The sequence below is a fragment of the Acomys russatus genome, chromosome 1, assembly GCF_903995435.1.
Source record: "Acomys russatus chromosome 1, mAcoRus1.1, whole genome shotgun sequence".
NCBI lineage: Eukaryota > Metazoa > Chordata > Mammalia > Rodentia > Muridae > Acomys > Acomys russatus.
In genome coordinates this window covers 24,007,635-24,144,971 of record NC_067137.1, presented here as the reverse complement: position 1 = coordinate 24,144,971, position 137,337 = coordinate 24,007,635, and the positions used below count along the sequence as shown (strand labels likewise).

Below are 137,337 nucleotides of genomic sequence, written 5' to 3'. Positions count from 1 at the left end.
AGGGCGGGGCGAGTTGCTAAGGAAATGACCGCCCGCAGCAGGGCTCACCGCACCAGCAGGGCGGGGTCTGGAGCAGCGCGGTTTCCGCTTCCGCTCTCTCCCCGCTCCCGTCCCGTTACCGCCTCCTGGCCGGCCTCGCGCCTTTCGCCGGCACCTTGCGTCGGCTGCGCCGCCGGGCCCGCTCCGTGCCACGCGCGCCCCCGGGGCCCCGGCTCCGGCGCCGGCGAGGGTCGCGTCCCGCTCGCCTGCCCCAGAGACCGCCGGCCAGCCGCCGCCATGGGTGCCTACCTCTCTCAGCCCAACACGGTGAAGTGTTCCGGGGACGGGGTTGGCGCCCCGCGCCTCCCGTTGCCCTACGGCTTCTCCGCCATGCAAGGCTGGCGCGTCTCCATGGAGGTGAGACGACAGGGCCCCAGAAGCTGGCCTCTGCATGGCAAGAACCTGACAGAAAAAGGGAGCGGTGGGGGGGGGATGGGGTTCTCCTCAGGCAAGGGTCCCTGACGGGAGCCTGCGGCCACGGTGCAGGAGGCGGCGGCGAGCGCGGGATCTGGGTGGAGAGGGAGCAGCTGGAGCTTGGGGACGGCGGCCCGATGGCCAGTGGCGGCGGGAGCCCTGCCATGTGGGGAGAGGCACCTTCCGCCCACTGGCCGCCGTCTCTCCGTGCCTTCGCGCCATCCCCTGGTGCCAGCCCAGCCCTCCAGGCTTACAGGCGGCGTGGGGTGTAGTTGTCAGAGGGAAGAGGGAAGACTCGATTTTTGTTCGCTTATTGGCGGAATAGATGTGAATGGCTGGTTAGTTTTTATTCTTCAAATAATGTCATGTGGCAGGCCTCTTGGGGCTAGAAACTTGATGGAGAAAAGGGAGCCCGGGCAAATAATTAGTTTCCCATTCTTAACCCTTAGTTGCTTTTAGCCTTAGGTGTGTCGTGTTAATTTTCAGAGGCTCCTCTTGACCTTCGAGAATTGTCACTCTTTTTGAAACCTTTCGAGACCTGTATCTGTCACTAGGCTTGCTTTTTTTAAAAAAAATTATGCTTGGTAATTTTTTTTTAAATCACTCGATTTCTTTAAAACTTACTGAGTTGTCATTTGCCTGTGCATAAGATTTAGTTTGCTCCATTTTCAGTCTGCTCATCAATTTTTTCGTCACGATCCACAGATAACTTTTTTAAAAAATTCACTTTGGATGAAAGGAACACAGAACCGGCTGGATTAACAGTGTTGAGCAAATGGATGTGAAACTACAATGAACAGGGAGACCTGGTAGTAAAATGGAAATGGGAAAGAAGGACATTGTCTTTGAGAAATTTTGTGTGAAGTCTAGGTATAGGGACTAGGGAAATGCTCTAATATGTCTGGACTTGGAGGTTTATCCGTTTCGTAGGTGGGCCACAGGTAACAGCCAAATACTGTTTCCCCTGGGGATTTTTCTCAAATCCCTCACTCCTCCCTGTGGTTAGCTCTGGAATGACAGTGTGAACCTGAATGGTTTGTTCTCAGACTCAAAATGTATTCTCTTACCAGGCTTTGATGAATGGTTCTAGCGTTATCTGTATCTTGCAGCTAGATAAACTATTTCAGCAAGGAGAGGGGCTTATTCATTCATCTGGTCTGGCTTAGCGCCCACATTTGACAACTTGGAAATTGGGGCCTAGAAAGATAGGACACTTGTACCTTGATACAAATTGCCCTGTGAAGCTGTTCAAGACAGTAAGTAGGGGCTGTTCTTAGAGGTGTAAGACTGAAGCACAGCTTTCGTGTTTCTCAGTGGCACACTGTAGAGCTGGGTGTAGTTAGAGTCACTTGGGTATAGATTGAGAAGGAAAGCCTTAGGAATGACTCGGTGGCAAGGATTATGTGTTCCTACAGGGGACCAGAGTTTGGTTCTCAGCACTCATGGCAAGGAGCTCACAACCACCTGTAATTCCAGCTCCAGGGAATCCAGTGCCCTCTTCTGGCCTCTGCTGATACCTCATTTTCCCAATCCTTCCTTGAGTCTCTCAAAAGGAAAGAAAGAAAGCCATTATGTTAGCCTGGCTGGGGTTTGGGTTAGGCTATGGTGTTTTCTTTTAGTGACTGTCTCTCTCATAGACTTTTCAAGTTTCTTGTTCCTTAATTTTCATCTATGTGAAATAAAATGTTTTTCTACTTTTGGGGGCATTCTTTCTATTTTTCTTTATGAATTGAGTTGCTTGAGTGTTTTCAAATCTAGGAATTCTGTGTTTTTATTTCTCTGCTAAGCATTTTTCTTTCTTTCTTTCTTTCTTTCTTTCTTTCTTTCTTTCCTGTTTGTTTCTCCACTGGTGATTAGAGAACTACTTCATTTTTAGTTTAGGGCTGTTTGCTGTGAAGAATTTTGCTAACTGTTCTGGAGATGATGATCTTTGTTCTAAGAGGCAATCTACTTGAGCACTAAAGCCTTCCTGTTGTGCTATTCTTAAATTTACTCTTGTTTGAGTAATATGTCTAATCTTCTTGGAGTACTATTTCAGATGCTTTTCTGCTTCGGTGATACTTTTCTTTCTAGGTTTGTTTCCTCCCTCAACGTATTACATGGTGTCTTGTTATTGTAAGAACATTACTAAGATACTGTAGTTTCTAGTCTCTTAAAATAATCTTTTCAGAAAATAAGCTCTTGACCTATCAGTACATATAGTTCAATGGGGCAAGAAGGTTATGGTATATCTTGGATTGATTATGCCTGTTAATGAAGCCCATTTGCCTTGTTGGCTTCATTCTAAAGACTTTATATTAGAATACCTTAGAGAAGCTGCTAAAATTCTAACCCATAGATTTTTAGCTTTAGGCTTGTTGTACTCCCTCTCTTGAACCAAGGGTAGTCATCAAAAGCTGGTATTTTACCAGGATGTAAAGTGAGTAATAATTTTGAAAAGCTGGTATTTTATACCTTCTACCTCTTTCCAACCCTCCTGCTGTGGAACCAGAATTTTTTTAGGGAGTGTGGGGGGCCCCAAGTGGGTGTCAAAATGTTATAATGATGTTCCCCTCCTCTTTTTTGGTTTGGAGGGGTCCTCCAACTGGTTGAGCTATGTATGGGCTGTGTTGCTAAGAGTAGGAGGTGGTACTGAGAAACATAAAAGATTGTGAGGTTTTGGTGGCTGTTTAGAAGTCCAGTCTAAAGGCAGTGCACTGTTAAAAGGAAAAGGAATTTTGAGGGACCTTCGAAAGAAGCAAAACAGTTTTTGTGGAGAGTTAGGATTTTACAAAATTCAGTAAATACTTTTCCCTTTCAAAAAAGCTTTGCCAGTGTCTTTTTTTTTTTTTTTTTAATCTGTTTGTGTGTGTTGGGGGGGGCTATGCATATGCCAGAACACATGTGAAGTTCAAAGGGTGGCTTGTGAAATGTAATTTCTGTTTCTTTCATGTAGGTCCTAGGGATTGAGCTCAGGTTGCCAGACTTAGCATGTACTGTTACTTCTTCAGCCTTTTGAGGAGCTGAGGGGCAGAGATAGGGTCTTACTATGTAGCCCTGTCTGTTCTGGAACTTGCAGGTATCTTCCTGTCTCTGCCTCCTAAATGCTAGGGTTACAGGTCTGCATCGCTATGCCCTATTTGGTATTGGTATGTTTTTGAGTCTAAGTTTGAGGAGTCATCATAAAAGATTATTGAGAGACTGAGGAGATGGTGGCTTAGCAGATAGGAGCACTTGCTGCTCTTCCAAGGGACCATGGTGTGGTGAATAAAAGCCTTTTGTAACTCTAGCTCCAGGGGACCTTATACCCTCTCCAGGCCTCTTCAGGCACCAGGTACACAAGGCAATGCAAAGATGCACATTTCAGGCAAAATGCCTGTACACATAAAATAAAAATACTTTTTTTTTTTTTTTAAAGATTGAATATAACACTAAATAGGAAACTCTTTAAGAAGCGTGTGGGGCTGGAGAGATGGCTCAGAGGTTAAGAGCACTGACTGCCCTTCCAAAGGTCCTGGGTTCAATTCCCAGCAACCACATGGTGGGTCACAACCGTCTATAATGTGATCTGATGCCCTCGTCTGGCGTGTATGTGTATATGCAGGCAGAGCGCTGTATACATCATAAATAACTTTAAAAAAAAAAAAAAAAGCTTGCATGACTGTTTGAGACTGTCTCATGTAGCTCAAACTTTCTGTGTGGCTGAAGATGACCTTGAACTCCTCACAGGAATGTATATCTTGTGCCCATAAAGTCAGAAAAGGGTATTGGATCCTCTGGAGCTGGAGCTACAAATAGTTGTGAGCCACCAGGTTTTGGTTCTGCAAGAATAACAAATGCTCTTAAGCAGGGCGCTATCTCCACCAGACCTAGTGTATGATATTTATAGTGTCATTGATGTATTCTGACTCATTCTATCATTCTAGTAGCTGAATATTTCTCTGTAATTTTAAAAAATTATTTATTATGTATACAGTGTTATGCTGCATGTACACCTGCAGGCCAGAAGAGGGCATCAGATCTCATTATAGATGGTTGTAAGCCACCATGTGGTTGCTGGGAATTGAACTCAGGACTTCTCACTTCGGCCTTCTGCTGTATCTTTCTGTCCTCATGGCAGCCTTCCTCTCTGGCCTCTTCCTGAGACCCTCTGACTCTCCTGCCCAGCTATTGGCTAATCAGCTTCTTTATTAACTATCAGAGAATAATTTTTACAAAGTATTAAGACAGAAGATTCAGGTGCAGTGGCGCACGCCTATAATCCCAGCAGTTTGAGAGGCAGAGGCAGGCAAATCTGTCAGTTCAAGGCCAGCCTGGTCTACAGAGTGAGTCCTAGATAGCCAGGGCTGTTACACAGAGAAACCCTGTCTTGAAAAACCTGAACAAACAAACAAACAAAAAAAGGGGCAGGAGATTCTTTATAGAAGTGATAATGCCCACATTTCTACTGCAACGAGAACTGGGGGCACAGGAATCAGCGTCTGAATACATAGTGTACAAGACCATCCCCAGCACGGACAAGTACAACTTTTTGTGTGGATATATATCCTGGGTATATATGTATGAATGGAATTGCTATGAGTGATATTAGGAAATGTATATTTGCCCTACTCCTGGATCTTCTGTCATATTAAAGTCCTTGAAGTCATCAATGTAGTGCCTTTTTGTATGCTATTATAAAACTGAGTGATAGCTGGTGTATGAGTATGTATGCATGTATGCATCTCTAGGATGAGGGCTTATCACAAGAAATACTGAGGTATAGTAGATAGTTAGGGCTTACAGCATACATCCTTAACTTCTTGGGACAGTAGAGCTGATCAGTTAATGACCAGTGGCCAATAATTTGATTAGTCAGGAGTTCAGGGAACATATGGTAGCTGGATGTATGGATATTCTTGAAAAATGTGATCCTCAGTCTGTGGAAGGTTCAGTGATACCCACTAAATGCTTCCCTGAATTCTGTGATTTGCACTAGCAAACTAATTGAACCTAGGGAAGGAATTGCTCGAACTTCCTGTCCATTGCCTCGTGTGTAAGGAAAAACTTTGAGGCCACATAAGTTTTTGGTATTGTGAGAATACTACCACTGAGCTGTATCTCCATCCCTTGTAGATAAGCCCTTACCAGGATGAGGGTTTTCCCCTCTAGTTTGGGTGAGTTTTTTTTGTCGTGAATGGACTTTATTAGGCTTTGTTAAGTGCTGTTTATTTATGTCTGTTTGTATGTGTGTATGTGCAGGTGCCCAGTGTCCAGGAGGGGTTGTAGAATTACTTGGAATTAGATTTTCAGGTATTTGTGAGCTGCCTAATGTGGGTGATAGGATTTGACCTCCATTCCTGATAGAGCAGTAAGTACTCTTAATGGCTGTTATCTCTCCAGCCTTGTCAAATGCTTTTTTTATTTTTAATCTATTAAGCTCACCATTTTTAATATATGATATATAGCATTAACTAATTTTGCATGCTAAGCCTATCTTATATGCGGCATATGGATTCCTTTGGTCACTGAGTATAAATAACCCTTTTGAAGTGTTGCTGGATTTAGTTGGCTACTATTTTGTTGAAATTTTTGTTTTTGAGACAGGGTCTCTATAAAGCCCTGGTTACCCTGGAACTCACTCTGTAGATCAGGCCAGTCTTGAATTCAGAGAGATGTGTGGATACAGTTCAGTCTTATTGTGTCAGTTACTGGCATCCTAGGCCCGACCAGATACAATTAACTGTAACAGAGGCTGCCTGCCTCTGCCTCTTGAGTGCTGGAGTTAACAGCATACACCACCACTGCCCCACTAGTTTGGTTTTAGTATGAGGGTAATAAGACCTCATAGAATGAGTTGGAAATATTGCTGCTTAATCTATGTTTTGGAGAATTTGTAAAGAATTGGTACGTGTGTCTCTTAGAATCCACAAAGACCCTGGTGTTCAGAATACCCTGTTGATAAGATTCTCAAATGCCTTATATAAAATGAGGTGCGTATGGTGTTGCATTCTTCAACCCAGCATTCTGGATGCAGAGGCAGTCAGAGCTCTGGCTAGCCTGGTTTTTATAGTGAGTTCCAGGCCAGCCAAGGCTACATAGTAAGGCCCTGTCTCAAAATCAAGTTAATAATAATAGTAATGATAGTAATAATAATATTGTTATATTTCCATGTAATTTATCTATACCTTCCTATAATGTTTAAATTGTCTCTAGGTTGCTTAATGTGGGGCTGGAGAGATGGCTGGTCTTCGAGAGGTTCTGAGTTCAATTTCCAGCACCCACATGGCAGCTCATAACTGTCTGTAACTCCAGTTCCAGATGATCCAACACCCTCTCATAGACATACATGCAGACAAAACACCAATGCACATAAAATAAACTATTTTTTAAAAATAGATTACTTGGGTTACCTAATAGGACCAATTATATTAATGTTTTTATTTGTAGAATTCACCAATGATTAGCCTGTACTTTTGGTTGGAAACTTATTTTTTATTGCTTTCTGCTCCCTGGTTGGCCCTATGTTGGCCTCTTAATTTGTGGTAGTCTTCATGCCTCCCAAATAATGGGATTATAATAGGTGTATGCTACCATTCCTGGCTAGGTTTTTTGTTTGTTTGTTTGTTTGTTTGTTTGTTTTTATCTCCCCCTCCCCCACCGAACCTCCTGGGAATCAGAACTTTGTTGCATGGTGGGCTCCCCCCCCCTTTTTTTTTTAAACCAACTGAGCCATCTCTCCAGCTTGAATGAACCTAATTGTTTGTTTGTTTGTGTGATTTTTGTTTGTTTGTTTGTTTGTTTTTTGAGACAGGGTTTCTCTGTGTAGCCTTGGCTGGCCTGGCCTCACTTTGTAGAACAGGCTGGTCTCGAACTCAGTCATCTGCCTGTGCCTCTCAAGTGCTAGGGTTCAAGGTGTGTGCCACTACCACCTGGCATGAACCTAATTTTTAAAGCTATAAGATATTACATATTTTGTAGCGCTTTTTGGTTTATTTTTATTATTTTTTATGTGTATATATGAGGAGCCATTCACATACCACAGTGCACATGTGAGGATCAGAGGATAACTTGTGCATGTCAGCTGGGCATGGTAGCACATGCCTTTAATCCCAGCACTCAGGAGGCAGAGGCAGGCTGATCTCTGAGTTCAAGGTCAGTCTGGTCTACAGAGTGAGTTCCAGGACAGCCAGGGCTACACAGAGAAACCCTGCCAAGGAAGGAAGGATGGATCTCATCTTGACTTGACAAAGGGTTTAAGTAAATGTATATATCATAGGACAGCTATCAGGAGATTGACATTAGAGAAGAGAATTAACTAACCCTTTATTAATATTGATGCATGCATTGCTTAGAATGTCAGAGGGGCTATGGGATATATGACTTAGTAAGACCAAGACCTAATACCTTATTCAAGTGACTCATGTTGTGTGTATTCTGAGTCATCTCTTCTGGACATCATAATACTTAACTGTGTTATATTTCTGGGTTTCGTGCAGCAAGTGAAGGAGAAGATATCTTTAAGGTAGTTGTCCTGAGACGTTTGGGAACACTTCATCTTTGTTAATGTTTTGCATTGCTGTGACAAAATAGGTGAAACTGTGTACTTTATAAAGAAAAGTTTTAGTTCACAATTTGGAGGTTCAAGCATGATGCTAAAGTCTGCTCCACTCTGGTGAGAACAATGTGGCAAATGTTAAGAACACATGTAAAAAAGATAATTTGTTAAGACATAGGAAGCAAGAGACCAGAGATGGCTCAAGCTCTCTCTATGTCTCTCTCTTCATGATAAGCAACCTTGTGGGAGTAATACACCCTACCAGACTCGACCCATTCTTGCAAGTCAACAGTACTCTGTTCAGTTTGGAGCCTCTACCTAAATTCCCTCTACTAGGTCTTATTTTAAGGTTTGATTACCTTAACCCTACCACACTGGGGGCATGGCCTTTATAGAGCATATATACCTCTAGACAGGAAAGCATATCTAAACCATTGTACTGTCCTAAGGAGGAATGGAGGCGCTATCATAGTACCGTTAAACCCCAGAGCAATAAAGAAATTTAAGACAGTCTTTGCTCTGGCCTGCTGGTTCCAAGTCTGGCTTTGGTCAGTGCCCAGTTACTGGGAAAGACAAGAAATGCTGCAAGTTAGAACATTGGTGTATTTGGGAAAGGCCTCTTACCGTCATTGAGATGTAGAGTAATATAACAGGCACAGGAGTAAGTAGAGGAGATAGTGTTAACAAGAAGGACAGTACATATTTCTTCGCTAGGTAGTGGAAGGAGTATTTGTGTTAAAAGTGGAGTGATTGGAGAATGGCTTTAGAACTAGGAGATTGGGTTATACATGTGGGTAGGGGTGGCTGAGTGCCTTAAAGCAAAGCAAGCTACCAAGGATAGTGCAGCAGCACTCTAATAGGTGAATGACAGCTAGGAAGTTAAAGATGGACTGCTATTAGGTATTGGCTGGGGGAGTTAAAATTCCACAGAAAGAAATAAGCCTAGGGCTCAACAGGTGATTTAAGAGATTAAGAACACTAGTTGCTCTCACAGGGGACTCGGGTCCAATTCCCAACATTCACATGATGGTTCACAGCCATCTGTAACTCTCATTCCAGGGGATCCAATGCCCCCTTCTGACCCCTGTGGGCATCAAGCGTACACATGGTATACATACAAACATGCAGACAAAACACACAAAAAGTAAAGTGAGTAAGCTTAATAAATGTTGAAAGAGCTGGGCATGGTAGCACACACCTTTAAGTTAGGGTCACTCTTACATACTTTTGCTGTAAATAAAATCTTGACAGAGAAGGGTTTGAGATCAGGACTTAAAAGAGGAAATGTTAATCTAGGAAGAGAAGAACCAGAGATAAAGGAAAGTTTATATAAAGGTAGAAAGAAACCTTCAGGTAGGATATTGAAGACAGGGCATTTCTTTCTCATAAAGGAAAATGAGGAAGAGGCTAGCCTGTCAGCTACGAGTGAGAGAACAGCATCGAGAACTTGAACAGTTTGGGAAAGACTTGAGACTAGCTGATCTCATACATTTTGTGACCAACAGTACTTAGTATTTCTGATACAGGGCTAAAGAAAGCAGTTGGCAGTAATACAAGGTTGGATGAGTTTTTCTAGATTGCTAAGACATAGTGTCGAAATACTTGGCTGTGGCTCAGAAAAGGACCAAAAAGCCAAGCGTAAGGGTTCTGAGTAAAGATGTAAGTGAGATTAAAGTTCCTAGAGAAGGTGGAACAATTCCAAATAATGTAGATCTATAATCTCACTGAAAGTGAAAGTAATCATTCTAGGAACTGAGACCTGGATGTGAGAGGACTCTGTTATGGGCATTTCTCTTCACAAAAAAAGGATAGACAAGAAAAGTGTGAGCCACGTGCCACATTTCAGAACAGAGTATCTAGCAAATGACATAATACAGTGGACTGTCACCTCATGAGAGGGGGGAAATTGGGTTTTTTGTTTGTTTGGTTGTTGTTTTGTTTTGTATTTTTTTGAGACAGGGTTTCTCTGTGTAGCCTTGGCTGTCCTGGACTCTCTGTAGACCAGGCTGGTCTCAAACTCACAGAGATCTGCCTGCCTCTGCCTCCCAAATGCTGGGATTAAAGGTGTGCACCACCATCGCTGAGCAAAAGTCCTTTTTTGATGTCTTTCTTTCATGCCTGATGTCTTATTTTTTACCCAAGAACTATGCCATAGTCTTAGTTCAGCTCCAATAGAATTACTATATTCAGATTTTTCACTATTGATAGAAATTTTTAAATGAAGGAAAAATGGTTGAAAATAACTCATGCAAGGTAAGTAACCAAAGCACAATGTTGACTTGCATTCATCTCTTCTGTCTGAAGAGAGTATCCGAAGGAAGCTTGGGGTGTTGCGGGGTGTTGTAGAATACGCTGCAGTGCACTTTACCAAAGGCTGACAGTCCTACTTGAACTTCGTTCTGCCTTGGGACATTAGTTTGAAGCAGTAGAAATTTGTTAGAATATGATCAAACTTGTGGGGTTTTTGTTTTGTTTTATTTTGCTTTCTTTTCTTTTAGTGGAAAAATGTTAGTGTTGCCAGGGCCTTTTTCAGCTTCTTTTCAGATGTGCTAAGCCATTGGAATTGAATTTGTTGTGAAGAAAATTGCTCTGTAAATCTAATTTCTCTAAGCTGTGGGTAACTTCTTGAGTTAAGCTTTGGGGTGAATTTGATAAGATGCTAAGGTGCTTTGGGTGGGTGTTTTTTTGTTTTGTTTTGTTTTTCCCCTCAAGACAAGGTTTCTCTGTACTCCTGGCTGTTCTGGAATTCATTCTGTAGACCAGGCTGGCCTTGAAGTCAGAGATCTGCCTACCTCTGCCACAGAGTGCTGGAATTAAAGGCATGCGCCACCACTGTGCTTCTAAAAAAGTTGTTTAGCACAATATTGTCTGACCGATACTGTTATAGCCTTCTGTAGGAGTTTGTTATTTTTCAAGTTTGTAAGGTGCCAAGGAGGTCTTCTTGCTATCCTCTTTAACATTTTCTTCCTTGGATTTTACTATTTATTCAGAGAATGGGTCTAGAAGTAACCTTTTAAAAATTATTTATGTTATGTACATTGGTGCTTTACTGCATGTATGTCTGTGTGAGGGTGTCAGATCCCCTGGAACAAGAGTTACAGTTGTGAGCTGCCATGTGGATGCTGTGAATTGATCCCAGGTTTTCTGGAAGAGCAGTCAGTGCTTTTAACTGCTGAGCCATCTCTCAAGCCCAGTAGCTTTATTTATTTGTGTGGTTTTTTTTTGTTTGTTTTTGGTTTTTTGTTTGTTTGTGTTTTTTTTGTTTTTGTTTTTTTGTTTGTTTGTTTTGTTTTTTGAGACAGGGTTTCTCTGTGTAGCCTTGGCTATCCTGGACTCACTTTGTAGACCAGGCTGGCCTCGAACTTACAGCAATCCGCCTGCCTCTGCCTCCCGAGTGCTGGGATTAAAGGTGTGCGCCACCACGCCCGGCTCTATTTATTTGTTTTTTATCACACATATTTATTTGTTTAGTTTGGAGGGAAGGTGTTCATGATAACATGTGTGGTCAGAGGACAAGTTTTGGGAATTTGTTCTTTCCCTCTACCACACATGTGAGTACCAGGGGTCAAGCTTAAGTAGATAGGCTTGGCAGCAGGCACCTTAGTTTAGGCTCAGAAGTAACTTTAAAGCTCTCTAGATCCAAAGGGTCAGGTCTAGGTCTTGAGAGGAGGATGCTGTTTTACAGAGGTGGTGTCTGAGCCTGTGTTTCTAATCCCTTTCTTATCCTCTTCTTTCCCCTCCTGTTCGTGGTTTTTCAAGACAGGTTTTCTTTTCTGGCTGTCATGGAACTTGCTCTGTAGACCAGGCTGGCCTTGAACTCAAGAGATTTGCCCATCTCTGCCTCCCAAGTGCTAGGATTAAAGGTGTGTGCCACCACCACCCAACTTCCTGTATTCTTTTATCACTCTACCTTGCTTTCTCATTTCTAGTCCATGTTTGGCCAGCCAAAGAACAGTTATACTACAAAGATATCTATCAAAGTACTTTGTGACCAGAAATATAGGAGAAATAGTGTTTGAACTTGATGAAACATTCTGATTATGTTTTCTTCTTCTAGGATGCTCACAACTGTATTCCTGAGCTGGACAATGAGACAGCCATGTTTTCTGTCTACGATGGACATGGAGGTAACTTTAGCAGATCATATTGGTAGCAGTCTAAGACCTCATCAAAGACTTACCAATGGGCAAGAAAGGGGATTTTTTGTTCTTTCACTTACAGGACTGAACTAAGTTTAATAGTTAAAATGCCAAGGGATATACTAATACACTCCTCAGAGAAAAATGATATTGAAATGTTTTCAGGGTCAGACCTTCCCCTTGACTTAACCAGCTAGGTCTCAGGTATGCTAAGGTATTCAGCACCTGTGTGTCCTTGTGTGTGTGTGTGTAGCACTGTTTTGTTAATAAAACCTTTCTTTTAGGGGAAGAAGTTGCCTTGTACTGTGCCAAATATCTTCCTGATATTATCAAAGATCAGAAGGCCTACAAGGAAGGCAAGCTCCAGAAGGTCTGTCTTCCTACACTCTTAATTCTCCACTTGGAGAGTTCTCCCTTGTTTTCCAAACTTTGGCTTTCCTTTGCTCTGTAGCTATTGATTATCTGTTGTATTTCTTCTTAAAGACTTCTATGTCCATTGGGATGGAGAGATGGCTCAGAGGTTAAGAGCACTTGCTGCTCTTCCAAAGGCCATGAGTTCATTCCCGGCAACCACATCTACAATGAGATCTGGTACCCTCTTCTGGTGTGCAGGTGTTACATGCAGGCAGAACACTGTGTACATAATAGATCTTTTTTTTTTTTCTTTAAGAGTTCTATGCCCAAACCAAGCTCCTTCCCACTTGGGTATTTTTAGACTTTCCTTATTCTCGGGTCTCTTAAACCATTTTATCTATTTATATATGTCTTAGTGTAATTGACCACCCCTGTGCTTTCATCCCAATTGTGTGCCTACAATTTTGTATATTGGGCAGTTGATTTGTACCCGCTGTATTTGTCTTATAGTATTTTGCTTATATTCAGGCTTTAGAAGATGCCTTCTTGGCTATCGATGCCAAATTGACCACAGAGGAAGTCATTAAGGAACTGGCACAGATTGCGGGGAGACCCACTGAAGATGAGGATGATAAAGAAAAAGTAGCAGATGAGGATGATGGTGAGTGTGGCATCCATGTTAGAAAGAAATGAGCAGTTTATTATCATACATTCCAAGATAAGATGGCTTCCTAGGCACCTGAGGAATTTTCACATTAAGTAAACCCCAGGACTAACATGGGTTTATAGGGGCTCACAGAGACTGAACTAACAATCAGGGAGCCTGCGCAGGACTGACCTAGGCCCTCTGCATATGTTAAAATCATCAAATAGCTTGCTCTTTATGTGGGAATAGGGGCTGTCCCTGACTCTTGCTGGCTTTTAGGATCCTTTTCCTCATACTGGGTTGCCTTGTCCAGCCTTAATACAAGGGGAGATACCAAATCTTGCTGCAACTAGATATGCCATGTTTGTTTGATATCCATGGGATGCTTGCCCTTTTATGAATAAAAACAGAGGAGGAAGGAGGGGAAACAGTGGTCAGGATTTTTTTAAAAATTAATTAAAAGAACCACCACCAGGTGTGTTAGCATACGCCTTTAATCCCAGCACTCAGGAGGTAGAGGCAGGCAGATCTCTGAGTGCAAAGCCAGCCTGGTCTACAAAGAAAGTTCCAGGATATCCAGGGAAACCCTGTCTCAAAAAACAAAAAGAGAGAACCTTATGAGTTAGACAGTGGTGACAAGCCTTTAATCCTGCGCTTGAAAGGTAAAGGAGGCAGAGATGTCTGTGAGTTCAAGGGCAGCCTGGTCTACAAAGTAAGTTCCAGGACAGGCAAGACTACACAGAGAAACCCTGTCTTGAAAAAATTTTAAAAACAAAAAACCCCTATACACTGGGCACAGTAGCACATGCCTGTAATCCCAGTACTAGGGGAGGCAGATGTAGGCTGATCTTTGTGAGTTTGAGGCCAGCCTGGTCTACAGAGTGAGTCCAGGACACCCAGAGCTACACAGAGAAACCCTGTCTGGGGGAAAAAGCAAAAAAACAAAAAACAAAACAAAACAAAAAAACCCACCTTGTACACTACGTGTGTTATAAAGAGAATTGGCCTTTGTCCAGTACATAGCTCTAAGCATTTTTGCATATATATTTTGTCATTTTGATGAGGTTTTCCTGGTTCTTATTGTTATATATATGCTGACTTTTTCTTCAAGACTGGGCAGCTAGCCTTGATAGCCATATATTACAACTCAGCCCTTCTTGTAAGCTAGCATATGGGCTTCCTGGGTCCTCAGTCGGAGTAAAGATTTTAACTTAAATACAAATCAGAGGTACAGTGGGGAAGTACACCTGTTGTTCCTTGGACTAAGAAAGGAGAGACACATTAGAAGAAAACTACTGAGGAAAATCGAGGGCAAGTGGAGCCTTAAAGGAGAAGTTATTGGGGAAGTTCAGCCTCAGTGTGCAAGAAGTGTTGAATTAGTGAAGGAGACTGACATCCTGTGAGGAGTTTGGGATGTGGGCTCTGATTCAGCCTCCTCCCTGCAGTGGACAATGAGGAGGCTGCATTGCTGCATGAAGAAGCTACCATGACAATTGAAGAGCTGCTGACCCGATATGGGCAGAACTGTCAGAAGGGGCCTCCCCACACCAAATCGGGAACTGGGATGGGCGATGACCCAGGGCCCCAGGGCCTCAATGGGGAGGCTGGACCTGAGGACCCATCTAGGGAAACTCCTTCCCAGGAAAATGGCCCCACAGCCAAAGGCCACACAGGCCCTTCCTCCAACTCGGAACATGGGACTGAGGCAGGCCAGATTGGTGAACCTGGTACTGCTACTACTACTGGTGAGGCTGGACCTTCCTGCTCTTCAGCCTCTGACAAGCTGTCTCGAGTTGCTAAGTCCAAGTTCTTTGAGGACAGTGAGGATGAATCAGATGAGGTGGAGGAGGAAGAGGATGACAGTGAGGTAAGAGCCTGTGACAAGAAGCAAATGCTGAAGTTGCAGTGAGGGCCTGTTTGGTACCATTCCAAGCTTCTTTCAACTCTCTTTAAAGTTTTTATTTGTGTGTGTGTGTGTGGAGAGAGAGAGAGAGAGAGAGAGAGAGAGAGAGAGAGAGAGAGAGAGAGAGAGAGAGAGACAGAGCGCACTCGGGTGTAGTTCCATGGCTTGTTGAGGCAGAGGGAAAAGATATAACTTGCGTGAGTCAGTTCTCTACTTCTTTCGTGAGTCTTAGGGTTCAATATCAGGTTACTGGGCTTGGCACCAAGCACCTAATTTACCCTGTGGGCCATCTCACCCCATCTTCCTTGTATTTAACATCATTTCCCAAGACTCGTGGGTGCTAAGTCTTAGCCTTTCAAGTGCATCGTCTCCTCCATTGCAAGTACCTTTAACCCTCTTACCTTTGTTGTTGTTGTTGTTGAGTTTATATTCAGAAGAATAGCTTTTCTTTAAAATTTAAAAATAAAAACATTTATTTAATTTTGTGTCCTGTCTGGTGTACCTGAGTAGCAGGGCATACCTGTGGAGGTTAGAGGACAATTTGAGAGAAAGAGAGCTTTCTCCTCCTACCATGGGAGTTCAGAGGACTGACCCTGGGTTGGATTGCCAGGCTTTACCCACTGAGGTGTCTCTCTGGCATAAGAGTTCTGGCCTTTCAGGATCTGACTCCTAGAGAACAGGAAGGCCATTTTTTAAATTATTACTTTAGGCTGTTTGGATGTCTTTCTTTTCTAGCAGTTTATTTTCTAGAAGGTATTTTGACTGGGTGGTTTGGTCTTCCCTGGGGTTTTTGCTGATGACATCTGAGCCTAGTTCAGAATGTCAGCTTATCATGCTTGCCCTAGCCTGTCCCCTACCTCAAGATTTCCATGATATTGAAGATTGGGATGGTGGGGGGGGGGTGCTCAATATCCCAATCTCAATAGCTTGGAATCCTCCTGTTAGGAATGTAGTGAGGAAGAGGATGGCTACAGCAGTGAGGAGGCAGAGAACGAGGAAGATGAGGATGACACTGAGGAGGCTGAAGAAGATGATGATGAAGAAGAGATGATGGTACCTGGAATGGAAGGCAAAGAGGAGGTGTGTGGAGGAAGGGGATTAGTAATTTTTGGAAAGGAGAAGCAGCAAGTGTAAATCATCTGATTTTTATTTTAAGTATATCCCCTTGGTATTTTAGTCTTTAATGCATGATCAGGAGGATTAATTCTGCAATAAAAACTACATGGGAAATCTGGGTAGAACTGCCTGAAAAAAGGCCAGGGAGCATGTTGTCTCTGGACAGCTCTTAAAGCTCTCTAGTACAGATGGTTGATGAGAGTGCACTCATACCTAAACACTTCCACACGGCTCTCTTTCTTCCTCTTAAGCCTGGCTCTGACAGTGGCACAACAGCAGTGGTGGCTCTGATACGAGGGAAGCAGTTGATTGTGGCCAATGCAGGAGACTCTCGCTGTGTGGTGTCCGAGGCTGGCAAAGCCTTAGATATGTCCTATGACCACAAACCAGAGGATGAAGTGGAGCTAGCACGAATCAAGAATGCTGGTGGCAAGGTCACCATGGATGGACGAGTCAACGGAGGCCTCAACCTCTCTAGGGCCATTGGTAAGGTCTAAGAAACCAGGGAAATCTTGGGGTCTTGCCTTCTGTCCCAGACTACCAATAGCAAAGCTTAATGTTCTAGGTGCTGGGCCCTTTAGAACAATCACAGATAATTTGTGTCCTTAAACATCTTTGTGAAATGGTGAAGTTATACTTCTTACAGTGTTCTGGGCGATTAAAAAAAAAAAAAGGCAGATGAGCTCTTTGTTCTGAGAGCAGCTCTGAAGCTGGAAAAGCTAGAACTTAAAGTTCTCCATTCCACAAAGTCATGATGCTTTTAAAGACTTGATTTGCCTCTAATACACGTTTGAGAAGTATTCAAACTGCTCAACACTCTGGCCTTTCAGGAGACCACTTCTACAAAAGAAACAAAAACTTGCCACCTGAGGAACAGATGATTTCTGCCCTTCCTGACATCAAGGTGCTGACTCTCACTGATGACCATGAGTTTATGGTCATTGCTTGCGATGGCATCTGGTGAGCACTGGTGGAAGGGAAGCCCTTAGACACCTGTCCTTCTGCAGCCTTACTTCAGTAAGGCTTGGAGCTGCAGCAGGGTAGCTTTGAGGTTGGCTTCTTGTTAAAACAATCAAGCCTAAGGCCGAGCTGAGGAGCATTTCCTCAGATGTTGAAGTTGGCCTGCATCAATATACTGCTGCCTACATGCCTCCTCTGCTCTGCCTTGGTGGGACTCTGGATTCTGACTGTTGGTTTTTTGTTTTTGTTTTTGTTTTTGTTTTTGTTTTTTTTGACCCAGGAATGTGATGAGCAGCCAGGAGGTTGTAGACTTTATTCAATCAAAGATCAGCCAGCGTGATGAAAATGGGGAGCTTCGGTTATTGTCATCCATTGTGGAAGAGGTGAGTCTGAAGTTGGAGGAGGGTGCCTGGTCTACACAGACACAGCTTCTCTGTACTTGTGGGGAGACCAGAGGCTGGGAGTATTACTAGTCAGTCACTCAGAGACACACTAGAAGACCTCGATTAAAACCCTGGATCTGTCATTTCCCTGATGTAGCCTTAGGCCTCAAAAATTCACAAGTATCTGTTTTGTGATGTGTGTTGCCCATTCCTTCCCCTTCTGCCACCCTGTGTCAGTAAGGCCAAGCCTTGTTGTGGTACTGTAGGTTCCCAGGAAGCTGTGCAAAACCCTGTGCCTAACTGCCTCAATCTTTCTGTAGCTGCTGGATCAGTGCCTGGCACCAGACACTTCTGGGGATGGTACAGGGTGTGACAACATGACGTGCATCATCATTTGCTTCAAGCCCCGAAACACAGAGCAGCCACCAGAGAGTGGCAAGAGAAAACTTGAGGAGGCGCTCTCCACAGAGGGGGCTGAAGAGAATGGCAACAGTGACAAGAAAAAGGCCAAGCGGGACTAGTAGCCATCCTGACCCTGCCCACCTGGACTGTTTTCTGAGCCCTTGGACCTGAGACTGAGTTTTGTCTTTTTCTTTTAGCCTTAGCAGTGGGTATGAGGTGTGCAGGGGGCTGGGTGGCTTTCCTCAGCCCATTCCAAAGAGGGCTCTCCCTCCGTGCGGCAGCCTGGGAGCCTCTGCTGTCCTCTCCAGCCTCCTCCTTACTCCTTGGGCTCATCGACGGTCGGTTCTGTGCCTGTGCTCTATTGTGTTGGAGGGAAGGACTGGTAGTTCTGATTTTTACTCTGTGAACACTTTATTTAAGGACATTCTTTTTTATTGGCGGCTCTGTGACCCCTAGCCGCTTGCACCCGCTCTGTTGTACACTTTCAAGCAACACTTTTTCAGACTAAAGGCCAAACAAAACCTAATCGTGCCTATAGTGTCCTTTTTTACTCTCCTACCTTGGCCCCATACGGGAGCACCTCAGGAGCTGTTTGTGCGTGCCTGTATATGAGTTCCGCGCCTCTGGAGGGGAGCAGGAGCTGGAGGCAGAAGTTAACTCCTGAGCACACCGCTCACTGGAGGCCATCCTGGTGCTGCTCGCTCTCAGGCATGACTTCCTAGTTCGTACACAAGAGGGGGCAGGGTACCTTCTGCCTGGCTGGCTGGCTGGCCTACTTCGGTAGCTTCTGGTTGGTCGGCTAGCAGCGCATCACAATCACTTCCCGGTCATGCTGCGGCTGTGCTCCCGTAGTGCACTGCACGAACTACGTGTCCCGTCTGGCCGTGCGGCGGCGGAAGCGGAAGCGGGTACGGAGGTACCAGCTGGTCTCCAAAGGGGGGCAGGGGGTTCCATGAATGGAAGCGGCGGCGGCGGCGGGAGCAACCTGAGCTGGGCTCCGGGGCCAGGGCCGGGGGCTGCCCAGTGCCCGCACCGGTGTATGGGGCCGGTTCGTGGACCCTGAGAGCGACGGCCGGCGGCTGGGCCGAACTAGGAGGGGCGGGGCTCGGCGGCCTCGGGCCGGAGGCGCGTCGGGCTGGAGCCGGTCACGATGCCCCGAAGGAAGCAAAGCCACCCGCAGCCCGTGAAATGCGAGGGGGTCAAAGGTCAGGGGTCAGGGGCCTTGAGTCGGGAGGAATAGGGGTGGGGTCAGTAGAGTGGGTCCAGGTCAGGGTGGAGGGGGACTCCTGAGGGTTGGGGTCGGGTGATCTGGGATCATAGCTCTCCACCAAAGTATTAAGGGAACCCGAGAGGGTCATCGAGTCCGGGAAGTGCAGTTCGCCACGCCTGACTCCCTGGTTCGGATTCTGGGCATGGCTTGGGAGGGAGATTCCACAAGCACCTTCCCCTCTTTAGTGGACACTGAAGATTCCTTCGACGAAGGACCTGGGGCCCTGGTGTTGGAGAGTGATTTGCTACTAGGCCAAGATCTGGAGTTTGAAGAGGAAGAGGAGGAAGGTGACAGCCACAACGACCAGCTCATGGGCTTTGAGAGAGACTCTGAAGGTGTGTTTAAGGATTAATGGCTATTGGTGACTCAACCCTTTAAAGTTAGTGTCAGTGACCAAAACACCACTTCCTTCCATAACCTAGGACTACTTGGCTAGGAGTCCCTTAGCAGCATTTTGCTAACGCGAAGTTGTGGGTCTAGCTAAAGGTGACATGAATACAAGGGTGTGTGATGCACTCGGCCAAAGTTAATGCCCTTTTAATAACCTTGCCCCCAGCCCCAATTCTTCTATATGCACCTCAAGAGAGTCATGGAAAACATTATGTAAACAAGCTACTCTTTCACGGTAGCAGCGGATCCTGTGTACTCAGAGATGGTTTCAGTTTCTACCCTAAAGTTTCTCATTTCTTCCTTGGGTTTTTTTTTTTTTTTTTTTTTTTTAAGACAAGAGAACCCATTTAAAGGAGTCTGCCCTTTCTGTGTAATTTGCACTATGTTGCTTCTGTTTTCTCCAAATTGTGCCTCCTTGAGATGAGTTTCATCTTATAATCGGCCTTATATAAAAAGCTTTACTGAACCAGTGCTTACAAAAATGATCTCAGGGACCTATATATTTTCACTTATCTCAAGAACTAATGTTGCTTGACATCAGCCTGCAATCCACTTCATGCCCTTGATTTTTTCCATTTATCAGAAACAGCATAGATCAGTAATTAAGCTCAGGAAGGTGGACAGGCTGAATGTTCTGAAGGCAGTGTAGGGGATATGTAGGTTGCATGGGAGAGCTTTTTAAAGGTTTGGGTTGTTTGTTTTTTAAACCAAATGATGGGTTGGGCAGAATAAGTAGGGCCATAAGAAAGGAGAGTTTGGAACTTGGTCTTCAACCATGCTGATTTGGTTTCTTGTTTCTCTCACCAGGAGACTCTCAGGGGGCCAGACCAGGACTTCCCTATGGGCTGAGTGATGACGAGTCTGGGGGCGGCCGGGCATTAAGTGCCGAGAGTGAAGTTGAGGAGCCGGCCAGGGGTCCAGGGGAGGCCAGGGGTGAGAGGCCAGGCCCAGCCTGTCAGCTGTGTGGGGGGCCGACAGGTGAGGGGCCGTGTTGTGGGGCAGGAGGGCCGGGTGGGGGGCCCCCGCTGCCCCCACGGCTACTGTACTCATGCCGCCTCTGCGCCTTCGTGTCCCACTACTCGAGCCACCTGAAGCGGCACATGCAGACACACAGCGGGGAGAAGCCGTTCCGCTGTGGCCGCTGTCCCTACGCCTCAGCCCAGCTCGTCAACCTGACGCGACACACCCGCACCCATACTGGCGAGAAGCCCTACCGCTGTCCCCACTGCCCCTTTGCCTGCAGCAGCCTGGGCAACCTGAGGCGGCATCAGCGCACCCACACAGGGCCTCCCGCTCCTCCATGCCCGACCTGTGGCTTCCGATGCTGTGCTCCACGACCAACCCGGCCTCCCAGTCCCACAGAGCAGGAGGGGACAATGCCCCGTCGACCAGAAGGTAACAAGCAGGACGCAGAGATCCTGGGACGTGGTGGGTAGCAATGGGATACTTGGATTAATGGCCCGTGTCTTATTGTTCCCACAGATGCGCTGATCCTTCCTGATTTGAGCCTCCATGTGCCACCAGGTGGTGCCAGTTTCCTGCCAGACTGTGGGCAGCTGCGGGGTGAAGGGGAGGGTTTGTGTGGTGCTGGATCAGAACCACTGCCAGAGCTGCTGTTCCCTTGGACCTGCCGGGGTTGTGGACAAGAACTGGAGGAGGGTGAGGGCAGCCGGTTGGGAACTGCCATGTGTGGGCGCTGCATGCGAGGAGAGGCAGGAGGGGGTGCCAGTGGGGGGCCCCAGGGCCCCAGCGACAAAGGCTTTGCCTGTAGTCTCTGTCCCTTTGCCACTCACTATCCCAACCACCTGGCTCGGCACATGAAGACTCACAGTGGTGAGAAACCCTTCCGCTGTGCCCGCTGTCCGTATGCCTCCGCTCATCTGGATAACCTGAAACGGCACCAGCGCGTCCACACAGGAGAGAAGCCCTACAAGTGCCCGCTCTGTCCATACGCCTGTGGCAACCTAGCCAACCTCAAGCGTCATGGTCGCATCCACTCTGGTGACAAACCTTTTCGGTGTAGCCTTTGCAACTACAGCTGCAACCAGAGCATGAACCTCAAACGTCATATGCTGCGCCATACGGGTGAGAAGCCCTTCCGCTGTGCCACCTGCGCCTATACCACAGGCCACTGGGACAACTACAAGCGCCATCAGAAGGTGCACGGCCATGGTGGGGCAGGCGGATCTGGTCTCTCTGCCCCTGAGGGCTGGGCCCCACCTCACAGCCCACCCTCGGTTTTGAGCACTCGGGGCGCAGCAGCCCTGGGTGCTGCAGGTGGCAGGGCTCTCCATACAGACTCGCCTTGAACTAGGTTCTTGTACCTGGGGCCCTAGGAATTAGCCCTACGCCTGCTTTTTATACAAATGGACTCTAGAAACCACCTTCCCCCTCCTCCCCCGCTGGCCAGGGGCTCCACACAGACTAACCTAGGAACCATATGGACCAGCCTGAACCTCATGGGCAGGAGCCATATGGACCAAGGGGCCTTGCTCATGCACTTAACGAGCTCAGTGATGAGGACCTTGGAATCACCACAATTGCTCCCAGGGGCTGTGGATGAACTGGCTGGGGACTGCCCAGCTTCTCACCTGTTTTAACTTATTTCAGTGCTTTATAATAAAGGAAACACTAACAAAGCCATGTCTATGCTGAATTGGCAATGGCAAACACTTAGGCCTTACCCTCAGCGTAGCCCTTGCTATGATAGGGGCAGTGAGAGGGAGCCAAAGGTAGGCAGCAGTCAGGCTGAGTTTAATGATGGGGAGCTGGTCGGACCACTCACAGACCTCTGCCCACCCTCTGCCCATGGCCTGGCCCTAAAAAGCCAGAAGCAGCCCATGGGGAGCTGCGGGTCCTCCCCAAGGCAGGCAGACATGGTCCCTTGGACTTTGTGCAAAATACTAAATACTAATTTTGGCATCAAGGGCCAGCTCTGAAAAAGAGACAGTGATCTTTTGTGTAGCCAGCCCAGGAAAGGGAAGGTAGGTTAGGAGGCCCCTGGCCAAGACGGGGGAAAAGAAGTAGGAAGGGAATAGGAAAATCCTCCCCTAACTTGGGAGCATAGGCACAGGGCAAGTCTGTGTAAATTTCCTCTGGGGCAGAGGGCAGACATCCGAGCAGTTGAGATTACAGATCCTCATCTCCAATGCCCTCGAAGGCGAAATTGCCATGGACGGCACTGGCACTGGCATCTGTGCTGGGACTGCCAATTCCCCTCAAGCTCACGGCGCTCAGCTTACTCTGTAACAGACAGAGAAGGGTCAGAGGCTGGTAGCATGTGAGTCCCCCCTCCCCCCAGCCAACCTTAGCAACTCACTGAGAGTTTGACCATGGATTCCCGGCTGGCATCTGGTGACTCCTGGGGCAGAGGCAGAGCAATTAGGTTAGGAGCAGAGGAGAGGCGAGGCAGGGCTGGGGGCTAAGGCACTAACATTAACTTACGAGCAATGGCGGGGACTTCACTGCTTGCTGGCTGTCTGACCGTCTCAGGGTGCCCCCCACCCGCCGACGCAGCATCTGAGGACAGACCCAGGATAATTCTCTTCAGAGCCCAACCATTTCCCCTCCATCTCAAGAGAAACCATACTCGTAGGATGAGCTAGGAGAACACAGGCACTCAGCGGCTTCGTCCCCACTGGCCACTTACCTTCCTGATACTGCCCCCAGATTTCTTCACCATGAGCTCGTCCACCATGGACTGCAGGCAGATGCTCATCATAATGGCCTGAGGGGAGGAGAAGGCTCATGAGAGAAGCCATCCCTAGCCGGGTCTCCTCCTACTCAGAGTCCTGGAAGCCTAGACTTTGGGACTTAAAGGTTCCATAAGAGCTCTGAAGGTGGGCTCACACCTGTGGGCTGGTGATGGTGACCCACTGTAGCCGGTCTTTGCTCATGAGGTATTCAAAAGCCAGTTCCAGGCGCACCTCACCCCGACCCCGGCTGGGACTGCTCGTGCTTCCGCTGGGGAGTGGCACCTAGAAGAGAACAGGACCCATAGGATTCATTTTGGCCAACTTGTGGACCTCTGCAGCCTGGAAGCTCAAAGCTTGCCAGGTCCCCATCTCAGAATGCCTCCCCTCCCCGAAGAAAGGCAGGTGTGCTAATCCCAGCCTTTGGGAAGTTGAGGCAGGAGGACCATGAGTTCAAGGGTGACTGGGCTACGCAGTTCCACGACAGTAATAGGAACATAGCTAGAAATTGTCTCAAAAAGAAAAACTCACAGAGGAGGTTACCCTCCAGCACCGCATGCGGGTAACCCGGAAGGAGCCTTCACGGAGCTGCTGGCCGGGCAGTCGCAGCTGGAGACTGAGCTCACTGTTGCCCGCACTGACCACCACAGGGCAGTCCTTCTCTGGGAAGTCAGCCACACAGGCATCAAAGCGCAAATAACCATAGTGCCGCAGGGTTTGCGCCAGCCGCAAGAACTGAAAAATGGTCACCAGGTAGAGTGAGTCACAAAGGGGAGGGTTAGCTCGGAGGTAGGGACCCCTTGCCGGGAGACAAGGCTAAAAAGCTCACCTCCTTCTTGGAGACCTTCTCTTGCAGAGATTTCAGCTGCCGGTGCTGCTCTTTGGTGACCAGGATCCACCCATGCTCAATATCTGACACGGTCTGCAAACAGTGGGGACAGTGAGTGGGGGCTCCGCGTTAGTAGTTCTTCTGAAGTGATCAAAGTGAGCTCTGTCAGCCTGTCCACACTTGAGAACCAACTGCAGTGAGACCCTGACCATAGCAGTTTACAGAGTCAAAGTTGTGCCAGGAGCTCTGACCATATTCTAGAAACTTCCCCACGAACTGGGAACCAGACTTGGAGGGAGTTTTCTTGAGAAAATGGAATACCATAGTCATTTCAGGGCAAGGGTTCTGAGGCAGCTCCAAGCTCACCTGAGCATAAAGCAGGTTCAGGCCAACCCGGTTCTCCATGACATCGTCGTCATAGGCAGAGTCCCAATAACTGTGAGGCCAAGGGGTGGAAATGGGTAACGGGGCTAAGTAGGGGTAAGGCAGAGGTAGAATCGAAAATGGGCGAACAGAAGCAACTGCAACTATGGGGCTAAGTAATAGTGGGAGAAGTGGGTAGAACCTCCAGTGTTATTCCCTCGGCCAGAGGAAGCTACTGCAGTGTGTGACCCAGCCATCCAACCCAGGCTCTCCTGCTTTAAGGCCCAGCCCTGACCTCTTTCTGAGCACAATCTTATACTCTTGACTCCGAAGACTGGTGACAGATACGTAAGGCAGCTCAAACTCCTGCAGCTTCCGTACAACTACAGAGTAAAAAAGGAAAATGTGACCAGGCTAAAGAGGAAGGGAAACCAGCACAAGTGCTGGGAGGAAATGTTCCATTCTGAGATGCGTTGGATGGAACTCACGGCCGGAAGCGTAAGCAGTAAAAGCCAGAGACACTCACAAGAAAAGGCTCCGTCTTCTTTTTCTCGAACGAGGAAGAGACTAAAATATCCGATCAAGTCATCTGGAAGATCCAGCTTTGCAGCCACAGCCTGGGAACAGGAAGTACAGCTTATCCAACCAGGTATTTCAGTGCAGAGCCTAGTGTGCACTGGGCAGACGGGCCGTGCTCAACAAGCGCCTCACCTCCAGAACATCTTCGGTCTGGTCAGAAGTTAGCACATTGACTAGAACTTTCTGTCCATTGCTGAGCAGCACTTCCAAGGAAACCTCCTCTGTGGGGACCTGTTGTGTCTCCTGTATAAACAGATGCAGATGCGAGGCCCTGCCTGTGTTAATTAAGGTCTAGGTTCCAGCTCAGATGAACCCCACTTTCCTGGCCCCCTCTAGTATCATCATCCTTAAATACAGGCTAGACTTCCCTTGACATCAGTGGTACGTCAGAAGCTTCTTTGGGGAAAAAAAAAGGGAGGGGGGGGGCAGACCAGGAAGTAACCATGTAATTAAAATGACAGGGCACCGGGCAGGTCTTTCCTTTAAATACGGTTCTACCAACAGAGCCTTACCTGTTGGGCCCGACGTAGAAAACTATTAAAGGTCTCACTGCTCCCAAGCAACGGGTCTTGCCGAACTGTGGGGTCAAGAGAATGACATTCCGGTAACTTATGACTCAGCCTTGGCCTCCCCAAGTCCTCCTCTTAGTAGGGTCCCCCAACCCCATATCCTGGGCTGATGGTGGCCTGCCACATCCCCCAGCTGGCCTCACCTCACACACTGTTTGCATAAATTCTTCACCTGCCCCACCCTTGGCTGCCATCTAGTTGAGTCCAGTCTACAGAACTAGGAAAATAACAGCGATGTTAATCTAACGCGTATCAGATACAAAGTTCTCCCCACCAACCTGAATCACTCTTCAAACTAACGTCATGCTAGCATTTCCCATAGCGATCCATCTGCAGGTTGCTTTACTGCTATGGAGTTTAAACTCCATGATGGCTACTCGCTTTGTTAATTAGCATCAGGCAAGAGGCTTCCTAGGTGTAACCGTTAGCGCAGGCTGCCTGATGGAGGCGGCTCTCAGACAGCCTGGATCTCACCCGTCCACTCACCAGCTTGCATGTACTTCTCTAACTGCTCGCGTCTCTGCTCTACCTCTGCAGGCGTCAGGGAGAAAAGCTTCTTTGGGGGGAATGCAGGAAGCACGTTGGCCCCATACTCCTTCCGAAGCTATGTAGGGAAAGAGGTACAATTCTTCACATTAACATCGGAACTAGGAGGTGGCAGCTGAGATTCCTCCAAGGCCTCCTGAGTTCCCCTAACAACTCTAAAGTGGCCATGTGAGGAAAGATGACTTTGGCAGACTCAGGATCTCAAGTGTAAGTTTTTTGTATGTGCTCATGTGTATAAGCACATTCACACTGTACAGTGAGTTTTCATGGGGCCCGAGAGCCCTCTGATTTTTCTAGCAAGACTGTTCACTGAACCCTCACAGGATGTAGAGAGCATTCATGTACACAAATAATAAAGTCATAGTATGCTCATACAGTCTGTTGAAGGGACTTTGCTGATTGGGGAATTTATTTTTCATCTGAAAAAACTGAGGCCCAAAGAAATTAGGTAACTTGCTCAGGACTGACAATTAGTTATCATTAGAACCAGGGCTCTCTACAGAGTTAAAGACAGTTCACCGTCCGGTGAGGAAAGGAATCGTTGCATCATTGATACATGACCCTTGGAACAGGTATACGCTCAAAGAAGCCAAGAACAATCAAGGGAATCAGCCAAATAGTGTGGATTAAGCAGGGAAATGAATTTCTAAGTTGTAGCTTAGGTAACAGAAGAAATGTGTTTTGGCTAACAGGGTTTGGTTTCTCCGTGCAAAGCAGACAGCTCAGAAAAGGGATGCGGATGTAAGGCTGGGGAGGAGCAGGAATTGTGAGAGACAAGCTGCTTAGGGAGTTCCCCTGAAATGTCACGCTAACAAGGCACACTTTTCACAGTGGCGATGATTAAAGGGGAATGCAGTGAAAGCGGGTTAATGCCATGAGTACGGAAGGGCTTGAAGTTGCGTCTAGACCGGAGAGAGCTAGTCCCACCTGCTCGTGTAGGCCCAGGAGCTGGCTGTAGCGCACCCGACAGTGCAGGACTCCATTCACGTGAATGTTATAGGCCTGGAGATACAAAAGCACGCAAACATCTCAGGGTCAAAGTCCAAACCACCTCTTGCCCCTAGAAACCTGGCCGGAAGTTGTCTGACATCCGTTTTCGCAAGGCTCTGAGACGTCCCGGCATTTAGCCTGTTTTCTCCCCCCCCCCCCCCCCCCAGGGTTCCTAGCAAAAGGCCTAGTCCAGGGGAAACTCAGGCATTTGTGCGACAGTCTCCCTCTTGCAGATGACAGTGATGCCCACCAACAGGGCGCTTGCGGCCCGGGGATAGCAATCGCCCAAAGAACCTACTGGAGCTTGGGGTGACTTCTGTACGAAGCTGAGACATGAGATGGCTTCCAGGTTAGTTTGAAGGCAGGAGGCCGCTCCGAGGGCTCCGGCCCGTTAACCCCGCCCCAGCCCAGCTCTAGCAGCTTCTCACCACGTAGGCGGAGCCGCCGCTGTCCCCGCTGCGGGACTCGGTTTCAGGAATGGAAAAGTGCATGTTCCCTAAGGCGGAGCTCCGTACTACCAGGGCCGCAGCGGCTCTGCTTGCTCGCCTCCGCCACTCAGCGCCTCTCCGTAGCCCAGCTCGCCATTTTGGGGGACCTGAACTCCGTGGTGGGAGGGCTGTAGGACGTCGGCTCGTAGAGCACCAACCTCGGCATGCTGGGAGCTGTAGTTGAGGGCCGGAGAGTATCCTAATTGGGAACCAACATCCCGTGGTTCTCATCGCGATCCGTAGCCGGGGGCGGGACCCAGGGCACGCCGGAAGTTGTAGTCCGCTGGGGACTGACTCCGCGGGAGACGGCTGGGGAGCCTGCCTCCCAGGTGGCGCTGTAGTTTGAGTGACCTCGGCGGGAGGAGCCTAGGACCCACAATCATGGCTGCTGTGGCGGTGGCTGTCCGCGAAGGTGAGTGAGGGGCTGGATGCACCAACTGGTACTGGAGCAGATAAGCGCCGGGTCGCTGGTGCCGGGTACCGAGAGCTTTTGGGCCTTGCCGCACGGGTTCTGCCCATCTCGGGACTCTGATTTACATCATCTAGGGCTCGGCGCCGCTTGCCGGCTGTTCCCAGAAGGGTGACTGACCCTTTTCCTCCCCCGCCTGTCCTTTGATCCTGTCGCACAGTGCGTCCCCACGCGGATCCCGGAGCGCCTCGCGCCCGGCAGCCGAGCTGTGGTCATGCCAACCCAGCAGCCAGCTGCGCCGACGAGTCTCCCCAAGCCCTCCCGGAGCCTCTCTGGCTCACTCTGTGCCCTGTTTTCTGATGCAGAATCGAGATCCGAGATGAAGGCAGAACTTTCTCCTCGGCCCGGGGTAAGTGAGGGAGACCTCCCAAGTCGCCTGCCAAGCGCTGCACAGAAAGCTGTGTCACCTTCATTCGGCTCCATCTCCCACCCTTTTCAGTTCATTTCTCAGTAGAACCAGGAGATTTTACAGAGCTTTATGGCGTGTGCCTATGGCTCTGAAGAAGTTTGTCTCCCTGTGAGATGTAGACTTGTAAGTCAGAGAGGGGTAGGGACTTAACCTGTGGGAATCTAGTAAGCATCCAATATTGATACGCCTTTGGAATGGCCTGAGGAAGAGCAGTTCCCGTGTCTGTGTCTCAGGCAGCGGGGCGGGAGATGACCCAAGAAGAGAAGCTTCAGCTTCGGAAAGAAAAGAAACAGCAGAAGAAGAAACGGAAGGAGGAAAAGGGGACAGACCAAGAAATTGGCTCTGCTGTATCCGCAGCTCAGTGTCAAGGTGAGGGGACTTTTTAAAGAGCTGGGGTAGGGACGCTGGTTGAGGGATTTGGAAGGGGAGAAGGAACAGTTGATTTAAACAAAGATGGAAGAGGTTACTTGGAAGGCAGTGGCAAGCAGACAAAGCCGAGTCCCGGTGCCCAGGAGGCAAGGGCAGGCAGATCTCTGTAAATAGATAAATTAAAGGGAAACGTTAGTTGGGGCAAAGAGTTCGGCATCCTAGGGCTTGGGCACCTCTTCTCGCTGTCTTTAGCAGATGCAACCAGAGAACTCCCGGGACCTGGTAGTCAACCGGGAGGCACTGCTGGGGAGAAAGTTCCACCTGGCAGGAGTAAGGCAGAACTTCGCGCCGAAAGGAGAGCCAAGCAGGAGGCAGAGCGGGCCCTGAAACAGGCAAGAAAGGGGGAACAAGGCGGCCCTCCTCCTCAGGCCTGCCCCAGCACGGCTGGAGAAGCCACCTCAGGTATCTTCTCCTCATGTTCAAACTCCAGTCACTCCAAATTCTTGTAACCAACTCGGGCTCCCATGCTTCCCATGGGGTACAGAGTTTAAAGTTTTCCTGCTAACTCCATCCCTACCCCTATTTTTACTCCCCCCGCACCCCAAAAGCTCCATCTTCCCGACTTCCTGTTTTCCACGCAGTCCCACACGCACTGAAAACGCATCACCCATTTTGAGACGTTCGGCATCTTGAAAGCATATCATTAACTTTCAGGAGGGAAGCGTCTCCCTGAGCACACCCAGGTTGATGACCCCACACTCCTGAGGAGGCTTGTTAGAAAACCAGATGGACAACAGGTAGGAAGTGGCTTTGGTGTTTGGAGAATTGCCCTGGGCGAAGAAAGGGTCTGGGAAAGCACATATTAGGGTCAAAGAAATGAGTTTGCTTTCTACCGGGCTTTGTCCCATTTAGTCCCTTTCCTTTGTTTTCTCAAGGTTCCTACACGAAAGGATTATGGATCCAAAGTCAGTCTCTTCTCCCACCTACCCCAGTACAGCAGACAAAACTCCTTGACCCAGTACATGAGGTAGGGTCTTAGGGAAGTTTTCGTAAGTTCCAAGTCTGAGGAGATTGAGGAACTCAGTGTTTAAAGTAGCTGGAAAGTGTGGGTAGGTGGGGTTCAAACTCAAGGTAAAACTGCAGGGAATGGGGTGTCTGTGCTAGTAAAGGAAATTCCTTTTCATGAGGGGCGGTGGGCGAGAGGTACTCAAGTTCCCTTAAAAAGTCTGTGACACCACCGTCCCATCAGCATCCCATCCTCTGTGATCCACCCAGCCATGGTACGACTTGGTCTGCAGTACTCCCAGGGCCTTGTCAGTGGCTCCAATGCCCGCTGCATCGCACTGCTCCGCGCCTTGCAACAGGTATGCCCTGTTCTTGTCTCTGACTCCGCCCCACTCCCTAAGATTGCCCTAGTATGTCTTTCCCACCCCTACCCCCAATCCCCCACCCTGGTCATCTCTGGGACAAAGAAGGAATGACTCTCACACTCTGAACATTTCCCCAGGGAAGCTTGCCTCTGCCCCATTTCAGAGACCGTCCTTAAGGACATTTTGATGACCCATTTGTGTATTCTGTAGGTGATTCAGGATTACACAACACCTCCCAGTGAGGACCTCTCCAGGGATCTTGTAAATAAACTAAAGCCCTACATCAGGTGAGCCCTGGGGTGCAGCTCCATTTGCACCTTATGCGGTCCCTTCTTGTGGCCTTCTCTGCTTTCTTCTTGCTGTTCTCTTTTAAGTCCTAACCAGTTGCGCAAACCTGGGGCATTGTTGTTGCAGCTTCCTGACCCAGTGCCGCCCCCTGTCAGCAAGCATGTGCAACGCCATCAAGTTCCTTAACAAGGAAATTACTGGCATGAGCAGCTCCAAGCGGGAAGAGGAGGTGATGAAGGACTCTGGGAATGGGAAAGGCAAGGCTGCACCTGTGGTTAGGATGAGCAGCACATTCTGAACTCTCAGAAGACATGAATTGGCACAGCCCTAGTTGCTGCTTAGGGAAGTGTTTCGTCACTTGCATTCCTGCCATCTTGGGGTCCAGTTCAGGCCCATTGTTATAGACGTATTCAAGCAAAGGGCATGGTAGTTTTTTGTTTTTGTTTTGAGTATGTGGTCTCAGCTGTCCTGACCAAGTTGGCCTCAAACTCAGAGATCCTCCTGCTTCCTGAGTGCTAGGATCATGATTGGCACATATGGCATGACAAGCAGAAAGTGAACTGTATCCATGTTCTCTCGACATTTAGGCCAAGTCAGAACTTGGAGAAGCCATTGACCGGTATGTACAAGAGAAGATTGTGCTTGCAGCTCAGGCAATTTCACGATTTGCCTCTAAGAAGATCAGCGATGGGGACGTGATCCTGGTGTATGGATGGTAGGGTCGACACTGACTGAGGAAACTGGGGAGGGCAACCGTCAGAGGACACGTCTGCCCTGGCCTTGAACAGGCCACCAGCTAGTCGCGTTTATAACACCTCTTCTCCCTCCATATCTAGCTCATCCCTGGTGTCACGGATTCTCCGGGAGGCTTGGGTCGAGGGCAGGCGGTTTCGGGTGGTGGTGGTGGACAGCAGGCCCCGGCTTGAGGGAAGGCACATGCTCCGTTCTCTTGTTCGTGCTGGGGTCCCTACCTCCTACCTGCTGATTCCTGCAGCCTCCTACGTGCTCCCAGAGGTGAGAGTCCTCACAGGAGAGGAACTCCAGAGATGAAAAGGAAGGGTGTAGTAGCACAGGCACAGTAACCTTATGTGTTGTTCTTTTTCCCTGTTTGCATTTCTTTATTGTGGCAGGGAGTGGGGGAGAGGCTGGGAGTAGGCAGAGGCAGTACGCCCTGGCTTCTGTGTGGAAGTCAGAGGACACCCTTTGGAAGGGTCGGCTCTTCCCACATTCACATCCTGAGGACAGAACTCAGGTTGCCAAGGTTGGCAGTGACCACCCATTGAGGCACCTCATTGACCCTTACCTTTTATTATGTTTATTTATGTTGGGGGAGGGGCAGGGTTTCTCTGGGTAGCTTTTTTTTTTTTTTTTTTTTTTTAAAAAGACAAAGTCTCATGTAGTCCTAGCCGGCCTGGGGAATCCACAGAGATCTGCTTGCTTTTGCCTCCCAAGTACTGAGATTAAAGGTGACACCTAACACCTTTTATCCTTAATAGAAAAAGCAGGTGTGATGGTGATACTAACACTTCGAAGGCAGAGGCAGACAGATCTCTTGAGTTCAAGGCCAGCCTGGTCTAAAGAGTGAGTTCCAGTCAGGGCTATCTATACAGAGAAACCCTGTCTCGAAACAAAAACAAAAGGGAGAGAGAGAGATACAGAGAAGCAACTGCTACATGCAGAAGTACAGTTTAGCTATTACAAGAACACTATGTTAAAGCAGCAGCCACTGAAAGGAACGGGGCAGTTTCACTACTCTGGGACAATACAAGATGGCAGAGGCAGGGGACTTCATTATATGCTGATAGAACATAGCATCTTTCTTCCCACTCTACACTAACAGGTTTCTAAGGTGCTATTAGGAGCTCATGCACTCCTGGCCAATGGATCTGTGATGTCACGGGTAGGGACAGCACAGCTGGCCCTGGTGGCTCGAGCGTATAATGTTCCAGTACTGGTCTGCTGTGAAACGTACAAGTTCTGTGAGCGTGTGCAGACTGATGCCTTCGTCTCCAACGAGCTAGGTAAGCAGAGCAGAGGTCAGTAACCAGCTGAGGCTGTTGGAGCCTGAGGATACTTGAGAGAGGAAAGGAAATTAAACCCTGACTGTTTTTCTAAAAGGATGTTAACAGGCCCACTCACTATTGCAGATGACCCTGATGATCTGCAGTGCAAGCGGAGAGAGCAGGTGGCCCTGGCTAACTGGCAGAACCATCCATCGCTCCGGTTGTTGAATCTGGTCTATGATGTGACTCCACCTGAACTCGTGGATCTGGTGATCACAGAGTTGGGCATGATCCCTTGCAGCTCTGTGCCTGTTGTCCTTCGGGTCAAGAGCAGTGACCAGTGAAAGGGAAATAGGGTCAATAAAAACCTACTCCCTATCCCTTAACTCTGCTGCCTTTGTATGTCTGAGCATCTCTGCCTCTTAGGTCAGGAACTCACACTCTGCAACCCCTCACACCCCCTGGGAACCTATGTATGGAAACCCTTTTCAGGTGGTTGACTCTAAGCCAGTGCTTTGGAGCAAGATGGTTCGCTTAGGTATCAAACCTATTCATAGGCCAGGCGTGTGGCATTCCCAGAACTCCCCTTTAATCCCAGCAGGGTTAGCCAGTCTCTATAAAATTTTCCCCTGCCCCCAATCTCTGTAAAATTAAAGGCCAGCCTGTTCTACATAGTGAGTTCCAAGCCAGCTAGGGCTACAAAGTGAGACCTTGTTTCAAAAACAACTACTACCAGCACTCGAGAGACAGAGGCAGGCGGATTGCTGTGAATTCAAGGCCAGCCTGGTCTACAAAGTAAGTCCAGGACAGCCTGTTTCGAAAAACCAACTACTAGGGCTGGAGAAGTAGCTCATTAGTTAAGAACACTGGCTATTTTTCCAGAGGACAGTGTTCAATACCCAGCACCCATATGGTGGTTCACACCCATCTGTAACTCAGTTTCAGAATATCCAATGCCCTCTTCTGACCTCCTTGGGCACCAGGCATGTATGTGATGCACATACAGATAGACAAAATGTGCATACACGTAGTAGCTGGGCATGGTGGCACATGCTGTTAATCCCAGCACTCTGGAGGCAGAGACAAGATCTGAGTTTGAGGCCAGGAAGTATACTGAAAGTTATAGAAGTACACAGAAAATCCCTGTCTCAAAAACAAAAACCTAAATAAGTATAATTTAAAAACATAAAATTTTTATTTATTATTATTTTTTTCTCAAAACAGGGTTTCTCTGTGTATTAGCCCTGGCTGTCCTAGAACTCTCTTTGTAGACCAGTCTGGCCTCGAACTCACAGAGATCCACTTACCTCTGCCTCCCAAGTGCTGGGATGAAAGGTGTGTACCACCATGCCTGGATATAAAAAAAATTTTTTTAACAAAAAACTATTCATGTCTTGAGTCATTAGTGCTGGTATTTGTGTAGTACCTGAGGTGTAAGTCACAAGGAGCTATGGTGGGACGTAGATGCAGAAGCAGAAAGACCAAGTCAAAAAGCCAAGAGCAGAGCTAGAGCTTAGTTATAGCTCACCTGGATCAAGGCTTCGGAGCCATCCCCAGCACAAGTCCTAGCCTTAGTGATACATTTATTTATTGGTCTTTCCTGAGACAGGGTTTCTCTGTGTAGCCCTGGCTGTCCTGGAACTCACTTCTGTAGATCAGGCTGGCCTTGAACTCAGATCCCGCTTGCCTCTGCTTCCCCAGTGCTGAGATTAAAAAGGTGTGCACCACCACTCCTAGCTCTAAATTGGCATTTATGTCAGAAATGCTTATGCTGGAAAGGTGGAGAGACAGTTCAGTGGTTAAGAGTACTGATTGTTCTTCCAGAGGACCTGGGCTCAGCACCCACATAGCAACTTACAGCCCCCTGTAACTCCAAGATCTGACACCCTCATTTAGACATATATGCAGGCAATACACATAAAAATAAATAAATAAATACTCCCTCCCCCATTTAAAAAAAAACACGATTTATTTACTATGTGTACAGTGTTCTGCCTCCACATACACCTGCACACCAGGAGAGAATAGATCTCATTATAGATGGTGGTGAGCCACTGTAGAGACCAAACCAATGACATTTTGTGTTCAGGGTCTGCTAATTTGACCCCCCCGCCCCATCCCCACCCTCGGAGTTTCCAGGGAGAGCAAAAAACATACAGCTAGTAATCTGCCCTGAGAGCTTGCACCCCAGGCCAACCAATCAGAGCTACAGGTCACAGTGACCAGAACAAACAAAAAATCTCCCCCACAGTCTAGCCCTGGTCCCCAAGACAATCAGTGTAAAGGGCAACATTTCTGTACCCCTCCGACCTATCATGTAACAGCAAGGCTTAGAAAACCACTTAGAAACCCCCACCTGCAATTTTTCCTTTAAAAACCCTGTTCCCCTAGCACTACTGGCCACCATCTTCTCTTCTCATGAGGGAGCTGACGGTCCAGGCTCTGAGCTTGACTAATAAATGAGACCCTATGTGATTTGCATCTGGCTGATTCCTGGTGGTCTTTTGGGGTTTCACGACTTGGGCATTATACCACCATGTGCTTGCTGGGAATTGAACTCAGGACCTTTGGAAGAGCAGCCAGTACGATTAACCTCTGAGCCATCTCTCCAGCCTTTTTGTTTTGTTTTGTTTTGTTTTTAGAGACAGAATTGTTCTGTGTAGCCTACTCATTTTGTAGACCATGCTGGCCCTGAACTCACAGCCACCTGCCTCTACCTCTGCCTACCCTATGCTGGGATCACAGGCATGTGCCACCCAGCCCAGCACTTTTCCCTTTTATACTGTTAAATTGATACATCTATATGAAATCTTACTGATTAAAAAAAGGAGTCAGTTACAAGGCATTACTGCTGAGGCATAAAGAAGTTGTTTATATCATAATTTAAGTCAGGATGTGGTCACAAGCAGTCTGAATCCAAATCATCCTTAAGATTATATAGCTTAGAGCTGTCTCAACTCCCTTCCCCCAAAGGGGGGTTACTTGTTACGCTTGCAGAGTTTCCAGAACTCACGTCAGGTGCCTCATCTACTTCCAGTTCCAGGGATCTGATGCTCTCTGGCCTTCAAAGGCACTTGAATATATATGGTGCAAATAAACTCACACAGGCATACACACATACACATTAAAAAAAAAAGTGTTGGCTTTCCTCCCATCTTCCAAGCGCTGAAGATTGCTGGGACAAGTACAAACCACAATATCTGGCTCTGCTATGCCCTTCAGGTTAACATACAAAGGGAGTCCAGGACAGGCAAGGCTACACAGAGAAACCCTGTCTTGGAACTCTCTCCAAAAACAAAAAGAAAAAAAGAAAAGAAAAATATTTTCTCAGTAAAAGAATCAGACGTGTTGGTACACGCCTTTAATTCCAGCACTCGGGAGGCAGAGGCAGGTGGATCGCTGTGAGTTTGAGGCTAGCCTGGTCTACAAAGTGAGTCCAGGACAGCCAAGGCTACACAGAGAAACCCTGTCTTGGGGGAAAAAAAAAAAAAAGAAAGAAAGAAAAGAAAAAGAAAGAATCAGGTGGCAGCCAGGTGTGGTGATACAGGCCTTTAATCCCAGCACTCAGGGAGGCAGAGGCAAGGACCTATCTGTGAGTTCAAGGCCAGCCTGTTCTACAAAGAGAGTTCCAGGACAGCCAGGCCTATTTACACAGAGAAACCCTGTCACAAAAACAAACAAACAAAAGAATCAGGAGGCAGATCAACAGAAGAAGTAGCTTAGTTTCAGGGTCAAGTATGATGATGCTAGGACAGAAGTTTAATGCTGAGAGCTAAAGCTACATAGGTAGACTGGGGCTTGGCTGAGAGCTCAGCTACTGGTATCTATGGAACAGAAATCACCTATGTTGCCTGTAAAGGTGTGGTGTGTGTTTTGGTTTGTTTTGAAATTTGTTGGCATAATGTTCTTGTGGACTGTGCAGGGTTTACCCTGGCTCATTCTAATGCTGATCTCTCTACTTCACTATCTGGTTTCAGTATGGACATTGCATTGTGATGTTTATTCTAAGTGTCTCCTGTCTCAAGTGTGTGTAAACACGTCACCATTTGTTCTTTGTTTTGTTTGTCTGGTTTTTGTTGTTTTTGCTGTTTTGAGATAGGGTTTCTCTGTGTAGCCTTGGCTGTCCTAGATTTGCTTTGTAGCCCAGGCTGGCCTCGGACTCAGTGATCTGCCTGCCTCTGCCTCCCGAGTGCTGGGATTAAAGGCGTGTGCCACCATGTCTGGCTAACATTTGTTCTTTGTATTACCAATAAAATCCAAATTTTGCTTGCTAGCCAATGCTGAGCAAGACAGAGAATAGTGTAGAACGTTCTGGTCAACTAAGGAGACGAGAAAGAGCAGGAAGGGAAGGAAGGAGGCATGTGGTGAGGACTGAGAAAACACCAAGAGAGATGAACCATACCTAGGAGCTGAATAAAGAAGCAAGTATAATGTGGGAAATCTGAATGGGAGGAAGCTATACTATTGGAGGTTTAGGATAGGGTAGTTATTGCTCAGTATTATGCTCTAGGATAATTAAATATATCCTATCTCTCTGTGTAGTTATTTGGGTATAACGCTGGTCAAGGAGTAACTGCTGATTTACAAAACAATAAGTCAATATTAAATAATACTTTTATAATTAATAATTAATAATACATTTTCATGAAGGATAAAGGTAGAATTCTCCTCATTAGATGCGACAATTATAAAAACTTGTCATTTTTGTTTCCTTTGATACAAGTCTCACAGCCTTGAGCAGTGTAGCTGATGCTGCCCTTGAACTCCAGCTCCTCCCACTGCCACTTTGCAAGTGCTGGATTCTGCCACAAACCAGCCTTCTTTTGTCTTTATTACATTTAATTGTGTGGGTGCAGGTACATGAGGGTAGCCGTAAGGTTAAGACAAGTTTCTCCTCCAGTCCTTATTTTTTTCCTTGCTGTAGTTACTGTATAGCAAATCACAGAAATTAATCATTTTCATTCTTGCAGATGTCAATGTGTCTTTTAAAAATATGGGAGTTTACACATGCCAAATAATGTTTTCTTAGTAATATCTAACCCAAAAACAAATGTCCATTCTTTTCTCAAAATTGGCTTTTTACAGGAGGTCATTTAAATACAAGTAAATACATACAACTGATTGTTATAGACCAAAAAGCAGGGCTGGGATGTGGCTCAGTGGTAGAGCATCTCACCTGCCTAGTCCATAGGTCTTACACTTCCATCCCTAGAGGTTTCTTTTAAACTCCCTAAGCCCTGTAGTTTCCTGTTCAGGATACATAAACGGGTCACAGTGCTTCACACTGCTTTGTATCAGGAAGCACACAAATATGTGCGTGAGTTTGCTTTTAGTGATAAGTGTGTCCTGGCATTTTAAGGTTTCCTTGAACCTTTCATCTACCCAACCAATCATTACCCAACTGCTAATGATTATCTGAATAATTTCACTGAAATATAAACTTTTTTTTCTAACTCTCTCTTTCCATATTTCATAAGTGCACTCGATTTAAAGGGTGTGATGGCACATGCCTGTAAGACAGCACAGGGAAGGCTGAGGCAGGAAAGTCATGAATTTGTGCCCAGCATAGGCTCCTACATAACTCAAAAAAGGAGAGAAAAAAAGAGTAAGTTCCTCAAGCAGCTTGTTTTTCTAAACTCTAAGCCATACTGGAAAGGCAGGATGAGTACTTAACTGTTCCCTTATGTTTCTGGGTTTTGTTTTTCAGACATGGTCTTGTCACATAGGTCAAGCTATCCTTGAAACTATCTTAGCCTTCTAAGTGCTGGGACTCCAGGCTTTGGGCTACCATACTTGGTGGCATGTTTTATTTTTATGTCAGTACGAGCTCCTGGGATTGATTGATTGATTGATTGATTTTAGGTTTTTTGAGAAAGGGTTTCTCTGTGTAACAGTCCTGGCTATCTTGGACTCAATTTTGTAGACCAGCCTGGCCTTGAACTCACAGCGATCTGTCTATCTCTGCCTCCTGAGTGCTGGGATTAAAGGAGTGCACAATCATGCCCCGCCCTGTGCTTCTGGGATTTTTATATCCGAATATGCCACCCAGTTGTCAAATTAGAGCAAATCAACAAGGGTAGGTTCATGCTTTAGAAAGATAACAAGAAATTAGAGACAGCCGGGCGCGATGGTGCATGCCTTTAATCCCAGAACTCAGGAGGCAGAGGCAGGCGGATCACTGTGAGTTCGAGGCCAGCAACCCTGTCTCGGAAAAAAAAAATTAGAGACATGCCTGTAATCCCAGCACTCAGGAGGCAGAGGCAGGTGGATTTCTGTGGGTTTGAGGTTAGCCTGGTCTACAAACTGAGTCCAGGACAGCCAGGACTACACTGAGAAACCATGGGGGGAGGGGGAGAGACAGAGAGAGAGAGAGAGAGAGAGAGATTGATTAGAGAGAGAACACCTAAAAGAATGCTTTCAGCCAGGCATGGTTGTGCACGCCTTTAATCCCAGCACTCGGGAGGCAGATGCAGGTGGATTGCTGTGAGTTCGAGGCCAGCCTGGTCTACAAAGCAAGTCTAGGACAGCCAAGGCTACACAGAGAAACTTTGCCTTAAAGAAGGAGGAGGAGGAGGAGGAAGAGGAGGAGGAAGAAGAAGAGGAGAAGTACCCAGATAGGGCCTGGGGAGATGGCTCAAAGGTTACGAGCACTGGTTGTTCTCCAGAGGTCCTGAGTTCAATTCCCAGCACCCACTTGGTGGCTCATAACCATCTATAATGGTGCCCTCTTCTGGCCTGCAGGTACACACGCAGGCAGAACACTGTATAAATAAATCCTTAAAAAAAAAAAGATAACCGGCATTGAGGTTTGCCAATGAGGCAGGTCACTGATGAGTTCAAGCCACCTAGGGTGAGGAAAGATGAGAAAGAAGGGAATTTGAGTATAAACACATAAAATGTGTTGGATCAACAATAAAAAATGGGTGAATTGCCTGTGGGGTTGGAGAAATTTGAAAATAGTCTTCACTTGATGCCCTTTGTATCTTAATTTTGAGCTACAAGAATCTTTTTTGAAAATTAAAGTTATTAATTTAAAATACTTTGTGACAAAACCAAATGGAACTTAATCAGAGGCAGCAGGATTTTGAGAGATTTTTGTTCATCACAGTAGTAAATCTTTAACTTCCTAAAATGTTTAGGTGCCAATACCTAAAAGAAGAAAGTCACTCAAAATACTGTCTTCTTGACATAAGGGAATATGAGAGAATGGGGTGTCCTCTTACTTTTCTTGTAGATTTCGACAAGCTTTCCTTTGGGAGCAGAAGGGGCGGAGTTCGAGACAGGGTCTCTCTGTATAGCTTTGGCTGTCCCAGATTCACTATGTAGACCAGGCCTGCCCTCTGCCTCCCAAGTGCTGGGACTAAAGACATGTGCCACGCCAGTTTGTTTGTTTGTTTGTTTAGGAGACAAAATTACCCAGGTAGGGGCCTGAAGTCCTGGACTCAAGAGAGCTTCCTACTTCAGGCCTGAGGACCTAAGGACTACTGGTGGGTACGACACACACCTTCTTTTTCATTTTTCTGAGACAAGGTCTCTTATATTTTTTATTGTGAACCTAGCCTTTAACGGCTGGGCCTTCTCTTCAGGTCCAGACATGGTCTCATATAGTACAGGCTAGCCTCAACTTCCAAACAGTCAAGGATGACTTTGAACTGCTGATCCTCTTGCCTCCATCTGCCCAGTGCTGTGCACCATTATGTCCGACTTCTACACTTCCCCAAATGTTTAACAAAGGGAACTAGTATACAAGCAGAATAGTAACCGACAAGACTATTTGGAAAGGGAAAAGCTTACTTATTCCATCTCTTCCTGTTCATTTTATTCACGCCCCGTCTGGGGAAGGGCAGACTTGTTAAATTTATACGGTTTTAAATGGCTCAGGCAAACTTGCTGTACTAGTTTCCTCCTTCGTAGGCCACCTCCCAGTGAGGGGATGGTGAGAGGCCTGGCACTCTTTAGAATTGCAGTCTACCCCGCCAGGCTACGCACCCGGCCCTCCTCCCGCCCGCCATCCCTCCACCTCCTCCCCACTTCTTTTCCTTGGCCTCTTCCCAATCTTTTATTTTCTTCCTGTCTTGGTTCATTCGCTTGCAACAGAAAGTCATTAGATCTCTGGCAGCCGGCGATGAGGGTTTTTCTCCTAGTCCGCCAAGTCTGGTTGCAGCTAAGAGTCCCGGACCCCCGCCCCCCCCCATACCCCCCCCCCCCCCACAAAAAAGAAGGAAAGCCCGGAGTGTTGGCACACGCCTTTAGCCCCAGCACTCGGGAGGTAGGCGGGTCTCTGTGAGTTCAAGGACAGCCTGGCCTACGAGGGCTGGACCATAAGAGAAGCCCTACTAATCAGTGTGGCCGCCACAAGGCCAGCAACCCGGGTGGGAAGGCAGGTCGGAAAGCTCGTCCTCAAAAGCTTTTCGGCAAGGCCTCTGGGGAAAGCCACGGTGCCGCGCAGGCGCCGACCTCCCCTTCCGGTCACTGAAATTCCCATGAGGCCCTGCAGTGTCCCCGGGCCGCGGAAGCCGCGCTCCTGCTCGCAGGCGTCGGAGGGCTCAGCGCCGCGCCGCGCTGCATTATGGAACACAGAGTCTAATAGAAAGCTCGGCAGGGAACACATTCCCTACCAAGCTTGCATTTACCTTGTCCTGGGGGCGGGGCAAGGAAGAGCCGATCAAGATTTCGTCATAAAACCGCGACCCGACAGGCGGCGCCATCTTCGAACTTGGACTTCCGGAAGGACTTTGGCGCGGGTGAGTGTACCGCAACGGGGTGTGCGGGGGACCCAGAATTACTCCTCCCCTTCTTTCGCCGTAGCGCTAAGGCATTGGGAACCGATTCCCGGTTCCTCTCTTACCCCCGCGCAAAGCAGCGCGCCTCCTAGCCTTTGCGCTTCTCCCGGAAACCGTCGAGCTCTCACCTCCGTCTCCACTGTGGGCTCTGAGCATCCCCCATCTCTGCCAGCCTGTCTTTCCCTCTTCCCCCACGCGGTGTATGTAGCGCGGTAACCTTGGTTCAGGCTTCCGCGCTGCTTACGTTGGACTAGTTACGTTGGACCCTTGGACTCGGTGTACCTGCTGTTGTCCGCAGTCTTAGCGAAATCAGGGCTCGCCTCCTGCTCAGGCAAGTGGCGAAAGCTGCCCCCACGGCTAGGATGGCAGATGGTGGTGTCTAGACTGGTTGCAATCAGTCCCTATTGTGCTCATTTCCCCTCTTAGTGTGTCCCAGCCTTTTCCTCCAAGAGGCTCTAACCCCGGGGGTTGTGCCCCGCGCGCTGCAACCCCATTGGCGCAGCTAAGGGCCAGTTACGTTTCCTTGTCTGGTCCTTTTATCCCGCGGCAAGTTGGCCGTCTGCTGGGCAATACCCCCACAGGAGGTAATTCACTTTGCTGGAGAGGTTTAGGATATAACCAGATATGTTTGCCCTTGGGGATATATTGTTACATAAATTTAAATCTTTTGCGGTCGTTACCTTTTAGCATTATCAACTGTAGTGACGGTTTTCTAATAGTTTTAAGTTGTTCTACTTTTCAAGCTTACACTCTTTTAATATCTAGCAGTATAAAATGAAAGCGTGAGTTGCAGGTTTCTGTGCAAACAAAAATGTTCGATTTTGTGCTAGGTAAATTATCTGATTATGTCAACAGTTGCATGATAAACATACTTTGGAAGGCGCCGGGTGTGGTGGTGCACACCTTTAATCCCAGCATTCTGGAGGCAGAGGCAAGCGGGTTGCCTTGAGTTCGAGGCCAGCCTGGTCTACAAAGCGAGTCTAGGACAGCCTAGGCTACACAGAGAAACCGTGTCTTGAAAAACCAAAAAAGAAAAAAAAGAATACTTTGGAAAACGGTGTATTAAACTCGTGTGTGTGAAGTGAGTTTAGGACGTAGTATAATCATCTAATTGTTTCTCTTTTGCCAGAGTAGGTTAGGTTTGCAGCCTGAAGCAGCAAGGCAATCAGACAGTTTGGGATGTAAAAACTCAAATTATAATTTCTCAAGCATTTCTTCCTTTACTATCTGTCCAAAGTTTGTATTGTAAAACTCTAAATAGAAATTACACCACTCACTGCCACTGCCTTTTATAAGAAGTGAATCTTTTTTGTTTGTTTGTTTTTTGTTTTGTCTGAAGACAAGTGTAGCCTTGGCTGTCTTGTACGTTTTTGTAGACCATGCTGACCTCGAACTCACAGAGATATGCCTGCCACTCCCTCCCTGAGTGTTAGTGTGACAGGTGTGAGCCAATTTGCCAGCCTCAAGAAGTGAATCTTTAAAGGGAATTTTTTTCTTTTTTCTTTTTTCTTTTTTTTTTTTTTTTTTTTTTGAGACAAGGTTTCTCTATGTAGCTTTGGCTGTCCTGGAGTTGCTTTGTAGACCAGGCTGGCCTTGAACTCACAGTGATCTGCGTGCTGCCTCCCAAGTGCTGGGATTAAAGGCATGTACTATCATGCCCGGCCACTTTTTAAATTTTATTTATGTATCTATGTTGAGTCACTCAGTGAAAAGTATATGTCAATTCATGCATCAAGTTTGACTACTGTAATAAACTGGATGGGCAAGAGGTCCCCCCCCCCCACACACACACACACAAGATTTCTCTGTGTAGCCTTGGCTGTCCTGGACTCACTTAGTAGACCAGGCTGGCCTTGAACTCACAGAGATCCACCTGCCTCTGCCTGCCAAGTGATAGGATTAAAAGCGTGGGCCGCCACCCCACCCACTCCCAGCCCAGATGGGAAAGATATTATAAACTTTCAAAAGAAGGTAGAGTTAGTCTTGGGTCACTACAGTCACATATTGTTTTGTTGTTATTTATTATGCAAGACCCTTTTCTCTCTTTTTTTGTAAAGATTTTTTGAGACAGAGTTTCTCTGTGTAGCCTTGGCTGTTCTGGCCTCACTCTGTAGACAAGGCTGGCCTCGAACTCAGAGATCAGCCTGCCTCTGCCTCTGCCTCCTGAGTGCTGGGACTAAAGGTGTGTGACGCCATGCCTGGCTCAGCAGGACCCTTCGTTTAGACAGATTTTTATTCCAGGTTGGTCTAGATCTCCAGATCCTTTTACTTTAGCGCCCACGGGCTGAGATTATAAGAATTCACCATCGTGGCCAACTGAAACCTTCAAAATTTGAAGTTAGAATCTGTTTCATAGCTATAGTTACCATAGTTCCTTAATCTTGATTTAAGTTTCACTGTCGTAAATGCCAGCAGTCTTTTGATATCACAGCTTCTCTATTAGGAAGTCCTTCCTCCCTCCCTTCCTTCCTTCCTTCCTTCCTGTTGTGGGGATTGGACCCATGGCTTTGGGAAATGATAAGCAAGTGCTTTCCCCCTGAATCATTTCTCTAGCTCATAGAAAAGAAAAAAATTCTCAAACTTGCATATCCAGGATGTCATGCTGATTGTTACTTTTACATAAATGATATCAGCTTAGCGAAGACATTTTCCTCAAGCCTGTAATTGGTTATTTTCTGACTTCAGTATTTTTGGGAACTTTGAAACAGGCCTGATGGCTTTTGCTCTGTAAGAGATGTCTGCCAAAAGTGCCAAGATGCATGTAGATGGTCCCTTTTGAAGTTTAATGTTTTCACTCGGATTTGTTTTGTAATTATTGATTTTTTTACTTCCTTTTATGCACAATAAGCCACTTATTTAATGTTTATGGGTGCTTTGCCTGCATGTATTTATGTGTACCACTTGTATGCCTGGTACCCTCAGAGCTTAGAAGGCATCAGATCCTTTGGACTTAGAGCTATGGTTGGTTGTCAGCTACCTCATGGGTGCTGGGAACCAAACCCAAGTCCTCTGCAAGAGCAGCAAGTGCTCCTAACTGCTGAGCCATCTCCAGAAGCCCAGTAAGCCTTTTGGCCCATAAATTGAGAACTAACTTGTGTTAGTATTTGAGAAGAGGCTTTATCCTGGCCTGGAAGTCTCCATCCTCCTGCCTTTGATACCTTCCACTGCTGGTATCACAGGTGTGCTGCAATCTCTCTATTACATTTTTTGTTTTGTTTAAAACAAATTCTTTTTTTTTTTTTTTTCCTCTTTTGAGACAGGATTTCTCTGGTAGCCATGGTTGTCCTGGACTCACTCTTGTAGACTAGGCTGGCCTCAAACTCACAGAGATCTGCCTGTCTCTGCCTCCCTAAGGTTTAAAACAGGGTCTTAATTATGTAGCCCTGGCTTGTCTAGAAATACTGATGTAGACCAAGCTGGCCTTGAACTCACAACAATTAAAGGCATGTGCTACCAGCCCCATTCTCTTCAAAATTTTTGAAGTTTTGCTCTCTTGTTGTTTGTTTGTTTTCTTTAACACTGAGCTATCTCTCCAGCCTTCTTACTTTTTATTTTATTTTATTTTATTCTCATTTCTTCTTTATTTGTGAGGCAGGGTGTCTTAGTTTCCCAGACTGGTCTTGAACTCCTGATCTCCTCACAACACCTCCCAAGTTTAAACCAGGGATGAAGGAGCACACTTTTAATCCCAGCAGAAGCAGGCCATTTTTGTCAGGTCAAAGCCAGTTTGAACTTGTCTAAAACAAAATAAAGCAAAAAACCAGCAAAGCCCATAAATTACTAATTGTTAGCTTCTCATCTTCTCTTTTTCCATTTATGTTGTTTGTTTGTTTGGTTTTTTCGAGACAGGGTTTCTCTGTGTAGCCCTGCCTGTCCTGGACTCACTTTGTAGACCAGGCTGGCCTCGAACTCACAGAGATCTGCCTGCCTCTGCCTCTCGAGTGCTGGGATTACAGGTGTGCTCCACCACGCCTGGCTATTTATGTCATTTTTATCACTCTTTCCCTCGTTTTTAAGATTTTTGTTTTTTACTTGATTCCTCTCCCTGCGACTCCAGTTTACTTAACCTCCTTGCCGTTGTTTTCTCTTGTTCCCTAGATCCTGTAGTTTTTGTGTTTGCTGAAAATTTTCTTCTGTTTTCTGGAATAGTTCTTTTGAAAGGTACTTTTCAACTTTTTTTTTCTTCCTGTCCTGTCTGCGCATTGGTCTCACTCACACTGGATCCTTTTGGGCTTATTATTGGTTGTGAATGTGATATAGGTTTTTTTTTAACCAAAGAACAGTGACATCATATGCAGTATCTTTAGCATACGAAGTTACGCTGTACCCTCCTCAGGTTGAGTTAGAGGCTTTAACTGCTGTCGTTTATAATCTAACTCTAGCTACTGATCAGAAGATAGCTGGCACTTTGACTTACATATTTCTTTTAGTATTTATATGAGCACATTTTCCCACTGAGGCTGGTGAATTCTTTATCTTTTAGTTATGTCTCAACCTATGGAGGCTTCCCTCCTGGAATTTGAACTATTTTTCTTTTCCTTTGTCAAAGTCAAATAGGTTGCCCTGACCCAGAACTGAACCGTTACAGGGTTGCATCTGCTTAGGTGTTTGGGTATTGGTCAGTGTTTGGCTTCTGCCAATCTCCTTGGTCTGTGCTTGTATATCTGATGTTTCTGGTTCATAAAAATTCAGAATACGTTAGCCCATTATTTCGTATAAAAACGTTCTCTTAAAGTGATAGCTCAGGCATCCACTATCCCCAATTCAAATGTCACATTGATGGCTAGGTTACAAAAGCCTCTTACTCTTTTTGGTTTTGGTTTGTTTGTTGTTCTTGATCTGATGTAACCTAGCCTAGTCTTGAACTCCTGCCACCCCAAGTGGTGGGATTTCAAAGTGCACTACCCCACCTACCTCTTAGGAGATCTGTTCCTTTACTGACCGTCAGAGGCATGATGTCACCGCTAGGTGTCCTACTTCAGCCTGCTCTAAGTTTCCTAGTGTCTGGCACCTCTTTCGTATTTAATAGTTAGAGTCTTGTTGTGTTATACCCCAAGCTGGCCCCAAAGTCCTGGGCTCAAGTTAAGCTTTTGCTTCATTTTCCATAGTTGTTGGGACTTCACTGCACCTTTGCCCCTGCTTGGCCCCTGTTTAGGAAGTTCCAATTCTTCCCTAGAGGTGCATACTTTTTGTCTCCTTTCCACTGTGGTAGGAGATCTAAATATGATTTATTTTATTATTTTTTAGTGAGAATTTACTTGTATATTTGCTTCCATATCCTTATAAAATACATGAGGTTTAAGTAACATTCATAAAGTGTTGCATTATTTGGCATATAGTAAGCAGTTAGTGATAGTTTATTGTTATCTGTTCACTTACTGTTTATTGTCTGCTGCATGAGAGCGTAAACCTCAAGAAGTAGCCTGCCTGGTTTCTGTTTTGTTTCTGAAACGGGTGTGTGTGTAGCCCAGGCTGATTTCAAACTCAGAGGATCTCTCCTGCCTCAGCTTCCCAGGAGCTGGGATTATAGGTGTACACTACCATGCCCAGCTCCTTGTTTGTCTTAATTGTCACTTTCTAGTTCCTAGAACAGTGCTCCACACAATACTGTGTGTGTGTGTATGTGTGTGTGTGCGTGTGCGCGCACATGTATTTGTTTTTTGAGGGGGCACACATGTGAGCATGTGGCTGGAGGTCAGACTATAGCTTGTAGAGGTTGGTTGACCTCTTACACATGCCATGTGGATGAAGGAGGTTGGACTCAAGTCACCAGGCTTGGCAGCAAGCATCCTAACCTACTAAGCTGTCTTGCCACTCCAGGAGTTAGTGAATGAATGAATGAACGGTCAGGATGCTTGGGCTTCTGGTTGTGGGATGAAGGGGAAAAGAGGAAAATCTGAGCCTCTACAGATAGCTCCTGTGCTCCACTCACAGCTGTATCTCTGTATGCAGGGAAGCCATTTTGGGGGGTGCTGATGGATACCTGCGGGGTCGGCTATGTTGCCCTGGGGGAGGCCGACCCCGTGGGGAACATGATTGTGGTAGACTCTCCTGGACAAGAAGAGCTAAAGCAGCTGGATGTCAAGGCCTCCTCAGAAGCATCCGGTGTGGAGGCTTCCCTCGAGATGTCGCTTCCCACTCCTTTGCCTGGATTTGAAGATTCTTCTGACAAGAGGAGGCTTCCTCCAGAGCAGGAAAGCCTCGCCAGGTTGGAACAGCAAGGTATGTGCCTTGCCTCACTCTTGTTGTCTTCCCATGCTTAGCTTAGTGAAAGAAAGACCATCGTGAGCTCATAGGCTCTTAAAACTAGGGTGCAGTGCGCTGTGCTCCAAGATCCCACCTCACACGCCATGTTCTTCTCTACAGATCTTTCTTCAGAGATGTCAAAGGTCTCAAACCCTAGGGCGACAAAGCCTTCCGGGAAGAGAGGTGGTAGGACACCAAGAGGCCCTAAAAGGCCTCAGCAACGTAAACCTCCATCCACCCCTCTGGTTCCTGGTCTCTTAGATCAGTCCAACCCTCTGTCCACCCCCATGCCTAAGAAACGGAGTCAAAAGTCCAAGGGAGACCTGCTACTATTGAAGTTGTCCAAAGGCCTAGATCAGCCAGAGTCTCCACATCCAAAGAGGCCCCCAGAGGACTTTGAGACCCCTTCTGGGGAACGACCCCGCCGAAGGGCTGCCCAAGTGTAAGGATTGTGGGACACAGCCTGGTGGAGGGGAGGTGGCGGAGAGGGGGGGTGGGGCAGATGTTGGAGAGATGGGAAGACTGGTGAGGTATCAGGTAAGTAGGGATGGTGTCTGGGTTCTGGGTGGGGGCAACCCTTTGGCTCTTAAGAGCCACTTTTGTGGTATGTGTTGCTAACTTTTTGTATCTAAGTGATTTCTTTCTGTACCTCGTACTCCATCACATTTTTTGTTTGTTTTGTTTTTGTTTTGAGACAGGGTGTCGCTGCCTAACCCAGGTTGGCCTCGAGCTTGCGATCCTCCCACCTCAGCCTCCCGAGTGCTGGGATTGCAGGCGTGTGCCAGCACACCTGGCTCTCCATCACATTTTTCACAGACTTCCCCCAGGTCTTCATTGCTTTTACCGCTCAATATATTTCAGTGTTTATTATGTGCCTTTCCTCCTTTCCCTTGCCCTTATGTTCTGTGTGGTAGAGTAAAGAGTGCATTGGCCTAGAGTAGAAAACTTAGATTCATATTCCTTGGTATCTGGCTTAACTATGCCAAGTAACTTAATTTTCCTAGATTTCTGTTTCTGCATCTATTGGAGGGAAGGGGAAACTGGTGGCTGCTTCACAATATTACTGAGATCAATAAAATAAAAATAAAGCTTAGAAATGTGGCTTCTGTTAACTGTTTGTGAGGATGGCTCTGACTCCACCCTGTCCCACAGGGCACTTCTGTACCTTCAGGAACTGGCTGAAGAACTCTCAACAGCCCTACCTGCTCCGCTGTCTGGTCCTAAGAGCCCCAAGGTGAGCAGCCCCACCAAACCCAAGAAGATCCGGCAAGCAGCCTCTCAGGGTGAAGAGGATGGAAGCGCTCGGGATGAAGACTTTATTCTTCAGGTCGAGGGTGAAGATGAAGAAGAAAGTGAGGCCCCAAGTGAGAACTCATCTGATCCTGAGCCTGTTGCACCCCGAAGCACCCCACGAGGACCCGCTGCAGGGGTAATGTGAATCAACAACAACAGAATGATGGGAAAATGGGAATGTTAGGGAGCATCCAAGTACCCAAGAGGATGACTTTGTGGTTAGCCAGCACTTCAAACATGTAAGGTGTTGGAGAGCTTATACAGGAAGGACATAGGGAATAAGATGACTCACTCTGGAATGAGAAGACACGTATGAACAAGGATCCTGTCTCTCACACAGTTCTCAGTCTACTGAATGCTACAGAGTGACTTAGACGTGGGGGAGGGGAACTGACTGCTCAGGTTTCACAGAGGAATGACACTTGAGCTGGGCCTTGATGGGCAAGTACAGGTTTCCAGGGCAGTGTTTCTCCAGAAGGTGGTTGTAGCGGGAGATCAGGGTCTGGGATGATGTAGGGACACTGATAGAGAGGATAAAAGGACTTACATTGGTAGGTGCCAGCACATGCTGCTCTTGTTTGTTTTTGAGAGGATAAGTATACATAACATAAACATAACATTTTAAAATGTGGGATTCTGTGGCTTTAAAAGTATCTATACTATTGTATCCATATCTAGAACTTTCTTCTTTTGTGGTTGAACCCCAAGGCTTGTGCATACTAGGCAAGTGCTCTTGCTGAGCACAACTCTCCTATTTATTTATTTGTTTGTTTATTTATTTATTTTTTGCATCTTTCACTTTTCTATTTTAAATTTTGAGACATGGTTTCACTAAGTTTCTCAGGGTGACCCTAAGCTCATCCTGCAGCCCAGGCAGACCTTGAGTTTGCATCTTTCTGCCCCTTGAGCAGTTAACAGTATCAGCCTGGGCCACAAGGCCTGACACTTTCCAAAACTGTTTAACATTCCCACCTAAAGCTGCAGAGTCTTTGTAAGTAAAAAAGTAGCATGGTTAGGAACTAGGACAAGCTGCAGTTGACATTCAGAACACAGCTTTCTGTTATCCAGATGAAAGGTTGCAGAGTCCTGGATCACCCAGTGAAGGAAACAGAGGTAAGGACGGATGAGGAAGAGAAAAGAATGAACAAGATTGGGGAGATGAAGAAAGGGGAGTACCCTATGAGGCTCCAGCTGTGTGGTGGCAGCATGCCTTTGTGATAGGTGGAGTTTAATTGGTCTCCATGACATGACATGACTCTTGCCTCGCTTGCCTGAGTGCATACTTAAGGGAACACTGAAACCCCCAGTAGTCAGGATAAGTGATTCTTTGAAATCAGGTTTTGTTTTTTTTTTTTTTTTTTTTTTTTTTTTTTTTTCCTTTTTTAAGATTTATTTATTTCTTATGTATACAGTGCTTTGGCTACACGTACACTTGCACACCAGAAGAGGGCATCAGATCACATTATAGGTGGTTGTGAGCCACCATGTGGTTGCTGGGAATTGAACTCAGGACCTCTGAAGGAGCAGTTCGTGCCCTTGTGCCCTTAACCTCTGAGCCATCTCTCCAGCCCCCAGTTTTACATTTTATAATAAAAATTAACACAACAAATTCAGAATATTTTAAAAGTATGTGTACGTACACACACACACACACACACACACACACACACACACACACACACAGGATATAATCCAGAAAGTGTGTGGGAACTTGCATGCTACAAAGTAAGTGTGGAGGAATAATTTCTTTGCACCACTGTGGTGCCTAGGGACTTAAAGCAGGTTATCAAACTTGGCAGCAAGCACTTAGCCTGCTGAGCCATCTTGCCAGCCCTAAAAAACTTAAAGCAGGAACTTTTTGAGACATGTTCCTGTTGTACCTCAAGCTGTCCTTTAACTCCGTTTAGTTCAGATTGGTCTCAAACTCAATTCTCCTCCCTCAGTGTTCTTAGTACTAGCACTACAGATGTGCACCACTGCACCCAGCTTAGACAGGAACTTTATTGGGTAGGTACACAAGAGTGCCCATATGTGTATGTACACACGTTTCCGTGTGTGCTAAGGTATGGAGGCTACAGGTAAACCTTGAAGGTCACCCTTACCCCATTCTCCACTGTATTTTTACCCCCTGTTGGGTGTCTGTCTGTCTCTCTCTCTCTCTCTCTTTTCTCTCTCTCTCTCTCTCTTTTTTTTTAACCCAAATTCTGGGGTTAGAAACATGAGCTCCCATACTTGGGCTCCCCGCTCCTTTGGTGTTTGCTTTTTCTTTTTTTTTTTGGTTTTGGTTTTGGTTTTGGTTTTTTTGGTTTTTCGAGACAGGGTTTCTTTATATAGTCCTAGCTGTCCTGGACTAGCTCTGTGGACCAGACTGGCCTCGAACTCACATCGATCTGCCTGCCTCTGCCTCCAGAGTGCAGGGATAAAAAGGCGTGCACCACCACGCCCAGCCCGGGTGTTGGTTTTTCGAGACAGGGTTTCTCTATTTAACAGCCCGGCTGGCCTGGAACTCACTTTGTTTGGGGGTTTTGGTGGTGGTGTTGGGTTATATATGTTTGTGTGTGTGTTTATATATAATTTGTTTATTTTATTTTTATGTACATTGGTGTTTGTTAGCATGTATGTCTATAGGGAGTCAGGTCCCCTGGTATAAGAGTAATAGACAGTTGTGAGCCATCATGTGGGTGCTGGGAATTGAACCTGGGTTCTCTGGAAGAGAAGTCATTGAGTGCTCTTAACCACTGAACCATCTCTCCAGCCCTCTAGAACTCCCTCTGTAGACCAGGCTGTCCTGGAATTCACAGACGTTCACCTGCCTTTGCCTCCCAAGTAGTGGGATTTAAAGGCTTGTGCCATCATGCTCAGACTATTTACTTTTTAATTCGTTTGATTTCTGATTTTTCTTCTTGCCTTAGTCCTTAATATGGCTCTGTAGACCTGTAGCTTGTAGAAAAGTTGTGACTGAGCCAAGTTTATAATGAAGTAAGCTTTATAACTGGGCTTAAAGGTGGAAGTCATCCCTGGGCAGACTGTATATAGAGTACTCTGCTTGACCTGCCCTATCAAAGGAGGGACAGCCTATGAAGGAGTGCTGGATGGGGGAGGAGTACAGTACTGTCCCACAGGGCAGGAGTTTGAGGAAGCATGAGAGTCCAGATGGCTTGGAGGCTGGAGGAAGTTGAACAGATCGTGCTTTGATAGAGTAATTGGAGCTCAAATCTATGAGATGCTGGTAGGGCAGTCAGGAGGATATGTAATGCCAAAGAATGTTAAAAACCTGAGAAAGAAAGCTATCTTCTGGGACTTTCTCCAACCTAGAATGTTCTTTTCTTTATATTTTTTTTTAATTTGGTCCTTAGAAACAGAAACCACACTGCCGGGGTATGGCTCCCAATGGCTTACCCAATTACATCATGGCTCCTGTTTGGAAGTGCCTCCACCTCACCAAGGACCTGTGAGATTTGGGGACAGGCCTGAGGGTAGGGGGCTGGAGGGGGGGATAAGGACCATCTAGAAAGAGAAGCCCTTGCTTGTGTGTGGAACATTGTGGTGGCGTTCATTACTAAGACACTGTTAAAAGGGAAAGATCTCCTGGGCTCTTAATTCTTGAGCACATTTTAAGTGCTGGTAGCTACTTCTAACCCGCAGATGATTCCTGCCGTCAGAGAGAATGGTCTTAGAGAGCGCTGTTGTAGTCTCTGTCCTTTTCCAATGATGGTGCTTTTGACCCTCTAGCCGAGAACAACAGCATTCATTCTGGGAGTTTGCTGAGTGGATTCCAGTAGCCTGGAAGTGGCAATTGTTATCTGAACTGTAAGTTGAACTGGCATCTGAAACTATATTGCTTTTCTATTGCTGAGATTTAAAAAAAAAAAAAAAAACAATTTTTTTTTTAAATACCCTGACAAAAGCAAGTTAAAGGAGATAGCATTTCTTTGGGCTCACAGTTCGAAGCTGCAGTCCCTCATGGTGGGGAAGTCCTGGCATCTGGGAGGAGAGAACAGTGGATGCTTGTGCTCAGCCAGCTGTCACTGTCTGTAGTCCAGGACCCACGCTCATGGGATGGCGTTGGCCACATTTAGGGTGAATTGTCCCATTTCAGTTAAACTAGTTAAGAGAACTGCTCACAAACATACCCCGAGGCCAGCCTAATCTAAATAATCCTTCCCTGGTGCGCTCATAGGCTTGGGGGGGGGGGGGGGTTAGGTCCTGTCAGGTTGGCAGAATTAAGCATCAACAAAGCCTTGAAGGAGATGACAGACAAGTGACAAAGGAGTCTAGGTTATATAGTGGGAATTCTGTGATGGCGAAATTCTTCTTTCTCAGTTCAAGCTAAAGTTTTTGCTTCCCACAGAGAAGCAGCTCCCTACCTGCCCCAGGAGGAGAAGTCTCCCCTGTTTTCTGTACAACGGGAAGGGATCCCCGAGGACGGCACAATCTACCGAATAAACAGGTAAGAGCCAGCAGCTTGGCCTTTCTTCTGATTCTGGAAGAGAGAAGTAGGCAAGACTGTTGTTGCAAGGGATAGCAGTCAGCCCTGTCCTCTCCTGAGTGCTGATCCTGGTTGGTTCTGAGGATAGGGTCCCAGCTATCTCAGGCCAGGATTTCTCTGCAAGCTGGGCCCAGGCAAGCTTGGGAGACTTGGGCAGGCCAGTTCACTAGATGACATGCATTTAGCATGAACAAACAGCCTCTCCTCTTTGAAGATGAGTTGCAGTTCTCAGAGAGAAGCTGGGAGGTGTGACTCAAAGCAGAGTCCTGCTCCAACCGTAGACTGTCTGCTTTTCAGACCCTTGCCTAAGCTGGACAGACTTGTTCCAGTGAACTCTCCATTTGTCCTAACATCTCTGTTTCTCTGACTTTTCTCCAGGTTTAGTTCGATCACAGCACATCCAGAGCGCTGGGATGTGTCCTTCTTCACAGGAGGACCGCTCTGGGCTCTGGACTGGTGCCCAGTGCCTGAAGGGTCAGCAGCCTCACAGTATGTGGCCCTTTTCTCCAGCCCTGACATGAATGAGACACACCCACTGAGCCAGCTTCACGCGGGCCCTGGGCTGCTGCAGCTCTGGGGCCTTGGGACATTGCAGCAAGAAAGCTGGTGAGGTGGGGCTGGGACACTGCCACAGGCAGGTGGGTGAGGGAGAAACAAGGCTGGGAAGGGGCTGCATTGGGCTGAGACAAGACAAGGAAGTGGAGCTCCATTGGCCCTAGACTCTTCCTACCTACTGTCTGCCCGTCTTTCTTTCTCCAGTCCTGGCAATAGGGCCCATTTTGTCTATGGGATTGCTTGTGACAGTGGCTGTATCTGGGACCTCAAGTTCTGCCCCAGTGGGGCATGGGAACATCCAGAAACCCTACGGAAGGTACTTGTAGTTGACTGGGCTAGCCCTGGGAGTACTTAGGGTTGGAGGAAGGAAGGTTAGAGTTCGGTGAGTGGGTTTTTCCAGCAATCCCATGTCATGTTTTAAGGGACCAGAGCCTCGGGTTTTCTGAGAGGCACCTGAAAGCAGCAAGCCTCAGCACAGATCTGCTCTCACCCTCCAGGCTCCTCTCCTGCCCCGGCTGGGTCTCTTGGCTCTGGCCTGCTCGGATGGGAAGGTGCTGCTGTTCAGTCTCCCGCATCCTGAGGCCCTCCTGGCTCAGCAGCCCCCAGGCAAGTAGCAGAGCTGCAGTGGTGGTAGCCGGAGCCCTCAGGCCTGTCTGCCTCCTGTGACCTCCTCTAAGTACAGCCTCTAGCGTAAAAGCATGGCACGCAAGCTTTTATGACAGCACTATGACTTTGTTGTTCATTCTTGAGCTTGAATTCTTCTCTTTCACAGACTAACTGCACCCATTAGCATTTTACCAGTCACCTCTCCCTCTTCCATATTCTATGTCCATGACTGTGTAAAGAGTTGACTTGTACGCCGGGCGTGGTGGCGCGCGCCTTTAATCCCAGCACTTGGGAGGCAGAGGCAGGCAGATCAATGTGAGTTCGAGGCCAGCCTGGTCTACAAAGTGAGTCCAGGATGGCCAAGGCTACACAAAGAAACCCTGTCTCGAAAAACCAAAAAAAAAAAAAGAGTTGACTTGTTAGCTGGGCTGTGGTGGTGCACTCCCTTAATCCCAGCACTCAGGAGGCAGGGGCAGGCGGATCGATGTGAGTTCAAGGCCAGCCTGGTCTACAAAGCGAGTCCAGGATAGTCAAGGCTACACAGAGAAACCCTGTCTCAAAAAACAACAAAAAAACAAAAAACAAAAAACAAAAAAGAGTTGACTTGTTAAGGGTTGAGGCTGACAGATGGGACTCTCTTCCTCTCTCCTCCATTTTTTTCCCAATGCTGATCTCAGGGCTCCTTGAGTTGTAGGTCCTCGTCTATACAGTGTCTTTTTCTTTCCCCTTTTTCTTTTTTTTTTTCTTTCTTCCCACCTACCTCCACCCCCTTTGAAACAGGGTTTCTCTGTGTAGCCTTGGCTGTTCTGGAACTCACTTTGTAAACCAGGCTAGCTTTGAACTCAGGGTGATCCACCTGCCTCTGCCTCCCGAGTGCTGGGGTTAAAGGCGTGTGCCACCACGTCCTGCTGGGTCCTGTTTTTTACCGCAGCAGTACTGAGTACTTTAGAAGGTGGCGCCTGGGGTTAGGCCCTGGGAAGTTTTGTGTGTGGTGCTCTTGTGGAGGAATAGTTGAAGGGACATAGGAACTCAGGCGTGTCCAGCCTTGGACATTGTGCTGTGAGATCTGCAGAGTTAATTCCCACAACTTCACAGTTGAATTACGCATTGAGCCACATTCTTAGCTATTTTTAGCTGCATGTGGCCTGGAGATTAGACATGCCTCATAGATAATTTTTTTAGAAAGTTTGGATATAGCAGGGCACTTGGAAGGCAAGCAAATGGATCTCTGAGTTCAGGACAGCCAGAGCTATGTAGAGGCCCTGTCTCAAAACAATAATAAAGAAAAAAGAAAAAGTGTGGATATAAAAGGAGACAATCTGGGGGAAAAAAGAAAAGAAAAAAAAGAGAGACAAATAAATAAGGGGGGTGACTGGCATAAATAAGGGCCAAAGGGAAGTTTTATGTGTTTGGGGTTTTATTTTTGTTTTGTTTTGTTTTTTGAGGCTGAGACTTATGTAGTAGCCCAGGCTGTTGTGAACTTGCCATGTACCTGAGGATGACTTTGAACTTCCTTTCCTCCTCCTACCTCCCATGTTCTGAGATTACTACACCTGGCTTTATGTGTTTAACCCTTTTAGAGGAGACAGTAGGGCTCATTTATATAGTAATGCAGGAGCCGGTCAGTAAGAAAAGAGCAAGTGCATAATGCAAAAAAAAGTTCCAAGCAAATAAGTAGAGTTCTAGAAACAGGAAGGTGAAGGAGTAGCAGTTCTCATAGAGGAAAGCTAGTGTTGGGGAAGAAGGGGCAGGAGATGGGGCTGGGCAGCTGGAGATAGGTCAGAGGTTTGATGTTGAGAGGAAGGATGAAGAAAGCTCATTGGCCGGGCATGAGATCCCGATTACCAAAACAAGGCCCTCTGCATCCAGAGCATCAGCTGTTTATTGCTTTTCTTCCCTCACAGATGCTATGAAGCCTGCCATCTACAAGGTGAGTATTATCTTAGTGGAGCCTTGCTTTATGGATTCTGCAGTGAGTCATTCACTGCTGAAAAGTGTCCCCTTTCTGGATTAAGAACTGGTTTGAAACCAAGTGGTGGGTGGTACACACCTTAAACCCAGCACTCAGGAGGCAGAGTGAGTTCCAAGGCAGCCAGGGCTATAAAGAGAGGCCCTGGCTCAGCGCTTAAGAGCACTTTGTGCATTTACAGAGGACCTAGGTGTGGTTCCTAGCACCTACATTGTGGCTCACAATCAACCATAACTCCAGGAGATCTGACGCCTCTGACTTCACAGGCACCAGACATCGGTGGTGAAGAGGCTTATGCATGCACGTTCATATACACAAACAAAAAAGCCAACAAACTGATTAGAGTCTTGTTTCAAACAGTATGGACCTGCTAACCCTAATTTACCTTTTGTCTTCTTACAGGTACAGTGTTTGGCAACCCTTCAGGTGGGGTCTGTGCAAGCTTCAGACCCCTCTGAATGTGGTCAGTGCCTTAGCCTGGCTTGGATGCCTACCAGGCCCCACCACCACCTGGCTGCTGGATACTATAATGGTAAAAACAAAACAAAGACCAATTGGTCTTTAAGCTTTTTATATATGCTTGGGTTTGGATTGTTTCCTCTTATGGCTGACATTATATTAAAGTTAAAAATATTCAAGCAGAGCTGGAGAGATGGCTCAGTAGTGGGTGCATTGCTGTTCTTGCAGAGGACCTGGGTTTGGTTCCTAGCACCTACCTAGCAGCTTACAACCATATATAATTCCAATGATAGGGACTTTAAACCCTTTTCTGGTCTCTGGGCACTAGGCATGCGTATAGTGTACTAATAAACAGCTAAACAAAATTCTCATGCACATAAAATAAATATAAGAATTCAAGCAATGTCCAGGTGTGGTGGTACACACCTTTGATCCCAACACTCAGAAGGCAGAGGCAGGTGGGTTGTTGTGGGTTTGAGGCCAACCTAGTCTACAAAGCAAGTCTAGGACGACCAAGATAACATAAAGAAACCCTGTCTCAAAAAGCAGGAAAAAAAAAAAGCAAGCAATGTAAAAATTACACAAAGAAAAGAATATTCACTGTAATTTTTTTTCCCACTCAGAAGATTATTAAGAGTAGGGCTGGGGGTTAGAGAGATGGCTCAGAGGTTAAGAACATTAGCTACTCTTCCAAAGGTTCACATGGTGCCTCACAACCATCTATAATGAGATCTGGTGCCCTCTTCTGGCATGCAGGCAGAACACTGTGTACATAATATATAAACAAATCTTTAAAAAAAAAAAAAAAAAAAAGTAGGGCTGGGATGTAGGTCAGTTGATAGAGTGCTTACCTTGTATGTCCTAAGCCCCTGAGAACAACCCCCAGCTCTGAATAAACTAGCCATAATGGCACATGCTTGGAGTCTTTTTTTATTTTTTTGTTTTTTGTTTTCAAGACAGGGTTTCTCTGTGTAACCGGGGCTGTCATGGACTCCCTTTGTAGACCAGGCTGGCCTCGCAATCTGCCTGCCAAATGCTAGGATTATAGGCATGCCCTGCGCCCAGTTTTTTTATATTTTATTTTCATTTGATACCTAAACTACATTTGAGTACTGCTCCTTTGCCAGCCTAATTTTAGTCAACCAAGTTGTTTTTTTTGTCCATTTGTTGTCTTTTCCTCTGCATTTTGTTGCTTTTGTTAATGTTGTAGAACAGAATTAGAAATTTTATATAATGAGCCAGTAGTAATGATTTTAGGTTTTGTGAGCTAATTTGCAATTGCTGGTCCTAAATTATGCAATTTGGATATGTTATCAACCCTAGACATTGCATAAATGAGTAAGTGTGACACTGTTTCAGTATGCTTTACCAAAACAGGCAGCCTAGGCCAAGTGTATGGCTTATAACTATTCCCAACACATTGGAGGCAAAGGCAGGAGGATACTGTGAGTTTGAGGTCAACCTAGGCTGCATACTAAGATGCTGTCTCAAAAGAATATGACGTAGCCGGGCGGTGGTGGCGCAGGCCTTTAATCCCAGCACTTGGGAGGCAGAGGCAGGCGGATCTCAGTGAGTTCAAGGCCAGCCTGCTCTACACAGCAAGTTCCAGGACAGCCAAGGCTACACAGAGAAACTGACTCAAAAAAGACTCCCCCATCACCCCCCCCCCAAAAAAAAAGAAAGAGAGCATATGACTCTGGGGGTGAGCACTTGCCTGGCATACAAGAGGCAGTTCAGTCCCTACTATCAAAACAAAACAGGCAGTACTGTATGTGTCTGACTTGCTGGCTATGGTTTGACATCTGCTATTCTACAGGGCTTTTGTTTGTTTTGTTGAGGTAGGGTTTCACAGTGTGTCCCTGACTCAGCCCAAATGCTGAGACTGTAAACATGTGGCACCATGTCAGGGATATGTGCCCAAGAGCTGACTCAGCACTTAAGAGCATGCACTGCTATTGCAGAGGACCTGAGTTCAGCACCCACACCAGGCAGCTCACAGCCACCTGCAATTCTTGCTCTAAGGAGATCCAAAGCTCTCTTCTGACATCCATGGGTACTTGACACTCACATATACACATAATTAAATTTTTTAAAAATCTCTTTATTTAGCAGCCATCAGATAGGCTCAGTCTTAAACCATTTCAAATGCAAGTCCAGCACTGAGCTGTCCCTTTTTAGTCGCTGCTAGGTTGGATGTTTGAGCTGGGAGGGGGAGCTCAGCCAGTCATCACCATCCCTACTCTTTCGCTGTAGTTTGGATTTGAGAATAGGAGATAAACTCTGGGATCCTAAAGAAAGAAATGAGACCACAGACTCTAGAGCCTTCCTCTAGTGCAGCAGTTCTCAACCTTCCTAGTGCTTCGACCCTTTAAGACAGCTCCTCATGTTGTAGTGACCCCGCCCCCCAAACCATCAAATTATTTTGCTACTGTTGTGAATCATAATGTAAGTACTTTTAGAGATAGAGGTTTGCCAAGCCTGTGGGACTCACAGGCTGAGACCTGCTTTAATGCCTATATATTCTATCCCTATTGCAGGCATGGTAGTTTTCTGGAATCTTCCCACTAACTCACCCCTCCAACGGATATGCCTCTCTGATGGCTCCTTAAAGCTCTACCCTTTCCAGTGTTTCCTAGCCCATGACCAGGCTGTTCGTACAATTCAGTGGTGCAAAGCTAACAGGTACAGAATAAGAGGGGTGGGGGTGCAGGTGGGGGCGGTGTGGAAGGAGGCCTGCAGCAGGCTGACTGGCTTGGATCTGATCTCCCATCTTTTTAGTCATTTCCTAGTTTCTGCGGGGAGTGACCGGAAAATCAAATTCTGGGATCTTCGACGACCTTATGAACCAATAAACTGTATCAAGCGCTTCTTGAGTACAGAGCTTTCCTGGCTGCTCCCCTACAATGGTGTTACAGTGGCTCAAGACAACTGCTATGCCTCGTACGACAAGATGAAGATATGAGTTCTGGGGACAGGCTGTTTGGGTTTGGGCACAAAGCATGTCAGATAGTGGGGAAAGGAAGGTTGAGTTTGTTGGCTGAGACTGAGAAATCTGAATTCTGGAAAAAACATACTTAACTCTGAGAAGAAGGAGGCCTTATTTTATCTCTCTCTCTCTTTTAGTTACGGGCTCTGTGGAATTCATTACATCGATGCTGGTTACCTTGGTTTTAAGGCCTACTTTACTGCTCCACGAAAAGGCACCGTCTGGGTGAGCCTCTTCTTTCAGTGTGCGGGCAATGCTCATTTGCTCACTGTAGTAGTCAGGAGCAGACAGTAGCAAAGGCACAGTCAGGGCACAAGGAGGAGCCGGTATATGATAGCTGTCAGTAGGGACGTGACTTGTCTTTATCTTTCTCCTCAACCTCAGACTATATAGTCATTATCACAAGAATGAGTAGATGGATGAAATAAATATGTCTCTTCGTATTAGAGTCTTTCAGGTTCAGACTGGCTTGGGACGGTAGCTGCAGGAGATATATCTGGGGAGCTCATTGCAGCTATTTTACCTGATATGGCATCAAACCCAATCAATGTCAAGAAGCCTGCAGAAAGGAGATTTGTAAGTATATGAGCATCCATATCATCTTTACCTTACCAACTCTTGGTAGAATGCAAACTAGTGCTTGGTCTCCAAGCTCTCTTACTGTCCTTGTTGTGGTAAGGAGTTATGTGTAATCTTCTCTATTCCATTGGAACTGAGCGTTTTTTAAGAAGTGGTTACTGTCATTATTACACGTATTTCAAGTGTATATGAGAGTTGGTGTGCATGGTTCCTGTGTGGCCAGAGGGCAACTTTCAAGAGTCAATTCTTTGTCTTGCCACCGTTGATTGATTGATTGATTGATTATATATACAGTATTCTGCTTGCCTGTAAGCCGGCAGGCCAGAAGAGGGTACCAGATTTTATAATAGATAGTTATGAGCTACCTTGTGGTTGCTGGGAATTGAACCCAAGACCTTTGGAACAACAGCCAGTGCTTAACCTCTGAGCCATCTCTCCAGCCCTCTCTCCACCATTTAAACCCTGGAGATTAAACTCTGTCATCAGGCTTAACAGCCAGAGCCTTTATCCATAGCCCTCATACTAGCCCCAGTGCCTATTTATTCTTTCTGCTTTTGAGACTTTGCCACAGTAAGCTAGTTTCCTTTTTGCGTTTGTGTTCAGTATTTTAAAGTCTTGGCTGAGAAATGGCTCGGCATATAAAGACACTAGCTGCCAAGCCTGTGAGCTGAGTTCAATCCCCAGGACTCATGGGATGGAAGAGGGAATTGACTCCCCTAAGCTGTTCTTTGACCTCTATCTACATGTTCCCCTTGGCATGTGTGAATGTACATAGTTGTAAGTAAAAAAAATAAACTCTAATCTTACAATCTTCTCTCTAGCCTATATATAAAGCAGATTTGATACCATACCAGGACAACCCTGAAGACCAGGACTACTCATCGACTTCCTCTGAGACTCCCAATCCTCCCAAAGCAAGAACTTACACCGAAACCATCAACCACCACTACTTGCTCTTTCAAGACACAGATCTGGTAAGTTGTGGCTACAATTCATTGTGGCATTAGAAAAGATAGAAACCTTAGAAAACAGAGGACCCTAAGGAATTCCACTTCCATTCCCCAGAGTTCCTTCCACAACCTACTCCGTAGAGAACCGATGTTGCGCATGCAGGAAGGCGAGGGGCATTCTCAGCTTTGCCTGGATAGGCTGCAACTTGAAGCTATTCACAAGGTGAGAGTCTTGTCTTGCATGTTTCCCATCCTCCACTCTGCCTGTCATCAGTGAGATGAGGGATTAAAAGGCAGCAGGGGTGGCTAGAGGGAAAGCAGCACTGATAACCCCTCCTGGGTCAGGGTACAGACCTCATGCACTGACTGTCTCTCTCATGGTCCAGTCCTCCTGATTGTGACTTTTATTTATTGGTTGGTTTGGGTGTTCTTGAGACAGGGACTATCTTTGTAGTCCTGGCTGTCCTGGAACTCACTTTGTAGACCAGGATGGTCACCTGCCTCTACCCTCCAAGTGCTGGGGTTAAAGGTGTGGTGACCTATTTTTAAAGCTTATGTAGCTAGGGAATCACCCAAAGGTACAGCTCCTGAGGCTCTTCATGGTTCTTGTCTCTTCATAGGTACGTTTCAGCCCAAACCTGGACTCCTATGGATGGCTGGTATCTGGGGGGCAGTCAGGGCTGGTTCGGATCCATTTTGTCCGTGGACTCACCTCCCCATTGGCCCACCGTGTACAGCTTGAAAGCCGAGCCAACTTCAATGCTATGTTCCAACCATCTTTTCCAACTGAAGGGCCTGGTTTCTCTCCAACCAGCCATTGCCTTCTCCCCAATCCCTAGCCCGGTCCACCCAGAACTCTTGGATTGAAGTCTGCCAAGAACAAATGGCTCCCATGCACAGAGCATAGGACCTGGGCCCTTCCTGGACAGTGATGGTGCCAGGCCTAAATCTTTAGGCCTACCTGCCCAGAACTCCTTAAATCCCTCTCCTTCCACAGACTTCTATGGTCACAGCTCCCTGCAGGTAGGGGGGCTCCCCTCCATAACAATTCCTAAAACCATGGCTCACAAGAAACACTCAGGTCTGACCTAGGCTTGAGAGTCAAATTGCTCATATTGAGCATATTGTGAAGGAGGTAAAGCTAAGTAAAGGTACTGGGTGTTTTTGAGACCACTTGTGAGTGGGTGTTTGGAGAGTCGGAAAGGATATCTTTATGAAGGCTCCTGTCTATTTCCAGGATTTGATGTTATTGCCTTCCAATCTTCCTCTTTAGAATAACCAACAACACAGGCCCAGTGGGGATGACAGTAACTTATTGGACTTTAACTGAGGAACACCATAAATTCCCTGCCAATAGGACAGCAGCTAGCACTTATTGCTTCTGCTTATGACATAGTCCCAACCACCGACGTTTGACTCTACTAGAACACTCCTAGACAGCAATGTTTCTAAAATTTTTGAAGCTGGGTATAGTGGTGCACACCTGTAATCTCAGCACTTGGGAAGCCAAGGCAGGAGGATCACAAATTTGTGTTCAGTCTGGGCTATCTCATAAAACCAAAAAGTAAAAACAAAACAAATCTTCCTTTATATCAAGTCAGAGTATACCTCTACTAATTTTATTAATGGGTGTTAGGAAATGGAGTAATTCTGCCCTGTGGTGCCCTTTTCAGTACTTAACAGTAGCTATCATGTGTTTTCCCAAGTCATTTTTTTTCTCTAGATTAAATATCTTTAGTTATTTCAATCATTCTTTTACAAGTCATGATTTTTGATCTTCATGATATGGTCACATTGTTGACATATTAAACATGTTTAAACTCTGTATAGAAAGTATTTAGAACCCAATAACGTATTGTTATCTCAGTAGAGTCCTTTGTGGATAGCTGCACCTCACATGACTGATACTGCCTCAAAAACACAGGCAGCTCCAGTGATGTGAAATCGCCAAATCACAGTCGTGGAACACAGGCGTACAGGCTGAGGTTTGGGAGGAAGTAGGTAGACCATCTTAGGAAACAGGAAGCCTGCTTCCTCTTGGAAGGGATGCAGTCTAGATTAGTATGCCTGAAACAAAACCTAGATTTAGAGCACTCAAGACTTGTCTGTTATAACTGGGAACAGCTTTTTGCCTGAGTAGTATAGAAGATTTGTCAAATGCCAGAAACTGTCTAAGAAGAGACTCAAGTAGTTCACTCCCCTTCCGGTGCAGAAGAGGAAGCAGACCTGTAGGAAACCAGGTCCACAATCCGTGTTGGTGTTAGAAGCCAAGTGTGTACCACTCTGTTGTGATCCAGATCAGGCTGTGTCGGGCTTGCTTTTTTTTTTTTTTTTTTTTTTAACTAATAAAGAAGTGCCTTCCATTGCAGAGAAGCTTGGCTCATCCTGCAAAGCAATCCCTTGACACAGCACATCCATGTTGCCCTTTTTCCAGTGGTAGAGAAGGTGGGGCCTAGGAACTAAAGGCTGAGGTTGTAGGCTGGGGCTGGCAGCCCTGCCCCTGGTGGTGTGTTCCTGCTCTGTCCCTTTTCCTTTCCCATGAACCTGTTACCCTCAGTCCATCCCCACCCCCTTTGTTTCTTCCCACTGTACCCACTTTATACTCCATTGGCTCTTGCTTATCCCGTGCTTTGTGCCTTATTTAGTCTGTTGAGTTCTCCAGTTATCAGTTTCCAATATCTAAATCCTGTCCATCCTTCAAGATCCCAGCTCAGGGTTAGAGTGTAGCTCCGTGGAAGAGCATGTGCTTAACATGTACAAGACCTTGTGTTCAGTTCCCACCCACCTCATACCCCCTCACCTCCAAAAGCACCCAGATCCGATTTCACTAAGGAACTTTTCGTATTTCTCCAGTGGTGGGTGGTGGGGATCTCCATGTGCTCCAGAGGAGAAAATGGGATGGGTAAATGGTATTAAGCATTTGTTCTGTTTGGGGTGCTTTGTGTGCATTTACTGAGCTCTGAGGTAGTACATTTTATGTAATGATTCTGAGAGGCTAAGCAATCTGAAGAAGGTCACATAGCCAACAAAAACTGACACTGGGGTTTGAATCCATATACTCTTGTTAAATACACCTTTCCAGCCTTGCACATGTGATCTCCTAATTCATCTACTAGTGAAATTCCTTTAGCATGGTCTGAACACAGCAATCTGAATCCCCGAATACTTCCTCTCTCTATTCATCCTTCATTAATCATGGGAGTTGAGTAAATGAGCAGTAGGTGGATGGAGAGCAGGAAAGTTGACCTTTCTCAAAATTTGGGAATGAGCTGGGTATGCTGGTGCACCACTTTTATCCCAACACTCGGGGAGGCATAGGCAATGAGTTTGAGGTAGGACAACCAAGGCTGCAGCAAAACCCTGTCTGGAAAAAATACAAAAGACCTGGCAATGGATACATTATTATCTACCTAGAAAAGGTATTTACAGGGGTTGGGTGTTATAGCTGGAGGGAGACTGATTTCCTAAACTAGTTGAACGTTTGTATGCCTAAAACCAATGTAAAAACACTTAAAACAACCTCATCTCCGGGGCGTGGCACGAGCCTGTAAACCCAGCATTCTGAGGCAGAGACAGGCAGAGTTCAAGGCCAGCCTGGTCTACCAGAGTCCACGACAGCCAAGGCTACACAGAAACCATCTCTGGGGAGAGGGGTGTGTGTGTAAACCTCCATTGGGTGGGTCTCTCTTTTTTTTTCTTTGTTTCTTGAGACAGGGTTTCTCTGTAGCCTTGCCTGTCCTAGACTCGCTTTGTAAAACAGGCTGACCTCGAACTCACAGCGATCCAACTGCCTCTGTCTCCCTAGTGCTGGGATTAAGGGCGTGCACCACCACGCCAAGTATTGGGTGTGTCCCTTGTACATCCTTAGAATTTGAGGAGCCCTGATAACTGCAGGCCGGTCACTTTACAAATCAAATGACCACGGCTGAGCAGCCCCAGTCAAAACAGCTAGCATAGGCGCTGTCAGGTTCTGTTATGCCAGTGGTTCTCGTGGACGTGACCACGTTGAAAATCATTTCAGGCAAAACTTGGTATAAAGAACAAAAATACAAGTCCCAGTTCTGCCCATTTGGGAGATTACCGTTGACTCTAAGGTACAATACAGAGACACAACGTGCGGACACCTACACTAAACCAGCATTCAAATTCACAAACTGCGAAGGGTGGTCAGACCGCCCCGGGGGACCGGGACAGTGAGACCTACAAGCTAACAGTGTGGAAGGGGCGGGACAGGCCACGTACAGGGACGCTCAGACAGGGCCCCACACCGGTGTTTGGTGCAGCCCACGAGAAGGGGGCTGCCTACTACTAGATGGCCAGCTGAGCCACCTTCCTGCGGATGTCAAGGGCCCCACCTACTTCCATTCCGGACTGCAAGTGTCCAAACAACAGCACGCAGGCGGGCGGAAGGGGCGGAGCTGTATACGGAAGTTCCTGGACCCGCTCCGGTCGTAGAGTCACAGTCACGTGGGAAAAGGTTCCACGCGTAGCTGGCACTCAGGTGAGTGGCGGGTTCTTTGCAGTCACTGGCTTGAAGCACTGTGGGCCCTGAGCTCATGCAAGTCATGTGACCTTACAAACCCAAGTCGTTGGTTTATTTCCGGTGTGAAGTTGCACTCAGGATGGGGTTTAATTCCAACTGAGTCTGAATTTGGGCACCTATCGTCTTTACTTGGGAGGTGAGACCCAGACTCTGGATGGAAGCCAGAGTAGCCTAACCTAATGAGTGTCTGGATCAAGACTGGAGCCCCCCAGGCAGCCTTGATTCAGGATCGGGTTTGGGGAGTTCCGAAAGTTACTCAAAACTGCCTCTTCTCCAGTTGTACAGTGACCATGATGCAGGACACTGCCCAGTAAGCAGCCTTTCTGGGGCCTCTTGTCACCTGCAGATTTTGCAGGTAAGGAGAGTGAGCATAAGGAAATGGCAGGGGCGTTCTTTACTGGGTGAGAGGAAGAGGAGCAGTGAGAGTGACTTATCCTCTTGGCTTGACAGGAGGCATGGCGCTCTGGCGGGCTTACCAGAGGGCCCTGGCAGCACATCCGTGGAAAGTCCAGGTTCTGACAGCTGGTGAGTGTCTCTCTGGAACCAGAGTCTAATTAGATCAGGTTGACTTGAGGAGGACGAGGCCCACATCCTGTCACCCATTTCCTCCTGTTAAGCCTGGTGGAGAAGTTGACTTTCTCTCATCCCAAACTAATCTGTCTGTTTTGGAGAGTGAGGTCCCAAAGCTATTCCTAAGAGATACACACTGGAAGGGAGGCGGATAGAGAGATGGCTCAGAGGTTAACAGCACATACTGCTCTTGAGGAAGACTCAGGACCCATGTTGGTAGCTCCAGGGGCATCTGTCACCTCCAGCCACTTGTGGCACCTGCAGTCACTTGCACAAGCCTACACACAGTTCACATACACACAATCTAAAATGATAACATTAAAAGAGATACACAGTCTTAAAGTCTTTAAAAAAAAAAAAAAAAGGCTGGAGAGATGGCTCAGAGGTTAAGTACACTGGCTGCACTTCCAGAGGTCCTGAGTTCGATTCCCAGCATTTATATGGTGGCTCACAACCTTCTGTAATTGGATCTGATGCCCTCTTGTGGGTGTGTGTGAAGACAGATTACTTATATTCATTAAGATAAATAATTTTTTTTTTTTAAAAAAACAACTTGAATTCCTCAAAAACTTAAGTAATTTTTTTGAGACAGGGTTTCTCTGTGTATCCTTGGCAGTCCTAGACTCACTCTGTAAACCAGGCTGGCCTCCAACTCACAGTGATCCACCTGCCTCTGCCTCTGGAGTGCTGGGATTAAAGGTTTGCACCACCGTGCCTGGATTTTTTTGTTTGTTTGTTTTGATTATTTCTCTGTGTATCCCTGGCTGTCCTGGAACTCACTCGCTCTGAAGTACCTTCAATTTAGAGATCTCCCCATCTCTTCCTCCCAAGTGCTGGGATTAAAGGAGTGTGCCGCCACCACCCAGCCTATGGAGTCCATTCTTAAAAGCATTTCGCCCAAGAGACCCCCACCTTGGGAAGCTAAGTGGTTTTTTCGTACATTTTACAGTGTGTCAACCATATTGTATACATGCATTGTGTCATGGGAGCCCTACATCTGTTGGTTGGAATGAGTCCTCATTAGCTGACGCACTCACCAGGAGCTGAAGTAACTTACTCTAGGTGTCTGAAGTTTAAATATTATTAAAACTGAACACTTATATGTCAGTGCTCAGCTTAGGCCTCTTTGAGTCCTTCTTCTCAGTTCAGATAGTCCACGTTTTAAATTTTCGCTTTTAGTTTTAGACAAGAATCAGACACTAGCCCCGGCTGACCTGGAATTCACTATGTAGCCAGGCTGGCCTTGAACTTGTAGCAGACCCATCTCAGCCTCCTGAATGCTGTCATTATGAGTGTAAGCCACCACAGCTGACTGGATGACCACTTTCCTGAGTAGCCTACATCATCTTTTTGCTTTGCTTACGTACCTCAGCATACTAACTGGGGCCTTTTCACTCCATGCCCAGTGATGTAGCAGGGGCCTCCCAGAGTTCCTCCTGTGAGTGTTTCTGCCTTCCTTTTTCTGGTTAACAAGAGGACAGGACCAGGAAGTATCAGCGGGTCTCTGATCATCAGAGTAGTGCAGTGGGTGATCAGGTCATAAACACATCTTGCCTATGTTTGGAGAACGAACCCATAGTCCAAGGAGGGCTACGGGCTTCTGAGAGGAAGGAGGGAGGCTAAAGGCTAGGGTAGAACACCAGCCCTGTTAACAGAACAGCCCTACATTATTAGCACTAGAAACTGCACTTACTGCACAACTGGTGAGGAGGTCACTCCTTCGCTCCCCTCTAGCCCCTCAGTGGCATCCTGTGCCCATCCGCCTCTTGTCCTCAGTGTCCGGCCTGCATGACTCACCTGGCTGAGTGTGTGGTGACTCATACTGGACTGTGTGGCTGTGATGGGAACTGACACGCTGGGCCCTTTGCCCAGCCTCAGATTCCCTCAGGGCCCCTAGTTGCCAGATAGAAGGTCCCTCTTGTGGCCATCAAGAATAGAGAGGAAAGGACAGTCATATTTCCCTGCCTAAATGACCCATAGCTGACAAAGGCAGGAGCTAAAGCTCTGAGGGGCACAAGTGCAGACATGTGGCTCACTGGGGTTTCCGGCTGCCCGTGCTGTGGTCTCGTGCCACACTGCTCCTGAAACTCCAGCGTCTTCATTTGTTCCCGAAGCAACCTGTAGCCTCTTAGCATTTCTCTCAGACTTTTCCTTCCTTGCTGATAGGGTATTTGGACCAACCTACAAATAAAGTTAGCTCACCTAACCTTTTGGACTGTCTTCAGAGCACAGTGGCTCCAGAGGTCCCATGGGATGGCTCACACTGGGAAACAGAACAGAGATTTCAGACTTGGAACTAGAAGGCCAAGATCTGAATCTCAGCACAGCACTTAGTAGCTGCCTAATTAGTCCACGTCAATAAGCCCCTCTGGGCCTCAGTTCCCTCATTTAGAACTTAGAAGGTCAGTTACAGGAGCTATCTCTGGGAAGAAGCCTTGGGAGTGTTATTTGTTTACTCAAAGTACTAAAGGGGGAAGTACAGCCTCACAGATGCTAGGAAAGAACGTGGCCAATGTGCTTATCTTTTTGTACCTTTTAGAAATATTATTTATTGTGTATGTGTGTGCGCACGCACATGTGTATTGCTTGTGTGAAGTCAGTTCTCTCCTGGGGCTGACTGGAACTTTTTAAAATGTACAATAAACTTGAAGGCTCAAGGAGTCGCCCCCTCTTATGATTATTGGCAGCCCACGTACAGCAAACTCCTCTTTTGTTGTTGTTTATTGGTTTTATTTTTGTTTTCCTGAGGCAGGGTTTCTCTGTGTAGCCCTGGCTGTCCTGGAACTCACTCTATAGACCAGGCTGGCCTCGAACTCACAGAGAGATCCGCCTGCCTCTGCCTCCCGAGTGCTAGGACTAAAAGCGTGTGCCGCCGTAGCCCAGCCCAGCTGATTATTTTCATTCAGAGTCTCACTATGTAGCTCAGGCTAGCCTTGAACTCATCAGTGCTCCCACTACATTCTTTTAAGTGCCTAGATCAGAGGCATGTGGGTGCCCAGCTATGGATAAGCATCTTAGCCTTTGTTTTCCAAAAAGCAGGGCCTGGAGCTTACGTGCAGGTTAGAACGTAAACCATCCCAAGGGCAGGAGGGGAGTGCACATGAAGGCGCCTTATTAAATCGGCTCTTTCGGGACTTCTAGTGATCTGTACTTTGGAGCAGAATAAGGAGCAATTTGGAATGCCTTATTGGATGAATAGTCATTTCTGGAGAAAAGACTTTAGTCTACCAGCTTCCATCCCACACTGGTCAGGATCCCATCCCAGGGAACACAACTCCTCTAGTGCTTCTCCACACACATGCCGTGCCCAAAGGGTTAGCAAGGAGACCGTGGGTATGGTGGCCCGGCAGGAAGCCTGCCTGTCTCAACCGCAGTGATGACTAGAGCAAGACACAGGTGAATCAAGATCTGACAGCGTTCAGCGGAAGTGTCTAATACACCGTTTGGGGCCAAGCCAGAGTCATGACCTGGGCAGCCTGGGGAAGAGGTCGCCTGTGTGTTCTGCAGAGTCTGAGTCAGCTTCGTCCCTTCCTTTCTGGAGGGCTCTTCCAGTCTCCAGTGGGCGCAGAGCCCAGGGCCCGCTTCCATCCATTGCAGGCCACCAGAGCAGCTAAGCTGTGGGCGATTTCCCTGGGACCTGAATTGAGCTAGAGAATGAGGCTCACAAGCCTTGATACTGCAGAAAGGGAAACTGAGGCATAAGCCAGGTTCTAGAGCTGGCATTGGAATCTAGGGCACCGCTGCCTGTACTTGAGAACTATTGTTGAGATGACACTGTCAACCCAGCTGGTCTGGGTTTGCACATGACAAGCTGCAGAACTGGCCGCTTTGTCACATTTTCTCCAATGTCACAATGGGCAGTAGTGAGCTGAGCATTCAGACCTGTCCCAGGGAATATTTGCTTCTGCTTCTCAGTAGAGCTTCAGCTGCCTCTGGGTCCCAGGGTTACGTCAAGCTCCTGCCCTAGCCAGGAGGCCCCTCTGTTAGCAGCACTGCTGGCTCTGTGCCAGGAATAGCTGTACCTGCAGACCCCTTCCTCTCATTCCAGGAAGCCATTTCCTGTCTGTCTACATTCGCGCCTTCCATCAACACTTTATTTTCTTATACACAGAGTCTTTGCAGGATCAAGTGTAGGAACAAAGGGAAGCAAAAGATTTGGAAGGGGGTGGGAAAGTTGGGGCTTTTCCACTGATGGGCAGTGGATTAGGCGGGGAGTGACGAATGAGGACTGGCACCTACCCAGAGGCGTGATGTCATACTCAGAACCAGTGTCTACTCCCTAGGCTCTGTGCCCAGCCTGGCTTTGGGGCACAACTGCCCAGCAACCCCTCACCCCACTTCTATCTCCAACTGTCAAGTCCAGGGAGGGAGGAAGCAGATCACTCCCCCATTTTAGTTAACCAGATAATGTCCTTGAAGTATCACGGGTTGCAGGGTTTGAGGGTTTGGGTTCTGAGCTGGAGAAAATAAGATAAAGAGTGTCAGTGTCAGAGTCCTTCCTGTTGAAGGCTTGCCTGGACCGGGGATGCAGGCCTTGCTCTTGGCCTGGATCAAAGCTTTTAGCCGTTCTGGAGTTGCTGCAGGCCCAGTGGCCATAACCTCCTGTGAATAGAAGACAAACCTCTGGGTACTGCTGTGTCAGAAATGAACAGACCTGACTGAGCCTACAGAGTCCCTCCTCACCTTATCACTCTGAAGATGTACTATCGCCTGGTACTGTGCTGTGAAAGAAGTACCGGGTGCCTTCCTGTGGCTGCCTGAGAGTCTGTGTGGGTCACTTCCACATCCCCAGAGGAAATTTATCAACCACCTTAAGCAATCAGCTAGAATTGGCTTATACCATATAGTGGACACCCCTTAACTAAAGGGTTAATCTTTCCCCTGTCCCTTGCTGTCCAGGAATCAGAGACAGTCTAAATATAAGTGCATATTATGGGATACTCGTCATCAATATGGCATGGGACTCACACCTTAAAAAAAAAGGAAAAAGAGAAAAAAAACTTTGAGAGAGGAGCCCAACCAGGCATGGTGACACACACCTGTAATCCCAGCACTCAGGGAGCCAGCGGCAGGCAGATCTCTGTGAATTCAAAGCCAGCATGATCTACAAAGCAAGTTAAGGACAGCCAAGGCTACACAGAGAAACCGTGTCTCCAAAACCAAAAGAGGAGAACACATATACTCTTGTGGAAATCAAGAGCCCTTTTTCAATGGCTAAGGGCTTCTTAGAACCATGGAACTTGGTTTTTACTCCAGTTCTGCCTTTAACTTATTGACGTTTTGGGGCGGGGGTGTTCAAGACAGGATTTATCTTATAGTCCTGGCTGTTCTGGACTCACTGTGTAGACCAGGCTGGCCTCGAACTCACAGAGATCCACCTGCCTCTGCCTCCCAGGTGCTGGGATTAAAGGCGTGTGCCACCACCGCCCTGGCCATAGGAAGCTTTTTAATGCTTTTAAACATATATGTGCCTGCGTGTGTGCGTGCGTGCGTGCCACATCTATGCCTAGTGCCCCCAGAGACTAGAAGAGGCCATTGGATCTCTTGAAACTGGAGTCAGAAATGTTTGTGAGCTGCTATGTGAGTGTTGGGAGCCAAAGCCGAGTCCTCTGCAAGAACTGTAAATGCAAATAACTACTGAGCTATCTCTCCAGCCCTTGGTTTGTTTGTTTTCTTTTGTTTGTTTGTTTGTTTGTTTTGGTTTGGTTTGTTTTTCTTGAGATGGGGTCTCACCACATAGCTCTGGCTAGCCTAGAACTCACAATATAGACCAGGCTCTCTTTGAGCTTGAAACAATCCTTCTGCCTCTGACTCCCAAGTGCTGAGGTTACAGGTATGTGCTACCCTGCCTGCCCAGAAAACACCTTTGATATGTGGAGCCTTCAGTAGCCCATAGCCTCTACCTGTGCTCTGATCTCCTTGCTCAAGAGTTGGTCCAAACTGTGCTGTCTACTAGGTCATGCCATCTTTCCCAGACTCCTTAGGTAGATGACAAATTATTGCTGCTTACCAGACTTTTTGTGAGGATTGATGGATTCCTTTGTGAACTGTCACCATTTTATCAAAGTGAACTGTTGTTCCTTCACTCCCCAAGTGCCTTCATCCTTCTCAGGGTCACTTTTCCCTTTTTGCATGGCTGCAGTATTAGCCTGGGAGAGAAAGCTGAAGAGAGAGAGTCCTGAGCACATAGCTGACAGCCAAGGCCAAGCATTGGGAGGTGGTGGGCCTCAGGGAAGTGTTAACTCATTGAGGGCCAGGCAGCAGACTTGGGGTTACCTGACATCCTAATACTCGGACCTTGACACAGTTCCTCAGGTTAAGCATCCAGTCAGTTTTTCATGCCTGTCCCCCAGGCAACCTGTTTGGGGCTGCATGTTTCTGTCTGGTTGTTTTCTGAGCACCTGGTAGGGGCTTGGTTAGCTGTGGGGAATGACAGCATGTCTAGGATTCTACTTTGGCCACACCCCCCACACCCAGGGATGCTGACCTTACCCTTGGGGAGGCCATGCCTGACTGTGTGGGGGAGACTCAGGGGAAGAGAGGCAGTGCTGGCTGGCTGGGATGCTGAGGGAGAGGAAGACTTGCTGAATGGCCAACTGCCCAGGTTTCAAAGGGCTGCCCATCACCAGCTGCCTCTGACTAGGTTGCTCTGAGGAAGTGGCGGGGTGAGTGGGGGGCCCGGCGGGGGGAGAGCAGGGCTGCATGTGCAGCCAGCATGGACGTCAGAGCCAGCCCCAGACCAAGGACTGGGATTGAAGGATGTGTTTGCCCAGTGCTAATTGAGGGCATGGGGACAGTGGTGGCTTCCGGACTAGAGGGGACTCTCATTACTCACTGAGATGGATGGCCAAGCTGGAGATCATGCGGTCACTCCCAAGCGGCCCTGGGACTGTTTGTTAGAAGCCATCATGACAAACAGGTGGCTCTAAATAGTCATGACTCCAATTCTGTCTTACTTCTGGAGGTGGGAGTCTGGGGGAGGGGAAGTGGGTGTCCAGGTCCGAGGGGATATGACTCTAAGTCCTGTTGCCTACTCAAGGGTGTGAAAGGAGACTCTGGGCTCTTCTTCCTGTGTGTGTAATAGGTGGCCAGGACTCTTCCTGGTGGAGGAGGCTTTTATCATCTCAACATCTCCCGCTCTGGCACCATTGGAGCAAGAATTATCCGTGCTGTGGTCTACCAATAAAGACCCCTAAGACCAGAGCAGAAGATGTTGGCCAGAGTCTTGCTTTGGGCTGGCAGGCTGTGTTCCTCGGTGTCCTGCACATAATCTGTTTTATTTGGGGATTCTCAAAAGGACAGTGTCTAGGAGTCAAGCTACCTGCCTCCGTAGTACCGGTACCAGCAGGAAACCATGGGCCTTCATTTCCCATCTCTAGAATGAGGGTTTAGGTGGAGTGTTCAGTTCTGGCCTCTACAGCTCTTAGCCATGGACGTTGGGTTTTCTTTTCTTTCTTTCTTTCTTTCTTTCTTTTTTTAAGATGTATTTATTTTATGTATATGAGTGGGCTATCTGCACATGCGCCTGCTCACCAGAAGAGGGCATCAGATCACATTATAGATGGTTGTGAGCCACCATGTGCTTGCTGGGAATTGAACTCAGGATTTCTGGAAAGGCAGTCAGTGCTCTTAGCTGCTTGAGCCATCTCTCCAGCCCAGACTTTGGGTTTTGATTTTTTCTGTCCACAGCTTCAGCCCTGGTTTCCTTACAACTTACTGTATGTTTGTAGATCCTGGCTTGCTCATCCCAGTTCCTGTGTCTGTCTGTCTGTCTATACCTCCCTCCCCTGCTTCCTTCCTTCATGGTTGGTTGGTTGGTTTGTTTTAAGATGCGGTCTCACTATGTATTATGAGTGGCCTGGGACTCTCTATGTAGCCCAAGCTAACCTCAAACTCATAGCAATCCTCCTGCCTCTGCCTCCCAAGTGGACATGCACTACCACACCCCTCATCCCCAAGTCCTTTAAGACTTATGAGAGATGTCACCATCCTTGAGCAGAGGGCTTCAAGGCAGCAAGAAGGGGCTAGTTATTTGCCAGAATGAAGCCCCGGGACTCAGAGTGCCGAGCCTCAATTTGGTCAGCCGACTTACCTTTCAGGGGATGTCCTGACAGCAACTGTGTACCCTGCACAGGATCACTGATGGGCTTAGGTGACATTATCTCACAGCAACTGGTGGAGAGACGGGGTGTCCAGCACCACCAGACAGGCCGGACCCTGACCATGGTATCCCTGGGCTGTGGCTTTGTGGTAAGTTCTGCTTATAGTGGGGCTGCAGTGCTTGGCAGTGGAGTCATCCCATTGTTTCCACTGGCCCCTCACACCTAGGCCAGCCTGCGCCTTCTTTTGGTGTTGGAATCTGCCTTCCTGAGGATTTGGTTTCTGCCGCCTGGGGGAGGAGCTTTGTGATGTAAAAGCCAGAGGTCTGTCCCTGTGCCCTGCTACCTTGTCTTTACTCTCAGGGCCCTGTACTCGGAGGCTGGTACAGGGTTTTGGACCGCTTCATCCCAGGCACCACCAAGGCGGATGCCCTGAAGAAGATGTTCTTAGATCAGGTGAGCGAAGAGAAAGGGAGCTGGGAAGGAGAGCCTGGCTGGGACGGTGGGTGGGTACGAGCAGCGCCTTCACTGGGTCCCTCTTCCCTAGGGGGCCTTTGCCCCTTGTTTTCTAGGCTGCTTCCTCCCACTGGTAGGGATTCTCAATGGCATGTCAGCCCAGGACAACTGGGCCAAACTACAGCGGGTAAGTGATCTCTGGCTAGCAGGCTAGCTGCCCCAGGGGAAGGGGGCAGGCAGGAGTGGTGTGCAAGGACAAGCTCAGGCTCAGAAGGAAAGGAGCTTGGGCTGGGAGGTGGGACAGGAGTGTCTTCTTGGAAGAAAGCATGCGTGTGAGATCCATGCAGGGGTATGGCAGCCCCTTGGATATGTAAGTGTTAACTGTCCCCCTCCCTCCTTGTCTTTGCAGGACTACCCTGATGCCCTCATCACCAACTACTATGTAAGAGTTGACCCCTCCACTGCCTGGTCAGCCTCCTGCGGTCCAGAAATGCCCTGAGAGATATCCTGAGATTGGGGCCCTCACAGCATAGGAACCCCTCTTTTAGGATCACTCTTTCCCGACCCCGAAGCACCCACCTTCAGCCTTTTCTTATGTGGACTGTGGAGTAGGGCCAGGCAGAACAGGGAGTCTGGAGTCAGGTAGGGGACACCCACTGACTTTCCTGTTTTCTTCTTACAGCTCTGGCCTGCTGTGCAGTTAGCCAATTTCTACCTAGTGCCCCTGCATTACAGGTATGACAGACGTCCTATCTCACCCAGGAAGGAAGGGTTCTGTTTCCCAGTTGGAGGTAAAATGATGGTCACCTCAACCTCGCCCTGCTTTAGGCCTTCAGCCAGTACACTCCGCCCTGGTCAGGCCTCCTCAGGAGAGTCTCGAGCATTTCATCAGAACCTTTGAGCCTTGACAGAGGCCATCTTAGAGTGGCCCTGACAGCTCCCTTGGGAGCCTTCTGCTCTCACAAGCCTTGTTTCCATCCCACCTAAGTTCCATGTTTGGGGGCTCATCTGCAGGGACCATGCCTGGCTGAGGTACACTGGCAGCCTAAGCTAGATGGAAAGCAGACGCAGAGCCTAAGCAGGAACTCTGGAGAGTGGTGCAATGATTAAGAGAACTCACTGCTCTTTCAGAGGATGGAGGTTCGATTCCCAGCACCCACACGGTGGCTTACAATTATATGTAACTCCAGTTTCCAGAGGAGCCTACACCCTATTCTGGCCTCCATGGCTATTGTAGCACATACATGTAGGCAAAATACCCATAAACATGAAATAAACATGGCATTCAGAGGAGCTGGGAAATGCTCCCAGATGAGGCTCTTAAGAGCACAGGGAAAAGTGAAGGTTTTCACAGGTCATGTGGTGACAGTCACACAAACAGCTCAGCTAAAAAGAATAGGACTTGTGGGCTAAATCCTAAACATCAGGGTCTTTGGTAGCTCTCTCTTTGAAACTAAAGCCAAGTCAGCCGGTTCAGAGCTTTATCCCAGCACTCTTGAGGCAGAGGCAGGTGGATCCCTGTGACTTTGGGGCCAGCCTAGCCTACAGAATGAGTTTCAGGATAGCCGGAGCTGCATAGAGAGACCTTGTCTCAAACAAGCAAACAAACAGAAAGCTAACGCGAGGCTATGTTAAAGTAGGTGGGCCAGGCACAGGTGCTCATGCCGATAACCTGAGCACTTACGAGGCAGAGACAGGAAGATGGGAAGTTCAAGGCCCTCCTCAGACACATTAGGTCTTGTCTCAAAAAAACTTATATTTGTATATGAATGTCTTGCCTATATAAGTGTATGTTCACCTCCTATATGCCCAGTGCCTACGGAGGTCTGAAGAGGACATCAGATCCCCTGGAACTGAATTTACAGACAGTTGTAAACCACCATGTAGGTGCTGGGTTTGGCTCCCAGGACCTCTGCAAAAGCCAAACCCAGGACCTCTTCAAGAGCAATTAGTGCTATTGATTGTTGATACATTTCTCCAGCCACTCAAAAAAATGCTTTAAAGATAAAATATATCCAAATAGATAAAACAACATGAATTAAAAATAAGTATAAAATTCAGTGGTTTTATTTCAATTTTTTTTTTTTAGATTTATTTATACAGCACACATTAAACCACATTATAGATGGTTGTGAGCCGCCATATGGTTGCTGGGAATTGAACTCTAGACCTCTGGAAGAGCAGCCAATGTTCCTAGCCTCTGAGCCATCTCTCCAGCCCTCAGTGTTGTTTTTTTTTTAAATTGGTTTATTTTTTTTAAGATTTAAAAAAATTGCTGGGGGCTGGAGAGCTGGCTCAGCAGTTAAGAGCACTGGTTGTTCTTTCAGAGAACCTGGGTTCAGTTCCCAGCACCACATGGTAGCTCACAACTGACTGTAATTCCTGTTCCAGGAGATCTGACACCCTCACATGGACATACATGCAGGCGAATATCAATGTACATAAAGTAATAATAAATGATAATCTTTTTAATTGCTAAGTGGTTCATACTTTTAGTCTCTGAAGTAAAGACACTTGGATCTTTATGAGTTTGAGGCCAGCCTGATCTGCGTAACAAGTTTCCAGGCTAGCCAAGGCTATTCCCTGAGACCCAGTCTTAAATCAAACAAATAATTTTTTCAAATGTGTGTGGCTATGTGCATGTGTGAGCAAATGCACAGACAGCAAAAGACAGTGTCAGATTCCCTGGAACTGGAGTTACAGAGCATTGTGAGATGTACAATGTGCATGTTGGGGACCAGACTTGCTTCTTCCACAGGTGGCTAGGCATAAGGCTGGGTAGTCATTACCCTAACACTAAGGAGTCAAAGGCAGGAGGATCAGGAGTTCAAGACTGTCTTGACATAATGACTTAGTGACTACAAAAGTTCAAGGCTAGCCTGGGCTATATGAGAGCCTGAGAGTGAATACATCAATCATATATATTCATATACTATATGATTCATATATATACATACATATATATATGAATGAAGGTGGCTACTTTATATGGCAAGTCAGTGTATTATTTTTAGCAATGAAATCTTGGCTGATAGAAGGTGTACAGATATATTTGGAAAGGTCTAGATAGAGGCGTGGATGACGAGTCATTTGTTGAAAGAGAGTTGCTGGTGGACTGCTGAGATGACTCAGGGGAAGAGCCCTTGCTGCCAGACCTGATGACCTGAGTCCATTCCTTGGAACCCACATGGTGACAGGAGAGGAGCAGCTCCCCAAAGCTGGCTTCTGACCTCCATGTGTGTACACGTGTACACACACACACACACACACACACACACACACACACACACACACACACACACACACCTAGTAAGTGAAAGCAGTGAGTGCTGGGCGTTATTTAAGCTTTAGGGCCTTCATCTGCGAGGAAGAACTCTGAGCTAGAACTAGACTAAACTGGTTGCGTCTGGTCTGGACCATCCAACCCCTCCTCCCCAGGGCTCAGAGGGATGAGGTTTAAAGCTGCACCGCTCTCCCTGCCCTGCCGTTCTCTTCACAGGAGTGTTCCTGTCCCCTAGGTTGGCTGTTGTCCAGTGTGTTGCTGTTGTCTGGAACTCCTACCTGTCCTGGAAGGCACATCAGCTGTAAGCTTGCCTTGTCTCATACCCTGCACTGATGCCCCTTGACCCTGGGCTGCGTGGACAGCTTCCTCAAAGAGAGCCCATCAGGACGGAGCAGCGGCTCGGCTGTTAAAAGCATAGGCTGCTACAGAGGACGCAAGTTTGGTTCCCAGCTCCCACATTGGGTGGCTTACAGCTCAAGCTCCAGGAGAGCTGATGTCTTCTTCTGACCTCTGAAGGACCTGCACTCACACGCACATACCCACACCTAAACACGTGCTTATAACTAAGCGTACAATAAAATCTTTTTAAAAGGGGGTCTGTCTGTTTCTGTGATATGGAGTGGCTGATGACCTCTCTGAGGTGACCCATTTCACTCTATAAATGTAGCTGCTTTTGAAATCACTAAGACCTTTATAATACTGTCTGTCACTCTGGCACTTAACTGAGACACACTGAGAATTGTGTCCTTTAGCAATTGTGTCATTGTGTACACATAGAAAACACACAGACAGATGGCAGCAGAAAGTTGCAGAATCAATGCAGAAAGTGTGAGATGTGTCCTGCTGCTGTCAATATAATGTGGCATGCTGTTCTAGAGGGAGGTGTGTGTGTGTGTGTGTGTGTGTGTGTGTGTGTGTGTGTGTGTGTGTGTGTGTAGGTAGGTAGAACATTCTAAAGTAATAATATAGAAAACTCATAAGCCAGTAACACAGTCATTTGTCACTAAGTTGTATATACTGTACATAGTTGCACAAGTGATCTTCCATGCTCCTGCCAGTGTAGTATGTTCCCACCAGCATCGTCACAAATAAATGGATACTGAATGGAACTAAAACATGATAGCTAATGTTGCTGGGGGGGGGGGGGCGGCGGGGATAATTCAGCTCTTGTCATTACCTGAAGCCACCTTGTCATCATTGACTTAAAGGTCATTATTATGCAGCATGACTTTCTTCCCACCACACAGTACACGCTCCACAAATATTTATAGAATATGACCTTGCCAACTTTACACCCATGTCCCGGTAAGTAGCACCTATGCCCTCTTCCTGTGGATACATCTTTTTCTCCAGGCTTGTGCATGCTCACCAAGCGCTTTAACACTGAGCAACATCCCCAGCCTGGAACGGCTGCCACCCTAACATTTCTAGGTCCTAGTACCCTGTGAGAGCCTCTCAGAGTCTTAATAGGCACAGAAATAGATACATTAAATCTGGAATCTGCAGTGGTCATGGGCAAGACCCTTCAGAGGACAGCACACATGCTGTCCCTAGGCTGGCTAGCGGGAACCTAAACTGAGATCAGGAATGCTCTGCTGGCAGCCAACGCAACCCCTCCCAAAGACGTGGAGGCTGTTCAAGCCTGGCCTTCAGTTATGAAGATAGACACCAGTGGTTCCAGAAGTGAAGAACCTGGCCATACCACGAGTTGATGATTGAGCAGGAACTTGGGTCCAAGTTTTCCCACTTCCTACCTAGGGATTTTTGTTGTTGTTGTTTTGTTTTTGAGACGGTGTTTGTGTATCCTTTATTGTTGTAGAACTCCCTCTGTAGAGCAGGCTGGCCTCGATCTCACTGAGATCTGCCTGCCTCTGCCTCCCAAGTGCTGGGATTAAAGATGTGTGCCACCATTGCCAGGCTCCCTACCTAGTGATCTTACTAGGAGGAAAAAAGATAATAATACTACTAATAAGACAATAATGCTTTGGCAAACCCAGGAGGATAGACAGGCGCGTCAGGATCTGAAAGCCAAACACCCGTTTATGTCATTCTGAAACCTGTAGATTATGTTGCTGTAAAATCGTCAAGAATCCTGACAGACCCATTGGAGAGGACGGCCTTTAGGTGGGACTGTGTTGGCTCAGTTCCTCCCAGCAGAACATTAATGATCCCAGTTTGGGGACCTGGTAGCGGCCTAGGGACTGTGTCTAAGCAGCGTAGGGTTTTCCTCAGAGTTTTGGCCAGATTCTTGGCTGCGAAGAACTTCAGAACCGAGGACAGCTCTATAGTCCCTCCTCTTCCCCCAAGAGAAAACCTGGACTACCCTGTTCTGGAGACACTCTGGCTGTTCTGTGTCGGGGAAGGGCTCTGCATCCCAAACGACCAATCTTTATGGCTCAGCCAGCTTCTCCCTCTACAGACAGGGTGCTTCCAAAGCTAGCTCTAGGGACACGAAGCCTGTCGTCAGGATGCGCGCTACTCTGGGGGCTTGAAGCTGCTGGACTCGAAGCTGCCCTTGTCATTGCTTCTACAAGCAGTTCATGCTCTTTCTCTGACGTCAGTCGGAACTGTCCTGGTGCTATATAAGGCTGGCGGCGGTCCCGGGACAGACCCCGTGCTCCCCAAGGCGTCTTCAGCCCGTCCCGGGGGACAGAAACTGGAGCACTATCTTGCACGGGGCAGACACTCCGACAACCTGTGAGTGGCTCGGAGCAACGATCCAGATTCCCTTAGCACCAAGACTCAGCACTCAGCCCATCCGCTGCGACCTGCTGGGAGGGAAAGAGGGAGAGAGGGGTGGAACTGGACTGGCACCGTGGCTGGGGCTGGTGGGCAGGCTGTGGACACCAGGCAACAGCTGAGGGTCCCGGCGGGGGCACTGGGCGTGCGCGAGAAGGGGCTCGTGTCACCTGCGGCTGCTTCAAGCACACCTCACCCTATGCTGCCCCTGTGTGTCCAGGGCAGGAGGCATCATGAGGCAGAGGGGACGCGCTGCGCTCCTGGTTGTGCTGCTGCTCTTGGCACAGCTGCACCCCGGGAGCTGCCAGTGGAACCCAGAGGCTGCGGCAGCGACTGGGGTCCAGGATCCGAATCTGCGATGGAGTCCAGGGGCACGGAATCAAGGTGGCGGCGCCCGCGCGCTTCTCTTGCTATTAGCTGAGCGCTTCCCGCGCCGCACCGGATCCCGTACTGCAAGCGAGCGGCAGCGAAGGGACGACCCTCCGCTGTCCATCGACCTCACCTTCCACCTGCTGCGGACCCTGCTGGAGCTAGCTCGGACACAGAGCCAGCGCGAACGCGCGGAGCAGAACCGCATCATATTCGACTCGGTGGGCAAGTGATAGGCACAAAAGCCTTGACCCTTTCCCCTACCTACCCCTGGGCTGGAGCGCGCACGATCGGAGCTGGCTTAGTCCCGTGGTGCAGCGCCGCCCAGAGTCACCCTGAACACTCTGAGTGGCTATTTTTTAATAAAACTGCCCAAGAACTGAGCCTCTATCTTGTGTCGGGCCGGGGGAGGGCACCGGCAGCTACAGTAGCGTAGGAACTTTTCGGAGAGTAGGGCTCCCCAGGTCGGTAGGACAGACAAGCTTGCTAAGGGCGGACGAGAGACGAAGGCTATCAGTTAAGTTCCTGGGGGCCCTTTACCCAATCCGCCAAATCCCGGAACTCAGAGGTCTGAGACCCGCCCCCCCCCCCCCGACACCTTTCGGAGCCTGCAGCTCAGAAGCCCACCTATGGTGTAAGGGAGGTGCCCACGAGAGGGGGCTAGTATTTCATTTCCGCCCCTTCAGGTGGCCTGGCATTGAGAAAGAGCAGATTGATGGCGAGGCTGCTTCTATAGCTGAGCCTAAGAGGCGGACAGCGAAAGGGGCCTAGGACGTGGGACAAGGCAAGAGTCCTTTATTGAGAACCTTCCCGGGGGTGGGTCGCAGAGCTGGGTGGCACTGTGGTCTCTGCGCAAATCCTCAGCATCTCTTGCTTCCTACTGCGGGAGCGAGCTCTGGATCAGGGTCGGGTCAGTGCAGACCTGTGTTCGGGAAAGACAGCTCGGTGGGCGGGTGCTCCAAAAGTACAAGGCACCCCGCCCGTCCCCGATCCCCCCCCCTCCTCCAAACAGCCAGTTTTCCCAAGCAACCAGGTTTCTACTTGTCGAGATCTCGCAGGGTCCCCAAAGCCTTGGGAAAGAGGGAGCGCTTTTCCGCGCGCTAGGGGGCGCGCTTTGTGGCTCTTGTTGACTTGGCACCCTGGTGCCTCCAGGAAGGCACTCGCCAGGGGGCATGAGCTTGCTTACCCCAAACCCCTGGTCCAACTCTCACCTTCTGGCCCATCCAACCGCTCCTCCTCCAGCCCTGCGTTGCCCTCGTCCCCGTCCAAAGCCACTTCCTCATCCTCTTCATCACCCGCGGCGCCTAGGTGGAAGGCAGGCCTGGTGATGTTGAGCTGCGGCTCTTCTAGCCGTAGCTCCCACATCCTACCCCTTCAGCGGGTCTAAACAGTCCCTCCCTGGGCTTCCTCACCGGGCTGGAAGTCGATGGTCCGCAGCATTTCGGCCACGTGCTCCACGCTCACCGAGAACTGCTCCATGCTCTCATAGCCTGGCTCTGGCCGTCCTGCCAGCTCCACCTTCGACATTGCCCCGACCCTGTGACAGCCACGAGAGTTCAGCAGGGGGAGGGGCTCCTCTGCTTCCTCAAGTCCCTCCCAGGTCAGAAGGAAAGAATCCACAGGGTCCCTTCCTTTCCTACCGCGCAGTCCACTCACTTGTTGATCAGCTCCTTGGCCTGCTGCAGGGGAGAAAAGGAGGGCGAAGGTGAGCGCTGGGCCAGCCCTCGGCAAAGCCCCATTTCTGATTCTCACCAGTCCTGCGGGGATGGGATGGGGCGCATATCTCAATTCGTTAAGGAGAGGTTGAGAGACAGCGTGGAAGGGTGATTCCACCCCCCCCCCAGCACGTGGTGACAAGAAAGTACCGGAGGTAATTGACCCCCGCCCTCCCCCCTGCCCCGAGTCCCTCGACCTTGCGTGCCTGCAGCCCTTCCATTCCGCCCACCTGGAGATAGAGAGCCATCTGCGGCTCCTCCATGGATTGGATGGCGGACTCCACCAGTTTAGAGGAGGCCTCCAAGTGGTCTCCGTACTGACGGATGAGGCCCCGCACACGCTGCAGCTTCTCCTCTTGCTCCCGGGCCAGCGCTTGGAGGAGCTCGCCCTTCCGCTCCTCTAGCACCGCGCACAGGCTCTCGAACCTCTGGTTTAAAAATTGCTTCTGCCTGCGGCTGTTGTCCTGAAAGATCAGAGAAAGTCTGAAGGAAAGTGCGGCTAAGCACCTCTACAGCTGCCTCTGTAGAATATTTTATTCCTCTTCCCACTTAATAGAACTCAAGGAGAGAGGCAGGAAGGAAAGTGACCCTACTAGGGGCGCAGAATTCAGCTTTTTGTTTGTTTGTTTTTGTTTTTTTTCAAGACAACATTTCTTTGTGTAGCCTTGTTTGGCTGACCTGGACTTGCTTTGTAGATCAAGGTGGCCTCAAACTCACAGATATTCACCTGCCTCTGCTTCTCTGAGTGCTGGGGTTAAAGGCATGTGCCACCACGCCCGGCAGCTCAGATCTTTTCAGTTAATAATGATGACAATATATCTCAAAGTGGCTTCACTGGGAGCCACGTATGTCCCAGGCCCTGGTTCTGTTTTGCATTAATTTCACGTACGTCTTAAAAAAACAAAAGATGTAGCAACTGTGTCATTTCGGCATCATCTTTTAAAATTGAGCTTTAAATCCAGCAGTGGTGGCACACGCCTTTAATCCCAGCACTCAGGTGGATCTCTGTGTTCAAGGCCAGCCTGGTCTACAAAATGAGTTCCAGGACAGCCAAAGATACACAGAGAAACCCTATCTTGAAAATACAACAAGAGGGCTGGAGAGATGGCTCAGAGGTTAAGAGCACTGGCTGCTCTTCCAGAGGTCCTGAGTTCAATTCCCAGCAACCACACTGTGGCTCACAACCATCTAGAATGAGATCTGGTGCCCTCTTCTGGCATGTAGGCATATATGCAGGCAGAACATTGTATACATAATAAATAAATCTTAAAAAAGAAAGAAAGAAAGAAAATACAACAAGAGCAACAACAAAAATTGACTATTAGCTGGTGATGAGGGCACACGCCTTTAATCCCAGCACATTGGAGGCAGATGCAGGAGGATCTCTCAGAGCTCAAGGCCAGCCTGGTCTACAGAGCAAGTTCCAGGACAGCCAGGGGTACATGGAGAAACTCTGTCTTGAAAAACCACTTTTTAAAATAAAAATAATTTATTTATTTTATTTACATTGGTGTCTTGCCTACATGTGTGTCTGTGAGAAGGTGTCAGATCCTCTGGAACTAGAGTTTCAGACAGTTGTGAGCCACCATGTCGTTGCTGGGAATTGAACTCAGGACCTCTGGAAGAGCAGCCAGTGCTCTTAACCACTGAGCTATCTCTCCAGCCCCTTGAAAAGCCATTTTAAAAAAAACTAATTTTTTGTCCCATATGAAATTAAGCCCCCAGGCCATGGTGGCGCACACCTTTAATCTTAGCACTCAGGAGGCAGAGCAGGCGGATTGCTGTGAGTTCGAGGCCAGCCTGGTCTACAAAGTGACTCCAGGATAGCCAAGGCTACACAGAGAAACCCTGTTTTGAAAAACCAAAAAAAAAAAAAAAGAAATTAAGCCATATTTCAAAATATAAACTTTGCCTAGAGAGCTGGAGAGATTGTGCTGCCATTGGTCTGTCCTGTCTGTGCAGAGGACCTGAGTTCTGTTCCTAGAAGTCACTTCAGATGATAACTTTCTGTAACTCTGAGGGATCCAATGAGCTCTTCTGACCACCATGGGAACACACACATACACAGATACACATAACTGAAAATACAGGGCCTGGAGAGATGGCTCAGAGGTTAAGAACACTAGTTGTTCTTCCAAAGGTCCTGAGTTCAATTCCCAACAACCACGTGGTGGCTCACAACCATCTATAATGAGATCTGGTGCCCTCTTCTGGTGTACATGCAGGCAAAACACTGTGTATATACGAAAAATAGATTAAATTTTTCTTAATGTTTAAAAAAAGAAAATAAAATAGTCTACATTTCTAAAATTAATTGACTGAAAATATTGCCTCAGTATTCAAATATATTTGGTTAACTATATAATAAGGGTATACAATTATTTCTCATCACATATTTTAGTTAAATATATTCACTGGTAATTTCATACATATTTAATGTATATATGTATATAAGATATAATTACTCTTCCCTCCCAGTCTCTTATCTCCCTCCCTCCCCTATAAGCCCCTACTCCCCATGTCTTTCACATTTGTCTTTTTACTTTTCTTATTTATTTATTGTCACATTTGTATTTGTATTATTTTCAATTGGGTAAATGTGCATGGTGCATGTGAGTCCATGGAGGCCAGAGGAATTGACATCCCCTCAAGCTGGAGTTACGGGCAGTTTTGAGCCATGCAATGTAGGTGCTGGGAACTGAACTCTGGCCCTCTGCAACAGCAATACCTTGTCTTAACCACTAGGCTGTCCCACTTATTTATTTTTGAGACAGGGTCAAACAGACCCTGCTTCAGCCTCCACAGTGCTGCCATTATAGTTTTGGGTGGCCACACTCTGCTTGCTTATTTACTTATTTAGTTTATTTAGAGATAGGATCTCCGAAAGTTGCTTAGGCTGGCCTAGAATTTGGGATTATCCTACCCCGACCTCTCGGGTCATCACTATTTCATATAGTCAAAAACCAAACAAAACCAAAGCATAGAAAATGTAAGCACTGGGCAGTGGTGGCGCACACCTTTAATCCCCAGCCCTCGGGAGGCAGAGGCAGGCAGATCGATGTGAATTCAAGGCCAGCCTGGTCTACAAAGTGAGTCCAGGACAGACAAGGCTACACAAAGAAACCCTGTCTTGAAACAACAACAACAACAAAACCCCAAACAAACAGAAAATGTAAGGAACTTGACCAACATTACAGAGCCGGTGAGTGCTGGGAGCAACCTGGCTAAAAACAACCCACCCTCTGTAAGCTGAAGTCCAGAAGCTTTCTGGCCAGCTTGACTAGAAGTCAAAGAAGAACAGTTCTCTTTAAATCCCAGGGTCTTCAAACAGACTAGTCTGCCCCCCTTGACCACCCCCTGCCCAAGCTCACCTCAATGGTCTGGCACACCTCCTCCATCTGTGTGATCACTGCTTGCACCCGGTCATTGCCTGCCACCAGCATCGCGATGCCGTCACTCAGCTCACTCTGTCACGTACATGGGCCACCGTTAGAGCTGGAAGCCCGGCTTGTAGCTGCACCCTTTCATCCTGCCTCACCCATTCAGAGACATCTACAAAGATCTTGGGATAACTGGAGAAGGATGGGAAAGCATCCTGCGGGTTCTAGGATTGCCCCACCCCACATGTGAAGGGGAGTAACACTCTCTCGACACCCACCGTGTACCAGACTCTGGCTGGGCTAAATGCTGTGTCAGCAGAGTCATGCCTTCCACTAATTCTGAAAGGTGCTTAGAGCTATCCATGCAGACAACACTGCCCCCTCTTTTTCTTGTCATTCTGGGAGTCAAATAGGACTGTTAGAACTTCTCATCTTCAGCCTCCCACTTGCCGGCGCTATGCGCCCTGAGTTTGTTTGTTTGTTTGTTGCTTGTACACTTCTTGTGTTCAGTAATTCTTTCTTCTGAGAAGCCCATTCCTTGATCCATCTATTGATTTTTCAAGTTACCACTTTCTATAAGCTCAACTTGGTTCTTTGTCAAATCTCTGTTTCCATTTGGTTTTGGTATGGTTTTTCTTTGATTAGGCTTTCTATACTGTCTAAACTGCTTTTGTATTTTTTTTTTTTTTTTTAATCCTCCCTCAGCCTCCCTAGTAAACGAGATTACAGTGTACACAACAGGCCATTGGCCATTACATAGTCATTTCATATATATTTTTTCAGTTCTGGATATCTATCCAGAGTCTTGTGCTAGGCAAGTGTGCTATATATACAATTCTACTTTATTTTATTTTATTTTATTTGGCTTTGTTGTTGTTGTTGTTGTTTTTTTTTTTTTTTTTTTTTTTCTGAGACAGGGTTTCCCTGTGTAGCCTTGGCTGTCCTGGACTCCCTTTGTAGACCAGGCTGGCCTCGAACTCACAGTGATCCACCTGCCTCTGGCTCCCTGAGTGCTGGGATTAAAGGCATGTGCCACCACTCACAGCCAATTCTACTTTTTTATTGTTGTTTTATTTCTTTTTTTTTTTTTAAACAGAGTCTCTTCATATAGCCCAGGCTGGCTTGGAACTCTTTATGTAACCTAGGCTGGTCTCGTACTAGAGACCCTCCTGCCTCAGTATCCTGCAAGCTAGGCCTGCAGAGTGCCCAACCATGCCTGGCGTTACTTCTTCTACAACCATTTGTACACGGTGGGTTCCTGTTTATCGACAATTCCAGTATCTGAATTCTCTGAGGGTCTACCTCGCCATTGTTCCCGCTAACTTCACGTGGGCAGTACATTTCTCTGTGTGTCTTTGGTTGTGGACGATTATTCTATTGATCTCAATGTACGGTCAGCCTAGGGGGCTACATTGAGGTATTTTCCTCCCGCTTAGAATTTGCATTCATTTCTGTCAAAAGTCAGCTGCTACAGCTGACTGCTTTGATATCCTGGGATTCCAACACAAACCGAGGCTCTAGGAGTCCTAAACCCACTCACCTTTTGCAGGTTTTGTGGCATAGCCTCCATCTCTAGCCAGCACTGGCCATCTGAGAAATGACATCTATTCTCTTTGCAAAGGTTCTCTGACCCTACCCTCGCGCCTCCTAGGACCCCCTTTTTCTTCTCATGTGCCAATCACAGCATATCCAGAAGCTAGTTGTGTGATTTAGAAGCCCCGAGAGTGCCTGGTCCTCTAGTGTATTATCTATCATGTATCCTCTAATGCTATGAGAATAGCTGGCAACCATCAGCTTCGCCTTATGGGACAGGAGAAGAAAGTCAGGACCAGAGAGGTCAGGTGACTTCCTCAGCGCTGTGTGCACAGTCCAGCACAGAGCTCGGGCTGTGGGGCCCCGATCTGCTACGCATCACCTAACGTAGAGTGAGAACCGTCCTATCCTAGCCCCACTTCCTGAATCCCTCCTTGCCTAGGTACCTTCTGGCGTTTGTAGATGGTGGGCAGCGGGGCCACCTCACAGTCTTTGTGGGCCCCAAAGACCTTGCACAGAGAGCAGGTGGGCACCTCGCAGCTCAGGCAGTAGATGTTGATCTTCTCCTCCTCGTGCTCCTCACACATGAGGTGCTGTTCCGCCTTGGAGTGTAGCGGCCTGAGGGCAAGGCAGCAGCAACTGTCAGGGAGCCAGGCTGTGACGGACGGTAAGCAACTTACACAGTGCTCTCCCTTTGGGGGAGAAAAGATGCTCAAAGGAGGCCTGGACCCAAAAAGAGCCTATGGGGGGGGTGTGGACAAAGATGTCCCACAGGGCAGGAAGTCCTGGGAGCTGATGAGGTCAAGGATGCTGGGGTGGACTTTTTATCCCAGACCAGGAGGACGAAATAAGATTGAACACTGGCCTCTGTGGGTGTGGGGGTAATCCCCTCCTCTCTGGGTCCTTTCTCCATTGTCCTCATCACTCTTGTGCTGGTCAGTTTTGTGTCACCTTGACACAGGCTAAAGTCATCCGAGGGGAGGGAATTTCAGTTAAGAAAATACTTGCAAAAAAGCCAGGCATGGTGGCACATGCCTTTAATCACAGCATTCAGGAGGCAGAGGCAGGTAGATCTCTGTGAGTTCGAGGCCAGCCTGGTTTACAAAGTGAGTCTAGGACAGCCAGGACTATACAGAGAAATCCTGTCTCAAAAAAAAAAAAAAAAAAAAAAAAAAAAAAAGAAAAAAGAAAAAAAAAAAAAAAAAGAAAAAGAAAAGAAAAAGAAAGAAAGAAAGAAAGAAAATGCTTCCATAAGATGAGGCCGTAGGCAAGCCTGTTGGCCATTTTCTTAATTAGTGATTGATGGGGGAGGGCCCAGTCCCTTCGGTATGGTGCCATCCCTGGGCTGGTAGTCCTGTGTTCTATAATAACGTAGACTGATCAAGCTATGGGAAGCAAGGCAGTAAGCAGCATCAGCTTCTGCCTCCAGGTTCCTGCCCTGTTTGAGTTCCTGTCCTGACTTTTCTTCTGTAATGGGCTATGATGTGGGAGTATCAGCCAAGCAAACTGTTTCCTCCCCACGTTGTTTCTGGTCATGGTGTCTCATCACAGCCATGGTGACCTAACACCGGCTCTCTATCCCTGACGGTGCGGGCTCTTCCCTTGAGAGAGGCAAGCACCTTACCGGGAGGATTCCTGCTTGTAGATGTCAATGATATTTTCCACTAGCAGATTCCGCTGCAGGCCGTAGACCCCATGGCGGTCCAGGACAACCTCGTGCCTGCAAGATGGGCAGCGGAAACGACCTCCCGAAGACACCGTTGTGGAGCCCCGGGATTGCCACAAAGGGTTAGAGGCCTGCAAGGACAAGTGACAGGCCAACAGAAGTGCAATGAGGCATGAGGGAAGGAAAGAGGCGGGCTGGACACAGGAGCGATAGGAAGGGGACATTCGCTCTTCTCTGCATCTGGTGTCCCCAGACAGGAGTCTGTCAAATGACTAAGATGGGTTCCTGCCTCTGCCTATGCCTCATGCCTCAGCCAAGCTCTTTGTGTGTCCCTGCATGCAGAACATTACTTTAGCCAAGGCCTGATCAAATCTGATCCTCAGAGTCCAGCATGGAGCATTGACAGGAATGCTGATACAGGAACATTGGCAAGGGACTGGCAGTATAGCCAGTGCCCTCCAGCTTCGACCCTTACGGGCCACATGTAAGGTGACTCTGTGTGTCTGTGTGTGTGTGCGCGCATGCGCGTAATGGAAGATAACCTTGAATTCCTAATCCCTCTCCATAGACCTCCCAAGTGCTGGGATTGTAGGTGTGCCTCCCCCATTCCCAGCCCTTCCGTGTCTCTCTGTCTCTCCGCTCTCTCTAAACGGCTATCCTGCCACCACAGTGCTCTGACTAAGGCGGTGATCGCCTGACCTGATGCAACCAATCAAGTTTTCTGTCCCTGAATTTTTGGCTAAGAACTGATCTTGTGTCCATTCTGGAAATTGTGAGACAGAAACTATGAACACTGAAGGCTGGTCTACAGAGAGGGGAAAAGGGAGCTGGCAAGATGGTTCAATGGATGGGGTGCTTGCCGCCAAACCCGATGCTCGGGGTGTAATCCTTGGAACCCACTTTGCAGAGGGAGAGCCCACCCACTCCGCAAGTTTTCATCTGACCTACACTCGCATGCACTCTGTGGCACCCACACCCCCATAAGTAAATGAATGTAAAAATTTTTTTAAAAATCATTTTTGGCAAGAAGCGGCGTAGACACCCTCCCCCCACCGCCCCCGCCATGTTCCTTTATCTAGTAACAGATTGTCTAACTTGGCAAGGTCCATGGTATAGAAACAGACCACGTAGCCACGCCCCTTCTGGCTGGGCGTGGCCAGGTGACTGTGTTCTGCAATTGTAGATGCAAAGATTTTGTGCAATTTTAGGAAGTATCTCTAGTAGTAGGAGCCACGCCCTCTTTCCCTCATGTTCTCTTTTCTCCTGTTTGGAGTGTAGATTCATGCTGAACATCCATCCTGAGCCAGGACACTGAGCAGACACACTGAGAATGGCCCAGAGGTGAAAGGAGCTACTGTCTCAGGAGGCAATCCTGGACTGCCCTGCCAGCTTGTTCTTTGGAGGAGAGCAGGTGTCGCTCTTGCTCCGTGATTGCTCAGTTGAGACATGGCAATGACACCATGATCTAATGGTGTTGTGAACATTACGTCTTCTATCACCGAGCTACATCCCCAGCACTTACAACCAGGGTTTGAGGATTTTCTTTCATTTACAGTAAAACTACGACTTGATGAGCTAGAACAATGGTTCTCAACCTCTGAGTTGTGACCCTTTTGGGGGCTGAATGACCTTTTCACAGGGGTCTCCTGAGACGATCAGAGAACACGGACATTTACATTATGGTTGATAATAGTAGTAAAATTAGTTATGAAGTAACAATGAAAATAATTGTAGGCTGGGGATCACCATGACGGGAGGAATTGTATTAAAGGGTCAGAGCATCAGGAAGGGTGGGAACCACTGGCCTGGAGACTCATAGAAAACAGCGGAAACAGTGGCCACCGTCGACTCCACACGTTTGTGAGTATATTCTACAGGTAGGCTCCTGGGGACTCTAAATCCCTATTCTCCAACAGGAACGTTGGATCATCGTAAGGACTCTTAGAGGGGAAGGCAGCATCCCATCACATGAGCACATGGGTCTGATTCTTATTCTTTTCTCCAGTGGCTAAGCAGGAAATGTGGCCCTGCAGAGACAAACAGCTTAGTCTGTGAGGAGTAGACAGCTCTGCTATAAACACAGTTTTTCTTGAGACCCACGAAGCTGGAACAGATGGGTCGGTGATTACTCAAGGCTGGGTTTGCAATCTGCCCTTCTTAGGCTTGCCGTTAGGATTTAATGAGCACTGTTGGGTTTAGGGAATGTTCAAAGGGTGTGATCTCAGGTGTGAACTGAAGCTGGGGGTGGCAAGAGCTACACCTATTTAAAGACTCTACACGCTGACTATCTGGCTGTGAACTTCCATGACTCTGGAATGTTGCAATGGTGCAGGTCTGCAGCCACGTTATCTTGGTTTTAGCTCTCCTAACAGGCGTCCATTGCTCCCCTCTGGATTTGGTCTGACAGTCATCCCTGTGGCTCCTAGGCAAGTCTCTAATGTAGACATACCACTAGCTTCCACTAGCCCACACCATTAAAAATGCTATTCTGTGACGCCCCAAGGCCTGTCACAGAGATCTCAGTGCCCGGCTGAAACCCCCTTACCTGATGTTTCCACTAAGGCATTTACATTTTTTTTTTTTTTTTTTTTTTTGAGACAGTGTCTCACTATGTAGCTCTGTCTGTCCTGGAACTCACTCTGTAGACAAGGCTGGCTTTGCACTCACAGAGATCTGCTCCCGAGTGCCAGGATCAAAAGCAGGCACTACCACTGCCCACCTCAAAAATCAAGTGCCTTGATTTTTGTTTTGTTTTGTTTTTTTCAAGACAGGGTTTCTCTGTGTAGCCTTGACTGTTCTGAACTCACTTTGTAGACCAGGCTGGCCTCAAACTCACAGCGATACGCCTGCCTCTACCTCCCAAGTGCTGGGATTAAAGGCCTGCACCACCATGCCTGGCTTAAGTGCCTTGATTTATAAGATTTTTTTGTTGTTGTTGTTCTGCGACTGTATACACTTTGTAAGGACCAGAATGACAGCTCGCCTGGACCAAAATGATGGAAAAAGAACCAACCACTACAAGTTTGACCTCTGGCCACCACACTGACTATGCGCACGCATGATAAATCATGAAAATGCCATCAAAATCCTTTTTAGAATAATAAAAGCCTTCTTGGAACTCCTACCATGCTGGAACATGTTGGAATAACTTGAATCTGTGTTCCCAAGCCATTGTCATGAAGACTTGCTTGCAGAATAAACTATCTCTTGTTCCCTTTTAGGTGAGAGCTATGTTTGTTTGTTTGTTTCCTGCTCAATGCAATAACCTATCAATATTTAGAACCCAGGGAGGTGAGGAGGTAGCGAAAGAGTTCTAAGTCTGTGCATCCTGGAGGAAGCTATCTCACTCGACTAAAGGTGACTGACACTCACGGAGTGTGCTCAGTAAATGCTTGACCCCCAAACGCATGAAACTCACTGTTAGCGTTGTGCCCAAGCTTGAGGGCCTGTTGTGGTCAAGTACAGGCACTGTAGGCTTCCCAGGTGTTGCTGAATCTGATCTAATCTTCAAGAGCTTTTGAAAAGACAGTGGGGGAAACTGGGCATGGTGCCGCGCACCCGACTTGTGAGGCAGGAAGATCAGGAGGTCAAGGTCAGCCTGGGCTATAAGAGACCTAGTCTGAAAAAAAGAATGTGTGCATGTGCTGAGATAGCCCGATTGAAATGCTTGCCTCACAGGCATGAGGACCAGAGTTCAAAACCCAGAACCATGAAAGCTGGGTGTGGTGGCAGATGCTTACAATCTCAGTATCATTCCTCAGGCAACAGCAATGCAATCTGGGTAAAAGTACAGCATGTCCTGACTTTTTTTCCCCCTCACTGGCTTTCCTTTTTTTTCTCTCTCTCTCTCTCCTTTTTTTTTTTTTTTTTTTTTTTTTTTAGGCAGGGCAACCCAGGCTGGCCTCAAACTTCAGTCTGTAGTTCAAGATGACCTTGAATTCCCAATTATCCTGATCCCACCTCCCAAGAGATAGGATTACAGGCATGTACAACCTATATCACACTTCTACATAATTTCCCTTAAAAAAAAGAAAAGAAAAGAAAAGAAAAGAAAAGAAAAAAACAGGGACTCTGGAGTTTGAAAAGACAGATCAAACACAGAACTAAAACAAACCATTTATTCACAAAAATTCAATGCTCACACCTAACAAGCAACAAAAGGCGGCGCTAGAGAGCCGTACTAAAAAATAACCAACCAAGTAAGATTCGGGAGGTCGACAAAGAACAACTGTTACAGCATCTCACATTGAAGGTGCCATTTGAGAAAGGCTTGACGTCGGGGTAGACAGGTAGCCAAGAGAGATGGGCTGGAAAGCCCTTGAGGAGATGGGAGAGACTACAGGAGCATTAATTTAAAATTGGGAAGGCTCCTGGTAGTGGTGGCATAATTTTAATCCCAGCACTGGGAGGCAGAAGCAGACAGATGTCTGTGAGTTTGAGGGCCAGCCTGATCTACAGAGCAAGTTCTAGGACAGCCAGAGAAACCCTGTCCATCCCCCACCATCCACCCCCCCCCCAAAAAAAAGAAGGAAATGAAGTGATGGGGGTGGGGGAGCTGGAGACGAAGGCCTCACTGCAGAAGGGTTCTGAATCTCTGAGGATCTAAACTTGGTTTTGTAGGCTGGGTTTCTAAACTGGGAGCGGGAAGGGGAGTAGATTTTACTTTAACAGAGTTAGCACGGATGGAGGGATGGGGGAGACTAAAGGCAAGTGCCACAGTCAATGCCAGGGCACAGGTGGGATCTGGACTGACCAGTGTCTGGACTTGGGGGCAGGAGGAAGGTGGGGAGATTCTGAGCTGTAGACCTGGGTGCTGGCTGGGGAGATGCTGTGGCCCGAGGCCACAGACTCAGCAAGATCCAGCAAGAGTCCAGGGAGTCTGTGAGCTTAGAGGCACACATTTCACTAACCTCCAGCAGGACTGAGCATCCCTATGACAACAAAGGGATACCACAAACCACAGCACTCTAAACAGCCCCTGTGACGTCACCCACAGAAATTGGTTGTTTGCATATCACATTGCACTTATGATCATGTCTTATCATGTTATTAGGCCCACTGCTGATCTCATGGCTTGTTTGTTTGCTTGCTTGCTTATTTGTGTTTTGTTTTTGTTTTTTTGAGACAGGGTCTCTATGTAGCCTTGGTTGTCTTGGACTCACTTTGTAGACCAGGCTGGCCTCAAACTCACACAGCCATGTGCGTCTGCCTCCCAAGTGCTGGCAATGAAGATGTAGACCACCTCACCTGACAAAACATTGGTTTTAAAAATGGAACCATAGCTAGTATGGTGATCACACCATAGCCTGTGTAGTGAGTTCCAAGCCAGGCAAGGCTACACGGTGAGACTCTGTCTCAAAGAAAGAAACGAAACCGCCACTTGCTTCTTGGCCCTTTGTCTAAGACCAAGTATAGAAGGGGTCACGAGCTTTACAGACTGAAATTACCCTCTTGCCCTGAGTGTAGATCCCTAAATTTTCTCATCACAAATAGGAATCTTAGATGAGAGCCTTAATAAACTTTCAAAGGGATGGCCGTCTCTATTCTGGGTAAAGATCTCTCTCCACCTAATTAATATTCAGCTGCCAAAATGTGCTTCTCTGTTGCTGTTTACGTTGCTATCTTAAGGAGTAGCTGATTGGCTCTGTCATATGCCACAGCTGCTGTGTTCTCCCATGAGATGTCATGCTCAGAGTCAGCCCCATAAAGCACAATTTCATATGCCAACTATGTGACTCGTGGAGGAAGTGGCATCACCCTATGAAACAGAGCACGGCACCTACATGGATGTCCCCACCCTGCCCCTTTGGGTGACTGTAACCTGTGTTCCGTTTTCTCCCCTACAATGGCCGTAACACCACTTTATGGAATGACATTAAAGAAGGTGCCCAACAAAGTGTAAAGCACTACATGAACAGAGAGGACCATTCGCGACCTTCATCTATACTGTAAAATAATGACTGTGTGGTGCCATGGGGCGTGGAATAACTGCTCCCTTTTCACTGTGAAGGTTGAAACAAAATAAACAGAGTTAGAGATGCAGCTCAGTGGCAGAATGATGCGTAGGATGCTCCTTCCTCAGCACCACAGAAAACAAAGGGGATGAAGCAAATGGTCTGGGGATGTGGCTCAGCTGGCAGTGTTTGCCTGGTGTGCACAAGGCCTGGCTTTGATCTCCACCATCATATGACCTGGGTGGGATGGCAGGCACATGCCTGTACCAGCCCTTGGGAGGTTGAGGCAAGAGGAGGAGAAGGTCAAGGTTATACTCCGATACACATTGGGTTCAAGGTCATCCTGCGACACAAACAAACAAGGAATGGAGCAGGTAAAGGGAATTTAATCCTAGGCTTTGTTCAAGGCTTCGGCGCAGCAGCCGTGGTCTGAACCTTTCTCTTGAGGGCTGCACGATGCCTTCTAGTGCCTCTGCGGTCTCTCTAGAGAAACTCCCTAATGAAGTCACGCCGGCAAATGTATACACAGCTCACAGGGTTTGCCCTCTTCCCTGGCTACCTGGAGAATGCTAATATGGAGCAGAAGCTACTACCCCTGTGACCTGACGGCCTTGTGGATTTTGTGAGACAGACTCTAGGTCACACTGGGCAAAGCACAGGAACAGAATGGGCGGAAGACATCTGGTGAAAAGCAGCCCAGCCATGGAAAATCCAGGTGTTACTAAAAACTAAAATGCTGGCTGAGAGGCTGGGGCCCTCTGCTGAAACTGAAACTTAAGAGACAGAGAGGAATGGGTTGAGTGAGGAGGACCTTGGTGGCAAAATAGAAAAGCCTTTAAAGGGATCACCCATACAAGCACGGTGTCTCTTGCCTGTAATCCAAAATTCGAGATAAAGTAAGGAAAGCCAAGAGTTCAAAGCCTGTCTGTGTTACATGAGTGTGTGTATGTGTGTGTGGGGGGTGTGTGTGTGTGTGTGTGTGTGTGTGTGTGTGTGTGTGTGTGGGTGTGTGTGTGTTTTCTCTGTATGTAGCTCTGGCTGTCCTGGAACTCGCTCTATAGACCATATTGGCTTTGAACTCAGAGAGCCACCTGCGTCTGCTTCCTGAGTACTGGGATTAAATGTGTACACCAGCACAGTTTGGCTTTTTTTTTTTTTTGAAAGCAGACTATTAAAATTGCAAGACCAGCTGGGCGTGGTGGTGCGTGCCTTTAATCCTTTAATCCCAGCACTCAGGAGGTAGAAGCAGGCAGATCGCTGTGAGTTCGAGGCCAGCCTGGTCTATGAAGTGAGTCCAGGACAGCCAAGGCTACACAGAAAGACCCTGACTCAAAAAACCAAAATAATAATAATAATAATAATAATAATAATAATAATAATAATAATAATAATAATAATAATAATTGCAAGAGTTGTTCCTACTTTAACAGCCCTTGGGACTAAGGAATTGGTTCCTCAGATAAGGAACTTGCCACCCAAGCATGAGGACATGAGTTCAGATCCCCAGTGACCACATAAAAGATGAGCATGGCACTAAGTTTATAACTCCAGTGCTGGGCAGGGATGAGAGGGAGCAAGCGGGGACAAGAAGGAGGGATGGAGAGCCATACACAATGTCAGCCTCAGTCCCCCACACATGCCTGCACAGGAGGGGGAGTGAGGGAAAGCTGCGGCTGCAGTCAGAATGGAAAATGGATGAATGAATGAATGAGTTAATTACTTAATTTTTTTAAAGCAAAAATAAAGCCGACTCTGAGTGGAGGCCTGTATTTGACGGCAGCTGGGTTGAATAAGTAGCTGAAGCCAGGGTAGTGTGAGGCTAAGCTTACCTTTCCCAGACTTCTTTCCCTTAGAGAAATGTGATCTCCCCTCCCCCTTTTCCTGTCCCCTTCCCCCTCCTCTCATATTCAGTCTTAAATAGCCCAGGCTGGCCCTGAACTCACTATGTAGCACTAAGGATAACTTGTGAAATCTGATCCTCCTGCCTCTACTTCTCAAATGCTGGGATTACAGCATTTATGATTACGAGCCACTTCCCCACTGCACCTCGTTTCTGCATTGCCGGGGATTAAAAATCAGGGCTTGCTGCACTCTAGGCAAGCACTCTATCCACAGGGCCACGTCGTAGCAGTGCGGCAGCGCTCTTTTTTTTTTTTTTTTCCCTCTGTCAGGCCCTCCCTAGCTGGACTTCCTCCAGCAGCCTCCTTCTAGCACCTTCTGGTCTTCTGCTGAAGGACAACAGGTTGCTTCTCAAAACAAGTGCCCACAGCAAAGCGGAGGCAGATACAAAAATACACTGAAGGCTTGCTTTACAGTAGTTTTGGACATGAATAGAGTTTACAAATACAGAAACACATGGGAAGATGTTTGTGTCAAATTCCCACACCAACAGCTTTGCTCCCGTCAAAATTTTTGGAGGCTAAGTGGGTGTGAGTGTGGGAAGGGAGTGGGGAGAAATTAGAGGGGTTAATGTCATATTTTGAAGTTTTCTGTTTCAGATCAGAGGGAAAGAGTGTTATAGCTTTAAATAGATTTATAACAGCAGCTAAGTAGAATAATATGGAGATGAGGGCTTGAAATCCAGTTCATGCAAACATGATGCTGAGCATCATGGTAAGCACTTGCAATTCCAACAGTGGGGAAACTCAGATGAGAGACCAGCCTCATCTACACAGTGAGTACAGGTTAGCTTATGCTACAGTGAGATTCTCTCTCAAACAACAATGATAAAAGTAACAGGCAAAACTGAAGATAATTGTGTTGGATGAGTCAGGATTAGATTATGGATGGTGATGATCAAGAATTTCCTTTGAGGGCTGGAGAGATGGTTCAGCTGTTAAAGGCTAGGCTCACAACCTAAAATATAAGAATTTCCTTTAAAACAAAACAACACACTCAAAGAGGCAGAGGCAGGATGATCTCTGAATTTGAGGCCAGGCTGGTCTACAAAGTGAGTCCAGGACAGTCTTGAAAAAACAAAACAAAACAAAACAAAACAAAAAAGCCCACCAGGGGCTGGAGAGATGGCTCAGTGGTTAAGAGCACTGCCTGCTCTTCCAAAGGACCCGGGTTCAATTTCCAGCATCCATATAGCAACTCACAGCTGTCTATAACTCCAAGATCTAACACTCTCACACCAATGCACATAAATTAAAATTAAATAAAATACTTTTAAAAAAGCCAACCAACCAAGCAAAAACAAAGCAAGAAGGTTGGGCGGTGGTGGCAGCACATGCCTTTAATCCCAGCACATGGGAGGCAGAGGCAGGCAGGTCTCTGAACTCAAAGTTAGCCTGGTCTACAAAGTAAGTTACAGGACAGCCAGGGCTACACAGAGAAACCTTGTCTTGAAACACACGCACACACACATGCACACGCGCGTGCACACACACAGAAGAGGAGGAGGAAGAAGAGTTGAACAAAGGCAATTGGCCTAGTGCAAGTGTATATACGGGCAAACATGTGCCTAAGGATGGAGATTTTTAGAAAGATTCTCAGGGAAGTTGGTAATGCTTGTTTGTATTTGATAAAGCAAATTAAAGATCTGAAGTTAGTGGCAGATTCATTTTTCCTGCTATAAACTCCCAAGACATTTGAAAAGAATTTACACATAAAAAATTAAATATGAGCTGGGCAGTGGTGGCACATGCCTTTAATCCCAGCACTTGGGAAGTAGAAGCAGAGGCAGGTGGATCGCTATGAGTTCGAGGCCAGTCTGGCTTACAGAGTGAGTTCCAGGACAGTCAAAGCTACACAGAAAAACCTGTCTCAAAAAACAAAAAACAAAACAAAAAGTAACTGCGGTATACTGGTGTCCTGTCTGTAAGTGTTGACTTTCTAGGCAATGTTCTGAAGGTTTTCTTCCTTAGTGGTTTGAAGATGGGGGGACTAAAAGTCCTATTCTCGTCACCATACTTAGAAAACAGACAATCTGATTATGCCTAGAGTTGTCAAAATGTGGAGGCAGTGTGTGAAAAGCGAAATATGCTCATCTTTCAGACTGAGCTGTAATGTATATAGACGGGTGCAGCTGGGTAACTGGGTCGGCCTCCCCCAGACCCTCCAAAATAAAGCACTGGGCTGTCCATGCCGCTCCCTGAGGAGGGCTGGGTGCTCTGCTCCAGACCAGCAGAGCCATCTCAGAGCCCTGCTGACAGCCATGCTACCTCTCAACTAATCTACACAGATTTGGGTCTCATTTGTTTGGTTTTTAGGACAGAGTTTCATGTAGCCCGGGCTAGCCTTAAATTACCATGCTGCCACCTCCTGTGTATGAATTACAGGTATAAACCACCACACTCAGTTTACTTGGTGCTGGGATTAAACTCAGAGCCCTGGGCATGCTAGGCTAGCCCCCACTGGTATACCCCCAACTCCTCATCTGTTTGTTTGAAGACAGGATCTTGATATGTTGCCCAGGCTGGTCTCAAAACTCACAGCCCCTCTTCAACACAGCATCCTGAGCTGCACCAATAGGTGTGCCACGCATCTGCCCTTGCACAGGGCTTGTCCCCAAACCTTCCGAGATCTAGAGCTTCAGTGTTCTGCCTTGAAGAAGGAAGGTCACATAGCACTTTAGAGTCCCTCTCTGGCTGCTCCTGTCTCTGTGCTGATACCTTATCGAGAATCAACATTCTCGAGTTTGTTTGCTCTTTTTTTTTTTTTTTTTTCCTTAAAGAAACCTTGTCTTGTTTTCAGAGCTGAGGAGCGATCCCAGGGCCTTGTGCTTGCTAGGTGAGTGCTCTACCACTGAGCTAAATCCCCAACCTTGCTCGTTTTTAAAACTGAGTCTCCTATAACAACCTCGGCTGGTCTGGAGCTCACTGTACAGACCAGGCTGGCTTTGAACTTAGAAGAGACCCACCTGTCTCTGACTCTTGTGTGCGAGGGTTAAAGGTGTGTGCCACCATATCCTGCCCCTTAGCTTCTTTGTACAGAATTTAGTTTTCCAAATTTCTCTTTGACTTCACATATTTTGGATATGCTCAGTGGAGATAGCTCAGTGGGTAAAGCCAAGTCTGACAACCTGAACTCAATCCCCGGGTTCTACATAGTGGAAGGAGAAAACCTAGTCCTCCACACACATGCGTGGCACAAGCATGGGAGAGAGAAAGACAGAGCGAAAGAGAGAGACAGAGACAGAGGGAGAGAGAGAGAGACAGATAGAGACAGAGGGAGAGACAGAGACAGAGAGAGACAGACACAGACACAGAGAGAGAGAGAGACAGAGACAGACACAGAGAAAGAGAGACAGGGAGAGAGACAGAGAGAAAGAAGGAGAGAGACAGAGAGACAAAGGGGGGAGGAGAGAGAGAGAGACAGAGGGAGAGAGAGAGACAGGAAGAGACAAAGTGCACACAAACACACACACTGAGAGACAGAGGCAGCAAGAGACAGACAGAGAAAAAGAGAGACAGAGACAGAGAGACAGAGGGGGAGAGAGAGACAGGGAGAGAGAAAGACAAAGTGCACACAAACACACACACTGAGAGACAGAGGCAGAGAGAGAGAGCACACACACATACACACACACACACACACACACACACACACACACACACGGGGTGGGGGGAGGAAGTAGATGTTTTCATATAAATACATAAGAAAGATGCCATTTCTGGATGTCTCATCTTTAAAGGTGTTGATTATTCAGACCAAAGGAAAAACCACAAGGGTGGGCAAGGCCTGGCCACTTCCACAGAACTAGCTATGTAGCCCAGGCTGGCCTCAAACTCACAACAATCTTGCTGCTTCAGCCTCCTGCATACTGGGATTACAGGAGTGTGGCACCACAGCTGGTGAGAATTTTTGGTTTTATTTGTTGGTTTGAGACAGGGTCAGAATACATGCAGTCTAGGCCCCAGACAGGGTGATCCAGGCCGCTACAGCCCAGAATAAAAGGAAACCTTAAGAGGACTCACAGGGACAATGGCAGGAGAGATTTTGGGGGTGCTGGGTACTCAGTGAAGGAGGCAAAAGACACGAAGCATGCAGAAATGTTATGATGGCCTAACTTAGCTGGAGAGACAGTCCAGCAGGTGGCAGCCCAGCAGGTGACAGCCCAGCAGGTGGCAGCCCATGCTGCTCTTCTAGAGGACTAGAGTTTGGTTCCCAGAACCCAAATCACAAGCTCACGAACAGCTGCAACTCTAACTGCAGGGGACCTGATAACCCTTTTCTGGCTTCTGTGGGCACCTGTATGCACATGAGTGTGCACACATACACACACACATTAAGAACAACCTTTTGTGGGGCCTGTGGTGTAGGGCAATGGTAAGACACATGCTTAGTACACACAAGGCCCCGGTTTAACCCATGTCACCAAAGAGAGAAAAGGGGCTGAGGAGGGCATGTGCACTTTTTTTTCTTTTAAGATTTCTTTTGTGTGTACATATTTTGCCTGTATGCATGGTGCTAGTGTCAGGGTGGGGGCAGGGTCAGAAGGGAGCATTAGAGCCCCTGGAAACGGAGTTACAGATGGTTGTGAGCCACCATGTGGATGCTGGGAACTGAACTTGAGTTGTTTGGGAGATCAACAAATGCTCTTAACCACTGAGCAAGCCGCCTCTCCGGGCGAAACTTTTCTTTTCTTTCGAGATAGGGTCTTGCTACGGCATCCTGGGCTGTGCTGGTGTACTTGCTACAAAGACTGGGCTAGCCTTCAGCTCGTGGGGCTTCTCCCTGTGCTGGGATCCCAGGCATGTTCCTGGCAAGAAGCTTATCCTTGATGCTCCTATCACAGACTGGCACACCATGACAGCCAGCTCTGATGTGTTCAGCTTTACTTCTGCAAGGTCTCGTGTCTGTGCGTGTGAGCCCCGCCCCGCCACTCCCTGACCTCTGCTCTAGGCTACAGCCTACGCAAACCTCTACCAATGACACAGAGCAAGAACGCCAAAATATGAGCTTATAAAGGATTCTGGCATATGCATTTATTTAGTTGGGTAGACAGGGTCTCCTATGGCCCAAGCCAGCCTTAACCTCGGTCTCCAGCTACCACCTCCCAAGGTTGGATTTACAGCCATGCATCACCATGGCCAGCTCTTTTGTTTTTGTTTTTGAAATGTGTGGACAAAAATGGTATCACTGACTTCACTTAGTTATGCTTGGCCTCGTGGCCACAGATACCCAGGCATTTCTGGGAAGTAGAATTGTGTTTCTGCCTTCTGTCTGTCTGAAAGCCACCTGAGTACCAGTTATCCCATAGGCCTCTTTACCAGGTCAGAAAGGATCACAAATGCAAACCTAGGTAGAACTCCTGTTGCCCTGGCCCACTGTGTCAACCGAGCTCCCTCATGGGCAGAGGAACTCTGCCTTGGCTGCACAGCTCTGCTGTCATTGTAGGATTTCTCACCAATTTGTAATTTTAGATTTTTTTTTTTAATTTACTTTTGAGACAGAGTCTTGTTATGTAGCCCACCTTGGTCCAGAGTTCATTACATAAAGCCTAAAGATGATGACAATTGCTGGGTGGTGGTGGCGGCGGCGGCGCACGCCTTTAATCCCAGCACTTGGGAGGCAGAGGCAGGGGGAGCGCTGTGAGTTTGAGGTCAGCTTGGTCTACAAAGTGAGTCCAGGACAGGCAAGGCTACACAGAGAGACCCTGACTTGAAAAACCAAAACCAAGGGAAAAAAAAAAGATCATGACAATTAATTGCCAAGCATTTGGCGGGGGTGGGGGTGGTGGCAGGGGGTTGGGAGTGATACTGCTAATCCCAGCACTAAGGAGGCAGAGGCAAGAGGATGTCTGTGAGTTCAAGGTCAGCCTGGTTTGAATGGTGAGTTCCAGGACTACATAGAGAGACCCTGTTTCAAAAATGAGACACAAAACAAAACAAAGTAGTAATGACGGTTTTCCTGCTCCAGCCCTTCCAAGTGCTGGAATTACAGGAGCGTACCACCATACCCAGCTGCAGTTTGCGTGTGTGTGTGTGTGTGTGTGTGTGTGTGTGTGTGTGTATGTGTGTATCTGTCTGTGTTCATGTAAGTGGAGGTCAGAGGTCAACTTTCGGGAATCAGTTCCTGCCATGTATGTTTTAAGGATCACACTCGGGTTGTCAGGCTTGGCAGCAGGCACCTTTACCTACAAACCATCTCATGACTCTATTATTCCTCACTGCTTCAACATTTCATCAATCTCTTCTCCAGAAAAGCCTTAAAACGAATGAAATCTAATCCAAGCTCCCACAAAGCCCATGTAAAACCACCCTTCTTTTCCACTTTCTGGCCCCCCCAAGGCCTCATCACACTTTCTAGCTTGCCTTAGACACAGGCTAGTGCTCGCCAGCCTCAGGGCAGCTGCTGACTCATGCTTACTCTGGGATCCTACAAGCGTCCCTCTAACCCCCCCACCCCCCCCCCCCCCCCCGATCACTCAGCCAGGGCAGTTTTATATCCTCCCACCCGTGGGATCTCCTATACTGTCCTCCTCCTTGACATAACCCGCCCCTCCCTGAGCCCACCTGGAAGACGTCATTGGCACACTTGCGGCACAGGTTGTGTTGGCAGGGCAGGATCACCACGGGCTTGGAGAACATCTCCAGGCAGATGGGGCAGATGAGCTGCTTCTCCAGGTTGTCCATGCTGTGTGCATCCCCTAGCAGCGGCTTGAAACCCACGGTGAAGTTCATCCCGCGGCGCTCTGGTGCCTGCCTTGCTGTGGCCCTGTTTCCGGCCGGCCCTCACTGCCTGTGCGCCCTTCCTCGGTCACTATGTGGTGTCTGTGGATTCTTGGGATCCCTGCTATTGCTATTGCTCCTTCTTCAAAGAGTGACGTTTCCTGGCCCTTCCCGTAACCGCGTCTCTCACGTCTGCCTATTTCCAGACACTTCTGCCTACACTCCTTGCTCAGAACCCTCACCAGGCACTTGTAGCTTTATCTCTTGTTCCCCTAAACTACCCTCTTGCTCACTCTTCGGGGAGCAGCACTGTTTGTCCCTTCCTCCCTAGAGAGATTAATATTACTGTGGGGGTGGGGAGACAAGGGGCATCCGTGTGACATTCCAGGTCCCAATTTAGCTCATGTAAGGCGAGCCACAGCTGTCCCAGACTGAGTGACCCTGACTCACTCAGGAATGGGTGGCCAGCAAAGGTACGGCCTCACTTGCTGTTACTAGGAAGGCTCCTGCAGACATGGGTCTCCTTGTTGTAGCTTGGGACCTTCTTCCAAACATCAGTGCAGTTTGAACTAGCCTGTGGGGGAGATGTCACACATGGCTTGGGTCTGGACAGATCCACAGACAGTGTCATCTCTTCCTCCACAGGCTTAAGCAGTGACCCTGGCCTTCCTCTTAGAGACTGCATGATTTAGAAGGGGAACACCAGACCATAGAGAGAACTTCTTGTCCCATAGGTCTGCCCCATTAAAAAAAAAAAAAGTATTTATCATATATACACAGTGTTTTGCCTGTATGTACACCAGAAGAGGGCACCAGATCTTATTACAGATGGTTGTGAGCCACTATGTGGTTGCTGGGAATTGAACTCAGGATCATTAGAAGAGCAGGCAGTGCTCTTAACCTCTGAGCCATCTCTCCAGGCCCTAGGTTGGCCCCATTTTTTTTCTTACAGCCTTAAAACAAAACAAAACAAAGCCCCTGTACTTACTTACTTCGGGAGAGGTGGGTTCAGCATGGAGCCCATGTGGAAGTCACATGACAACCGACAGAAGTCAGTTCTTTTTCTCCACCATGTGGGTTTCAGAACTCAAACTCAGGTCATCAGAATTGGTGACAAGAGCCATATCGCACTGAGCAATCTCACCATACACTTCCCTCTCCATTAGTAAGGACGGGCTCTCATGTGGGCCAGGCTGCCCTGGAATTCACCATCACCAGGATCACTCTGAACTCCTGATCCTCTTGTCTCTACGTCTGAAGCACTGGGACCAGCTTCTGTGATGCTGGAAGTCAACTCAGGGTCACAGGTGTGCCAGAGAAGCTCTGCTACCGAGCTACGTCACCAGCCCTTGGCTAGCTCTGGCTACATCATCAGAGACAGGGTCAAAAGGTAAGAGGTGGCTGTTGTGCCAGCTCACACTTGCCTTATGGTTGTGACATGAGAGTGTGTGATCCTGATCCACAACTGCATTCGTGAATCCACTCCAAGGATGCTTAGTGAATCCATTGCAAGGATGCTAAATTTGCTTAGAAACTGTGATGTGTATGGCCTGGAGATGTCTCCGTGGGTGAGAGAGCCTGCTGCTCAGTCATGAGGACTGGAGCTCAGGTCCCAGCACTCACAACTGTCTGCACTCACATCTCCAAGAGACTCAGAACCCTCCACAGACACACACAGACACATGCATGCAGACGCACACACAAACACACATAAAGAAAAAAAGGGGGGGGGAGGAGAGCTGGGCACAGTAACAAACGCCTTTAATCCCAGCACTCAGGGAGGCAGAGGCAGGTGGCTCTCTGAGTTCAAGGCCAGTCTGGTCTACAGAGTGAGTCCAGAACAGCTAGGGCTACACGGAGAAACCCTGTCATGAAAAATAAACAAACAGAAACAATCCTCCCTCCAAAAAAGAGAAACAAAACCAAAAGAAAGTAAGAAAAGAAAGAGTTCGGAGTAACAGATCTAGCTAGAAAGAATCTGCACATCATAAAGTTATTTTGGACACCACCACTGGCCTCTGGATATCTTGGTCCCCCAGCTCCACAGTGACTGATCACCTCTACTGGCCACGCTGGCCTCATCCCAGACATGAGCAATAGTCACTGGTCTTTTTCTCTATCCCACACACAATTTGTCTTTTGGGATCCAACACGCACTGGAATTGGACAAAGCTTTTATTATTTTTATTATTATTGACGTTCTTTAGCCCTTCTCCCAGTGAGGGCAGAGAGGTTCGTGGGTTCCTAGGCCCTGACGCCACATGGGTAAGAAGGAAAGGATCAAAATGACACAGAGCAGGTGGATGCCAAGCCAGCAGCACAAACAGGCTAAGCGAAGTCTTCTGAGTACAGTGTGTTCCCACCACATTTTATGCCCCTGTGTGAAGGGGCCAGCCTGCATGAGGTGCCGTGAAGGATGGAGGCAGAAGGCACTACTACATGGGCTGCAGCTGGTCCACAAGACCACGGCAGATCCTTAGCTGCACTCACACATCCCTGAGATGTCTTCTGTATGAATGGGGTGTCAATGCCAGTGGTGTAGGTACCAGAAGATGGTGAGACCAGCCTCCAAAGGTGTACTGCCAGGAAATGAGGCCAGTGCTAGTTCTTGGTGCACAAAGTCTCAACAGCTCTTGAGACAGGAGCCACTTTGCTCTGTGATCAGGATCTTGGTGAAGTCGTCAGTACGTGCTCAGGAACCCACCTGACACTGACAAGTGCCCGGGCACCACCCACTGGGAAAAGACTTCTCGGCAAACACTTGCCACTATGGCTTGCCACCTCATGTGGATAAGATGCGAGCGGAGCTAGAGCTAAAAAGAAGAGTTTCCAGAAGGTACTGTGGGGACAGGCTCATTGGCGGGGGAGGGGGCGGCAGCCAAGTCCTTCCTAGGATGGTGTCATCATCACCTTTGACAGGAATTGTTTTTAAGAACAGGAGTCAAATCAGGGTCAGTGTCAGGCAGGGCTACTCACTTCTCTCTTCAGTGTGTCCAGTGGGCTAGTGGCAGGGGACTCTCTGTGGGCCAGCACCTAATGGTAGAAACAGTTGGGACCTTATAAGGAACATCCACCAATAACTGAAAGCACACGCCTCTGTGCAAGGCCCTCTGTGCAAGCAGCTGCAGCCGATGCCATGGGAGTACAGACTTCCCGATAATGACCCATCTGAAGTACTATCTATGCTTTAAACATGCATGTACACACATGCATGTACACATCGTGTGTACATGTAATATATGACGTGTGTGTGCGTGAATATGAGTGTGTCACAGCACGTGTGCACATATCAGAGGACAATCTGCAGGAGTCAGTCTCTCCCTTCACCACCTGGGCTCCTGAGGTCTGGCTCAGATAGTCAGGCTTGGAGGCCATCTCACTGGCTTCTCAGCCTTTAGCATTGCTGATGCTCCATTTGCATACCTCGCTCCTCTCCACCGTTCCTTAATAACTGTCTCTGTCTTCTTCTACTTCAAATTTATGCTGTCCTCCTGTGGTGGAATGAGAACATGCTTGCATATCTACAGTAGCGACAGTTTATGGGTTTTTTTTTTTCTGAGACAGGGTTTCTCTGTGTAGCCTTGGCTGTCCTGGACTCACTTTGTAGACCAGGCTAGCCTCGAACTCACAGCGATCTGCCTGCCTTTGCCTCCCAAGTGCTGGGATTAAAGGCATGCGCCACCGCAGCCCCCCAGTTTTCAGGATTTTTAAGGCTATAGGTGAGAAAACCCTGACCTTGCAGTTACTACTTAGCACCGCCAGATGGCACTCAGCCATCTGAACCTCAGCCAACACACCGGTTTAAACTTTTAACTAACGTGGGGTGGGAACAATCTAAAACAGTTCACTCCTCCTGGCCCCCAAGGCTGGGGGGTGGGATCCAGGGTCTTCCATGTGGTAGGCAAGCGCACTCCCCCAGCTTGTCCTGAAAGGGCCACGCTGCCCTAACGTGTTACATCAGTTTCTTTTTCAGTCTCTCTTCTCCCCAGAGAAAAATGTTCACATTTTGGGGTTACCTGCTCGGTTCACAGGCCTTTCTCACTGGCCCCACACTTGGCTCTACCATTCCTGACTGAACCGTGACTCCAGTCCCGGCCTCTGCTCCTCACCTGATCTTGTAGGCTGAGAATAGACATTTGTTTGGCGTTTCTGGTTAAACTCCTCAGGCGGTTGACTAAGTCTGCCACAGCAAAAACAGCAGCAACAGCAGCAGCAGCAGCAAGTAAGCAAGCAACAAAGGATGACGAGAGTCTACAGACAGGAGAGAGACCATGGTCCCCTGCTCTTTTTGTAGCTCCAGGCAGCTCCCCCTCCCTTTATCCTCCTCACACCCAGAAAACAAGAACAGGAAGCTTTTTTTGTTTTTTGAGTCAGGGTTATCCTGTGTAGCCTTGGCTGTCCTGGACTCACTTTGTAGACCAGGCTAGCCTTGAACTCAGAAAGATCCACCTGCCTCTGCCTCCTGAGTGCTGGGATTAAAGACGTGTGCCACCACGCCTGGCTTAAGAACAGACACATTTGTCTTGAGAGGAGGGCAGCCTTTTTTCCCACTCTTTTGACACAGTATCCTACTATATAGCCTAGGCTACCCAGTGCCTCCCAAGACCTGGGCTCAGAAGTATGTGCCACCACAGCTGGACTGATTTGATTTCACTTTCTGTGTTGTGGGTGTTCTGCCTGCACGTATGTCTGTGCACTATGTGCATGCCTGGTGTCTGCAGAAGCCAGAAGGCGGCTCCGGATCCACGGCGACCGTAGTTACAGCTGGTTGTGAGCTACCATGTGGGTGCTGGGAATGAAACCCAGGTCCTCTACAAGAGCAGAATAGCCTCCCAACTGCTGAGAGCCAGCTCTCCAGCCTCTCCAAACTCCTTTCTTTCTTTCGAAGGGATAGGAAGCATGGTGTACCTTGAACCAACAACTGTGTGCTATAAAATAGTATCTGACGCCGTCTTCACCAAAGTGGTCAAACAGGTAGATGCCTAGCGAGCCATGCTGGTCGTAGATTTTCTTCTTTGTAGGGTCACTGAGTACAGCATGGGCTGCGTTGATCTCTTTGAAGAATTCTGCCGCTTGAGGGTTCCCTGGATTTTTGTCCGGATGATACTGCAAGGCCAGCTTCCTACCCAGGCGATAACCAAAAGGCCAGTGGGGAGGGGTACAGGAAGCCGCTGAGGTAGGAGGCTGAGGATGCAAGGCAGGTCTAGGTCGTTAGATAGTGCAAGGGTTACAGGAGGTGTGGCATGAAGGATGGAGGGGAGGTCTCCATTTCTTCTCCCGGCACACTGAAGAAGCGGGTCGCCTCCTTTGGCCCCCAAATAAAAGCTTCTTGGGTTTTTTTTTTTTTCTAAGACAAGGTTTCTCTTGTAGTCCAGGCTGGCCTGGACTTGCTTTGTAGACCAGGCTGGCCTGGATCTTACAGAGATCCACCTGCCTCTGCCTCCTGAGTGCTGGGATTAAAGGCGTGCTCCACCATGCCCGGCTGGGATTTTTTTTTTTAAGAGGGTCTGGAGATTGTAAAGGTATTGGGAGGAAATAGCAGGGCTGAGTAAAGGGTAGGGGTGTGAACCTGTAGGCCTTTTTAATCTCTTCAGGCTGGGCACCCTTCCTTAGTTCCAGCACGGCATAGAGGCTTGTCCCAGTCTTGGATAATCGCCGGGGTGGGTCATCTACAGGAGGCATGCTCTGGGCCAAAAGGACAACAATTCAAGACGGCAGTCTAAGGCTACTGTGACTCCAGTCAGAAGAACGCAAATGTCAAAGAGGGTTCATGTTCCCCTCACATTTCCCAGCGTCCTCCATGCTCTTCACAGGCCAGAGGGGCCTAACAAGGAGGGGTAGGTCTAAGATGGGGAAGAGGCCGACTTTGTTTACCTGAAGTAAACCTGCCCAATCTAGTGGCTGGGTTTGAAAGAATAGGGTAACCCAGTCACTAAATAGGATGGATGCGAAATCGAGAAAAACCACAACAGCCGGAGCAGAGGAGACTGCGGGAGGAGGTCAGGTTCAGGGCCCAATGGGCGACTCGCTTTCCCCTCAGCCTCAAGCCTACAGCGCTGAGCAGCGGCTGTTGCAAGGGGCAGGCTCTGAGGGATTCAGAACAGAGTCGGGGGGAGGCCTGGGAGGACGATGGGCCCCCAGGGGAGCCATGGCAACAGCGTGAGATCTCTGGGCACGCTGGACAGACGACCTCCCGACCTGGCTCTTTACCTCTGAATTGGTCTATAAATCCAGGTAGGACCCACACAGGCTTCCTTTCTCCTGGGGGAGGTGAAGCTTCATACTACCTCTGGTTCTACGGCTGCTTTGTAGGAGAAGCCAGTCGTTTTTTGGCGCCGCCAGCAGGATGAGTGTGGAACTCATATTGGACCCGGGACTTATGTCGCTCCAGAAGCCTGACCCTCAAGCCCAGGGCTGAGCGTTATTTCCACGCCCTGGGGCAGAGCCACAGCCTTCCACATTATTCCCTCTTTTCCAGGAAGAGGCCATGACCACCCGGATCATTGTGATGGCTCTTCAGCCCACTCACGGAAAAACTATGGGCTTGGTGCCGAGGTGGATAAGAGGTATGGCAGAGGTTATCTTTCCAGACTTCCTGGGAGTCTTCACTTGGTCCTTTTTCTTTCCCTTCTATCTAGAAACTTCTCCACAAACGTTGAGACTCACCTCAAATGTCAGTGTTCTGGAAAATCTGTCCTTCACCCCTCAGCTGTCCCCTGTTAAGGCAGTTACCTGGTTAGACTGTAACAGTTCGTTGGCACATCCCTTAAAAATGATGGTTTTGGTCCTTTCCAAAGCCACTACTGTGCTTCCACAATAAGGAGATACCGTAATGTAGTCATATGATCTAGATTGTATATTGAATTGTTTATAACTACTTGACAGGTATACTAACTTTTTCATCAAAATGCTTATAGACATCCTTGAACAAATTTCTGATTTTTTGTGTAAGAGCTGAGTAGTGGAAATGGAGCTACTGAGTCAAATTGAAAGAAGAAACAACATTTATGTGTTCTCTCTCTCTCTCTCTCTCTCTCTCTCTCTCTTTCTCTCTCTCTCTCTGTGTGTGTGTGTGTGTGTGTGTGTGTGTGCAGGTCCCAGGGATTGAACTCAGGTGACCGTACTTGATAACAGGCACCTTCACCCAATATGCCATCTAAATGGTCCTGAATATACATATTTTAATCTTAAGATTTATTTTATGTGTATGGGTGCTCTGCCTGCCTGCATGTCTGTGTACCATATGCATGCCTGGTGCCCTGAGGGAGTGTCAGATTTGGAATTAGAATTATAGATGGCTGTAAACCGCCCTATGGGTGTTGGGAACTGAGCCTAGATCCTCTTCAAGAACAAGTGCAGCAGGGTGTGGTGGTGCATGTCCTTAATCCCAGCATTCAGGAGGCAGAGACAGGCAGATCTCTGTGAGTTCGAGGCCAGCCTGGTCTACAGAGGGAGTCTAGGACAGCTAGGGCTATACTGAGAGACCCTATGTCAATCAAACAAACAAACAACAAAAACAAACCCAAAAAACCCACAAGTGCTGCTGGACACAGTGGTGCACGCCTTTAGTCCCAGCACTGGCAGGTCTATGCCTGTGTGAGTTCCAGGAGAGCCAGAGCTACATAGTAAGAGCCTGTCGCAGAAAAACAAAGCAAAGCAAAACTAAACTAAACTTAAAAACAAAACAAAAAAACCCCAAAAACCTAACCAACCAACCAAAGGAAAACCGACAAGTGCTTACCTGCTGTGAGGCGCATGTGGAGGTTGGAGGCCAACTCCCAGATGTCACTTCTCTCCTTCCGCCTTTTGTGGTTCCTGAAGATCGAACTCAGGCCATTGGGCTTTTTTTGTAGCAAGTGTTTTTACCCACCGCGTCACCTTGCTGGCCCCAGACTGACCGTTTTTTGAAGCTCTTGGTCCATATTGTTAACTCTCTTAGCAGAGAGGTTCTGAAGGTGCCATTTTGCAGACCTGGAAAGGAACTCTTGCCTCCAGCTGGCAGGAGCCCTGTCATTTCCCCACAGGAGCCTGTGTTGTGCCGCTGGCTTCCTCTGCAGAGGAGCATTCTCAGTGCCTCCTGGAACATGCAACCCCTGCCCGGCACGCGTGTGCAGCTTTGGTTCTTTATTGCAACTATTCCGCAATTCACTCTCTCTCCTAGGTTTTAAGCGCTAAGTTGCTACTCCATCCCTGAGATGCCAGGCATCGAGGCAAACGGAGATTATACTTACCCCTATTTGCTCAGCCCATGTGATTGGGTCAGATGCCTTTTGCAGTTACCCCACCAAACGAGAGGGGCTGAGGCTGCTCCCACAGTGGCTTGTGCTGTGTTTAATTTTTCTCACTTCAATTTTCTACAGCACCAATGGGTCAATAGAGCCAGTAGAAGAAAGCAGCTCATTTCTGAACTGCAGCAGGGGATTGGTGGGGGTGGGGGTGGGGTAGGCACAGGGCAGAGTGCACTTACAGGGGATTCCTTACCTCAGTTTCCCAGGCTCTGCCTCTTCTGCCAGTGTCACCGAGAACCACTGCACACTTGTCTGAGGGCACTGTGTTTCCTTTGACCGTGTTGTTTCCTCTGCCTGGAGCGTTCCTCCTGGCCTTTCCTGAGTTTGACATTTCATCCTCAAAGGCCTCAGGCGCATGCTTCCTCAGGCAAGCTTTTTGTTTTTTGTTTTTTGTTTTTCAAGACAGGGTTTCCCTGTGTAGCTTTGCCTGTCCCGAACTCACTTTGTAGACCAGGCTGGCCTTGAACTCACCGAGATCCGCCTGCCTCTGCCTCCCCAGTGCTGGGACTAAAAAAGGCGTGTGCCACCACAGTTTAGTGTTTGACTTTCTCAGCTGACAATGCCCACAAGGGCAGGCAGGGGTCTTGTTGGTTTGTATCTCCAATTCCTACAGCTATGCCTGGCTCACAGTAAGTTGAATGAGCTGAAGGTAAAGCATCTTTCTCCCATTGGAGCGTAAGGCTGGAGGTTGGCCAGCAAAAATCCCCTGGGTTAGAAGCTGGAGACGTGGACAAGATGACAGAGGGTCTTTCTTCATACGGTTCTAGAGGCCAAGGGACTAATAGAAAACGGGAGGACACATGGCATGTACAGAATCCCGAGCACCTTATTCCTCCAGCTCTTTTTGTTTGTTTTTTGTTTTTGTTTTTTCGAGACAGGGTCTTTCTGTGTAGCCTTGGCTGTCCTGGACTCCCTTTGTAGACCAGGCTGGCCTCGAATTCATAGAGATCCTCCTGCTTCTGCCTCCTGAGTGGTGGGATTAAAGGGGTGCACCACCGCACCCGGCCCCCTCCAGCTCTTAATAGGGCTGCTGGGATACCGGAGGTGATGCACAGATGTTGGTTGGTTGAATGAGATCGGTACTAGCCATCTCTGACACCCCCACCCCACCCCTCCATATGAATGCTTTGATTGCTTCCCTGATTTGCAGAGCTGAGCCCTGGGACAGAATTAGAAACCATCCTTCAGGTCTTGCCTGGGGCCCCAGAATGTGACAACTCATGTCCCCTGGCACCAATTCATCCCGGTCTGCTTTGAAAGAGCCTGCTAACTCTTGTGCAGCCCTGCTCTGAATGAAAAGATGGTGCCACCTGGCAGTGGCAGAGTGTTGGGACAGAGCAGGCAAGAGGGCCTGGCATGCTGTGACCGACGCTCCTGTGCTCTGCTTTCCAGAAGCCACAGGCCTTTGATGGTTTCTCCTGAGCAGGCTCTCATCTTAATCCCATCATTGTACTAAAACCAGCCTGCAAGCCAGGTGCTGGGTCTCCATTTCTACTCTGGGTCTAACAAGCTGTGTGCTCACCAACAGAGCCCTCTGCCTCTGCACTTTTTTTTTTTTTTTTTTTAAGATTTATTATTTATGCCGAGCGTGGTGGCGCATGCCTTTAATCCCAGCACTTGGGAGGCAGAGGCAGGCGGATTGCTGTGAGTTCGAGGCCAGCCTGGTCTACAAAGTGAGTCCAGGATGGCCAAGGCTACACAGAGAAACCCTGTCTCGAAAACAAACAAACAAACAAACAAACAAAAAAAAGATTTATTATTTATTTATTATCATGTATACAGGCATGTACACCTGCTGGCCAGAAAAGGGCATCAGATCACATTATATATAGATGGTTGTGAGCTACCATGTGGTTGCTGGGAATTGAACTCAGGACCTTTGCAGGAGCAGTTGGTGCCCTTAACCTCTGAGCCATCTTTCCAGCCCCCTGCACTTCTTTTTTATCTTCCTGTAAAAACCTGTGCTGTTCACAGGATTAACTCCAAAACTTAGGTGTGCTTGCAAAAATAATAGGAAAAGAAACAACAAAATAACCTTACCAATGAATGAGTACAGGTTAACATTTTTGGAATTCTTTGTCTTCCCAACATACCTTGAGTCGGTGAGCTTACTGTATCCCACAGTCATTTGGTCCTGTGTGAAGGAACTGTGAAGCATCCCTTGTTTACCCACAAACAAAACCACCGTAGTCATAGAGCTAGGATACGCAAATACACAGAACAGCAGGCGTATTTATACCCAAAATACCAGACTCTGGAGCATATGCAATTGGAGGAGTGGGGAGGAGACGTGACAATTTGTCACATCCAAGAAGCAGGTTCTAGAATTACAGTTTTTGAGCTGGAAAGGACTGTGGAGATTTTCTAAGTGAGGCAGGTATTTTCCAAAGAAAAGGACTGAAGGTCACCCAGTGGTGTCCAAACTCAGGCTCCTGTCTCCAAGTCAGGGTCTCTGCAATGACTTCCCATCGTAGTTTCTGTCCTGTATTAGTCAGGGTACGCTCTCTAGAGCAACAGTTTCCAATCTGTGGGCTGCGACTCCTTCGGGGGTCAGTGACCCCTTCACAGGGATTGCCAAGGCCATCGGAAATATCAGATATTTACATCATGAGTCACAGCATTACAGTTAGGAAGTAGCAACAAAAATAATTTTATGGCTGGGAGTCACCACACCGTAAGGAACTGTATTAAAGGGTCACAGTGTTAGGAAACATGAGGACCACTGTTCTAGAGGGACAGAACATAAAAACAATATATGATAGAATATATATTCATTGAATATATAATAGGTTATATATAATATATATAATAGTTAGGGTCAGGGCTTTATATATAATATATTAGATTAGAATATGTGTATGAGATTTATTAGAGTGGTTTTACAGGTTTCGCCCCAGCTGTTGTGGCAATGTCCCTGGAATAAGCACTCCAAACAGAGTGGAAGAAAAGGGATAGGATCAGTAGACATACGCTAAGAAAGCTACTGACTTTGATCCTGGGCACAGTTTGTTTTCCCTTTTGTGTTCTAAAACCACAAAGTGAGGCAGCCAAGCAAGCAAGGTTTTACAGAGTGGCAGCCAGGCAGCCACAGTTTCAGCCATTGCTCCGGGTCGTTCCGTTTCAGGCGGCAGGTGAAGCCATGCGTGGTAAACAGGCAGGGCAAGCAGAGCTGTAAGTAAGCCACTAATCAATCAGTACCTATAACTGGGCTTGCCTGCCTTAGTCTCCTTCAGGACTATTCTAACAGCGGCTACCTCAGCACTGAATGTCTAAGAATCCACAAGGCTGGGTGCCTGCGCTGGTCTTCAGTACGCACCAGAATCCCAAAGAAGTGGGCTCTCGTGCCAGTGTAGGAACGGACTCGCCAGAGAGGGAAGAGCGATCAGGTGAAGAGCAAATGCTTCCTCCTTCCCTGTCTGCTGCTTAGGCTGACACTGGAAGGTTTGGTCCAGGGTTAAGGTGGATCTCCTTATCTCAAAAAAATCCAGATTTATGCTGGGCCTACTGACGCACGCCTGTAATCCCAGCACTCGGGAGGCAGAGATGGGTGGATTTCTGTGAGTTTGAAGCTAGCTTGCTCTACAAATCAGAGTAGTTTGGTGTCCACAGAGGTCAGAAAGAGGCCATTGGATCCCCAGGAACTGGAGTTGCAGAGGGTTGTGAACCATCACATGGGTGCTGGGAATCGAACCTGGGTCCTCTGTAAGAGTAACAGATATTCTTAACCACTGAGCCATCTCCAGCTCTCCAAAGTCCTTTGTGTTTTGTTTTGTTTTGTTTTCAAGATAGGGTTTCTCTGTGTAGCCTAGACTGTCCTGGACTCACTTTGTAGACCAGGTTGGCCTTGAACTCACAGCAATCCGCCGGCCTCTGCCTCCCTGAGTGCTGGGATTAAAGGTGTGCACCAACACCGCCCAGCTACCAGTCTTTTTTAATTTGTGTGTGTGTGTGTTGTGTGTACATGTGTATGGATGCCTGTGAAAGACAGAAAGAGCATTAGACCCCCAGGAGCTGGGATTTCAGGTGCTTGTGAGCTGCCTGACATGGCTGCTGGGACTCAAATTCAGTCTTTTGCAAGAGCAGTGAGTGTTCTAACCAGCGACTAATCTTGATGCCTTCTCAAGTGCTCAGCAGGAACATCTCAGGTTTTTGGTGGTGGTGGTTTTGTTTTGCTTTTTGAGACAGGGTTTCTCTGTGTAGCCTTGGCTGTCCTGGACTTTCTTTGCAGACCGGGCTGGCCTCGAACTCACAGAGATCCCTGAGGGCTGGGCTTACAGGCATGCACCACTGTGCCAGATATCTTGGGTTTTATTTTCCTTTGGCCATGTGGTCAGAGATTGAACTCACGTTGTCAAATTTGGCAGCAAGTGCCTTTTCTGGCCACGCCATCACTCTGGCTTGTTCTGTTTTATTTATTTAAAAAGATGTATTTATTATGTTTATAGTTCTCTGTCTTCATATACACCTGCAGGCCAGAAGAGGGCGCCAGCTCCCTTTATAGATGGTTGTGAGCCACCCTGTGGTTGTTGGGATTGTACTCAGGAGCTTTGGAAGTACAGACGGTGCTCTTAACCTCCAGCCCTGTTCTGTTTTGTGTAAAGATGAGACAGGATCTTTATCTGTAGCCCGGGCTGGTCTTGAACTCACTATGTACCCCAGGCTGGCCTCAAACCCTCTGTCCTCTTGCTGCAGCCTCCTGAGTGCTGAGATTACAAGCAAATGACACCACGTCTGTCTTGGGCAAAAATAGCAAGAAAAGTAAGTAAAAGGTTAGGCTGGTTAGCCGGGTTTGTACTCAGTGGTGGTAGAGTGCTTTCCCAGCATACACAGCTCTAGGTTTGATACCTATTGTTGCAATAAAAAAGGATGAGGAAATAGGTCACTGGCACATCTGACAGAGTGCACTGCAGTTAAAAATATGGACAAGTTCCCAGCTTGGTGGTGTATGCCTGTAATCCCAGCATTCGGGAGGCAGAGACAGGCAGATCTGTGAATTCTGAGGCCAGCCGGATCTACAAATCGAGCCCAGGACAGCCAAGGCTACACAGAGAAACCCTATCTGGAAAAAGAAAAAAGAAATATGGACAAGTGCAAATGTCCTGTGGCTGGGACATACCTGGCATATTGTAGCATCGTGGAATTCACATACAGTGAGAACAGCGGGGAGTGAGAAACGAAGTCAGTGTAAGGGCTTGTAGGCTGGCAGACGGACTTTGGCTTATACTCTCTGTAAGAGAGAAAGTGACTAGCAGGGCAGTGGTGGTGCACTTAGGAGGTAGAGTAGGTGGATCTCTGAGTTCGAGCCCAGCCTGGTCTGCAAAGCAAGTTCTAGGACAGTCAGGACTACACAGAGAAGCCCTGAAAAAGGAAGGGAGGGATAAAAGACACCCCCACACCCCCACAGAGTGGGGGGGGGATGAATATGACCTGTGCTGCCTAGTTATCTCTTTGGGAATAATGAATAATAAGAAAAATAGAAATAGGAAAGTCACCTGGGAGGTGAGTGCAACCGTCTGAGGACAGGTCAGGCGGTGTGTGGAGGGCAGGAGCAGACTGTGGGGACAGATTGGCTCAGGGTGAATATAGAAAAGCCAAGGGTGGCTGTACGGTGCTGCTGCTGTGTTCTGACAAGAGAGCACTACAGGAAGAGATTTGGGGTTGGGTAGCAATCAGGAACTCAGTTTTCAACTTAATAAAACCCAAGATAGCTGGCATGGTGGCGCAAGCCTAGAATCCCAGCACTCAGGGATCTCTGTGAGTTCGAGGCCAGCTTGGTCTGCAAAGAAAGTCCAGGACAGCCACGTCTACACAGATAAACCCTGTCTCGAAAAACAAAACCAAACCACCACCACCAAAGGCATCAAGATGACACTGGGCTTGGAGGGAACTATCTTCCATAGATGACATTTGATTCTTTTAAAATAAAAATCAAACATAAAACAGGACAGTGGTTTCCCATCACCCCACATCCTGCCTTGACAACCCCTGCTTTCTGTTGTTACTTGGCACTATTTAAAGGCTAAAGGCAAGTGCAGAGAAATCAGAGAGACAGTGTCCAAGGCCTGGACTGATGGCTCCATCGTTAAGAAATGGAGAAGATGAGGAGGAAGCAACAAGGAGAGAGAAAATAGGCGGTCAGTGAAGTACCAGGAAAAAAACAAAACAAAAAACAAAACCTAATCCCCCGCCCCCCAAAACCCAGAATATCCTTGGAGCCAAGTGAAGAATCAAGCAATTGTCGAATGACAATTGCAGTTTAGAGCGGTATAAGCTTAGGAAGAAGTAGCTTGCAAGGAGAGTTGTTTAGTGTGAGACCTGACCTAGTTAAGAGCCAGGAAAGGCTCCCTGGGGCAAAGGAGATTTAAACTGCAGGCTCTTGTCGTCTTCTTTATTACCAAGTAAATGCTGCTCTCCTCCGCCCTGCTGCCATGCAAACCCACTTCTCCTGTTTGCACTGGCTTAATTACGGACCATGTGGCTGCCGATCACTCATGGGGTGCTGGGACACAGCATGCTTAGATTGCAAATTTTGCCTGAGCTCAGCCTTAATCCAGACTTCAATGCCTCCTCTCCAAGTGACAGGTGGTCCAGGGTGGACTTTTAACCTAGGCACTCCTGCACCTTCTAGGCTGTTCTGACAGAGGCCCTCTGGAACCTGGCCCTGAATTGTCCTCCTGGGGACATCCAGGGCTCCCTGCATCACTCAAGCCTTTGGGACTAACCTTAGGGAAGGTTGCTAGAGAGGTATAGCGGGGCAGGTAGTAGAAATTGTGGGTGAGTCAGTGTTGCACTGATTTAACAAAGTGCTACAGAAGAGAACTCTCTAGAAATCATTAGGAGAGGGGCAGTGTCTATGTCACTCATCACCAATCCCCAGCTAGGGCGGTGGTGGAGACGGTGGGTGGGAGGTGTGTTGACTAATTTGACAGTTCCGTAAAGGACACCAACCTTTGGCTGGCATTCCAACGTCATCTCCAAGCGCAGCATGATCCCCCCAGGTGTGTTGTTCTTAAGAACCCTGTGCAGAGCCGGTCGTGATGGAGCACGCCTTTAATCCCAGCAGTCAGGAGGCAGAGGCCGGTGGGTCTCTGTCAATTCGAGGCCAGCCTGGTCCACAAAGTGAGTCCAGGACAGCCAAGGCTACACAGAGAAACCCTGTCTCGAAAAAAAAAAAAAAATCCTGTGCACAATTCCTGTAGGGCTTCTTGGTGGCTCCCGGAGAAACAGGCACAAACTCGAGTTTTACTGCCAAGCTTTTCTTAAATAGCTTCCCAAGCGAAGGCAACTGTTGGTCTTCCCGCTGCCGGGCGAGCGCTCTGGGCTTCTGGAGGCGGTGCGTTAGGCAGCCAGACACACAGTAAGGCTGTCATCCATTCGCTCCGACGATCCTTTCATTTCTGGCCTGCCGACTTCCCACCCGGTGGCTGGTTGGGCACGTGCCAATATCCGCGCCCCCTCCCGGGCAGTCGGGGATGCTCTGCACAAGGCTGTGGGCTGCCCAGGAAGGGGAGGAAATCCCAGAGGAAGCCATTGTTGTCAAATTCCCTGTTGTCGTCATCGACCGAGGCGTGTCTAAACCGGTTCCCCATTCTGGAGCTCCCTAGGGCCACAGGGGACGAGGCTAGCACGCTGATCTCAGAAGTGCAGGATGGTTCTTTGGTCCCAAAGTACCTGCGCGACTGGACTCAGGGCAAGCGGCGAGTTTAGAAAACCGACGGCGCTGGGCAAGATGAGCCCGGGGCTCTAGCATAGCTGCACAGGGACATGATTTCCATCTTGGCTCTGTAGTGGGCCAACACGGTGACCTTGGCCGGCGGCTCTCCCTCTCAGTTTGTCCTCCTGAGCTAAGGCCCTCAAGACCGTAGGGGAGGTTCGAAGGAGAGAGCCCCTCATTGGTCCAGGCGCCAGCGCAGAAGGAAGGCCCGACAGTGACCCTGGGCGCGCGTGGGCGCAGGCCCGCGCCTAGGGCACGCAGACTCCGGCCGGGTTCACTAGCTTTTCTCTTCTGCTTCTCCGCTAACTACCATCGCTTTGCGCTTGCCGCGGGACAAACCTGGCGCAAGCCTAGCCGCACTCTCTCCCGCTGGAACAGCCTGCCCGCTGCCGGGTTTGCCTAATCCGTTTTAAGCCTCACCACCTCCGCGAAGTTCTCCCGCCACTTCCAGACACTGGCATGCTCACGGTTTCTTTGACTTTTTCATTTTTGTTTTGCCTTTGGAAAAGCACACACGATCTCATTGTTTCTAACAACCGTGTTGAGGGCAGGTGTCAATCTCAGAATCTTCAATTGAGAAGGCTCGGTGTGTTCCAAAGGATGCGGTTGGTGGGTTTATAGTCTGGACTCATTAACAACCGCCCCCCCCCCCCGCCAGCACCCTTTCCATCTCTGCTTTCTCCCTTCCTCCCACGGACCCTCCTCTTCACAGACTGTCACAGCTGAGAATGCACAATCCAGCCCCCTCCCCTTTTCATTCTACAGTAGCGGCAGCTGTGAGTAGAGAGCACTGAGCGCTTGAAGTTTCAACCCCAGCCCTGGCCACGGACGGCTGTAAGTCACTGCTTTCTCTGGGCTTTCGTCTTCCCCCAAATGAGCACACCAGACGGTGTTACAGTGTGTAGGCAAAGGAGTCACGTGCTGACGAACCGAACAAAATAGTGTTCCTCAATAAACAGTAGCTGGTGACCCTCAGAGGTGAAAGTGCTCCTCCCGCTGCCCCAGCCTCTCCAACTGCTAGGCGGTAGTCGGACCCATGTGGGGGAAAAGGATGGGACAGTTGTTCCAGGTCACGTGGCCTTCTATGCTTTGGGGACTTAGTTTACTTATCTGGAAAGTAGAGATAATATATGGGTTGAAGGAGAGCAGAAAGGTTTTTGTTACCCAAGGTCCCTGTGTAAAAATAAATGATAATTAGCAGTACAGTGCTTGGCAGCAGATTTTGCTCATGAATTCCTATTCCAGAGCCTCCACAGTGGGATTTCTGGCTGGAGTCCTTAGAGTTGTTTGGGAATGTGTCACTGCTCACCCCAGATTCTCTCCGTTTCTCTCCAGATCGATTTGGCACCTGTTTCTGCCTCCGCGTGGGGGCCAAAGCCACAAAGTGATTGGGTGGTGGGACGACGCCCCTAAACTGGCATGCATAGGGCGGTGTGTCCTCAAAAAGTTTGGTGCCAGAGGGGTCCCTAGGTGTGAAGAGCCAGACTGGGAACTGGGGGCGGGACTTGGGGCGAGGGCGCTGTGGAGGTTCGCTCCCACCCCACCGCACTCCACGGTTTGGAGCGGGGAAATGGGGCTTTGGATATTGGAGCGGGCCCTGGAGGCGGGTCTTAGGCGTGGGAGATAGACTGGGGAGCTCGGAGGCGGGGTTTGGGGAGCTCGCCCCACGTGGGGCGGGGCTCCCGCGGCCGCGGGCTCTGCAGTTCGGACTCCGAGCGCCACAGTCGCTGCAGTTCCCTCCACTCTGGTGGCTCTGCGGGAAGTCCGGGGGGGTCCTTGGGCCGCTTGGATTTGACCCAAGCCCTGTCTTGTCTCTCCCACTCCGTGCGACCTAGACGGTCAAGGTAGCGGGGACATGGAGCCTTCTCCCGCCACCGGAGGCTCGGAGACCACCCGCCTAGTGAGCTCCGGAGACCGCAGCAGCGCCGGCGGCGGCCTGCGATTGAAGAGGTAGGATAGACCTGGCCTGGCCCTCAGACCAGGGGCGCCAGACTCATGCCATCGGTCCATTTCGTTGTCTCCCTCGGCGCCGGCCCAGCCCGCCTCCCCAGCGCTCCGTGGTCCCCGAGCTTAACAGCTTGTTTCCACCGGCCGCAGCCCGCCCCACTCCCCGCCTCATCTCTGTCGGGATACCCTGGTATTTTTTTTCTGTTGGGTTGAGCAAGTCCCCTGCCGTGGCGCTCCAAGCCTTCTTGACCCCTGTGCTGCCTCCGCCGCTCCGTCGGACCGAGCGAGCCAGGTGCGGCGTTGTCCGCATTGCTCCGTGCGCCTCGCCTCCTGGCTTCGGGACCCCAGCTTTAGGCCCCGGACCCTGCCCTCCGCACGCCGGGCTCTGGGCGCCCCATCCAGCCGCGGCCAGTTGTGGGCTCCGGCCCTGGGGATCGGCCGGGGCTCCGCGGGCGGCCCGGAGGAAGCGAGGGGGCGGCGAGGAAGGAGCAGGTGCGGGCTGGGCGGCGGGGGGTATTCCCGGCTCCGCACAGACGGGGCCGGGGGCGGCGAGGTGTGAAATGAGGCTCGGAGAGGCCGGGACAGCGGGCCGGGGGCGGCAGCAGAACCTCCCCCGCACCCTGCGGGCCGCCCGCGCCCGCCGCCCGCCGCCGGCTCCGTCTGCCCTGCAATCTCAGAGCGGCCACCGCGACAGGCCCTCCCTGGCCACCTCCGCTGGCCATTTTGTCTGGGAGCCGTCCGTCTGTTTGTCTCTGGAATTTGACAGGGTCTCTGGCCTATTTCCCCCCTGTTCCTCCATCACTCTCAATCTTACTGTTTCCCTCCCCTCCCAGTCTTTTTCCTTTTGTCTCTGATGTGGTCTTTTCCGTGGTGTCTCCAGTTCTTTTCGTGGGAGGGGGACCTTAAATCTGAGTGGGTGGGGGAAATGGGGGAGCAGAAGGGAAGGAAGGATTCTTCTGCAGGGGACTGCAGTGGTGGACAGCTGTGGGGCTCCAGCTGTGGCCTGGCGTTTCTTCCCATACCCTTTGACTTGGCATCAATCTTTCTTACTTAACCAAGGAAATACCCCAGGCCTCACTGCCGCCCTCGGCACCCCCATATTGTTCTGTTGTTTGTTGGGGGATTTCAAAAGGCCAGGGAAGGAAACAACAGCCTCCCGGCCGGCCGTGGATAAAATGTAATCACAGGTCCACACCCCAGCAGAGAGGCCCTTTGGTGCCCACTTGATGCCAAACAAAAGGAGGCAGCCTGTTGATGGGTAGCTGCATTGCTGACTGGCTGTGTTGCACCTTACAAGCCCTGGAAAGGAGCCTTGCCACAGCCCCCCGAATTGCCCAGCATCTGTTTCCTCTTCAGACTGCATCTTCATCTCCTGGGCCATTTTCATCCTCATATGACTATTAGTCACCAAACCCTGCAGGATTTTCCAAGGCTCTGCCTGTTTACCTGACCCTCCTCTGATAACTGCCTGGCAGAGCGTCAGGGCCAGATCCATTGAGACTCTTCGTGTCCTCAGTCTCCCATTCTACTCACTGTCAAGGTCACATCAACATCTAGATATTTTCCTTGGGTCTCTTCTTTCCTTACTTTGAGCCCTTATCCTCAGCCCTTCACCTAGCACCCCGCTTACACTCCAAGCTGCAGACCTTATCGTCACAATTCCATCTGTCGGGAGCGTCTTCTGTGGCTTGTGTCCTCCCGTAATGCTCTCCTCATTCATGCCCATCACAGCCAGGTACTCCCTCCTTTTATCCCCAGAGTGATTTGTTCAGGTCCCACCCCCAGCCTCTCCCTGGTGGAAGTCGGGCTATGTGTCTCCCACTAGACCCGGCTCCCTGTTGTGTGGAACAAGCAAGGATGGACTCTTGAGGCCACCTTCATCTTCTGTCCCTTCTGAGAGCACCAGAGTCATGCCCACTCATGCTCAGTGGGAAATAAACCTACCTTCCCACTCCAGGGTTTTCCCTGATGCCTGGATGTCCCCAGGCTCTGCTCACCCCTTCAGCCGATGCCACCAGTCCCCCTTCCCATCCCCTGACGGGATCTATTGAATCTGGAGCCATCATTTTCTCTCAGGGATCCTTGTTACCCCCCATGTTTTAGTGGGGGCAGTGAGAATTGGGCTAGAATAGACCCCTCCCCCACACAGTCAGTTTGAGCACTGCCTGTGGCATCCTAGGTAAGGCCCCAACCCTATTGTCAAGGCTTGTGGGCAGACTGAGCTCCAGGTAACATGGGCTGGACTCTAAATCCAGTGTTCCGGCCATTACCACCCCAGGTGTAGCAGGCAGGAACCTCTCTTTCTGTGACAATCCTGCTTGCGCGCCCCCCCACCCCGTGTGTGTGTGTGTGTGTGTGTGTGTGTGTGTGTGTGTGTGTGTGTCTATGAGAGAGGTCTTCTTATGTATTCAAGGCTAACCTTCAACAAATAATTCTCCTGCCTCAATTTCCCAGGTCCTGGGATTTCAGGCCTGAGTCACTGCACCAATTTCACTGCTCTTTCAAAGGACCTCACTTGCATCTCCTGTCTTGAAAGGAAGGGACAGACAGGGTTTGGGAACTGAGGCATGGTGCAAGGCTGAGAGAGAGGGCACCGAGGCCTGTGTGTACCATGCTGTCATGCCAGCGTCCTTTCCTGTTTCTCTGGCACTTTGACTTGTCTCTGTCAAAATCGTCCCCATTTCTCAAGGCCCTTCTCACATGGTTCCTGCAGTCTCCCCACTGGAACTCACTTGAGAACAACAGAATTGCTCCAGCAGCCGCAGCAGCAGCAGCAGCAGCAGCCGCAGCAGCAGCAGCAGCATCTGCCTGCTCCTGTGTACCACAGGGTCTAGTCCACATTTGTCCCACTCGCCAAGAACTCAGGAAGTGTCCCTTTGTTTTGCATCCCTGCTGCCTCTTACAGTGTAGAAATTTGGTCAGCTGCCTCTTACAGTATAGAAATTTGGTCAGTGTCTAGTTTCAGCTCTACCACCTGCCAGCTGTGCCGTCCCTGCCAGCTCCTGCCCTCTCTGAGCCTCGCATTTCACATCCATTTGTTAAAGCATTAGACTGCGCTGCTGTAAGATACTTTACAGATATGGGATTCTATGGCCTTGTGTGTGGAAGGAGAGAGATACTGGGTCTGGCTGTTCATTTGAGCCCCACATGCCCGCAAAGCTTCAGGCATGATGAATCTAGCGAAGGGGCAAATATGGGCCCATCTGCTCAGGCAGGCCCCGGCTCTGTCAGCGTGTGAGTGACCAAGTCAGTTCTGGAGTCACGCTCAAGGGTGAACATGTCACCTGTCTCAGTCTTTTCACAGAGCCCTCAGAGCCCCTCCCCGAGGAGCCCAAGCTTGAGGGGATGGCCTTCCACCACTGCCATAAGGACCCCACGCTCCATTCAGGCCTCTCTTCAGAGAGGCTGCAGGCCCGGAGGCAACTGTATGCTGCTTGTGCTGTGTGCTTCATCTTCATGGCTGGGGAGGTGGTTGGTAAGTTGGGGGGCACCCCTCCAGTCCCATATTCTGTACTCCCCAGGCCGTTCTCCACCAAGAAACCTGGGTTTCCTGGTTGGAGAAGCAGGGAAGGAGAAAGGCAGAGAGGGACTGGTGAGGACAGAGCACTGAGCAGGATTCAAGGTGAACCAGCATGGGGGGTTGTGGGCCAAGGCTCTCTGAGCTGGCCGGTTAGTAACCCTATTCTCTTGTTGTGAAAATCAAATATGTTGCCTGGCAAGCGTGGTGGCACACGCCTTTAATCCCAGCACTCAGGAGGCAGAAGCAGGTGGATCGCTGTGAGTTCAAGGCCAGCCTGGTCTACAAAGTGAGTCTAGGACAGCCAAGTCTACACAGAGAAACCCTGTCTTGAAAAACAAAAAAGACCCGAAAGAAAGAAAGAAAGAAAGAAAGGAAAAAAAAAAAAAAGAAAGAAAATCAAATATGTACTTACAGAAAAACTAGAAGAAATGCCTGTAATCTCATCACATGAGAAAACCCCAACCTCTTGCTGGTTTCTCCTTCCTTCTTTTCCATACCTGTGCACACAGACTATCTAGATCCCAGCATTTCAGGCTCCACATTTCTGCCTTACAGGTGGGTATTTGGCACACAGCTTGGCCATTATGACCGACGCTGCTCACTTGCTGGCAGATGTAGGCAGCATGATGGGCAGCCTCTTCTCCCTTTGGCTCTCCACTCGGCCAGCCACCCGCACCATGACTTTCGGCTGGCACCGCTCAGGTAAGTCCCGCATGACTTGGTTCCACCCCCGCCCCAGCCCTACCAGTGCCTTGGGGCCCTGCCCTAACAGTGTTGTCTCCCATGCAGAGACTCTGGGAGCTTTGGCCTCTGTGGTCTCCCTCTGGATGGTCACTGGCGTCCTCCTGTACCTGGCCTTCATCCGCCTGCTGCATAGTGACTACCACATAGAGGGCGGTGCCATGTTGCTGACGGCCAGCATTGCCGTCTGTGCCAATATGCTGTAGGTCCCAGTGTGAGAGAAGGGCTTCTTACAGGATGGTAGACTGCTTCCCCCCCCCCCCCGTGTGTGTGTGTGTGTGTGTGTGTGTGTGTGTCTGTGTGTGTGTGTGTGTGTGTGTGTGTGTGTGTCTGTGTGTCTGTGTGTCTTTCTGTCTGTCTCTCACGTACAATGCGCATGTGCGCGCATGCACACAGAGAGCTCTGTTGTCTTCATTGGGTGTTCCTGAAAGGGGGTGGGAGAGAGACAGTTCAGCCAGGAGATAACTGTTGAGGGCCTCCTGGATGCCAGTCCTTCTCAGGAACTTTTATTAGTATGGTCTTATTTAGGACTCTCAGTCCATGAGGGCTAGTTTCTCTCCTAGCTCCTGTTAATGCAAAAGACTATTTAAATAGCAGGGCCAGGACCTGAATCCCCATCTCTGGCCCCATGTCCAGTGTCCTCTGTCTCTGACGGCATAACTTTGCTCTGTTAGGTAACGCTGTTTTCTTTCTGGCATGGAAAAGAGGTGGAGGTGGGGGATCTGGGGGAAGGAGGCAGAGGCCGAGCACAAGCCCTCTGGCTGAAGTGCTCTCCTCTTTCAGCATGGCCTTTATGCTGCACCAGGCAGGGCCCCCCCACAGCCATGGATCTAGGGGAACCGAGTATGCCCCGCTGGAGGAGGGGAATGGCTACTCCCTGCCCCTGGGAAACACCAGTGTGCGGGCTGCCTTTGTGCACGTGCTGGGGGATCTCCTTCAGAGCCTTGGGGTCCTGGCTGCCTCCATCCTGATCTACTTCAAGGTACTGTGCCTTGTCTGCCTTCCTCCCCTGTGCTGTGTCAATTCCCTCCCGGGACCCCCTGCCTACCCGATCACTTCAGCTTCCAGCCTCCCAGGCCCTCTCCCAGGTTTGGGTCATGTCTCCTTCCCCCTCAGCAAGATTCTCAGGGTCTCCTCAGGGTCTCTTTGCAAAGCTGGCCCTTGAGCCTCCTCTGAGAGGTCAGCCCTGCTTAGTCTGAGGTCTCGCTTGCTTTCTCTACAGCCCCAGTACAAGGCAGCTGACCCTATCAGCACTTTCCTCTTCTCTATCTGTGCCCTTGGATCCACAGCCCCCACCCTTCGAGATGTCCTCCGCATCCTCATGGAAGGTGAATTCAGCACTGATGCTCCTGTCGTCCCCCCACCCCTACCCCTCCGTTGGTGGGGGGTCCCTCAGCTCCCACCTCTTCTCTAAAACAGTGTGAGAAGGCTGGTTCATGGGGCCAACAGGGTGGGTGAGAAGGAGATCGGAAAAAGAGGGGTCTAGTGGGGCTGCTCCTTCACAGGGTGGGCCTTGGCAGCAACAACCTGGCAACGTTGCTTGCAGGTGCCCCTCGAAGCATAGGATTTGAGCCTGTGAGGGACACCTTGCTGTCAGTGCCAGGAGTCCGAGCAACCCATGAGCTCCACCTGTGGGCCCTGACGCTTACTTACCATGTGGCTTCTGCACACCTGGCTATTGGTGAGTCAATGCTACCCCAGCCAGCGCCTTCTCAGAACCAGCCCCTCTGCGTCCACATGTGGACAGCCTGGGGCGCTGAGGTTTTGTTTGTTGGAGACTGAGTCTCACTTTGTACCCAGCTGTCTGTGAGGTCATCCTGCCTCAGCCTCCTGCGTGCTGTGATTACATGTTTGAAACACTTTGCCTATTTTGGTTTTCTTGAACTCTCTCTCTCTCTCTCTGTCTTTCCCTCTTTTGAAAGCACACACACACACACACACACACACACACACACAGACGCACATGTGCACACGTGCACGTGCACACACAGATGCACACATGCACACACGCACACATGTGTACTCTTATGCTTACACACACTATGAGACGAGGAGGCCTGAGAACTGCAGTGCCATCTCTGAGGCAGCTGGGGAACCCAGCACCCTGAAAACACCACCATTACCTCCAGGACATGGCTGGGTGACGTTGGCAGCTCTTCTCAGTAGGGCATCACGTTGCTATTTAAAGTGGCGATTATGAAGCATGTGTGGCAAGTAGGGAAATGGTTGTGGTGTAATGCTCGAGGAAAGGAAGCTGAATATAAATCATATCTACACTATGATTCAGCTATTAAAATATATATACAGTGACTCATGAGCTGACAAAGGGTTTTTGAGCTTCTCCCAGATGCAAGAAGCAATCAGAGCCATGCAATCTGGGTGCCCAAAATATCATAACTTGTGGGATGTTGGGATGATAACTGAAGAGGAACGGTGGGGCAGAATACTTAACATCTGGATTGTCCTGGGAAGAAGGTGGTGTGGCTGCGGAAATACCCAGCCACATAATGATGCTCAAAGGCGGAGAGGAACAGGTGCCTGGGCACAGCTCAGTGTGTTAGCGTGGCCCATTGGAGTGCGCCTCAACATTTTCTTTACAATTTTACGCTGCTCATATAATGTAGAAGAAAAATCAAGAACCCTATTCAGGCCTCTGGGGTTGTGCTGGGCTTGGGCCCCTTCAGTCCTTATCACTGCCCTCGGCTGTGCCGGACTCCCCAGAGACTGAGCTGCCTCTTATCACACTTCCACAGACTCCACCGCTGACCCTGAAGCCGTCCTGGCTGAAGCCTCCTCCCGGCTCTATTCCCGGTTTGGATTCTCCAGCTGCACCCTGCAGGTGGAGCAATACCAGCCTGAGATGGCCCAGTGTCAGCGCTGCCGGGAGCCCCAGCAAGCCTGAGCCTCACCCCCACCCTCACCCCCCACTGCCAGGCCCAGGCTTGGCCCTGGACTCTCAGCACCTGCCTCCCTAGTCACAGAAGGGACCTTTCTCTCTCCATTTCTCACCTGCCAGATGCCCCAGCCCCTGCCCCGGCGGTCAAGACCAGTGTGTGTATGAAGGCGACTCAGGGAGGGGTATTAGACTGAATGGCCGGAAGCAGTTCAGGGGTGTGTGGTGTGTGGAAGCCCCACCATTCGTGCTCCACACGGCCTGGAGAGTCACGCTTGTCCTTTCTGTACACTCCATGTGTCCTTGTGGCAGGCTGGCTGCCGAGCTGGGGACATCTGCCTGTCTTCGTGCTGTTCATGTGCCTATGCCTGGGGAGGTCATCAGGGGCCCCCTCCCCACGTGATCCTTGCTCTGTCTATGCAGGGGCCCCAAAGCCTGCACTTTGTTTGTGTGCCCGAAGTCCTGTGGTTGTGTCTGTTGTGTGTTTGTTCTTTGGTGCTGTGGCCCGTGTGTCTCTGTGCTTGTGTGGCTGTGCTCTGTGTGTGGCTCTGTGAGTCTGCTCCACCTGTGTGTCCATTTAGGGATCTGTCTATCCATCCCTCTGTTGGTGCTGTGTCCCCTGCTTTCCCCCAGGGAATGGGGAGGACACCACTGCAGCTCCACCAATAAACTTGTATCTTATTGCATTTCTGTACTCTGACTCCTCAGAAGTAGGCTCTGGCGTGGCCACCACAAGCCCCTGGCCCTCGCAGTCGTCTTCCGTCTCTGGCCATGGATAGATTCCGATGGAGGCTAGAAGCCACCAGCCTCCCCCAGCCTTTCCAGCCCAGGCTCTTGACTCAGAGGAGCCCCAGTGTGAGCAGAGCAAGGCTGCAGGAGGTGATCCTGGGGAGCCCTTCCCACTTAAAAGCTCCAGCAGGCCAGGGCACAATCCTGTTAGTGGGAAACTGGACCCTTTGGGGGAAAGGGTTAGACTACAAGGCAGTTGTGGGCTGGGTCCTCGTGCTGTGTCAGGAGGGCTTGGAAAGGCAGCAAAATCCTGTGTCCAGGTGTGAGCTGTTGATGAATACCAGTTTTGGGTTTTAAAAAAAATATTTATTCTCCTTAGAACCCATATATTTTCACTTGGGAGGCAGAGGCAGGCAGATCGCCATGTGTTCCAGGCCAGCCTTCTCTACAAAGCAAGTGCTAGACAGCCAAGGCTACACAGGGAAATCCTGTCTCAACAGACCAAAAGCAAAAAACAAACAAACAAAAAACCAACCAAAAACAAACCGACCATATATTTTATCAGATTCTTACAATCCCCCTCTCTCCTCTCCCTCTTTTGGTTTTTCAAGACGGTGGTTCTCTGTAGCCCTGGCTGTCCCAGAACTCAACTCTGTAGGTCAGGTGAGCCACAAACTCAGAGCATGTGCCGCCTCTTTCTCACCCTCTCCCCCCTCCCCACCCCTAGGCTTTTGAGACACGATTTCTCTGGATTGCCCTGGCTGTCTTGGAGCTCACTCTGTAGACCAGGCTGGCCTGAAACTCACAGCCATCCTCCTGCCTCTGCCCCCCTCCAAGTGCTAGGATTAAAGGTATGTGCCACCACTGCCCGGCACCTGTCTTATTTTATAAACAGTCTCATGTATTCCAGGCTGACCTTGAACTTTTTGTAGCCAGGGATAAGCTTAAACTCTTTGAACTTCCTGTCGCCACTTGCAGAACACTAGAATTGCAAGCACAGGCAACTACCATTTTTATGAGGTGCAAAGTAGGAATCACAACCAGGACTTCAGCTGGGCAGGCGATGCATGCTTTTAATCCCAGTCCTCAGGAGGCAGAGGCAGGCGGATGTCTTGTGAGTTCAAGGCCAGCCTGGTTTACAGAGGGAGTACAGGACAGCCAAGGCTATGCAGAGAAACCCTGTCTCAAAAAACAAAACAAAAAAACCAGGGCTTCTTATGTGTGAGGCAAGAACTCCAGTAACTGAGCTACATCCCCAGTGCAGTCCCCCCCCCCCAACACACACACACACACACACACACACACACACACACACACACACACACACACACACACACGCTCTCACTGGTATAGCTAACCTTGAGCTCTTTGTCTCTGTCTCTTGAGTGCTAGGATTACAGTACTGAGCCACCATATCTTGCTAGCCCTTTAAAAAAGCAAACTCTCTGCTTTGGTTTTAGTCCTGTGCTTTGGAGCTGCAGGAATTAGCAGTCCCTTCCTCCCTGGGTTGACACTGTTCCAGCCTGAAGCCCAGGCCCTGGTCATGGCATTGGTCCCTTCAGGGTTCTGTGAGCCTTTCCTTTCACAGTGGACCTACTTCGTCCTAAAAAATAAAAAAATACGTTATTGTTATTATTTGGTTTTTCGAGACAGGGTTTCTCTGTGTAACCTTGCCTGTCCTGGACTTGATTTGTAGATCACAAATCCACCTGCCTCTGCCTCCCAGAGTGCTGGCATTAAACACGTGTGCCACCATGCCTGGCTCTAAAAATTATTTTTTAATTATAAAAGAAATAGATATCCTTGTTGGGGTTCAACAAAGGGTGTTTTCTGTACTTATCCCCAGAAGTAACTACTACCAGCCCCTCCCAGCACACACACATCTTGTGTGCACACCAACATCGGTATCATAACCCAGATGGATTCCTTTAGGGCCAATGGTGTCAGCGGCTTTAGTTACCACCATGGACACATTTCCACAGCAACGCACAGGTTGCGTGACATTTTTCAAGAGGAGCCTTTTGGACATGTCGACAGCAGGCTCCCTCACTCCCATCCAGATGGGAGCCTGGCCAGGCTGGGCATTTAGTGGATGGCAGCCATGGCTAGCTTGGAGCTGGGGGTGAAGGCCTGGGGTCCACCCACTCAGGCAGGCTGCCGGGACTGCCCCAGCTGCTCTCCACGCTTTGCTAGCTCCTGACACTTTCTCATTTTCCGTCTCATTGATTACAGGCCCCAAGTGACAGGGTGGGGGTGGGGAAATAGAGAGGACCAGTGAGTAGGGAAGAGGAGCCGATCACCCTGTAATGATCAGCTTCATCTGCCGCCGCCCGAGATGCCGGGAGATGCCCGGGATGATGCCAGGGTCAGGAGAGGAGGAGCCAGGGACTCAGAGCGTCTCTGCTTCCACACCTGGGCCTCTGCGGCCAGTTCTGCTGTCACCTTCTACAAATCCTGGTCACTGTCGGCCTGCATTTCAGCTTTCCCAGCGGGTGACATAAGGGTTCCCCAATACCGTGGGTACAAGCATGCCTGCTTTGTGGAGGGTAAGTACAAAAAGGATATGTACAGAAAGTTTTGGGGTAAAACCCAGGAAGCAGAGAGAGAGGCAAAGTGACCCAGCACCCTGGCAGACCGGAACTAGCTGTACTGAGTGTGGGCTCTGTACAGGGCACTGAAGTAAGTAGCGGTACATTTGCACATTACAAATAGGGAAACTGAGGCTGAGCTGGGCATACAACTCTGGCTGTCAAGAGTTGAGATTTAAACTTCGCTTTGGCTGCCAGGAGCCGGGGCCCCATTTCATCTGCTGCTTGCTCACAGGCTATGTCATGGATGGAGGGGAGGACCAGTCTCTGAGCGTTCTCCATCCTTCTTTGGCGCACTCTCCCAAGGGAGCAGAGGAAACCCTTATCTACGGAATTACCATCACCCATCCTATTATCCTCTACCCATTTGCTTATCTGGAAGTCCCTTCCTCCAGGTACCCTTCTCCAATGATAAAATACAAGGCAGGGAAGAGGTGAGGTGAGGAGGGAGCTGAGTGGGGGGTGGGTGGGAGAAGCTGGAGAGAAGGCAAGGCAAGGGGAGGAGACACCAGTCGATCAAAGGCCTGGCAGCCATAGGCAGCTGAGTAGCTGGAGAGGAGGGGGCGGGGCCTGCAAGCCGGAGAGGGGCCTAGCAAGGAGGAGGGGCGCGGGTGGCGGATAGGCAGGGAGCAAGGCTTGGCTTGTGAAGAGGCTGGGGGCCAGCGGGCAGCTTGTGGCCTCTAAGAGGCTTGTGCTGCACAGATTCGGCCGGAGACACCAGGGCAGAAAGACCGGCCCTCCTGCCCTTCTCATTGGGGAGCTCAGATTCCAACGGTGTATGAGAACCAAAGGCCAAGACTCAGCAGTGCAGGACAGTCTGTCAGAATCAACAGGAAGCAGATGGCTCAGCAATTAAAGAGTACTGGCTGCTCTTCCAGAGGTCCTGAGTTCAATTCCCAGCACCCACATGGTGGCTCACAGCCATCTATAACTGTAGCCTCATGAGATCAGATGACCTCTTCCGATGTGCGGGCAGATGTACATGCAGACAGAACATCTATATACATAAAATAAGTACATCTTGGGAGGGGGCATGGTGGTACATGCCTTCTATGCCAGCACTCAGGAGGCAGAGGTAGGGGGAATCTCTGTGAGTTTGAGACCAGCCTGGTCTACTAAGCCAGATCAGGACAGCCAGGGCTATTACAGAGAAGCTCTGTCTTGAAAAGCCAAACCAAACAAAAACAAAACCAACCTTATTTACCTCCAGGCCCCTTCAGGAACTCCACTATGCATTACTCTGAAAGGTGTGCTATGGTGTGCTGGCATCCAGGAACCAGATTGTCGAGGAGCAGCGCCCCCCTGCGGCTGGTGTCATGACAACAGCCCGGACAGCCAGAGTTTGGACAGACTCTCAAGACCGAGTTGCCTGGGAAAACCCCCAAAACGCTGCTGCCCCAAATTTCTGGCAGGTCCTCTTACTCTTCCCGCCTTTGTGGTGTAATTTCTTAGGTAAGTGACTTTCACCCCCAACTCTTCAGACTTCCTTTACCCAATTCAGAAGGCCTCACTGTCCCTGGCCTGAGCCCCAAGTCCCATCAGTACCACTTTCCAAAGGGTGCTGAGAAGATGCGGCCCGGATGGGACAAAGCCTGAGGCTACAGATGTAGTTGTGGTCGCCCAAGATCCCATAGACAGACTGGATCCTGTTGCAGAGAGGAGAGGAAGTGTGTGGGCAAAGTGTTAAGAAGGAGGGGCCTGGGTACGGGGGTGGGGGGCGTTGGGGTTGGGGGTGAGCCTGTGCCTCTTGTGGTGGGGACAGCCTCATCCCTACTCTCCCTGAAGACAAGCGGCAGGCAGGCGGGGGTAATTTTCTCCAGAGGACCTTACCCAAAGAGTACTAACACTCAATCCCATTCCGTTTCCTTAAACCCAACAATGAGGCAAAAACACAGGGAGAAACAAAGGGACCAGACCCTGGGGCGAGAGAGAGGGCAGTCCCCAAACCAGCAGCTTCAGAGCCCACGGTAGCAAATTCACTTTTCTCTGACCCTACAGTGCCTCCACCTACTTCCTGGACCAGGCCTGGACCACTCAAAATTTCTGCGAGGTCCTGGTGAGGAAGCTGCCGTGTGTGGAACTGTCCTCGAAGAAAGGCAGGCTGGCTTCAAGCTTGCCTCCCTAGCCCTGAGGCCAGCAGGACTGCCGATGAAGGAATGAATGGATGGAAGGAGCCATTGGCCCAGCGCCAGCTGTCAGGATAACACCCAGCCAATCAGTGTCCACTTTGGCCCCATCTCCCACCGGTGAGCCAATAAGCCAACTTCTTACATGGTGACCACACCCCACCCCACCTCCTGGATGCAGTAATTACCTTACTCCCCATGGTGGGTGAACTGCCTTCCCTCAGGCCTACCCTGGACTCTGTTTTCCCTTGACACAGGTTTGGTGACTGATTGCCTTGGGCTTATCTTAGGTCTCCCAGCCTTTCCTAGGGGATATGAGCTCACAGTTCCAGTTCCTGTACTTCTTTTATCTTGGTCTCTTTGCAATTAGTGTCAGCTTCTAAATCAGGCCCTCAGTAACCAGGTGAGGCTCTGCGCCCACTTTCCTTCCACAAAGCGCTGAACTGGCAGCTGACAACAGTTCAGCCCTCACTTCTGGTCTATACTAGGGTCTGGTGCCATCTCTTGCAAGGCTTCTCAGCTGTTTTCCCACTCTTTAAGATTCAGTATTAGCTGTGCACAGTAGCGAATATCTTTAATCCCAGCACTTGGGAGGCAGAGGCAGGTGCATCTCTGAGTTCAAGGCAAGCCTGGACTACAGAGTGAGTTTCAGGACAGCCAAGGCTACACAGAGAATACACAACAAAATAAACAATAAAAAACAATAAAACATTAGTTCTAGCCAGGCATAGTGAGTGGCACACACCCTTAATCTCAGCACTCAGAAGGCAAAGGCAGATGGATCTCTGTGAGTTCAAGGCCAGCTTGGTCTAAATAGTGAGTTCCAGGACAGCCAGAGCTACACAGTGAGACCTTGTCTCAAAAAACAAAACCAACAACAAATACACTGGCTCTGGGGATTGAACTTGGGTTTTCATGCTTGAAAGGCAAGCAGTTTCCTCTCCAAACTATCTACCTTCCTAGCACCATCCATGCCATTTCTTTTTTAAAGAAATTATTATTATTATTATTATTTTATTTTATTTTATTTTTTTTACTGGAGAGGTAGCCATGATCCTGGGAACCAAATTATATTTTTGGTTGTAACCTTAGCCTTTAATTGTTGAGCCATCTCTCTAGCCCTGTTGCAAAAGAAGGGCAGGGGGATTTTACTTATGTGTATGGGGATTTTTGCCTTCATGTATGTCTATCCACCATATGCCTGCAGTGCCTGTGGAGGCCTTGAGAAGTCTCTCTCTCTCTCTCTCTCTCTCTCTCTCTCTCTCTCTCTCTCTCTCTCTCTCTCTCTTACACACACACACACACACACACACACACACACACCTGCTTAGATCAGAGCTAAGGACAGTTGCTTGCTGCCATGTGGGTGCTATGATTCAAGCCTCGGTAAGGTTCCCAGTACCTTCAATCCCTAAGCCATCTTTCCCAGCCCCTGGGTGTTTTTAGTGAGATACGGTTTCACTATGTAGCCCTGGCTGGTCTGGATTTCCTCATATCTCAAACTCAGAGAGATCCCCCGCCTGTCTTCCAAGTGCTGGAATTAAAGGTGTGACTATCTTACCTGGCTGTTTTAGGTGGAGCCAAGGGTGGCCTTGAACTCATGATTCCGCACCCCCGAGACAAGGCTTCTCTGTGTAACTCTGGCTGTTATGGAACTCACTTTGTAGATCAGGCTGGCCTCAAACTCAAGAGAGCCACCTGCTTCTGCCTCCTGAGCACTGGGATTAAAGCTGTACTGGACCACCACTGGGCACTCCTGCCATTTCTTAACCCAGACCACCTTCACTTACCGTCTAAGCTTACTGCAAGCTTCTGACTGATCTCCCTGCTGGTGGGACATGCTTCTCCACCTGTTTCCAGCCTTCCCCACAAGCCCATTTCTCCTCATTCCATTTCGTCTCCCATGAGCCAATGCCCCTTCCAGCTCTGGGATTGCATTACAAGGTCAGGCTCCGGCCAGCTCTACATGGGAAACTTCAAACTCCCCTCCTCACAGCTCTCAGGCATCGGCATACCCAGTGGTCAGCTGGGGGACAGATGCAGAGCTCCACCAGGCTGCTGGCTTTCAGGCCATTTTCCAGACTAGCATTGTGAGGAGCCGGAGGCCAATGACAAGAGGCATCTTTCAAGGGGATGGATGGAGTTGAAGGATTTGTCTGAAAGACCTAAAAGAAATATTTGCATCTGCAAAGTGCTTAGGTCAGCACCTGGCACAGAACTGTTAACTGATCCCGAAAAAATAGGTCAAACGTCTTCAGTATTGAGGTCAGAAAATTGACTTCAGGCAGTTAATGAGAATTACTGGGCACACTCAAGCTAGCTTCTCAACGGATGGAGAAAAAGCTCAGAAATGGACGCTTCACCAAAATGTTTTCTTTCTTTTGGTTTTTCAAGACAGGGTTTCTCTGTGTAGCCTTGGCTGTCCTGGACTCACTTTGTAGACCAGGCTGGCCTT

At 48.6% G+C, this 137,337-nt stretch overlaps 10 protein-coding genes across 13 annotated transcripts; 7 read left to right on the top strand and 3 right to left on the bottom strand.

The window, feature by feature from the left end:
• The first annotated feature begins 206 nt into the window (after window positions 1-206).
• Ppm1g (protein phosphatase, Mg2+/Mn2+ dependent 1G) lies at window positions 207-18,422 on the top strand. Its single transcript, XM_051141668.1, has 10 exons — window positions 207-396; window positions 12,027-12,096; window positions 12,393-12,478; window positions 12,991-13,123; window positions 14,554-14,975; window positions 15,957-16,091; window positions 16,379-16,613; window positions 16,958-17,087; window positions 17,368-17,470; window positions 17,791-18,422. Exons 1-10 carry the CDS (start codon window positions 277-279, stop codon window positions 17,989-17,991), a joined length of 1,635 nt encoding a protein of 544 aa, XP_050997625.1. The 5' UTR covers window positions 207-276; the 3' UTR covers window positions 17,992-18,422.
• Window positions 18,423-18,805: 383 nt separating this feature from the next.
• Window positions 18,806-22,053, top strand: Znf513 (zinc finger protein 513). The gene is made up of 4 exons (XM_051141944.1): window positions 18,806-19,077; window positions 19,328-19,477; window positions 20,340-20,927; window positions 21,015-22,053. The coding sequence occupies exons 1-4, from the start codon at window positions 19,023-19,025 to the stop codon at window positions 21,839-21,841; spliced, it is 1,620 nt and encodes a 539-aa protein (XP_050997901.1). The 5' UTR covers window positions 18,806-19,022; the 3' UTR covers window positions 21,842-22,053.
• A 212-nt stretch (window positions 22,054-22,265) lies between these two features.
• Snx17 (sorting nexin 17) lies at window positions 22,266-27,736 on the bottom strand. The gene is made up of 15 exons (XM_051142040.1): window positions 27,529-27,736; window positions 27,038-27,112; window positions 26,051-26,168; window positions 25,508-25,572; window positions 25,128-25,238; window positions 24,943-25,033; window positions 24,712-24,799; window positions 24,420-24,489; window positions 24,054-24,146; window positions 23,756-23,959; window positions 23,384-23,509; window positions 23,182-23,259; window positions 22,977-23,051; window positions 22,852-22,893; window positions 22,266-22,775 (listed from the first exon to the last, which is right to left on the bottom strand). Exons 1-15 carry the CDS (start codon window positions 27,589-27,591, stop codon window positions 22,662-22,664), a joined length of 1,413 nt encoding a protein of 470 aa, XP_050997997.1. The 5' UTR covers window positions 27,592-27,736; the 3' UTR covers window positions 22,266-22,661.
• Window positions 27,737-27,840: 104 nt separating this feature from the next.
• Eif2b4 (eukaryotic translation initiation factor 2B subunit delta) lies at window positions 27,841-32,882 on the top strand. 4 transcript variants are annotated; one of them, XM_051141877.1, is made up of 13 exons: window positions 27,841-28,000; window positions 28,363-28,406; window positions 28,700-28,835; window positions 29,091-29,297; window positions 29,550-29,632; window positions 29,771-29,862; window positions 30,085-30,199; window positions 30,416-30,492; window positions 30,620-30,722; window positions 31,081-31,208; window positions 31,330-31,507; window positions 32,334-32,514; window positions 32,641-32,882. In XM_051141877.1, the coding sequence occupies exons 1-13, from the start codon at window positions 27,970-27,972 to the stop codon at window positions 32,838-32,840; spliced, it is 1,575 nt and encodes a 524-aa protein (XP_050997834.1). In that variant the 5' UTR covers window positions 27,841-27,969; the 3' UTR covers window positions 32,841-32,882. The 4 variants fall into 4 exon arrangements, with proteins under 4 accessions (XP_050997834.1, XP_050997792.1, XP_050997754.1 ...); XM_051141835.1 differs by having other exon boundaries at window positions 27,842-28,000; window positions 29,088-29,297; XM_051141797.1 differs by lacking the exon at window positions 27,841-28,000 and having other exon boundaries at window positions 28,182-28,406.
• Window positions 32,883-40,979: 8,097 nt separating this feature from the next.
• On the top strand, window positions 40,980-63,734 carry Gtf3c2 (general transcription factor IIIC subunit 2). Its single transcript, XM_051141568.1, has 20 exons — window positions 40,980-41,240; window positions 45,378-45,440; window positions 47,232-47,501; window positions 47,646-47,967; window positions 48,678-48,954; window positions 52,175-52,269; window positions 52,551-52,628; window positions 53,170-53,268; window positions 53,686-53,913; window positions 54,067-54,178; window positions 54,360-54,468; window positions 56,373-56,398; window positions 56,840-56,969; window positions 59,434-59,578; window positions 59,675-59,836; window positions 60,020-60,107; window positions 60,330-60,458; window positions 61,283-61,435; window positions 61,527-61,634; window positions 62,032-63,734. Exons 3-20 carry the CDS (start codon window positions 47,255-47,257, stop codon window positions 62,248-62,250), a joined length of 2,727 nt encoding a protein of 908 aa, XP_050997525.1. The 5' UTR covers window positions 40,980-41,240; window positions 45,378-45,440; window positions 47,232-47,254; the 3' UTR covers window positions 62,251-63,734.
• Window positions 63,735-65,786: 2,052 nt separating this feature from the next.
• Mpv17 (mitochondrial inner membrane protein MPV17) lies at window positions 65,787-78,952 on the top strand. The gene is made up of 8 exons (XM_051141449.1): window positions 65,787-65,912; window positions 66,405-66,479; window positions 74,659-74,774; window positions 74,987-75,079; window positions 75,171-75,266; window positions 75,489-75,521; window positions 75,762-75,814; window positions 78,598-78,952. Exons 2-8 carry the CDS (start codon window positions 66,410-66,412, stop codon window positions 78,665-78,667), a joined length of 531 nt encoding a protein of 176 aa, XP_050997406.1. The 5' UTR covers window positions 65,787-65,912; window positions 66,405-66,409; the 3' UTR covers window positions 78,668-78,952.
• A 2,028-nt stretch (window positions 78,953-80,980) lies between these two features.
• Window positions 80,981-81,838, top strand: Ucn (urocortin). The gene is made up of 2 exons (XM_051141338.1): window positions 80,981-81,059; window positions 81,322-81,838. The coding sequence occupies exon 2, from the start codon at window positions 81,335-81,337 to the stop codon at window positions 81,701-81,703; it is 369 nt and encodes a 122-aa protein (XP_050997295.1). The 5' UTR covers window positions 80,981-81,059; window positions 81,322-81,334; the 3' UTR covers window positions 81,704-81,838.
• A 386-nt stretch (window positions 81,839-82,224) lies between these two features.
• Window positions 82,225-104,673, bottom strand: Trim54 (tripartite motif containing 54). Its single transcript, XM_051141214.1, has 9 exons — window positions 104,181-104,673; window positions 89,723-89,895; window positions 88,545-88,716; window positions 86,557-86,652; window positions 83,416-83,649; window positions 83,127-83,149; window positions 82,883-83,007; window positions 82,682-82,774; window positions 82,225-82,392 (listed from the first exon to the last, which is right to left on the bottom strand). The coding sequence occupies exons 1-9, from the start codon at window positions 104,346-104,348 to the stop codon at window positions 82,382-82,384; spliced, it is 1,095 nt and encodes a 364-aa protein (XP_050997171.1). The 5' UTR covers window positions 104,349-104,673; the 3' UTR covers window positions 82,225-82,381.
• Window positions 104,674-106,965: 2,292 nt separating this feature from the next.
• Window positions 106,966-117,013, bottom strand: Dnajc5g (DnaJ heat shock protein family (Hsp40) member C5 gamma). The gene is made up of 4 exons (XM_051154577.1): window positions 116,972-117,013; window positions 109,906-110,021; window positions 109,245-109,458; window positions 106,966-107,369 (listed from the first exon to the last, which is right to left on the bottom strand). Exons 1-4 carry the CDS (start codon window positions 117,011-117,013, stop codon window positions 107,295-107,297), a joined length of 447 nt encoding a protein of 148 aa, XP_051010534.1. The 3' UTR covers window positions 106,966-107,294.
• Window positions 117,014-121,999: 4,986 nt separating this feature from the next.
• Slc30a3 (solute carrier family 30 member 3) lies at window positions 122,000-130,412 on the top strand. The gene is made up of 8 exons (XM_051141108.1): window positions 122,000-122,288; window positions 125,579-125,760; window positions 126,361-126,507; window positions 126,595-126,748; window positions 127,330-127,528; window positions 127,769-127,874; window positions 128,093-128,227; window positions 129,300-130,412. The coding sequence occupies exons 1-8, from the start codon at window positions 122,194-122,196 to the stop codon at window positions 129,446-129,448; spliced, it is 1,167 nt and encodes a 388-aa protein (XP_050997065.1). The 5' UTR covers window positions 122,000-122,193; the 3' UTR covers window positions 129,449-130,412.
• Window positions 130,413-137,337: the final 6,925 nt, after the last annotated feature.

Coding starts and splice junctions, on each gene's coding strand:
- Ppm1g (XM_051141668.1), top strand. CDS start 277: ATGGGTGCCTACCTCTCTCAGCCCAACACGGTGAAGTGTTCCGGGGAC. Junction 12,479..12,990: donor AGGAAGGCAAGCTCCAGAAG/GTCTGTCTTCCT, acceptor GCTTATATTCAG/GCTTTAGAAGATGCCTTCTT. Junction 17,471..17,790: donor TGTCATCCATTGTGGAAGAG/GTGAGTCTGAAG, acceptor ATCTTTCTGTAG/CTGCTGGATCAGTGCCTGGC.
- Znf513 (XM_051141944.1), top strand. CDS start 19,023: ATGCCCCGAAGGAAGCAAAGCCACCCGCAGCCCGTGAAATGCGAGGGG. Junction 19,078..19,327: donor GAAATGCGAGGGGGTCAAAG/GTCAGGGGTCAG, acceptor TCCCCTCTTTAG/TGGACACTGAAGATTCCTTC. Junction 20,928..21,014: donor AATGCCCCGTCGACCAGAAG/GTAACAAGCAGG, acceptor TTGTTCCCACAG/ATGCGCTGATCCTTCCTGAT.
- Snx17 (XM_051142040.1), bottom strand. CDS start 27,591: ATGCACTTTTCCATTCCTGAAACCGAGTCCCGCAGCGGGGACAGCGGC. Junction 24,490..24,711: donor AAGATTGTGCTCAGAAAGAG/GTCAGGGCTGGG, acceptor TTGGCCTCACAG/TTATTGGGACTCTGCCTATG. Junction 23,052..23,181: donor CTGGGGGCAGTATCAGGAAG/GTAAGTGGCCAG, acceptor GTCTGTCCTCAG/ATGCTGCGTCGGCGGGTGGG.
- Eif2b4 (XM_051141765.1), top strand. CDS start 28,272: ATGCCAACCCAGCAGCCAGCTGCGCCGACGAGTCTCCCCAAGCCCTCC. Junction 29,298..29,549: donor GGCTGGAGAAGCCACCTCAG/GTATCTTCTCCT, acceptor ATTAACTTTCAG/GAGGGAAGCGTCTCCCTGAG. Junction 29,863..30,084: donor TCCTTGACCCAGTACATGAG/GTAGGGTCTTAG, acceptor CCGTCCCATCAG/CATCCCATCCTCTGTGATCC.
- Gtf3c2 (XM_051141568.1), top strand. CDS start 47,255: ATGGATACCTGCGGGGTCGGCTATGTTGCCCTGGGGGAGGCCGACCCC. Junction 53,914..54,066: donor ACATTGCAGCAAGAAAGCTG/GTGAGGTGGGGC, acceptor TTCTTTCTCCAG/TCCTGGCAATAGGGCCCATT. Junction 60,459..61,282: donor AGCCTGCAGAAAGGAGATTT/GTAAGTATATGA, acceptor TCTTCTCTCTAG/CCTATATATAAAGCAGATTT.
- Mpv17 (XM_051141449.1), top strand. CDS start 66,410: ATGGCGCTCTGGCGGGCTTACCAGAGGGCCCTGGCAGCACATCCGTGG. Junction 74,775..74,986: donor CCCTGGGCTGTGGCTTTGTG/GTAAGTTCTGCT, acceptor CTTTACTCTCAG/GGCCCTGTACTCGGAGGCTG. Junction 75,522..75,761: donor CCCTCATCACCAACTACTAT/GTAAGAGTTGAC, acceptor TTCTTCTTACAG/CTCTGGCCTGCTGTGCAGTT.
- Ucn (XM_051141338.1), top strand. CDS start 81,335: ATGAGGCAGAGGGGACGCGCTGCGCTCCTGGTTGTGCTGCTGCTCTTG.
- Trim54 (XM_051141214.1), bottom strand. CDS start 104,348: ATGAACTTCACCGTGGGTTTCAAGCCGCTGCTAGGGGATGCACACAGC. Junction 83,650..86,556: donor AGGTGTGCCAGACCATTGAG/GTGAGCTTGGGC, acceptor CTGATCTTTCAG/GACAACAGCCGCAGGCAGAA. Junction 83,150..83,415: donor AGATGGCTCTCTATCTCCAG/GTGGGCGGAATG, acceptor TCTCCCCTGCAG/CAGGCCAAGGAGCTGATCAA.
- Dnajc5g (XM_051154577.1), bottom strand. CDS start 117,013: ATGGCGTGGCCAGAAAAGGCACTTGCTGCCAAATTTGACAAC. Junction 109,459..109,905: donor GAGATTAAAAAGGCCTACAG/GTTCACACCCCT, acceptor TCGCCTGGGTAG/GAAGCTGGCCTTGCAGTATC. Junction 107,370..109,244: donor CACACAGTTGTTGGTTCAAG/GTACACCATGCT, acceptor TTCTACCATTAG/GTGCTGGCCCACAGAGAGTC.
- Slc30a3 (XM_051141108.1), top strand. CDS start 122,194: ATGGAGCCTTCTCCCGCCACCGGAGGCTCGGAGACCACCCGCCTAGTG. Junction 127,529..127,768: donor CCATCCTGATCTACTTCAAG/GTACTGTGCCTT, acceptor CTTTCTCTACAG/CCCCAGTACAAGGCAGCTGA. Junction 128,228..129,299: donor TTCTGCACACCTGGCTATTG/GTGAGTCAATGC, acceptor ACACTTCCACAG/ACTCCACCGCTGACCCTGAA.